This window comes from Bactrocera tryoni, chromosome 1 (assembly GCF_016617805.1).
Source record: "Bactrocera tryoni isolate S06 chromosome 1, CSIRO_BtryS06_freeze2, whole genome shotgun sequence".
In the NCBI taxonomy this organism is placed as follows: Eukaryota; Metazoa; Arthropoda; class Insecta; order Diptera; family Tephritidae; genus Bactrocera; species Bactrocera tryoni.
The window spans coordinates 15,371,031-15,515,209 of NC_052499.1; the positions used below are offsets into that span (position 1 = coordinate 15,371,031).

The 144,179-nt window shown below is 37.0% G+C and overlaps 6 protein-coding genes and 2 non-coding genes across 11 annotated transcripts; 5 read left to right on the forward strand and 3 right to left on the reverse strand.

The window, feature by feature from the left end:
- Positions 1-10,454: 10,454 nt before the first annotated feature.
- On the reverse strand, positions 10,455-40,268 carry LOC120782372 (glutamate [NMDA] receptor subunit 1). 3 transcript variants are annotated; one of them, XM_040114609.1, is made up of 14 exons: positions 40,235-40,268; positions 27,128-27,363; positions 26,895-27,017; positions 17,572-17,796; positions 17,288-17,490; positions 17,035-17,200; positions 14,350-14,455; positions 14,071-14,231; positions 13,743-13,959; positions 12,697-13,114; positions 11,937-12,365; positions 11,709-11,881; positions 11,388-11,641; positions 11,004-11,318 (listed from the first exon to the last, which is right to left on the reverse strand). In XM_040114609.1, the coding sequence occupies exons 2-14, from the start codon at positions 27,293-27,295 to the stop codon at positions 11,004-11,006; spliced, it is 2,958 nt and encodes a 985-aa protein (XP_039970543.1). In that variant the 5' UTR covers positions 27,296-27,363; positions 40,235-40,268. The 3 variants fall into 3 exon arrangements, with proteins under 3 accessions (XP_039970546.1, XP_039970543.1, XP_039970545.1); XM_040114611.1 differs by lacking the exon at positions 40,235-40,268 and adding an exon at positions 39,967-40,103; XM_040114612.1 differs by lacking the exon at positions 40,235-40,268 and having other exon boundaries at positions 10,455-11,318; positions 27,128-27,295.
- Positions 21,925-26,795, forward strand: LOC120782373 (mitochondrial sodium/calcium exchanger protein-like). Its single transcript, XM_040114613.1, has 8 exons — positions 21,925-22,253; positions 22,323-22,397; positions 22,463-22,507; positions 24,253-24,600; positions 24,659-24,777; positions 26,109-26,343; positions 26,412-26,479; positions 26,562-26,795. The coding sequence occupies exons 1-8, from the start codon at positions 21,956-21,958 to the stop codon at positions 26,793-26,795; spliced, it is 1,422 nt and encodes a 473-aa protein (XP_039970547.1). The 5' UTR covers positions 21,925-21,955.
- Positions 40,269-51,828: 11,560 nt separating the features above from the next.
- Positions 51,829-66,436, forward strand: LOC120782371 (inositol 1,4,5-trisphosphate receptor). The gene is made up of 24 exons (XM_040114608.1): positions 51,829-51,929; positions 53,831-53,901; positions 54,055-54,170; positions 55,868-56,621; positions 56,724-56,938; positions 57,068-57,541; positions 57,612-58,130; positions 58,217-58,392; positions 58,484-58,639; positions 58,718-58,871; positions 58,938-59,094; positions 59,307-59,327; positions 59,495-60,156; positions 60,472-60,607; positions 60,674-60,817; positions 61,057-61,280; positions 61,363-62,782; positions 62,851-64,262; positions 64,328-64,520; positions 64,621-64,743; positions 64,820-64,992; positions 65,052-65,216; positions 65,302-65,775; positions 65,843-66,436. Exons 1-24 carry the CDS (start codon positions 51,829-51,831, stop codon positions 66,434-66,436), a joined length of 8,634 nt encoding a protein of 2,877 aa, XP_039970542.1.
- A 5,616-nt stretch (positions 66,437-72,052) lies between these two features.
- Positions 72,053-73,035, forward strand: LOC120766349. Its single transcript, XM_040091779.1, has 3 exons — positions 72,053-72,070; positions 72,131-72,378; positions 72,450-73,035. Exons 1-3 carry the CDS (start codon positions 72,053-72,055, stop codon positions 73,033-73,035), a joined length of 852 nt encoding a protein of 283 aa, XP_039947713.1.
- A 199-nt stretch (positions 73,036-73,234) lies between these two features.
- On the reverse strand, positions 73,235-73,306 carry Trnag-ucc. Its single transcript has one exon. It is a non-coding gene; the product is annotated as a tRNA-Gly (tRNA).
- Positions 73,307-73,608: 302 nt separating this feature from the next.
- Positions 73,609-73,680, forward strand: Trnag-ucc. The gene has a single exon. It is a non-coding gene; the product is annotated as a tRNA-Gly (tRNA).
- Positions 73,681-75,350: 1,670 nt separating this feature from the next.
- On the reverse strand, positions 75,351-86,914 carry LOC120782309. Of its 2 annotated transcripts, XM_040114529.1 has the most exons (14): positions 86,502-86,914; positions 86,163-86,373; positions 85,304-85,375; positions 81,661-81,896; positions 81,513-81,598; positions 81,138-81,440; positions 80,171-81,077; positions 79,741-80,100; positions 79,206-79,663; positions 79,041-79,139; positions 78,658-78,968; positions 78,301-78,577; positions 78,066-78,221; positions 75,351-78,000 (listed from the first exon to the last, which is right to left on the reverse strand). In XM_040114529.1, the coding sequence occupies exons 1-14, from the start codon at positions 86,692-86,694 to the stop codon at positions 77,800-77,802; spliced, it is 3,870 nt and encodes a 1,289-aa protein (XP_039970463.1). In that variant the 5' UTR covers positions 86,695-86,914; the 3' UTR covers positions 75,351-77,799. The 2 variants fall into 2 exon arrangements, with proteins under 2 accessions (XP_039970463.1, XP_039970471.1); XM_040114537.1 differs by lacking the exon at positions 85,304-85,375.
- Positions 86,915-94,336: 7,422 nt separating this feature from the next.
- LOC120782324 (DNA cross-link repair protein PSO2/SNM1) lies at positions 94,337-97,412 on the forward strand. The gene is made up of 4 exons (XM_040114549.1): positions 94,337-95,950; positions 96,010-96,121; positions 96,180-96,630; positions 96,700-97,412. The coding sequence occupies exons 1-4, from the start codon at positions 94,450-94,452 to the stop codon at positions 97,255-97,257; spliced, it is 2,622 nt and encodes an 873-aa protein (XP_039970483.1). The 5' UTR covers positions 94,337-94,449; the 3' UTR covers positions 97,258-97,412.
- Positions 97,413-144,179: the final 46,767 nt, after the last annotated feature.

A 144,179-nucleotide genomic window follows, 5' to 3' on the forward strand; every position in this document is an offset into this window, starting at 1 on the left:
TATGACATCGCTTTGACTTTAGACACATATTCCTCACAATTGAAAACTCTACAAAAGTGCCCATTGCGACAAAGTTGAAACTCACATTGGCGAGGTAGTACGGGGCTCTAAAACTGAAATTTCACGAAATTCGCATTTTTTGTATGTATATATCTCGTAAATGACAAGAGCTATAGAAAAAATGTACATCACAAACTTGTATTAAATTTTATTTGCTACAAAAAAGGTCCAAAGTCAAAATCGCTATCATTAATACTTCTCGAGATATTCGGCTTTTTAAGTAAGGCTTTATAGAATTTTCATTGACGGTATGTAATAAAAAATCAATGAAAATTCCTTACGCTTCACGCTTCTTTACTACGACAAATAATATGCATGCGGTTTCTCTGCTTGCGGTGGCTCAACGGTGAACTAATCTGAGTTAGAAGGACTAAATGCAGTTGAGACCATTTCATTTGGCTTCACAATGCTAACGCCAAACTCTAAAGCATTGCCAGATTTATAAAACCAACTATCGAAGTGCAAATATATTAAAATAAAATTAATTATAATAATGAAAATAACCGGTGACACGGTTTCATAATTAATTCTTAAATTGCCAGTTTGTATTGCATGTATTTTGTAATTAAAATTTGTAAAGCAAAAACAAAATTTTAGAGAGCAAATGTGAAAAAATTGTATTTAATTACATGCACGAGTATATTTGTATTTAGGCTCATTTAATTATTGTTTTTTTTTTCGTTAGTTTTGCTGATCAGTCGAGATTTTTCAGTAAGTCATTACCGCATAAAAGCGGTTAATACCTGTTTAAGTGGTGCTAATAAAGGCGACAGCGCTGATGATTCTAATGACGCTAATGGGAACATGATGGGCAAAGTTGGGTATGGTTCGGAGAGCGTGTCAAGTAGAAGCGCTATTATTTCATGTTCCAACGGGATTCTCATTGTAATGCTCATATTGACGATAGTGTTAATAAAAATTACTAGTTTGGCTGCTTTTTGCCGCTTTTTGCTGCCGTTACAGCATACACATATGTACATATGTAAATTTACATACACATACATATGTATGTAACAGCGCTCAACCAAACTTCGCGCTTCAGATTTAAGGGCTTTGTAACCAACTCACTTGAATTTCGTGTAAGTGTGAATGGCTATTAGTTGAAGTACCTTGTGAAAATATACCACGTGGTGTTTTTGTTGTTTTTTCTTATCTGTTATTATTTAACTTGGCTGAAGTTTTGAAAAACAAACAAAATTGCTTTTATAATTATTGCAAATGTGTAAATTGCTTATATAGAATACAAACTGGAGAGGGTGCATGCAATTTTCAAAATTGTCAATAATGGTGTCAACCAAAAACTATAAAAGTGGTTACGGAGACACTCAATATATATATCTTAATAGGAGTAAGGTTCACCGTGTTTTGGTCAATGTTTTGGGTATTTTTGGTTTGGCGTCATTGTCGCCCAATTTTTTGCGAACACTATATTCAGTAGAGATCAGAAAGAAGGAATGAATGTCAACGACCCCTTAAGAAGTGGAATTAAGAAGTCTTACCAAGATTTGGTTTTCTATGGCTTTTCTTGTTCAAGAAACTACAATACCTGCTTCGAGAAAATGCTTTGGCTTCTTTAACTCACAAAGTTCTTTTTATTAAATAATACCACTAGTTTACAGTCGTTTTGTTACTGTCATGTTGCTGTTTCTTGATATATAATATGTGGGTTGCTAAACCAAACACGTAGAATTTTTTTTATTGTAAATAGTCAATAAGTGTAGTGGTGATACCACCACTATTTACTAAATAATCTGTACGTAATAGAAAATTTTGAACTAATATTTGCAAACCTGATAACAGACACGCAGAGTACACTCGAAATGTAGGGGGAACACTTCTCGAACCTGCTAAATGGCGGAAGCAGTGCTGAGACGGACGAAGAAGAACTCGCAACAACAATTTACCGCTACAAAAATGTCGTCTCGCCGCTCGACCAAGACGAGGTGAAAACGGCTCTAGAACAACAACCCCCAAGGGGACAAGAACGGAGATGCCGCAGTCTGCGATAACTATCACGGAATCAGTCTTCTTAATATCGCGTTTAAGGTTCTTTCGAAAGTATTGTGCGAACGACTTAAGCCCTTTTTAAATAAGCTGATGGGATCTTATCAGTGTGGCTTTAGACCTGCTAAATCCACCATATACCACACTCACGCATTCTATGGAAGGACCAAGTGCGTAGTCAGTCTGTATGCACTTAGCCTGTATAACTTTCCATTTCATCTAGAAAAAACAACGGTTTGGTGTGGTGGCGCCACTTCTCACACATCGCATCAATTAATGGATTTATTGAGAGAACTTTCGGTGAGCAGATAATTTCACATTTTGGGCCGGTTGATTGGCTACCAAGATCGTGTGCTATCATACCGTTAGACTTTTTTCTGTGTGGATATGTAAAGTCTAAAGTCTATGAGGACAATACTGGTTCGATTCAGACTATGGATTCGAAATGATCGAACGAGTCTTGGAAAATTGGTACAACGGATAGACCATCTGAGGCGTAGTCGCGGCCAACATTTGAAAGAGATTTAATTTGAAGTTTCTGTGTTTTTTATTTTTAAGTAGGGAGCTTCCAAATGGATTACCCTCTATTATTATCGTGTACATGTGTATGTACGTACATATGTGTATGTATAGATTTTTATACTCTCGCAACAAAGTTGCTAAGGAGAGTATTATAGTTTTGTTCACATAACGGTTGTTTGTAAGTCCTAAAACTAAAAGAGTCAGATATAGGGTTATATATACCAAAGTGATCAGGGTGATGAGTAGAGTTGAAATCCGGATGTCTGTCTGTCCGTCCGTCCGTGCAAGCTGTAACTTGAGTAAAATTGAGATATCATAATGAAACTTGGTACACGTATTTCTTGGCTCCATAAGAAGGTTAAGTTCGAAGAATGGCAAAATCGGCCCACTGCCACGCCCACAAAATGGCGAAAACCGAAAACTTATAAAGTGTCATAACTAAGCCATAAATAAAGATAATAAAGTGAAATTTGGCACAAAGGATCGCATTAAGGAGGGGCATAGTTGGACGTAATTTTTTCGGAAAAGTGGGCGTGGCCCCGCCCCCTGCTAAGTTTTTTGTACAAATCTCGGAAACTACTATAGCTATGTCAACCAAACTCTATAGAGTCGTTTCCTTCAGGCATTTCCATATACTGTTCAAAAATGGAAGAAATCGGGTAATAACCTCGCTCACCTCCCATACAAAGGTTATGTTGAAAATCACGAAAAGTGCGTTATCCGACTAACAAAAAACGTCAGAAACACTAAATTTTACGGCTTTTTTAAAAAATTGAAAATGGGCGTGGCGTCGTCCACTTATGGACCAAAAACCATATCTCAGGAACTCCTGGACCGATTTCAATGAAATTCGGTGCATAATATTTTCTTAACACCCTGATGACATGTACGAAATATGGGTGAAATCGGTTCACAACCACGCCTTCTTCCAATATAACGCTATTTTGAATTCCATCTGATGCCGTCTCTGTATAATATATACTCGTACATTAGGAACCAATGATGATAGCGGAATAAAACTTAACACAAATACGGTATTTGAAAAATATGTAAATGACGGATAATGAAATCTCGATTATCACTTTATCATGCGAGAGTATAAAATGTTCGGTGACACCCGAACTTAGCCCTTCCTTACTTGTTGTAAATTGATATACTAAAAATATAAATAAATTTTTATTAATTTGTAAAGAATGTTATGTTTAAGCCACTTTGCCAACACTCATCTTCCACGACTGTTTATACAAACTACACACACATTAACCGCAAGTGCCCCATGCACGAACTTTATCTCAATTCTATGTGCTGATTTGTAATTTATTTTACTATTTACACATTTTTGACGTTAGTAAATGTATACAAAATAAACCGCAGACGCTAGCGATTACACACACAAACAGATGCGTCTAATTAGATTTGATTTATTTTTTACTTAATGCGATATTTTATCCCGTATATATGTATATTTCCAATTAATCTTCATCAAATTGATGAATCCACGCACTTCGATCGCAAACGACACTTCGTGTACTCGTGACTCGCGCTTGACGTGTCCACCTTGTCCTATACGTAACACCGGCAGCAGATTGTGCGCGCGCTCGCCAGCAGACCTGTGGTAAGACTGAATTCGCAATAACAAAAGGGTTCAGCCAAACGCATACCCCTAAGTGTGTGTATGTGTATACATAAGTACTTATATATATAGATATATTCATAAATATGTAGTATATGCTCCCCGTGGACAATTGATAGCGCCGTTGTTAGCCAACAAACAACATGCCACCGCCCCGCGCACCTGCCCGCTGACTATATGTAGTTGCCCCGTAGATTCTTTCATGGACACCAATTGCTACCGCATACGCGTATTATTCACTAGACAAGTATCTGTGTGGCTTGTCGTGTGCACCACCAACTCAACTCATATTACAATAAATTCTTCATGCCACGCACTTATAGCGGCACAAATTTATATACATACATACATATTCACACAGTTCCTTTTGCGCGACATTTGCGATGTCCTTAGCTTTATACTTGTTGCTTGCATTCGCACATTTGCGTTGAATTGAATACATAAATTGTCTCGCGAATGAGTCCTGTGAGTATATATTCCACTGTTTTCTCCACCTTTTTCTTGTCATATGTCATGAATCGTTTGATTGTGTGTGTGCTGTGTATATGGCCGGCGCGTCCTGCTGTTTATTGTCGATTGAAAGCCAGTTCAGGAGTCCAGCATATCGGCTAATAAGAATTGCATGAACGCCATAATAGTAATTACTCATACAGTGAAGACTTGCTTGGTTGCGAAGTAGGGCTGGTGGTTTGTATGTATGGTATTTAATGACTGCTTTGCTGGTTGATTATGCTTTCGGTATATACCATATACAAGTATACTCGTATATATGAAAAGTGTGTGAGCTAAGTAAATGTGGAAAGCGATCGCACTCAGTGAAGTTTGTTGTAGCGTTCGGTATACTTTTGGGTACTCTAAGAAGTGGTATTTAAAAATACCCTCATCTAAAAGAAAAGTAAAATTTTTGAGCAGCCATGTATGGCTAATTAATTCATGGGAGTTACCGTTTGTATAAACCCTTTCTGCAGTCATTTAAATACTCGTAGTACCTTTAGAAAATCCTTTTCCATTCTGGAGAAAGCAGGTCTAACGGCGCGAATGTTGAGGTTAATGATATTAATATCATCGGCGAATCGAATTATTTTCTGCAAGAGTAGATTGAAGAAGTCACACGGTAGGGAGTCGCCTAGTCTGAAACCTTGTTTGGTATCTTCTCGGTTCTGACAGATCTTTTGGTATTTCTCAACTTCAGTTTACACAACCGTATTAATTTTGCGGGGATACCAAATTCAGACATCGTAGCATGAAGGCATCCTCTCTTCGTATTGTCAAAAGCAGCTTTAAAATCGAGGAAGAGGTGGTGTGTTTCGATCCTCTTCTCACAGGTATTTTCAAGATTTGGCGTATGGTGAATATCCGGTTAGTTGTTGATTTTCCGGACATTAAGCCACACTGATAAGTTCCAATCAGTTTGTTGACGGTCCATTGAAAAGGCATCACGAATTTAAAAATGTTAATATTAGAAAAAATGTGGTAAACGCCGATCCGTCCGGCTAGGCTGCAACATAATATGCGATTAAAGATTAAGAACCACAGGAGGGGAGCCAATGTCAACAAAAACAGTGTAAAGCGGCTCAGTCGTGCAGTTGGTTCCTTACGAAGTGGTCGCGTGCGTAATTGAATTTAAATAATACTATAAGTTCGGTGTTCACGTCTATATGAGGTCCTCTTACCCAAAGTGGAATGGAGTGATGTGCTAGTTTGACTATAAAATATTACATTTTTTTTTCGAACTTAGATATACGCCGTGAATTTTCGAGACAGAGCAAGAAAGAGTGACTAATCTGTTGGATGTTATTCAGCTTGAACCCGAAAAGCATCTGGTCTGGTATGACAGTAGAAGAATCGATAGAATGAAGATGCTTGACATGTCGCACTTATCACCCGAGTAAGGTAAGAGTACTTTAGGCATCTTGTCGTAAAACCACGTTAAAGTTGGCCAACTTGGAAACGCCCTCAAGAATGTTATGAATCGAAGACCTATCTCTTTTCTGTAGACTTTTTAGATGCTGACTATCTCTTTTTTAATAACAGTCCTTGGCTGGATAAAATCCGAGTCAATTCCGGTAACGTAGAGCGAGTTATTACCATATAAACACCAGTTTCGTAATATTTTAAAGCAGGGAAACAAGTTTAGTTCAAGTGTGGAGCAGTAATAGATAGTACTTGTGATCGAAAGCTTCAGAAACTGTGTTAAAGAGATCAATTTTCTTCATGAGTGTTGTGCTTAATTACTTTGCATAATTCCATACAAGTGAGAGTGAACTCTAAAGGATCGCTAAGATCGTCGAGAAAGTCTGGGGTATAATAAAAACGTGTGTCAGATATTTGAATAAATAGACTAGGTCGCGGTTCCCTCTGCGTGTCATGAAACAGAGACTTGATGGTGAAGTAAGAGAGTATTATGATTGAAACATATGAAATTTTACGATCTTCAAATTTTATATGTTTATGAGTATTGAAAATGTTTCCGTCGCAATTTGTGGCTGCTTGCTTCGAAACGGCCAAAACAAACACAAGAACCTTTCAAAAACCTGAATATAATACTTTTCTTGAAATGTTTTGTATTGTCCCTATGCACCCTAATCATTAACATCTTAACATAAAACATTAACATCTCTCTATTTGAAATTCCACAGCATATTTTTAACTTTTTATTTGGCCTCATATGCCCCTTATGCAAGTCAAGCACCGACTATTTCGATCAACAAGTAGGGCAGAGCGCTGGCGGGCGCGCGGTTGAATGTGATAAAAACGACTCGATTCGATTAATTGAAATTGAATTGAGTGTCAGTCAAGCGTAATTTGCGTTATGCGCAAGTGTTGCACATACTCCGCCATTCATTTTGGATGTAACCGGCATCCAGCGGCCGGCAGCGGTTATTCCTGCTGAGTGGCGCTTATTGCGGCGTACGGGTTACCCATCGCTCATTCTACTCCACTTCGAGGGAAATTGCTCGTCAATGACTGCTTTTCTGCAATACACTTATTCAGAGTACACACATGTGCACTGTGGGTTGTCAGACTTGTTAAGTGTGGAAAAAATAATAAAAATAAACTAAAAATAAAGTATATTGAATGTAAGGAAATATGCTTGTAGAGGATACTGTACATAATTAAAATGCGTATTATTAATTTTTCTTTGGTTCTTACACTCAGAGTCATACTCTTATACTTCGGTTGGACTCGTATGCTTGTGTGGGTGCATTAAATGGCTACGTTGAGCTAGCAAAATTTGCATTTTTGCAGTTGGAATTTATTTTCTCAACTTTGCTTCACTTCGTCTCAGCCGCTGCACGTTGTTTTCTTATTTTAACGAACATCTGTGCTTAATTTCTTAATTCCAACGCGTAAGTAAACATTTTGTAAACAAATAATTGAAAAACGAGCGAGCGTGGAAAGTGAAATTAATTTCAAATTATTAAACAATGGATGGAACATATATTTACTCATGTGATTGCAAAACCGCTTTAAACTAATTTTGATGAAAGGAAGTAATTAAAAACTTTTCGGATAATAATGATTACTAATTTATTTTTTAGGATTTTATTTTTGCATTCTTAATGTGTAGCCAGGTGCGGTTACCGACTTCAGATATTATAGTGTACATTATACAATTACTAACTCAATTGAAGAAAACAACTTTTAGACCTATTGTGACAACTATTCCTGTCAATCTTCTTCTCTGTAGCGTAGTCGATCACCACGAAGGAGACTTTAATGCTATATTAAGTTTGGGAAACATTCATTTAAATCTAATTCTGTCAAAATAATATCGGAAAGTACTTGAGGTTGGAATTTCCAATGTTTTTATACTCTAGCACCATGTTGCTATACATTATAATATTATAATAGTTTTGTGCAGCTAACGGTTGTTTGTATCATCTAATACTAATCGATATATGTAGATAAAGGGTTATGTATTCTATATATAAATGATAAGTAAGTGTGCGGAAATGAGTTGAAATCTGGGTGACTGTCTCTCCCTCAGTTGGTCTGTCCGTGCAAGCTGTACCTTGAGTGTCTTGATGAAATATTATTGTAACTGGGCCACTGCCACGCTCTCAATACACCAATAATCGGAAGCCATAAGTAAACCACAAATTAAGATATAAAACTGTTATATGGTGCAACGAGTGGCATTAATGAGAGGCATCTCTGAAGTACATAAAAAGTGGGCCTGGCCACGCTCTCTTATAAATTCAACGTATATATGTATGTATTTCCCGAAAAATTCAAGCTTTATCACTGATATTTAAATCCGCCCATAAATTAATAAAAAATTGTGTCAGAGATATGTATATAAATTTTTCTGATCGGTATACCGCGTCATATAGCTGCCAAACAGTTTAACTGATCAAAATCAACTTCGTACAAGGAGTATTTTGTATATGTGAAGGGTATTATAGCTTCCGTACAAATGTTAAACATTTTCATTGACCCCATTAAATGTAAACAAAAGGGTATTAGAAACCAAAAGTAAAGATGGGTGGTTGAATTGGCTATGTGTAAAGAAAGGTTGTGGACTTGGTTAAATATATGTAAACAAAGGGTTATTATTGATGTAAACAAAAAGGTCATTGATGTCATAAAATGACAGAAGGGTCATTGACCGCCAATGTAAATAAAGATTGTTGCTTTTTCTAAATGTAAACAAAAAGGTCATTGGCCTCATAAAATATAAAAAAAAGGTCATTGACCTCTTTATATATACGAAGGGATAATTTACCTCAAATATAAGTAAAAGGTTGTTGACTTGGCTAAATGTAAACAATTGGGTCGTTGAACGCATAAAATGTAAGGAAAGAGCTCACTCATCCCATAAACGGATGTACATTTTTGCTACGCCTGAAGGTATTTATCTTGACTTGATACTGGTGGAAAGAGTATTAAATATTCTGTTACACCCGTACTAAGTCCTTCCTTAATTGTTTTTGTTAATAATATGTAGTAATGTCGAAAATTGATAAAATCAGGTCAATACTACCACTTTCTCCCATATACCTAATATACGATTTTCAAACTTTCAATTGGCTTTATACCGTAAATACGTAAAATACGGTACATATACCATAAGTATGTGAGCAATATGTAAGACATCTTAGCAAAGTTAACTGAAGATATAATATTGAGTACGCTATAGTTTAATGCGAAAAATGTGTAAAATTCGTCCATAAATTATCCATTCACCATATATACCGGGTTTTCCAATAGGGATGAAATGAATTTAAGTGTCATTTCGGTAATTTTTAATAAGTCATGATCTTTAATTTTCTTTTCATTGTATTCAGTAATGTTTAATATTTCTTCTTAGAAAGATATATGCAAGAACAACGTTAAAAATTATTCAATTTTGTTTTCAAAATAATCGCTCTCCAATTGCAACTTTTTGTGCGCTTTTGCCATTTTATGGTCGTAATAACCGTACTCTTGTGCTCGCTATTCGTCGAATTGTTGGAAATTTCGAGGAGCCTTGTCTGTACATAATGTGTAAAGTGTCAATAAGACAAAAAACCGCTCGAAGTAATGAAAATATTGCTGCTGTTCAGGCAAGTGTTGCTGAAGACGCCAAATTGTCCATTTCAAGAGGTTCTCAAGAATTGGGACTATCTTAAACCACAACCTGGCAGATTTTGATAAAGGATTTGAGCTTGCCCAGTATAAAATTGTTCTCACTCAATAACTAACGCCATTGAACTACCATAAACTTCGTGAATTTGCTGATTTTACCTTGGAACAACTTGAAAACGATAACCATGTTTTTAAGCAAGTCATCTTCTCCGACAAGGCCCACTTTCAGCTGAGTGGTTTTTGATAAAAAAAAATCATATCACTCTTATTTGAAAACCCTGCAGTACTATATAATATATTAAATTTAGCATCTTTGATTAAGTTTATGTCAAATATGTGTTATTCGAGGATGAGATATAATTTTCGCTGAAGAGAAGTAAAAGATATGTAGTTATATCACCAATTAGGCTATGACCTTTAATACAAGTTAATGTTGAATTTTTCGCAACTTTTTGTGCCAACATCTGAAGGCATTTCCTTGCCTGCAAGTTGCAAGAGTATGTAATGTTCCGTTACTCCTGAACTTAGACCTCCCTACTGTTTTGACCTTGGCTTAAGATTAGAAAATTTACCAAAAGGGTTGTTACGCCTTGTTGGAATTACAGAGAGCTTTGACGGTTGCTATTCGTAAATTAATTTGACACTCGTAAGATAAATATTTGAACAAATGTTTAACACTCAAAGCATATTTATTCAATTTCAAAAGTTGCTTTTTTCGGCTCTTAAGCAAATATGTCTAATTATGTTTAATTATAATACATATTTGCTTTTATAATTTGAGCTTAAGTAAATTTTCACTTGGTTATGTTTGAAATTATTTATTCTAGTTGTTGGCAACTCTGCTCGCTTTCTAATTTGTGGAATGTGTTTTGATAAATGAGATCTAAGAGTTACCTTTGCTTCAAACATTAGTCCCAGTGGACCGCTAGGTATACAAAATCCAATTTAATCCTAATCATGTCTCTATTTTGAAAATCTGGGTTGCCAACAATATGCTCGACATCAATTCTTTCTTTCCCACAATACATTCATCGGATCTGGTTATATGTCTGAAGTTTATAATGATGATGAACTTTACTATTTGGCACATTTTGTTAACGTAAATTACAAAAGCTTTTCGACTTTTAATTTTAGCCGTACATAGTTCTTAAAACTAGCAAAACATATAGATTTTGAGCAGTTAGTTTTTGAATTGTTTTTATCTGTGTTTTCTTTAGACCACCAGATGTGAGACGTTACTGGTGTAGGCTGGTGAGTAACGGGGCGGTAACATATTGGTTGGTGGACGCATTTTGCCCAAAATCGGCATGTGCACGGCAGGTGAGTGGCCACCTTTGGTAGCATCATCCAGATAGCGACGATTTCGTAAAATGTCAGCATCGCTCTTCCAGGCCTGCTCGGGTGCGCGTGGACCCATGCGGGGATAACGACGTTTATCCACGGCGAAGCTAATGGTACCCGGAGTAGCGTTCAGACCCACATTGTATTGCCGCTGCATGGCGAGCGAAGCACGTAAGGTCTTACGTTTCTGAAAAGAGTTAATACAAGTTTGACATTAATTTCTTTCGTTTCACAAACATGCGTGCATCATAGGTACTTCTATAGTGCCACGCCACTTGTCTGCTGCATGCCGTGCTATGTCCAAGCGCTTTTGTTTTTTCACTTGATGTTTCTTATAGATCACTTCGACTATAATGAGGCCGACACCGCCGGCAACACCAGCTGCAACCAAAATGAAAACGCCAGCCATGTTTTGGAGTCCGAGCGTGTTGGGCGTTTTCTCGAAGAGCTCGCATTGTTGCGCGTTCCCATGAAAAATCCAGTGTTTATCGAGCGCTTCCATGAAACCACCTTAACACATAGAAATAGTATAAATAAATGTTTAGCTGTTCCACAGCTTTCTTTAGATCCAACTTACTCTCGTGAAACTCTAAAATAGCAAGCGTTACCGCATCCGTCCATGGCGAACCTTTCTGCAAACCGATGCCATAACCGCTACGTCCGAATAATTCACCAGCGGTAACTAGCTCACAATCTTTAGACGCCTCATATTCAAGCCGCGAGGAGTCCCAAATAAAGGCCATTAGTTTTCTGTTTGCAAAGAAACTTTTACAATGCGAATTGATTGTTAATGCTCACCGCTTACCCTTTCTTCACATCCTGTATTGCCTGCTCTGCCGTGTCATAGTTGTTTGCCTCCATTGTTCGGTACATATTAGACAACTCTACCTGGCGTCGAAAATACATATCTACCGACGAGCCCTTCACCGTCGCACAAGTCAAATTCTCCATTGTATTCCGTAGACGGGCATCGTTAATACCACTAAGTTTAGTTTTCGGTCGCTCCAACACGAGAAAAGCCGCCAGGTTGGCAGTGTACGAGGCGACAATGATCATCGCAAAACCCGCCCAGAACATGCCGAGCACACGTGCCGAAAAACTGCGTGGCGTTCCCTCACCGATGCCACTATTTAAGAGCACACCCCAGGCAAACCAAACGGCCGAGCTCAGGTTCAATGCCTTTTCCTCATTGCTATCCGTGTGTGAAAGTTTGAAACGTCCGAACGGTGAGAATCTGAGTGAAAAGAAGAAAACGAAAAATCGCCAAGAAAAGCGTGGTTGCAGTGCTGTTATTTACCTGTTTGTGGTAGGGGCACTAAAAGAAAACTACGATAGTGGGTATTGGAAAGATGAAATGCTTAAAGTGCTTCGGCATGCGATCGATGAGCGACGATCAATATTTGGTTTTTGTGTTACTGATAGCATTTTATGAGCTTGTCTTTTATTTAATTGAGTTTGTTGTTGTTGTTTGGGGAAAGGGTGCATGGTCGAGAGATCAGCTCTCAGTGGTTTTTATACAGATTACTGATCTCATGATAGGATCGGGGTTGTACAACCCTACTTACCTATCTAGTAGATATAGGACCAGCGCGACTACATGTACAGATACCATTACCAATATCCATAACGTGTTGCTAAATGGCTGCAGGAACGACACCAAAGTACTTGAACGTGATGGTTTCTTTTCGAGTATTGTGATGCCTTGATATTTGAACGGTTTCGAGAACTCAATAAATTCGGCACGCTCTGGATTAATGGTGAGTGGCATCGCCATGTCGGCACGTTCATTCACCAATTCCCCAATTAGACCGCTCCATTCTTTACGCGACGTTATCGCGCCCGAACTCGACGAACTCACATTCTTTAAAGTGAAATGACCGAATTGTCCGTCCGGTGAGAGTGCCAGAGCGAAGGTGAAATTAATGCGATGCGAAAGAGCGTTTAAAAGATCGACGCAATAGCCGCGACAGCAGTTCTCGTTCTCTGTAGAGAATTTCGAAATTATTAAATGAGGTTAGTAAAAATTGACAGAGAATAATATAATATGAAGGGTGAAACGAAAAGTTAAAACTTTTGAAAGACGCCGCTCAGTTTTGTTTAGTACAAACTGTGGGTTCTCTAGAGAACTAATGAGTTCAGAGATTTGTCAAAAACAAAGCAAAACCATAACATATCAAGATGGATAGCTCCACATAATTATTATGTCATTGAGGAATCCTCCACTGGATCATTCAGTAATATCAGAATATTTTTGACTTTCTTAATATATTGAATTTGATTCAAGCTTTGATGTGCAGGACACACTTTTCCGTTCTTGCTATGCGTCAGGCAGAAGTCGCCGAAGAGACGTGAATTATTCATTAGCTGAGATTTTCCTTTTTGGGTTTAGTTTAAAGAACTTCAAGTCAATAATGATGAGATGCCTAAAAATTTCAATTATTTCATTAAAGCTGAAGTAGTTTCACAAAACTGCAAATCATTCTATAACCAATTTCAAATGTGTCATGCCCACAGCGAAGAGTCGAAGTGGTTTCAGACACCAGATTGTACCGTAAAGGATTAGTGTGGAAAAGTGAGTGGAGGAAAGTTGTTGAGTAAAATTTCTACCAACCGCTGCCATCGGTGGCATTAAATAATGGACAGGGTATTTCGTCCTCATCACAATTGACTTCATCGTCTGTCAAACGACGCGTATAGACGAATGGTTTCTCTTCGATGGTTAAGATTTTCAGGTGTGTGGGTATCATGATGCCCTCCGGTTTCTTCTTTTGCTTGCCAGGCCATAGAATCTCGCTATCATTGATGCGTAACCGCATTTTCGCCTTTTCCTAAAAATATATAACATTGTATTTTTTATTTCAATTTGAAAGTTGTAGAATATCGGAATGTAAAGAATAAAATCTTTTTCTTAAATCCTTTCTCATATCATATTTACTCACAGGATCATAATAGAACTTGCCGACGACATGCTTCTTCTGCTTCTCATGTATGTTAATCACATCATAACCGGCGTAAATGCGATCGCCATTGTCATCAAACGCCACCTGGCCCGTTTTGCCCGTTATGTTGCGCGTCTTCAGGTACTGAAAAAGTCGCTTACCTACACAAGCGCATAGAAGACAGTACGCCACAGGATAAACACGAGTATAAGTGTGTGTGTGTGTATGAGCATTTAAGTGAGTTAATAATTCATTTTAAGCAAACATAGTCTGTCTCACCGGACTCCCAATTAACGCCCGAATCACCGCAATCCTTTGGCGCCTCTGTAATCGTTTCATTGGACATCATCTCCTTAATTGCCGACGCGAGCACGTAAACGCTATCCTAAACAGCCGCGAAGTGGCAAATGAGACATTAAAAGCATGAGAATATTATATGTAAGCATGTTTTATATACAGAGCATGTATCCTGCCGGATTATGGATAGTCTAGTGTAAACATAGCTTTACCTTTTTTGTGTGTATATGAGCATATGTTATTTTGCTGGCACTGCTTGCAGAAATCTATTTTGTGACAATGTTTTTAGATTAGTCTGTAAAAGACTAGTTGAGTAACTAACTTCTCTAGAAATGGTTGATCGCACATAGGATTGTAATGAGAATGTGCTTGTGCTTTATGTGAGAGGTTACAGCATCTAATCATTCCAAACAAGAACTTGATGTTGTTTATATTGATTATATGATTAGATTATATTGTTGTCTTGTAATTTATGTCAAATTTCGTGAAGATATTTTATAAAATAAAAAGGTTTTCTTGATCATTTAGTTTGTATGGCAGCTATATACTACAGTGGTTCGATGTCAGCGGTTCCGACAAATAAACTTAAGGAGAAACGAACGTGTACAAAATTTTGGATCGATATCTCAAAAACTGAGAGCCAAGTTCGCATATACATATATAGACGGACAGGCAAAGAAGGCTAAATCCACTCAGCTCGTCAGCTGAGCTGATGATTTATAACGGGCGATCCAAGTATAGAGACTTTTTTCTATAGCCTTTTTTGATGGATCACCTGTAAGTCGTGTCAAGCTGTCCTGTTATTTTTGGTCAGTATTGGTTGGCATTTCATCATGGAAAGACTTACTTCTGAAAAATTACAAATCGTTTTACGAAAATTCATGTACTGGAAAGATTGAGTTTCGCGTGCTTCTGAGCGTACTATTTGCAAGACCATCACACATCCTGAGACCCAGCACTCATTATTGGATAATATTCTACCGAATAGACCACGTGCAGCACGCAGTGAAGAAAATATAGCAGCCTTAGCTGAGATTGTAAACGAAGATCGTGGAGAGTCGACTCGGCGCCGTTCGCAGCAATTCGGACTGACATATGGAACGACTTGGCGCATTTTAGGACGAGATTTTAAATTGAAAGGGTACAAAATACAACTGAAGCCGCTCGACCTTCCCATGCGACATCGCTGCTCTTTATGGACTCTTGAAAAGTTCAGCGATGAAGCCCATTTCTGGCTCAATGGGTATGTATACAAGCAAAATTGCTGCTTTTGGGACGAAGAGCAACCTGAAGACATTTAAAAGCTGCCATTTTATCCAGAAAAAACAACAGTTTGGTGTGATTTGTGTCATCATCGGTCCATATTCTTTCAAAAATGATTCCGCCGAGGACGTAACTGTCAATAGCGACCGTTATGGCGCCATGAAAACCGAGTATTTGATGCCTGAAATTGAAGCTTGTAATCTTGACGACACTTGGTTTCAACAAGACGCCGCCACTTCGCACACATCGCATCAAGTAATGGATTTATTGAGAGAACACTTTGGTGAGCAGTTAATTTCACGTTTTGGGCCGGTCAATTGGCCACCAATATCGTGTGATAACACACCGTTAGACTTTTTTCTGTGGGGATATGCAAAGTCTAAAGTATATGCGGATAATCCTGCTTCGATTCAGGCCACAAAACTTCATGCGTATCATTCGTCGGTCACCAGTCGAAAGGCTCGAATGAGTCATTGAAAATTGGACGGATGGACCATCTGAGACGTAGCAGCGGTCAATGAATGTTCTTTCGAATAGTAATAAAAAAAATCCGCATTAAATTTGAAGTTTCTGCGTTTTTTCTTTAAAACAGTAGGAAATCTCGAAACGCATCACCCTTTATATATAGTAAACTGACATTTTTTCCCGGGTGTTACAAAATTCGTGGTGAACTTAGTATATCTTGTTCAGGTATAAATATATTGACTTTGTACACTTCGTATGTCATCTTCTCTATTTACTCAACACTGCTTTTTGCTGGTGAAAATGTAGACTTCTTCTATTTTTCTGCGCAAGGAAAGGACTGGGACATTTGGTGTTCGCAATTGGTCAAAACTACGACAGATTTGAGAATTCGGATAAAATCGCTTAAAAAGCATAACGCAATAAAAAGATAATCAGCAAGACTTGTATTTCGATTGTTTAAAGATAAATATTATTTATCTACTTTCTTAGTTAGAGACTGACAAAAACTTGTAAACTTTGGTGAGATGATTTTTTAGGATAGACCAGAACTTCGCCTATTCTTAAGAAACATTAACCTATATCAGTCACGCTGTCCGATATTCGCAGACCGGTATGTTGATCGATGCCTAAATCACTATGTATTTATGTAGATGTGGATGGTCCATTTTGTGTGCTGGGTCAAAATGTGAGTCATACAATTTTAATAATGTTAAGAAGCCACTTTGCGAGACACACTTAGTATGCACCTATGTGTACATATGTACACGTATGTAAACAGAGCTATGAGATTGCTGCTTTAATGCGCGTATCAACAAACTGAATGGCAGCTGCTGGATGGAAAAGTGTTCTATAAGAAGCACAGGCTTCGCGTGTCACGACACACATGTGTTTTTCAATTCGTAAATGCAGTTGCACTTAATTATGCCCTTTCATGCTTACCCTTATGTGTTCTTTGTCGCTGTTGGCGTGCTCCAACACCAAGCCCAGGACGCCAACCGGCGTGTTGTTGGCATGCAACGCCTGTTCGGTGACAATCCAAGCGTGTCCGGCTTCGGTCATGTTGTTGATTGCAGCGTCACGGAAAATAACCTGTGCATCCTCAGTGCTGGGTAGGGGCAGATGTGCATGTGTTGAATTATAAAATAAAGAAAATGTGGAGGTGCAGCCGCCAGTCAAGTCAACAATGTCTTACCTCGCATACAAGAGATATACTCGCGACTGTGCGGTTTTCATGTCAATCAAATGCTCCGTAAAGCTGTCCAATTTCGGCTCGAACTCCACAATCATTTCAACGGTGGCACGCACATCGATGTCATCGTAATTCGTCTGTGAGGTGGTCTGGAAGCGACCGAGTATCGCACGTCCATCCGTATCCGAACTGTGTATTATGATTACCTGGCAGGTCGAAAATAATTCATATTTTTTACTTTGTACTAGCATTTATGTGCAATGGCATTTTGTGTCGCGCACACTTACCTTGGTATAGCCGAAGTGGAACATGATTTCCAGCCAGACATCCGCTTGGTGATAATACGGTGGCACCGTGCGCAAAAAGGAAACGTGTATATTTTTATCGGAAAAAGCAGCATCACGGGAGGATATGCCAATAACGGGAATCTGGTAGAATCCACTCGTATAACTGACGGCTGCCGGTGATAAGTCACCGGAGGTTTGCTCGTGCGACACAACGACGGCGTAAACCTGTTAAGTAGAGATGACAGGGAAACAGTAGTGTAAAGTAGGTTTTTTTCGTTGAACTGGAAGATGCAAGAGTCGAATAGATAGAAATTTCCAAACTGTCTTTTGCAGTTGCAATTAAAGCGTAAGGCGCGAGTTGATTAAGCAACCGAAAAACACTTCGAGTCAGTTCTTCTTGAATAAGTAGAACGAATAAATGTAATGATATTTGATCGATGATTTAAGTTCAAGTTTAGTTTGCCTTTAAGAACTTAAAACACATTTAGTCTTCTTAAGCCTCCTTTACACTGATATGAGGTAACAAGAATGGCCAGATAGTTTCAGAAAACAATGCTGTGCTTTTCACATACAAGAAGATGGAAGTGAATCCTTTGCTATTTCAGCGTTTTCAAGACAATTATTGGCCGATTTGGCAAGAACGAAAAGAAGTGGAAATACCAAGTGGAGCATTTTGGCCATGTAGTATTCGCAGAACCTTTGGAGTCACTCAAGCAGCCATTTCAAGTTTAAAAGCAGCCAGAAATATTCCAAACCATAGAGGTAGGTTGCCAAATGAATCGAAGTCGAGATACGTTGAAAGACAATTTTGCCGGTCGGAAATGCTGCTGGAATGCTAAAACTGAAGACATTTTTCAACGTATTGTGACAGAGGTAGAAAAAAGGTTCCATTACGACAAGCCTAACCGCAAAAAATCATATTTGAAACCGGACCAACAGTCAAATTCGAATCGCCAAAGGAATGTATGTATTATGTGGCTGTTTATCGTGGAGTGCTGTATTATGAGTGCCCAAAATCGGGTGAAAATATTATTGTTGAACACTACCAACAACGACTCATCAAATTGAAGCGACCGTTTGCCAAAGGAAGCCGGGCAGTTACGACTAGACACGAGGCAATAATTTTTAGTTATGACAAGGCCTCATGTAGCAAAATCGGTTAAACATTATTTGGAAAACAGCGGCTGGGAAGTTTTGTATTATCGGCCTTACTACTCAGATCTTACCACTTCTGACCACCACTTGTTCAGGTCAATGCAGAATGCCATCACTGGAATATGGTTCATATAAGAACAAGCTATCAAAAATTGGCAAAACTCATTCTTGGTGCAGTTCTTTTGGAATTGAATCGAAAACTTGCAAGAAAGATGGGAAGGTTTAATAGCATCAAATGGCCAATACTTTAAATAGTATGTTTTTTATAAAAATACTTTCAAATTTTGAAAAAAAAACACAAGAATATGGTTATAAGCCAAATGCTTCACTATGTTTCAGGTAACAGAAATAGACAAAAAACTGTAAGTAGCTTTGCGTTCCAACATATAGAACTAAATGTAAGTGTATTCTTTGCTATTACAGGATAAGTGAAATACCTAGACGAGAATGGAGAAGAGGTTCAATAGGAGAGGAGGATACCATCTTAGTCTTTACCGACGGGTCCAAAATGGATTGCGGAGTAGGCATGGGGGTATTCTCAGCTGATCTAGGCATATCTCCCTCTATACGTCTACCGAACTCGGCCAGCATCTTCCAAGCAGAAGTACTGGGCATAGAAAAAGCCTGCGAAGTTCTATTAGAAAACAACGAGAATATACATAAAGCAACTACTTATATTTATGGACAGCCAGGCGGCGCTCCTGGCCTTGTCTTCACCCAAGACAAATTCAAGTACAGTTCACAACAGCAAGAAAGCACTAAACTTGATCTGGGTTCCCGGTCACAGGAACATTTTCGGTAACGAAAAAGCAGACGTGTTGGCAAAGGCAGGAGCTCTCCTCAACGAATCTGAGGTGGAGCTAATACCAAGCCCGCTAGGATCGATCAAAAGAAAGATCAATAGACAATTTTGACAAGTTGCAAGTGCATCATAACAAAACAATTATGGCCAACATATGACAGAAAAAGAACCAACGTCTTATTAAATAGGTCAAGAAAAAGTATCTACAGAGTAGCAGCTACCACAACCGGGTACTGGCCATTTGTGGAACATGCGTCCAAAATGGGTATGCCCTACAACGACATCTGCCGAGGCTGCGGAGTAGCAGGGAACAAGGAAACAATTTTCCACTTTCTCTGTGAATGCCCAGCTCTAGCACAGATCCGACACAAAACACTTGGAATCCATCAAGCTCCAAACCTTGAATGGATTTCTACTAAAAGCACATCAGACATAAGTAGTTTCATAGAAACCTCAAAATGGTTTGAGAGAGAAGGTGAAACGTAATCGCAGATACAGGAGGTTCTACGAATAGTGTATCAAAATGGCACATTAAGTGCTAATAGAGCTCGATAGACAACAGGGCTGCACTCCTACCTATCTACCATATAGACAATTGAGAAAGCAAAGTCTGAAATACGGGTGTCTGGCTCTAAGTAGTGAAAAATTGCTTTCAAAAATTTTGTTTTTGTTTAAGAAAAAATCACTGTTTTTTAGGGGTTACATAGGTTTACGGTTTTCTAAAAATCGAACTTTTTATTGCCTAAGTAAATTCTATAACATCTCTAGAATATTGTCCTAAATTTTTAAGTTGATCCGAGCAGTAATTTCGGAGGTACAGCCTTGAGAACTTGTGCGCTCGAGGCTAGCTAGGCTAAGTGCACGGTCTTTAAACGCGTTTTTCTCGAAACTGTGTTTTTGAAGTCGGTTGAGAAGATTTCTAGAGAACTACTCAACCAACACTCGTGAAATTTGACACAGGTCTTTGAGAAACTATTCTTAAAGGGACGAAATATTTTTTTCGATTACAACTATTTGAAAAAAAAAAATTCGCAAAATTTTCACTTTTTCGTAAAAATGTCTAGCAAAAATCCAATTTTCAGTTTTTTTCTTCGTTCAAATTCTAAGTTAAGATTTTAACTAAAATACGTATTTTTTCACTTTAGATGATCCTGTAAGAAGTTATCCTGCAAACGCGGGCGCATCTTTTTTCGGAGTGATCACCGGATATGGCGTCGCAAAGGCCGAATTTAAAATATTTTTTCCCAAAAATTTCAGAATTTCTTTATTAATTGTGTAGAAGTACATATATTTGTAACAATAAAAATTCTAATAAAACATTTAATAATTTTATATGAAAAAAATGTTGAAAAAGGTCTTTTTTTACCCGAGGAAACTTTTAAATGAAACGAACAAAACTACATTTCATCGATGTGCATCACTGAGTATTTTCGTTCATTTTTTGACATGCCAATTTCCGAAATGTTCATAAACTAATATCTTTTCTCAGTTTGAAATAATAATAATAATAAATAAAAAATAATAATAAAAATAATAATAAAAATAATAATAAAAATAATAATAAAAATAATAATAAAAATAATAAACAAATAATAATAAATAAAGCTATAAACAAAACATTTCTCACTTACAACAGCAGCATGATTTTATATGAGAACTTCAACACCAGCAATCAAACTTCGCCGCATTTTGAGCGACACGAGCACTTCGCGATGGAGACGCCTAATGTACACACAGGACTGCCTCTCAACTTTACACACGTTGCTAATTTGTCTACTTTTTCTCTCTTTTTCCGCCTTAGCAAAGTTGCAGCGCACTGCTTACATTGCCGCTGGAGGAGCGATGCGCCTACATTGACCATTCCACTGCCTGCAGCACTAATGTCTACTTGATCAACTACATACACATCATCTTTTGCAAATTGCGAATATCCACCACTTTGGGCGCTGCAGTTACATCGATCGTACTACTCATGATTATCTGCCTTTATTTCATCATTTTCGGCGTTGCTGCAGATGTTTTGTAAGTTTATGTGCAACAAAAAAGTATTTATATGCCATACAGGCTAGCATGAAATTGTTATAAAAGTTGCGTATACGCCACGGTGTGTCACAATTAAGCTTTTAGCTTTTGTATTAAGTTTTCATCGAGCAAAGCATGTTTTTGTGATTTGTCTGCATGGGTTTTTATACAAAATATTTTCAAGTTAGAAAAAAGACATGAAATATTGGCTCAATAGATACATATTCAAAAAAACTGCAGTAACAAATGTTGCATGTATTAATCGGCATTCCTTTTATTGCAATTGATGATAACATAAAAAAACGTTTTCGCATTTAAGTTTACGGAAAATATTTAAAATTCAATCACAATAAATCTTTTCGTTTTTCCAACAGCTTTTGTCCTGCTTTAGCGGTACTCGCGCGCATGTTAAGGATGAGTGAGAATGTCGCTGGCGTCACATTGGTCGCTTTTGGTAATGGCGCACCAGATATATTCAGCAGCCTAGCTTATCTCGAAAGCAATACGCATCGTTTGTACGCAGATATTTTCGCTTCCGCACTCTTTGTGGTCCTCATTGTGGCTGGCGTTATCTTTTATGGTTTTCCATTTGTGGCACAACCCTATTTACTGTTACGCGATGTGCTCTTCCTTCTACTCGATATTTGTGTTATCGATTTTATAATTAAGAAAGATAATGCTCTATCCTTGCTTGATAGTGTGAGTGAGTATCGCTATGTATTTATCTATATATGTTTATATATTTTATTTATGTATTGTTTTTGTATTTTAGTCACACTTTGTATTTACTTTTGCTACTTATTTGTGGTCATATTTGATCAGTATCTAGTGCGACGCGCCACAAAGAGTAAGTTTTTAAGAAGAAGTCAGCACCGTTTATATGTTATTGTATTTTACTATTTTTCTTTGTAGTATTGCAATACAGAAGGAATACCTTGAAGAGACTCTCCAATATGGGTAACTAATTCAAATAATACATTATCATATACATATATGGGGCTGATGAAGTAGATTACTATTAGTAGGCTATCGCTTACCAAGTAGAAACAAAAACTAGAAAAACCATTATTTCGAACTCCACCAAAGATCCAAAATCAAGTGTTCTAGAGTTTCCAGTTCCATGTCGCAGAACCGGTAGTTTGCGCAAGAGACTATGCCCATGTTTGACAAGTACTTCCTGAGCCCTGAGCAGTGCCGTTTATAGAGTTTTTGTCTCGGGGGGGGATTAATCATTTCATTAAATATTATAAGGTTGTATCCTCCCAGAAGCAGATTGGCATGACGCATTCCTGCTGTCCGCTGCCAATGCTGTTTTCTCCCCATTCTCTCCTCCATGTGGAGTAGCTCTTTAAAAGTGCGGGACCCTACTGCAATGCATGGTTGTGGCGCCATCATTCTGGACGCTGCCGCAAATCAGGCTAGTTCGTTGGCCAGCTCATTGCCGGCTACCCCTTAATTCCGCTGCTCAAATTGAAGGGTACGCGCTTGCACACTGATAGTCGGTTCAGCCTTCCGATCACCTCCAAAGTTGAGATCGCCTTTAGTGCCGCTTGACTATCGCTAAGTACGATACGCTGATTGCGATAGTTGCGGTGGAGATTGAGTTCTGCACACTGACTTGTAGCAAAGACTTCTGCTTGAAAGGTGCTCGGAAAATATCCCATTGGACATGCCTGCTCCAATGCTTTCCGGTGTTTTCGAGTCAGTGTATCACTGGATAGTGCTGCCCTGAGCAGTATGTCGAGCGTGGAGTCATGCCACTCCGCCTTACTGCCGAGAATAACTATACAATCCTTTGTAAAGTTAATCTTCTTCGTAACTACGTCCCTTGTAAGAAGGGTCTGTGGTGTGTCTTCCCCTAAAACCTTCATTTGTTGAGACGACATTATCTTCCCTTTGCCGAAACCTTCTGCTACCATTAGCATCTGTTTGATCACTAGAGGCAGCGGTGTGAGCTCTAACATGACTTGAAGCGCTGCGGTGAAACAAGTGGACACCGGCGAGTCTTTGCAGCTTCGATACTTGAAAGCCTACCGCACACTGCGTTGCCTCAGATACTCAAGCAATCGCTCCATAAGTGGCAATAGGCCTTACGATCATGGTATACAGCCATCTTATGATACCTGCATTGTAGCCCCTGGATCTGCCGACTAGGCATCTGCATATCATGAGTGTCTTGGAGGCTTTGGCAGTGTTAAATCCATATGCCTTCCGTAAGGTTGAGTCTAATGTGAGGCCGAATCGTATATATACACACTTAATATGCTCTACGACGTCTCCAAGATGTTAAAAACTTCGTGGCGCTTAATACACTCTGTTCAGGGAATAAAAAAGGTATGTAGGTACGTAGGTAGAGTGGTTGTCTGAGGACGCACATAGTCCTTCAGGAGGCTTATTGTGAAACCACCGGTGCTAAAATTCACTCACTTTGTTGTGTCCCATCACTATTTCCGTTGTTTAAGACTCTTATTATACTGTGTTAGAGCAGACTGACTTTCCACGTCGTAATGTTCAGTAAATATTTTCTTTAATCCGTAATAAAAATGACGCAGCTAATATAATCACCAACTCCGGTTGGACATTCATTTATTGATTGTCATCCATAATGGGATAGTTGTAGTCTCCACAAAACTCGGCACTTTAAAAGCATCTGCCACACTAAATACTATGAAAATTGAATAATTTATACGATTTTTGTACAGAACTTATTCGTCTCAATGACCTGCGTACACAGGGTGTGATTCGGCAGCAAAAGCGGTTGTCTTTTTTGGATCGTCGTGAACCAAGTGTCATATATGCAGATTCAATGCATTCGACCTTACCAACACTTTGGCAACAATTCTATTTAAGCCTCAAGCCATATGATGAAAGCGAATGGGAAGGCGCCAAAATGCCGACGAAAGGCTTCATTATATTGCGTTTGCCGATATTGGCTATACTCAAGATATTCATACCAATCACCGATCAAGGCGAAGAAGGACACGGCTGGTCCCGGCTCTTGAATTGCGCACAAATAGTCTTATTGCCATCGTTTATTTGCTATGCTACCCGTAAGCGATCTATTATTTTTCGACTTGCTTTGAAGTGAACATTTGACTTTCTTTTTAGTGAGCAAGTATTCTTTATTTGATTTACCCATTTTCGTATGGTCCATGTTGATAGCATTTCCAATAGCATGTATAGTGTTTGTTAAATCGACCACGAATCGTACACCACTTTATCATCAGGTAACTTATTGCATTATTAGAAAGATAAATACTTCTGTTAGACTTTATTGGTAACAAGATTTTCGAAATACACGTTATTGTGGCGGGATCGAGGTAACTCGCATACGATTGTAGCATCTGCAGGATTTCCTGTGTTATGAATGGTTAAGTGTAGATGCCAAGTGACATAGGGGTCAACATTACTAAGTTACTTTCTGCCTGAGAAGCCTTTTGAACTATCCCCCATCAATACCACTCCAAAGTAATGCCACTTGTGTCCGGGTTCCAAGACCTGAAGTGTTCCTCTATTATCCATTGCTTCAAACAAACCTCGAAAACGCTGAATGGTTTAGGATAGGTCAGCTCGTCTGCCTTTTCATTTCCTTCCACTCCTATATTATTGGCTAATCAGATGATATTAACCGAGTTACCTACTAAGACGCTAGTTATTGCCTTCTTGCATAACATAATGCAGTGAAGTTCGTATCGGTGCTACGAATAGCATTAATTATCGCTTGGCTATCCACTAGAAGTTTTATGGACTTCATGGTTAGAGCAGAACCCCACTTATGCTTCTTATGCTCAAAGATTTCGGCCTGAAATACTTAATTGTGGTAACTTAAGCAGGCCGCTTTGTTTAGTTTTCATCCTTTGATCCGTCGGTGAATATGCGGATTTCGCCGTTCGAGCTGTCGATCACAGTACCAGTAGTTCATCCTTCTCGATTGTGTTTAATACCTAAAGGGTTCCTTTTACTCGGTTGCTTTGCAAATTTAGCTGAAGTTCATTAACAAGCTCGTGTACGATACCATGTCTATAGTATAAGTATAGGATGGATGTTGAGAATAAACCTCAGATCCTTTGTTGACATCCGTAATCCCCAGCAAGCAAGTCCGATGCACTTTTTATAGAAATTGAATACGGCACTTTTTCGATAATGCCATCCACCATACCACCGCAACGTATGTTATTATGGAATGGATTACGCTTGTGTAGAGCCAATAGAGCATGTGGGCTCATTAACTCCACTGATTTTTCTGCAGGAGTTCAAGATGCAAGGGACTTTGAAAGCTCTGCCGTTAATGTGATTTCTTCAACTATGAACTCCGAGATATTTGATAAAGCTCAGAAGTATAGTAGTTCTATCCCATAAAGAGGAGAGATTATTATATTTTCCCCATGCATATTTATGGCTTGTTTATTGCTTAGCATATAACTTAATCAGACCAGGAAGTTCTGAGTAATATCAAATGAAGCGAGAGTTGATTGTATAACTATATAATTTAAAAGGTTATGAGCGTATTTATATATCCAATGCAACATATCCGTATGCTCTCAATTTCTTCTCGCAGTATTTCTCCATTCTCAGCGTGGCCGGTTCGCTATTCGTTGTGCGCATTTGCTGTGCAGAGATCGTCAATGTGCTCGCTGTTCTCAGCATCTTTACTGGTTTGAGTAGTTCCTTTTTTGGCGTCACGCTCTTATCTTGGGCAAATAGCATTGGTGACTTGATTGCTAATCAATATTTGGCTCGACAAGGCTATCAAAATATGGCACTCGCCGCTTGCTTCGGTGGACCTCTATTCAGTGAGTTCAATACATACATACATACATATATCTATTTAGAAATGTATTTGTTTGGTAACATTTTCAAGATTCTCTACTGGCGGTTGGCTCAACTTTGCTATATAAAACGCTAACATATGAGGACTTTATGATTAAGGTAATCTAAAAAATATTTATGTAATATTTACGCAAGAATATTTTTAATTTATAAATTGTGTAAATATTTTTGCTGTTTTTAGGAATTTGGTGAAGGTGTGATGGGCGAGAATTGCACTATATTCCTTATAATAGGCTTGTTTGCCATTTTACTGGGTGCTCTCACCACAGACTTTTATTTTCGCCCCAGTTTCGGTGTTTATGTTATAATTATGTATTGCTGTTTTTTCTTATATAATATTCTTGGTGAATTTGAAGTGATACATCCATATGGCACCGATCACAGAATGGATCAGGCCATCGAACCGGAACTTTAATTAATAAAGAATGTGATATATGCCACACTTACTACTTTTTATAATAAAAATATATAGCATTAAATTAAAATTCAAACTAAGCAAGACGATTCTACTTACACGCTTCTCGATTAGCTTATCGCAAACATTAAATACTGTTTTTATTGGATTCTTATCCATGCGTATTGTCTTGTCGTAGTAGGTGACCTTGCGTGGCACATATTGCTGGTCGAAATTCAGATTCTGTGAGAATTTATACAAAATATGTTGATTTTTTAGAAAATTTTTCGGCTTAATAACTTTGTTTATACAAGTGTCTTGCGACATTTGCGCGTCCACTTGGCTCCACTTACCGATATTATTGTGCGAAAGTGTGACTCGCTTTCTGGATCTGCCAACACTCCGCCAATGTTGTACGTTGAGGGATTATCCGCGTGTTGACTGTGCTTTTGCGCTATAACTCCTAAATGTATACCACAAAAAAGTAGATACACCACATTTATTCCGTTGAGTACAGGCATGTTTGATGAAAGTTGCTGCGCGTATGAGTATAGTCAAGTATTTTAATTTTTAATCATTTCTGGTAGTACTGTAAAAAAGAAAGCATTGTAAATAACTGTACTAGAAGTACTTTAAAAAAACAAAATATTTTTCAATAAATTCTTAGAATTTCTTTTATTAAACAATTAATCACATATGCACTTTTACAGCTTCGTATACATACATATGTATGTATTTGCAACTTTGCTTAATTACGATTACAATATTATTTATTAGTTTTTTCGTCACACTATTTTAATTTTTATTTTATGATCGCATTTTTTTTTTATAAATATACTTTTTTTTGTCATATATTTTTAATGTTTTTTTTTATAAATTTTAATACCATAATTTATGTATATAATTGCATTATACATACATATTTTTATCGTTATTTCCGTTCAAGTACATATGTACATATGTATACATATAAATAAATACATTAGGTTGCCCCTTTATACTACAATGTTTATCGTTCACAACAAACATTCATACACAACACAAGTGTCCCAATTTTATAAGCAATACTGTATTTCAACGGCGCCGCATTATAAAGAGAGCAGCGTTGCAATTAACTCATCTGATCCACTCACGTATGCGCTCTCAGTACACAAATAGAGCACTGTTGCGATCATATGTTTTTGACAATTCACCCATTCTGTGACATTCTGATTGGACAAATTGCTTTTCCGTCGTCATTAAACCACTTGTTGGATTTTGCTGTTCCGTCTCGGCACAATTTTCATTTCGATATTTTCCGGTAAAATTCCGCGTTTTTCGCGGTAAAAATATGCTTATTTGCTAGTTGATTACGGAAATTCATTGCGTGAATTGAAATTTGTGGTGAAAACGACAGTTAAACTATGAAATTCATAGTAGTTATATAGCAGTCGTGCGGGCGTGTATGTGTGATATAGTGAATACGTAAAAGCCAGCTCGCACGGTACTGGCACACATACATATATGTACATATATTATATGTACATACATGTGTATATAAATACAAATAAGTAAATAAGTAAAAGAAAATCTACAAGTGTTAAACAAGCCTCAAAGGGCGATTAGAGATACAAATATATAATATGCATATATATATAATATGTGTATGTATTTATATAGAAAATATTTTGTGAAATACCGCATAAAGCTATAAATGAACACTTCCATACGTACTTATGTATGGATATGTATGCTGTAAAGCGTAGTGAAAAACGTTTACTGAGTGCGCGGTGGGTGTGTTAGCGGCAAGTCAGCTGGAACGTAACCGGGCCACTTTTCGACATAGCCATAATGTGGCGACGACAACCACATATTCACGGAATTATTTTTCTCTAACTAGATTTGTTATTTTGTTTATATGCCACACGTTCGTCATTTGCCGCGTTGTTTTTTCGCCATTCGTTCGTTGAGCGTTTATTTTTAAAGTCAAAACAAATACAACATTGATCAATTGCATTGTTTGGTTTTGTTATCGTAGCTTCTATGCGTCAAATGCGAAAATGAAATAGCAAAAGTGGTTCGTGAGATCTGTCCGGTGAATAACATACGTTAAAGTTTTCAAGTTAAATAACTGTTATGTAAATGCATAATATTAAGTAAAAAGTATCTAAAGTGTGATAAGTGAAATACAAGCATTCCATAAACATTCCAAATCAAGCGCGAAAATTGCCAGAAGCCTTAAATAAAAGAAGTTGTAAGTGCAATTGTATGTGATCATAAATTTCTCAGATTGTAGATTCTCATATATGTAAATACCGGCTGTTTTTTTCATAACTTGTGTCTGTTTCAAAACACATTTTTCCTTATTTGTTAAACAAAGTTAGCCTTTATTATTGCCGTGGGTAAACGAAATAGCGCGAAACATTTTTCTTTTGAGTTCTTTGTTTGGTAGAGAGAATTTTCAAATTTCACCCGATCTTATTCAATTTACACAAAAACAAAGACAAACTGTTATTAGAAATAAATTGTTATTTTTTTATTAAAATATGTCACAATTTGACCGATCTATGAATTACTAGTATAAGATCAACTGGGTTTTTGAAAATCTGTGGCTAGGAGAAGTATAAATTCGATTGAACTTATTTTCAGGAGAAGAGAACCTTCTAATTTCAATACTATATTGACAGATTGGCCGCAATTTTCGGTAAAAAGTAAACATATTTTTTACCTGCGAGCTTGAAAGGTTACGATATCTTACTAAAAATTTATGTACGGTTTTAAAAAAAAATTTTAGGCTAGCGCTTTATTGTTTTTAACCTAATGACAATTTGTGGGCGTGGTATAGTACATACAAGTAGAATAGTACAAGTCATTGCTTGCATGTTCGTCATGTGACAGTCATTGGGAATTCAACTACTGTATGTATGTATGTATGTATGTATAGGTGAACAAAACTATTATTATATGTAAATTATTAGGCGGTAATAAAATCACATTATTTTTGGAATCTTTAATAATTACACTAGTTTACAGTTATTTTGTGACTTTGATGTTAGATACTGTTTCTTGGTTATCTTTGGTTGCTAAAACCGAAAATGATGGTAAAAGTTTCCTAACATGTAGGATTTTTGTGTTGTAGTCGAGGAGTATAGAGATCATATCACGAATCTTTACTATAATGACAAAAGGAGCTGTGAGTTATGAAAAATTTTGGAACTCAAATTCGTAATCAGGGCAAGATATCACAGATATCTCTTAGCACATCCTGGTTTTCGTTGCGTAAGTCATAGACCGATTTGGATTTAATATTGTACTATTTGGGATAATCCAAGGGATATTGGGTCTTAGCCGAAATGACCATTTAAAATTTGTGGTCTCAACCGACTCTTGGCTTCTCGGAGCGGTTGTTGCTGTTCCGAAAACAGGATGCATTTGGGGAATAACGTTATTTTTTCCACGGTCCAATTAGTCCTTTAATATATAAGGAGCACCCTAATAGACATGCATAGTACAGCCAATGCCAGTACTTCTAAGGAATAAATCATGCATATTATTATGGTAACTGCTTTCATTGTTCTAACTGATCTGCTGCTTGTATGTATTTAAATGCAAATGTGAAAAGTCTCAACTTTAACACTTTTTGATTTTTATTAAAATTAATCATTCAATTCAATCAGTTTGCTTTTTATTTATTTTTTTTGCCTGCGCCTACGCAAGCTTAGCGTGTAGTATTGCTTTAATTATACAACAAAAACTTTAACATTGTCTAATTTTCCCTGATTAAAAACTTGAGGAGTTACGAAATAAAAAATTGTCATAATCAATAGACCCCGAATAAAGGCATACATACATATATTACTTACATATGTGTGTACATTAGGCCGTGTTATTTTTAAGAAACTTTTACTTTTCAAGCAAAAACGGGTTAAAAACTTTCAAGTCAGTAAGAAAAGAAGGCTATTAAGATTTAGGGGTGCCCATTTTTAAATTCCTAATTCCATATTGTAAATGATTTTGCAAAATATATTTTTAACATTGTAAAAATGGCTTGAAACAGTATCCTCGCAGGAAATTTAAAGCTCTATAAAAAATCTTTGAACAATTTTTTCATACGATTAACCTTTCGGAAGATCTCTAAACTTAAAGCTCTAAAGGTATGAAATATTGGGCAAGCTCAAAACGTTCAAAAAAGTAAAAACAAAAATAAATATATAAATATAAATACGCCTCCCAAATAAAGTAGCTTCCATACCTAAACTTGCTCTTGATCGTTCAGTTTGTATGGCACCTCAATGCTATAGTAGTCCGATTTAGAAAATTTGTTCGGAAATTGTAGCGATGCTTTAGAATCTAAAGGATTGTAATTGGTTTTTTAATACCCTTCCCCTCCGAAAACTGACATTCCCCTCATCTAGCCTTCGTGCGCACTTTGCTAACTTTGCGGGCTAAAAATGTGCCCATCCCTGCTTTAGATGAAACTAAGTGATTTGAAGATGCCTTGTCAATTGTCCAGATAAGGATTTGAGTTTGATCGGTCAGTTTGTATGAAAGCTACTAGTGTGGGTAAAAATAGGAAGACTTTTAAATTTAAATTTCGCTTGTCTTCTGAAGTACATTCGGCGATTTTTACGATGAGTGAATTTATTCAATAAAGAAGTTCGAAGTTCGGCCAAACTGTCATTACTAACTATTACTTTAAGTGCTATGCGTCGTTTTTGCGCAGCTATTCGTAAAAAAAATCCCGGAATTGTAGGCCGACAACTCTTTGTTTTTGCACCACGATAATGCACCGTCGCATACTGCATTGATTCTTCGTGAGTTTTTCGCCAAAATTTCGACTTCTGGCCATTCAACAAGCTCCGACCGTTCCGACCGCTCCGGGGAAACCGTTTTAAGTCAATAATTAAACGTGAATCTCTGCGCGTATTGAAGCTTATTCCGGAAATTGACTTTAACAACTGTTTCGAGAATTGGAAGAAACGTTGTCAAAAGTGTATTGAAGCCAAGGGGGCAAAATAAATTTATTTTATTCAAAATAGTCTCCTTCTGCTTCAATACAGTCTTTTGCACCGTCCAAAAACATGTCGAACGAGTGTTAGGCCGGTATGGCCGCCAGCATGCCGGTGCAAGCTTTTTGAAAGGCCTCTACGTCTCCATAACGCTTTCCTTTCATGGGCAAATACATTTTTCCGAAAAGGAAGAAGTCGCACGGTGCCATATCAGGTGAAAACGGGGAGGGGTTAATGGTTAAAATGTGTTTTTTGGTCAAATAATCGGTCACAAGCGTCGAATCGAATGTGGGATTCTGAGCAATTTTTGGTCGTCAGTCAATTTGTGCGGAACAAACCGTGCACACACCTTTCGTAAAATAAAATGTTCGGTTAAGATACGATAAATCAATGTTTTGGAGATGTTCAATTCCATTTTCATGAATTTCAATGATGATTTCGGCTGATTTTATTTTTGATTAATTCTTCGCACAGTTTCGATGGAATTTCCGGTGATCACGGATTTTGATTGGCCCACATGTTGATCGTCATTTATGTTCTCACGTCCACTTTGAAAACGTTGAAACCACTCGTGCACTTTCGGTAAAAGTTTTGCCAATTTTAAAACAAAATTTAATGTTGGCACTTTATTCGAAGCTCATTTTCGCACGAATAACACTAACATACTGACACTTAAAACGCAATAACTTCACTTCCAATCAATGAAATGTCTGAATGTCTCACTGGACAATCGATAAAGATAGATAGATAAAGATAGCAGATTCTAACGCATCAGGCATAGATAGCGCCACCAGGGGGCGCTAGATTCAAAAAGTCCTGTTTACTTTGGAACGCTCCTTCTATATTGGTCCGGTATTGATTATTAAGGTAAAATGAGCTTCTTGGGGAGAAAAGAACGTGTGTAAAATTTCAATCGATATCTCAAAAACAGAAGATCTATTTCGCGTGTATGCAGGCGGACAAGACTAAATTGATTTATCTCGTCACGCTGATCATTTTTATACATACATATATGTATATACTTTATAGGAAAGTCAACTACAGTTATTTCAGTTTATCTTGGTGTCACCACACTGTTTGCCTATTCATATTATTTTCAGATGTAATACGTTAGATATTTTCAATTATTTCCATTTGTCTATAAAAAATGTCAGTAGTCAGCAAGTTATTCAAAATATACATACATATACATCAGTATGAATGTTAGCTTTAACATTACTCCTTAGCTTGCTGAGATTTGTTCGAATTTCGAGAATTGAAAATATTGTAGGCGCATGGCGTGAAACATGCGAAGATTATTGGGCATTTCCTAGCATTATCATATCTTAGTCTCTCCCATAAGGGGACAATTTGAAGTGCGCCACCCGCTTTCAACAGCACATACAAAGCTTACTTATGTACATATGTATGGTATATTCGTTCGCGTTCGTGTGTAATGTTAATTTCAGTGTTGATGCACAGCTTGCGTGCTCGTAAGTGCATCAGATAGCGGACTAACACACACACAGCTACTCCTTTTTAGCATTGAAATGCAGCAAATGATAATCTATACAGCCGTAGATTTTTTTTTTTTTTATTGTACGTATGTATGTGCATTAATATCAATTTGCACATGATCACATAAAGCAATATACTTGTATATGTATATACAAATGCCGGTACGGTATCTCACAGCTCACAGCACAGCTCAGCTCGGTTTGTTAATGGGCAATAAATTGAAATATCGGCAAACGCAGCTGGTGTAGTAGCACGGCTTTATTTATCGGCTTTGGCGCTCCAATTAAGGGACATATTTAGTATGAAATTTTTATAAAATAAAAAAACGAGTTTTTCATATTTCAATAAATTATGCTTATGTACTATGCTCAACAAGGTGCCAGAGGAACTAAAATGAAGACGATGCCTTTATACCAGATAATACACCATAGACTTTAAACTTGACACACAAGATGGACAAGGGGGGGCTTTAAAGCAACCGTTGTCAAATTTGGATGACGGGCGTAGCACCGCCCACATTCCGAAGAAAATCCCGATCTCGGGACCTACTTAAACGTTTTCAACCAATTCAATCTGTGATATACGTATTATCCTGACATTCTTATGTTACAGTGTGAAAACTTGCGAAACTAGGCCTACTTTCCTTATAACACAATTTAAAATTCCATCTTCAAGTATACATATAAAACAAGAACCAATCAATGTATTCGGAAAAAAACTTTGCAAAAATAAAGCCCTCAAAGCAGTATGGCTTCCAAAATTTGTCGAAATCGGACTATAAGATACACATATAACTTTTTAGAACCCAGATGGCAAATACATTGACCCCATTTACACGCCGAAAATATCGGTCAATTTGCGTGGTATATAGTATTATTGAAATTCTGGGAAAATAACAAATCCTTGTTGAGTTGGCTCAATACCTTCCTTGGGCTTCCTATACCCAATATAAAGATTTTCGAACATCCAGTTGAATTTATATCGTGTATATCGGTATTTCGGCTTAGATCCTTGCAAGTTGCAAGAGTATAAAATGCTCGGTTATACTCGAACTTAGCGCTTCTTTACATGTTGAAATTTGCTTGAGTGATTACTGGAAATATGTATGTGATCCGATTTGCAATTTTTCCTCTCTTCGGGTTTTCTGCATGTTCTGTATATAATTCTTCAGACATCACCAGTTTTTCTACCAGTTTTTCTATCCAATTCTGAAATCAATTTTTGGCAGTCAAAAAACGACCAAAATATTAGTTAAAATTCAAATTTTTTTCAACGACGTGATTTCAACAAATTTTGAAAGAACTTGTAGTAAAGCTTATGTATGTTTTTAAGTTTCATTTATGGAGAGGGCCGGAAACAGTGCAGCAGTCCTGGATAATTTTAAGCGCCGTCTTGAAAAATAAGTAATTTTTGCTTTTCAAAGAATTTGGTGTGTTTTTTTTTTTAAATGTGCACAAATATTATTAACATTTTGACACAATTGATGATTTGGCTCTTTTTTTATTCCCAAAAATCGCCTTTTTTATGCAGTCACACAAGATATATCCTTGAAGGGGGATTATGTAGATTTTGTTTTTTAATTAAGAATTTAAAAGTAAATATACATTAACAATAGTCAAAAGCATTTTTTTATTTCTAATAAAATTTTATTACCATTTTCACCTATCTCCCCACAGGGTGTACCACGGGGCTTTAATTAAAGCATGCATATTCATATTGTTAAATTAGTGTGGGGAGGAGCATTATTATTATTTATTATTTTTTTTTTGTTTTTTATTTTTTGTTGTTACTGCCATTGTGTTTGTTGCATTAGAATTTCAGTTTTGTTGTTGTTGTGCTGGCGCATAGCTTTGTTTAATTTCTAGACACGAGTATCAATTAGTATTGTTAATGATCGTACAGATTTTGTGACTATATTTAGCTCAATTAAGTTTACACTGTGTGCGAGCAACTGTGCATGTGTGTCGGTATATGGAGATTTATTACAATTTTTTATATACATACGTACAGATGTATGTACATATGTAAATCCCAATTCAGAGAAGGCAACTTAATGATTATTTTGAGGTTAATTGACTTATGCTCCTATTTTGAAAGAAAAACATTCAATAAAAGAGAAACGAATTTATGCTTCAGTTGAATTGAAGGTTTGAATGGCAACATATAACATATAGTGGTCCGATCTGAACAATTTGCTTGGAGATTACATTGTTGTCTGGGACAATAATATATGCCAAATTTCGTGAAGATATCTTGCCAAATAAAAATATTTTCCATACAAAGACTTAATTTTGATCGCATACCTGTTATATCCTATGGTGTCTTTAATTTTGGGACACCCTTTATAAAAGGTCGATGTTAAAATGAAATAAAACTCTTAAATTTGGTCAAAATGGGTTTCGTTTTCTTTTGTTATGAGGATAATTTTATGTCATTTAAACAAAATGTTGGCCAAATAGCCACCACGGTCGCACTCCGTTTTGCGTATCTCCACCCGTTTACGCCAGTTTTCGATGACCCGGTGCAGGATTTCGGCTGGAATTTTTGCTTTGGAGCGCTGAATGTTGCCTTTGTGCTCTTAAAACCTTTGAGTTAACATACCCCAAGAGAAAATAATCTTCTTATGCTTCTTCTGCGGTTATAGCCGAGTTAACAACAGCGCACCAATCGTTTCTTCTTTTAGCAATTTGGCACCAATTCGAGATACCAAGTGCAGCCAGGTCCTTTTCCACCTGATCTCCAACAGAGTGGGGCCCTTTCTCTGCCTCTGCTTTCTCAGGCGGGTATTGCGTCGAATACTTTCAGAGCTGGAGTGTTCTCATCCATACGGACGACATGACCTAGATAGCGCAGCCGCTGAACTATGAACTATGAATGAATGTCTATGTCGTCGTATAACTCGTACAGCTCATCGTTCAATCGAATGCGATATTCGCCGTTGCGACCATAAAGTTCTAAAGGTAGATTGAAGAATTCGAACGATAGGGAGGCCCTGTCTGAAACCTCGTTTGGTATCGAACGGCTCGAAGATGTCCTTACCGATCCTGACGGAGCTTTTGGTATTGCTCAGCATCAGTTACACAACCGTCACTTATTCCAGGCTGTTATTTCCTTTTTGTTGAAAATAGAAATCCTTCGATTCGATTTCATCGAGTTACGGGAAAAAAAAGTCGGTCAATATCTTATTATAACGCTCGCTATTGATAGTAACGGTATTTCCTGCCTTATTTCGAATGAAATAAGGCGCCATGATGCTGCCATACCGAAATCCGCACCAAACGGTAAATTTTTGGGGATTCTTTTCTGAACCACACGAAGATTTGACTCACCCCAATGGCGATAATTTTGTTTGTTGACGAAACCATTGAGCCAGAAATGGGTCTCACCAGGGAAATCATTTTTCGACTAATTTCCAAGCGTTATATCAAAGTAAAACTTGACATAATGAAATGGCAAACTTCACTGAATACATTGACAAAATTTGTCACAAATCCGTAACCAACCGCCTTGAGCTGTCAATATCACGTCACTCCTATTGGTAGACGCTGTGTGCATGCACATATATGTATAGTACATACTTTGTACGGTCTCTGACGTTTCCTTCAAGGTTTAATAAACTTTGTGGAAATCAAGAAAACGTAACTAGAATTTTTAATCACAATTTGTAGAGACTCCTCCATGATTTTATTATTAATCATTTTCCATAAATATTGCACAAATTAACTGACGCGTTCATGTTAACTATCTAAAATAACCATATTTATCTTCTTCAATTTTTTTTTTATATTTTTTTTAGTAAGCATAAATAAAATAAATTATTATTTGTCATTACTTTATTTCTAAATAAAAAATTTCTATACCGCAAAAAGTACCGCCATAAAGTGTAGTCAAATATGCACAATACTTGAAAATTTTAAGTGGTAAGGTATGCGTGGCCACGAGTGTACAACCAAACTTATTTCTTCTAGACTCAATTATGCAAACAAAAATTCCTTTCATTCACTACTTCTCCTGTCCCCCTAATGGCTGTGCGCTCCAGATCTTCAACGCTTCCACTAAAACCGCATAGACCAAAACAGGCCCCTACTGACACTGTTTCTAACAAATTCCTTTCTCACATTCCATCTCCCCGGTAATTCTATTCTTACAGCCAAACTCTTTGTCTGCTCCTGTCTGTAGTTATTTTAAGGACTCTGTCATCGCCGGTTGTGCCTGGATTGAGCACAATTCAACTATACTATAATTTGCGCAGATTGTTAGTAGATATTGACATAGCTATAGTATGAACGTATGTATGTATGTGTTGCGCTGGGTGTGGGCTGTGTCCTTTGTCACACAATTTGCTGTGGGCGGTTCTCAGGAATGCTGACGTTTAATTATAGGCTGTTGGCAAGCAAGAGTTGCTGGAACAGCAGACACACACAAACACATGCACACATATTTTGAATTATTTTCGCACGTACTTATTGAAAGCGTTGAATAAACAATGAACTTTTAAGAAACTGTCGCTTCTATAAGCACATTGAAATATTATATGCTGAATGTCGTTTCTTCATCTACAAAGAATTCCTAGGCTATGTTTGAAGAAAGGATGTATTCGGCGATTAAAGTGGGTGCAGAAGCGGCGCATTATGCTTCGTTATATATTGTGGCAAAAAAGTAGCCGGAAATTGTAAATAAAACGCAAAATATTTAATTATTCATCAATATTTATTTTGTTGCCTTCAAAGTAATCTTCATTACAGTTAATAAACTTATGCCAACGATTTTTCCAGTCGCCGAAACACTTTTCATAAGCACTTTTTGGGCTGTCCTTTTTAGTTCCCTTAGCGAATTTTGTTTTGTCTCTTCGATTGACTGAAAACGGGTTCCACGGAGCGGCAATTTTAGCTTGAGGAACAAGCAAAAATCACGTAGAGTCAAATCTGATGAATACGGTGGCTGATCAATGGTATTCATTACATTTTTGGCTTTAAATTCGGACACAATCGTACTTCAGCTTTATCGGAACGAGTCGAGCAAGAACCCGTTCCATACCCAAAACATCTACCAAAATCATTTGAACGGACTCGCGGGAGATATCGAACTCTCTTGCCATCTCTCTAACACTAGCTTGATAACTTTCCAGCACCATATCCTTCACTTTTTGAATATATTTTCATCACTTGAAAAGCTCGAAGGTCGTCCAGAACGCGGCATGTTTTCAACGAACTCTCGGCCGTCTTTGAAGGCTTTCTTTAAAGATTCCGAAGCCTCTCGTAGGCTTGTATTTTTGATAAAACTGAATCACCGTATGCTTGTTCATTCGTAACGATTCCGCACACGAAATTTGGTTAGAAATACCATTTTAATTCTTTCAATTACATGGGGTTACGGATTTCAAAATATTAAAATTTTTCATGGTCTTATTAAATTTTACAGCACCTCTAGAATATTGCCCTAAATTTTCAAGTTGATCCGAGTAATAGTTTCGGAGGTACAGCCTTAAAAACTTGTGCGCTCGAGGCTAGCTAGGCAAAGTGCTCCGGCTTTAAACGCGTTTTTCTCGAAATTGTGTTCTTGAAGTCGGTTGGCAACATTTTTTTTGAACAATTTGAAAAAACAATCGCGAAATTTTCACTGAAATTTAAATTTTTTTGAAAAAAATCACTTTAGATGATCCTGTAAGGAGTTATCCTACCAAGCAAATATTTTTTTCAAAACTTTCAGAATTTTTTTTTTAATAGTGTATGCTTTTAACAATAAAAAATTATCTTAAAATATTTCTTTTTTTGTATAAGAAAAAAATGATTGAAAAAATGCTGTTTTTACTCGAGGAAATCCATGTAACTCCTTAAAAAGCTGCTGTAAACAAGTCCTATTAACTTAGCAAGATATATTGTTTTGAAATATCATTTAACCGTGGAATTTAATGACAATTTCTGGGTGTTTCTTTGCCACAACGTATTTTCATTAAATATTTGACTTACCGTTTAACAAAAGTTACAGTGGAAAAGTTTTTTTTTCCAATTTCGGTGATAAAATCTCTTAAATTTTAAAATTTGTTAGAATAGCAAACCTGTAACTTATGTATATCCATACATTTTCTGCAAAAACTGGCATTAACAGGCGCCCGATTGTAATTTACCGACAGTGTTCCATTCGGGTCACACGCTATTATCACAAATAGATTTTAGATTTATGAACACTTTGTTTTTGGTTCACACCCCCATGCAGTAAGGTATATGTATGTAGGTTATATATGTATGTATGTATGTACGTACGTACATATGGGTTTGTCTGTGCATGTGTGGGCATTAAGAGCATCGTACTCCAGCATCCCAATAAGTAATAGTTAAATACACACATACATACATACATATGTATCAGCATGCTTGGAGGCAGTGCCAGTTGTAAGTCGCTGTCGCTTGGTATAGAAAATATTTTTGGGTGTGTTACTCTGTGCTAGATAAAACTTTCACTTTATTTGAAATCAATTGCTCTTTTAGCTTTTTCAAACTTGCGTTATCACTTATTTTTCGCAGTCATATATACTAACCCACAAATATAAATAGATTTAAGTGGTGTGTTTAATTTTTGTTATTTTATCAAGAAAAATGGGATTTTTCAATTGATCGCCCTTTCACTTGCTGCAACAATATTTTTTCTATTTGAGATTAGTAGCACTTGTGTAGACATGAAGCTTGGTAGCTACACCAAATACTTACATACTTATTTATTGAAAAAGATTTGCTTTCATAGCCATTTCGCTGCACTTCACTTCACTTTCGTTTGTTAAATGTATTACAATTATTACATATTCTTAATGCAAATTATTCCAAATTTGCTCTACACCTGATTTTCACAACTTTTTCGAATATGTATCATTATATATACATACATACATGCATTCACACACCAACCACCATCATGAGTAGATAATATTTGCAAAACGATGGAATTTTCAAAGCACTTTTTCAACCATATAACACTTACGCATCCGCTCACGTTTACGCCAACAACTTTGCTATGCCACTGAAGTGAATTCCTTACATGCCATCAATGTGCGCCTAAAAATCCTTAACATCCTGCAAGAGCTTGTGCTTTATGTGCTTGTTAGCTTTTGTTAACTGAAAAGCTCTCAGAATTTGAGCAGTTTTTCGTGCTTTCTGCTAAATTTAATGCTTTTTTCTCCAAACTTGACAGCTCTCTACATTTTTGTTTCTTCAATTACTTTCGCTTTTATCAGAAATTGTGTTTTGTGGCAACAGCTGTTCAACGCCTTCGTATCACTTATCACTCGACCGTCTATCAGCTGTTTAGTCAGTCCCATGTGGTTATTTCTCGCACACGTGCTTCTCTTTCTGCTGATAAGCGTGCTGTGCCTAAGTATCTACAAGTGTGATGGATAAAGACAACGTTGTGTTACGTTTCCGTTGTTTATTGTTTACATTGTGCCGGCAACATTTGAGCTTTTTAATGAATTCATATACTTACATATGTATATGTATGTGAAAGAGTTTGTTCATGAAAGCACGTATACATAAATATGGCTATTTACATGACGTGACTCGTTGTGGCATGAGCTTCACATTATATTTTCAAAGTACTAGGGTTATAATGAGAAATAAATTTATTGAGTTACCTACTTTTTTAAAGAAACAAATTTTGAATGTTTATTATCATTCAAAAGAACATTCTTTTGCCTTTATTTTTTTAGGATTAGCTCTTTCAAATGTTGGCCGCGCCTACGTCATAAATCCAATTTTCTATGAGTCGTTCGAGCATTTCGACTGGTAACTGACGTATGACAGGGGTGCTGTTTTGCTCCAAGGCCTGAATCGAACCGGTTTTGTCCTCATAGACTTTAGACTTTATCTAAAAACGTCTAACGGTGTGATATCACACGATCTTGGTGGCCAATCGACTGGCCCAAAACGTGCAATTATCTGCCACCAAAGTGGCAATAAATCCATTGATTGATGCGATGTGTGAGAAGTGATGTCGCCTTGTTGAAACCAAATGTCGTCAAGATCACGAGCTCTAATTTCAAGCATTAAATCGGTTATCATGGCGCCATAACGGTCGCCATTGACGGTTACGTCCTCGCCGGCATCATTTTTGAAGAAAAATGTAGCGATGATTCTACGGCCCCAAACCACACCAAACCGTTTTTTTTTAATTGGCAGCTCGTTAATGTCTTGGGGTTGCTTTTCGTCCCAAATGCGGCAATTTTGCTTGCTTGCATACCCATTGAACTAGACACGGGCCTCATTGCTGAACAAAATTTGGGTCGAAAACGTCGGATATTCTTGGAACTTTTCAAGAGCCCATAGAGCGAAGCGATGTCGTTTGGGAAGGTCGAGCGGCTTCAGTTCTTGCAAAGGCTTTATTCTGTACGCTTTCAATCTCGAAAATCTCGACGTAAAATGCGCCAAGTCGTTCCATACGTCAGTCCGAGTTGCTGCGAAGGGCGCCGAATCGACTTTCTACGATCTTCGTGTACACTCTCAGTTACTGCTGCAATATTTCTTCACGGCTTGCTGGACGTGATCTATTCGGTCGGATATTATTCAATAACGAATGCTGGGTATCAAGATGGGTGATGGTGTTGCGATTATGTTGACCATAAGTTGAGCGAAACGCGCGAAACACATTCTTCTTCTTCATACCGAGCGTGAATTTTCGTAATAAAGTTGAACAATTTGTAAATGTTGTTCAGGCACAAGTCTTTCCATGATGATATGCCAAAAAATACTGTACAAAAATAACATGACAAGTTGACACGACTCACACGGGATCGTTCAAAAAAAGGCAATTGAAAAAAGTACCTCTACTTGGATCAGCGAAGAACTTGAGCAACTTTTAGTCAAGGCGTTTAAAAAAAATTTTTGGACAATGCGAAACCTTTGGAGAAGAGATAAATTGAGATTCTTTGCAGATGCATCGAAGTTAAGAAGGAGAGTAGGAGGTAAAGGCTTCTGTCGGTAGCTCCCCATCAACTCTAGTTTCAACTTCCGTCTTTCACGCGGAGGTGGTTGCCATCAAAGCAGTGGTAGATATACTACTTCCAAGTACAGTCTCCTTCAAAAAGGTCTGTACACTGACAACCGAGCGGCTATACTGGTTTTAAACTGCTTAAAGCTATTTTGAACTTAGCAGAGTCAATCCCGCAGCTATTCTAGCGGTTCTGACTGAACACTGTCCAATAGGTACTCATGCGGTACGACTAAATATTTTGACTGACGCTATTTACCAAACTGTATGTAGGAAAGCGAGGTGGAATCATCTAGTCCGTTTCTCCTTTATTGCCTGGCTTTTGCCAGACTGATACTAAAATATCTCAGTAGACACAACTTTGGAGAACCTAGCGAAGAGGCTGGGATTGATATTAAAAGATGATTTTGGATATGCACCCTAACCTAACTTAATCAATTAGAAACTAGAGTTTTTGAGATATCGATTTGAAATTTTGCAAGCTCAACATTTGTCGCAACTGCCGGTATCGGCCCATGAAAGCAAAAAGCTGCCATATAAATTGAACGATAGAAATAAAGTTCTTGTTCTTATAACTTTTACTAAGAACTTTTTGACATATTAGCGCTATTTATGTTATTTACAGTTAAAATATTAATTTTGCCCAAAAGTTAGAAGTATATAGCGAACATTTTCCCGCGATTATTCTTTACAACTTTAGATGTGGATTATCTCAGAAAAAGTGCATCGATGAACTTATTTAAATTTTTAGTGATGAAACACCGTCAAGGACCACATCGATGGTATGATGAATTCAATCGAGTTCATAGAAAATTCCAAGAGGAATTTCGTGTACATCCATCGAAGGTCGTTCAAAATCAGCTGTTGTACCGGAAACTGATATTGTAAGTTCGACATGTTAGGTATCGTGAGATTGAGACAACTATAGGCCTTAGTCAATATTGCATAAACATTTGACTGTAAAAAAATGGTTCGCTTTCCATTCCACACAATTTTTCAATCAAAAATTCAAACAAAAGTGTACATTGGGACAAAAAGGCACCCGGAAATTATAATTAAATTCTGGAAAACTTATGGTGATCAAGCCTACGAGTGGTACAAAGTCTTCGATGACGGTCGAGAAGTCGTTGAAGACATGCCTTGTTCGACCTCTTCAACTGATGATATTTTCTTGTTCTCCAAAGTCCGTGGAACTCGTTTTCAGTCGATCGCTGAAGAAGCTGACCGCCATCACAAAGAGTGCTTATGAAAAGTGTTTCGAGCACTGGGAAAATCGTTAACATAAGTTTATTACATCTGGTGGGGATTACTTTGAAGGCGACAAAATAAGCATTGATGAATAATTAAATATTTTGCGTTTTGTTTACAATTTCCAGGTACTTTTTTGTCGCAATTTATAGAATTTAATGAAGAATATTTTAAAAAACGTTCAAGCGATTTAAAATAGTTATTATTTATCTTTCTTCTGTAATGCCGAAATATAAAAGGCAACCCTTGTAGTTGCTAGAAGAAATTCACCTGTAAAGAGTATTATAGATACTGTGTAGTCTATATAGTTTTTTTCTTTGTTTTTTCAACTAATAAGTCCGGCTATACAAGTATGTATGTATGCATGTATATATGTAAGTGATTAAATTTATTATTTTTATTATTCTTTAAAGATGCTAATTGCTATATATGTAAAACTTCTATAAAAAATTCTGTGACGCCGAAATTCAAATGAAAATCGTAATTTGTTAAAATATTTATATTATCAAATTGTTTGTGTTTGCATGGTAAACCACAAGTACGTGTGAAACCGCAATAAATTAGCTCACTTTATGCTCTGCCACATAGGCCACAACAAAAACAAGCAACAACTACACTTTAGGTCATTTTCGTAAATAAATAGAAGTCATTAAAATTCCTCGAGAGCAACAAAAAAACCCAAAATAAAAAAGGAAAGAAGGAAGGAAAAAGAATACAGAACAAACACAATAGGAAATCACAACAGTATTGACCGCTATTTATTAGCTAAATGTATGTTTGTATCGAAAACGTTGCTACATAGATGTATGTGTGTATGAACGCAATTTCTGGACTTCCAAAAAGCAGCCGAAAGCAGTGCCAAATTCAAACAGATACGCATACATACAGAGATATGCGCATACTTATGAAAATGAGAGTGAGAGTGTTTACTTAGATTAAGTGGAGTGGCCCGAAGAGCTTTCACTCTTGCGCGCAAATGCGCCCGCCGGCGACTGAGTGCACACTAAACTCCCTACAAGCCAACATAAGCCAACAATTCCCTAAGCTACGAGGCTTTTACTGCATTAAAGGTAAATACAGCCAGGAAGTCAGTGTGGCAAAAGCGCATAGTGCTCCTGCGCCTTTGCGAACTTTTGAGTGAAATTCTAAACGAGTTGCGCTCAATAAGTGCACGCGTAACGCTTTTTCATAGCTTTTCCTGTGGCTTTAGTTGGCTGGTTTTCAAACGAATTGTGTTGCTCGGTTGTGGGCTCTCATTTTCATTTCAGTTCGAGTCGGAAGCGGACGCGCGTCACCTATCGCACTCGCCGAGACAAATACACACACACACACACACGCATTCACAGGCAAGCACACACACTGCAACACCTTAAGAGGGTGCTCGCGCGCCAGTGAGTGGGTCAGTTCAATGTTCGGCGTATAGACGTAGCGTAACGATGATTTTTTTCTTTTAAACAACACAATTAAACAATTTTTTCGCGCATCGTTTGCTTGCTTACTTTTGATGAGTGCGTCAGATTTTTCGGCCGCTGCCACTGTGATTCTGCGGTCGAAGATTTGTTTATTTCAACGCAACGCTCCACAAACCGAAACGAACGTCGTGTCGGGCCAAACGTGTGGAGCAGCAACGCAGCAGCATCATTTAATATACCTGGTAAATTTTTCACAATCCAATTTGAGTGATGATATAAAAATTCGAGTGTAAATATGGATTTTAAAATTTCCACAAAAAGCAATGTAATTACAATAATTAAATTTTGAAAAATTACAACAAAAAATCATAAAAGATGTGAAATGTGTTAACAAGAAGCATGATGAGACAGTTAAGGCTCTGCAGGAAGTCAGCTAGTGTTACATATACTCATACATACATACAAATATGTATGCCCTTGAGTACATGATAGGATAATAAATACGTATAACTCGAATTTATGAGGCTGTGCTCCAAATATATTATTTTATAAGTGTATATGTGTATGTGTGGAGCAATCCCAAATCGAATTCCGTCCTAAATGGCATCTCCGAGCGTGTTAAGTGCTATAAATCAATCAGTAGCAATTAATTTCCAATAAAAAAATTATACCCATGAAATTCACGTTCATGATCAAAGGTGAAATCGGTTTGCATATGTGAGGGTGTGAGCGTATATACAAATGTATGTATGTGTGAAAAATGTTCGTGGCTCACTAAAATCGTATGCAGCTCGTCAAATTTTGATGTTGTACAATGTTTAAAACGCATCTGTGTAAATATGAGTGTATGTATATTTGCATAATTGAGCAAGAAATATGTGTTGAAACTATAAGCCAATTTATGGTTAATCAAATTTAATTGAATTGGAAATAAATTTATTTTATGACTTTTTAATGCAAATATTTGATTTCCCTGGCATATGTTTGTTTTAGAATTAGCCACACTTACTACATAAATGCATACTCAGTAACAAATGAGAATATACATTTTATTGCGAATCTTCGAAGTAATAAGTAAAGGAACATCACGATGGAACCAAACCGAACAACGCACAAATAACAAAAAAAAACGTTAACTTCAGTTGAACTAAAGCTATAATATTCTTCATAAATAAAAAAAAAGTTTCAAGAACTTAATTTTAAACGGCCAGTTTGTATCGCAGCTATATGCTATAGTCATCCGATCTGAACAATTTCTTCGGAAATTGCATCATTGGCTTTCAGAAAAGTTGTTGCCAAATTTCTTGGAGATATCTTCTCAAATGAAAAAGTTTTCCATACAAGAACGTGATTTTGATAGGTCAGCTTCTATGGCAGCTATATGCTGTAGTGATCCGATCTGAATAATTTCTCCGAAAATTGAACCATTGCCTTAAACAAGAATTCCTACCGAATTTCTTAGAAATATCTCGTCCAATGAATATGCTTTTCATACAAGAACTTAATTTTAAACGGCCAGTTTGTATCGCAGCTATATGCTATAGTCATCCGATCTGAACAATTTCATTGGAGATTGCACCATTGCCTTTCACAATAATTTTTGCCAAATTTCTTGGAGATATCTCGTCAAATCAAAAAGTTTTTCCTACAAGAACTTGAGTTTGATAGGTCAGTTTGTATGGCAGCTACATTTTACAGTAATACGATGTGAACAATTTTTTCGAAAATTGTAACGCTGTCTTGAACAATGATCTGTATGAAATTTCGTAAAGATAATTAAAAAAAATAAGCTTTTCATACAAAGATCGTGATCGGTGGTTCCGACAAATGAGCAGCTTCTTGGAGCGAAAAGGACGAATGCTAAATTCGATATCTCAAAAACTGATAGTCTGAGTTCGTGTATATGCAAACGGACAGACCACGTTAAAAACAAATACCTTAGTGATAATGAAACAAAACAAATTTTGATACCTTAAAAATATTGACAGTCGAAAAAGTCTTTTCGTATTTCTAATAAAACTGCAACTTAGTTTTTTTTTTTTATTTATAATGAATTGTAATGAACCAAATATGTACCATTTTGGTCGACTACTTTTTGCCATTTTTCCGCTAGAAAGATTATTCCATCAGTGTAAAACTTTTCTGGTTTCTCGGCGCAAAACTGTGACAAGTAATTTTCAATGGGTTTCTCTTGAAGCCAACTTTACTCCATTAAGAGAGTTTTGTACTGACCGAAACAAATGGTAATCCGATGGTGTAAGGTCGGTGCTATGGTGGATGCATCAAAACTTTCCAACCAAGTTCTCGCAGTTTTTGCCGAGTCATCAAAGTTGTGTGTGGTCCAGCGTTGTCCTGATGGAAGACGAGGGCCTTTCTGTTGATCAGGTTCTGGCCGTTTTTTTCGATTTCTTACCTCAATCTCATCAATTGTTGACTGTAAAATGTAGAATCAATCGTTCGACCAGGCTGGAGCAGCTCATATTGGATGATTCCTTTCCAATCCCACCAAACACTCAGCATAACATATCGAGGCGTCAATCCATTTGGCTTTGCGACCATTTGTTGAGCTTCACCACGCTTGTATCATGATCTTTTTCGCACATTATTGTCATATTTGATCCACTATTCGTCTTCTCTTACCATTTGCTTCAGAAATGGTTCGATTTCATTTCAGCAGAGAATCGCAGATGTTAATTTGGTCCAATTAATTTTTCACAGACAATTCATGTAGTACCCAAACATCGAGCTTCTTTTTGTAGCCAGCCTCTTTTAAATAATTCAAACCCATTTGGTGATTAATGTTAAGTTCCTTAGCGATGTCATGGCTGCTTATGTGACGGTCCTGGTCAATCTTTTCCATAATTTCATGGACTTTTCTAACGATTTGTCGACCAGAGCGAGGTGCATCTTTCACATCGAAATTTCCATGAAGGAAGCGAGCGAACCATTGTTGTGCTACACCAATTGATACAACATCGTCCCCGTAAACGTCACAAATTTCATTGGTGGCTTGCGTGGCATTCCTCTTCACTTTTTTATACAAAAATTTCAAAATAGAGCGAATTTCTTCATTATTTTCACTCATTTTTGAACAGCGGTAACTTTTTTTCAAATTCCCCGAATTTAATATTTTTTAGGTCAAACGAAGCTTAAAATTTCACATTTTCAACACTATATGGTATGACACAATGTGATTAATAGCACTGGAGATATACGACTGCAACAAAATCTATTGACTAAATACGAAAATACTTTCGACTACCCAATATGTATATGTTTAAATGTTCCATAAAATAGCAATATTTTTTTTCTTCGGTTGTTACATATTTTCATGTTGCCTGTCACTTATTCAGATGCTGCATGGAATTTGGTTACTCGGCGCCACTCCGTTTACTCATCGTTGTTGTCGTTAATGTTGTTTTTATTTTTTTAACAATGACATTACAATTTAATATTGTATTTTTTGTATATATGGGGTGGTAACCGACAGCAGCAGTTGTTAGTGTATCTACGCCTGCTTGATATGCTGCCCAGACTGTATGTCTCCTTTGCTCACATCGCCGACCAGCCCCTAAAATTATCCAGTTTGGCGTGTGGCAGCGTTCTTTTAGCCGCTCATCATTCTCCCTAAATATTTATATGTATAGTCGAGCTCGAGCACCGCCGCACATGCCCCCTTTTTATGTTTGCTTCCTGCAAGTCTGCCAGGCATCCTTCAGCAGTCTGCTTTCGCCGCTCTTTCGTTACTTTCATTTAAAATTCCAACATACATACTTACACTTTGACCTAAAAACAATCCTACACTCATGTGTCTTTGTGAGTTTTAATATTTTACAAATATTTTATGTTTATGCTAGCGAGGCTGAGGTTTGTGGCAAGTGGAAAAAATGGTAAAAACGTGATAGTTTTATTTTTTAATTTTTTTTATAATAAAACTATTTCGCTTTGTGGCGAATGAGGTCATATAAATGTGTATTCTATTTACCCTCTTGACCGACTTTATTAAAATAATATAATTAAGTGCATACTTAATATACTTTAATGCATTACTAATGGTAGTTAATTATGTTTGTTAGCCCATCTATGGCATAAGTGTGTATTCAGAAGGTATATCCTACATACAGCCCGTCATCGTAGTTCTCCTCATAATGGTAATGTGCTTGCTACAAATGACCTTGCTGACTTCTGCCTTTCTCAACACCAATTTGATTGACATACGCAAAATTAAATTTTCCCACCTCATACTTTTAGTTGCAAGAACTTTGCCGCATCTGTGTGAAAAATCCTACATAAATACATCTTATGCATGTGTGAAGGTGTGTATATCCATTAAGAAAAGAGCACGTGTCATTTGCTTGACAGACAAGTGAAAGTTTCAAAAATAATTTCATTTGTAAATACATATATACATACTTATCCCTCATTCTCTCGATGTTAGGAACTGAGCTGAGGTCAACTCATGATATGCTGATACAAAAATTGATAGAAGTAATACCGGCTTGTTGACTTGACCTTGTCAACCCACCGCTCGTTCTTCCTTTTCATTGTTTTCCGCCAATTGCAGATTCCAAGTATAGCTAGATCCTTTTCCATATGGTCTTTCGAACGGAGTGGAGGTCTTCCTTTGCCTTCCCCGATGGATACTGCGTTGAATACTGTCAGAGCTGGAGTGTTTTCATGCATTCGGACAACATGACCTATTCAGCGTAGCTGCTCTCTCTTAAATCGCTGAACTATGTCAATTATGTCGAATATCTCGTACAGCTCATCGTTCCATCGTCTGTGGTATTCACCGTTGCCAAAGGACCCGAAATCTTCCTAGGACCTTTCCCTCGAAAACTCGCAACGTCGACTCATGTTGTCATCTGCGGTATTCACCGCTGCCAAAGGACCAGAAATCTTCCTATGACCTTTTCCTCGAAAACTCGCAACGTCGACTCATGTTGTCATCGTCATGTTGCTATGCCTCTGCACCACATAGCAGGTCGGGAATAATAAGTGACTTATAGAGTTTGGTCTTTGTTCGTTGAGAGAGGACTTTACTTCACAATTATTTACTCTGTCCGAAGGAGCACCTGTTGGCAAGTGTTATTTTGAATTGAATTTCGAGGCTGGTATTGTTGTTGCTGTTAATACTGGTTCCAAGATAGACGACATTATCTACGACTTCGAAGTTGGGTTGTCAACAGTGACGTGTGAGCCAAGTCACGTGTGCGATGACTGTTTGTTTGATGACGGTAGATATTCTCTCTTGCCCTCGTTCACTACCAGACCCATTTAATACAAACAAATATATCATGAAATTTGAAAATATGAAAACTCTTTGAGGAAAAGTATTGAAGAATAAAAATAAAGAAAACAAGTAAGGAAGGGCTAATTTCGGGTGTCACCGAACATTTTATACTCTCGCATGATAAAGTGATAATCGAGATTTCATTATCCGTCATTTACATATTTTTCAAATACCGTATTTGTGTAAAGTTTTATTCCGCTATCATCATTGGTTCCAAATGTACGAGTATATATTATACAGAGAAGACATCAGGTGGAATTCAAAATAGCGTTATATTGGAAGAAGGCGTTGTTGTGAACCGATTTCACCCATATTTCGTACATGTCATCACGGTGTTAAGAAAATATTATGTACCGAATTTCATTGAAATCGGTCCAGGAGTTCCTGAGATATGGTTTTTGGTCCATAAGTGGACGACGCCACGCCCATTTTCAATTTTTTAAAAAAGCCGTAAAATTTAGTGTTTCTGACGTTTTTTGTTAGTCGGTTAACGCACTTTTAGTGATTTTCAACATAACCTTTGTATGGGAGGTCAGCGAGGTTATTACCCGATTTCTTCCATTTTTGAACAGTATATGGAAATACCTGAAGAAAACGGCTTTGTAGAGTTTGGTTGACATAGCTATAGTAGTTTCCGAGATATGTACAAAAAACTTAGTAGGGGGCGGGACCACGCCCATTTTTCCAAAAAAATTACGTCCAAATATGCCCCTCCCTAATGTGATCCTTTGTGCCAAATTTCACTTTATTATCTTTATTTATGGCTTAGTTGTGACACTTTATTACAGCTTGCACGGACGACGGACAGACAGACATCCGGATTTCAACTCTACTCGTCACCCTGATCACTTTGGTATATATAACCCTATATCTGACTCTTTTAGTTTTAGGACTTACAAACAACCGTAATGTGAACAAAACTATTATACTCTCCTTAGCAACTTTGTTGCGAGAGTATAAAAATGTTTAATATTTTTAATGAAACCTACTTTGCCTTTTCCAAGTTTCCATCTCTTTTAAAAATTACGTTTTTTTCTTGTAATATGCAGCTTTCTAGTATAATTCCCTTACGTTTCACAGACCTTAATTGCACTTTCATACACATATACATTTTCTACTATCACAAACACCAATTTAAGATACCTTTGGTATTTATCTCTCTTTACAGTTGAATTTTCAAAGTAAAGTTTACATATTTAGTACGCTGAACCGACTGCAGCAACAGTTATTGCCATAACTCGAGGAATTCTGCTGCTTGTAAGCAATATTGCTACTGTGAAAGACACACAAGCTCAAAACATACACATATTCATAAGCAAATAATAGTAGACAACTCTTCAACTACAATCAAAACTCAGCTACAGCATCAACTATATCTTCCACTACAACTATCGTCTAATTACTTGCTTCTCCGCCTATCATTGTTTCTGTCACACTTTCTGTGCCTTCGTTGGGCCCACATACCCATACACAGACACACCAACAAGCTAGCGAACTCATATGTGATATTTTACGAGAAGAAGAATAAGAAGAAGCGACAGGATATTCGAGCATAGTAATTTACATTTGCTTGCGAGGCATAGTGAGCTCCAAGCACTGTCATTAGCAGCTACCCCACCGGCACGCCCACTTTCAACACAATGGGTGACAATATAATTGGCTCGGCGAGCTTCCTGCATTTGGGCGATATCGTGTCGCTGTATGCGGAGGGCAGTGTTTGTGGCTTTCTCAGCACACTCGGGTAAGTTAATGAATAATTAATTTTTATATCCTCCACTTTTATTAAACTAACATATTTATGTACATGCTATTCGCTAATACATTACCAACAGGGCAATTGAAAAGTCTCCGGTCTGCCATAGAAAAACACATTTGTTTTGGCAAAACTCATTTTTTGTTTATTTAATATAGTTCTCATCGAGAGTGGCTCTCCAACTTTTCGATATCATTTTTGTAGTAGCTTGCATTCTTTTGAGATCTGAGAACAGGAAATAGTCGCTGGGGAATACGGTGGATACGGAAGCAATTCGAAGCCGCATTCATGGATTCTTGACACAGGGTTTGTCTGGAAAGTAATAGGACTGACTTTCTTTCGCCGCGACTATACTTAGGAGCTCGCGCGCACCGACTGGATTTGGTACATAGAGGGCGTTCCTAACTAACAAACGAGCCGCTGGTTAGTTGTCTCCGAGCACCTGGAGAGTCAGGACAAACATTTTCATGCGACGTTTTTCTGTGAGTTGCAAGCCGAAAATGCAGTGTTCGTTAGAGTGGGGGTACGGGATTAAATTCTGTATAACTCGGTAAATCTACGACGGAGACGTTTGATATGATCACGTAGACTTACCCAGATGTTGCTTTAGCAATAAGTGGTGTGTTTCGGTAGTACCAGGCCTTTTTGGAGGCCCGGGAAAAGGTTGGATGAAGACCGTGCTGGGAGACCTCTTTTTGGCCTCAAAGTCATCGCCCACCATAAATTTGTTCCTCCTGGACAAACCGTCAACGCCAAGTTTTACGTGAAAATCCTCAAGAGACTCAAACGAAGGGTCAATTGGCTCCGACAAGACATCGCAGCCGATTGGAAGTTGCACCACGACAACGCCCCGGCTCACATCGCCTTTCTTCTGAACAGCTACCTAACCAATGCCGGTATTCCAACGCTTTCGGAGCCGCCCTACAGTCCAGATGTGGCCCTTGTACTTTTTTTGCTTCCTTTCTTGAAAAGGCCGATGAAAGGCAAGCATTTTGAGGCGACAGAGGGAATCCAAGCAGCATGCACCTCGGTTTTGAAGACTATTTCAGGGAATGCCTTCCGTGACGCCTTCAATGCTTGGAAATCGCGCTAGCAGCGCTGCATCGACGCAGTTGGAGGCTATTTTGAAAGTTTTTAAAGAATTGTAAAGATAAGTTCAATATTTTTTTTTTTTTAATCGATTCAGTCCTATTACTTTCTGAACAAACCCTGTATGATGTACACGTTCCGTTGATATTTTTAGAGTGCCTGCTATCTGGAAAAGACTCACCTTACGGTCATTCAAAATTATTTTGTGGAGTTTTTTGATGTTATAGATCATATTGATTTAATTCTAGTAGCGCCATCTATGTGCCAGGCCGGGAACTTTTCAAATAACCTGTTATATATATATTTACTGATTAATATTCATATTATAAGTCAGTTTATGCCTACTGGTTTTTGTTGTGATTGTTAGCAAAACAAAGAAAGCCCAGTACACAGCTAATGGTTCGCGTGTTGGCCCGAAAGGAATTTTTCTTTCTGCTTAGGCTCATGCGACCATTAAAGTGGCTTTTGTATTTGTACGATTTTACCTCCCACCGCAGCTAATGTGCTTATGAATTTGTATTACCTTCTCTAATTCACTAATTATGATTGTTGTACGCCCGTCGTGTTATGTGATAAAGCGCTGCAAACACTTTGTATTTGGCTATTAACTAATTTCATATTTACTTTACCATACCATGCCACCGCTACATTCCCCGAACCAACCAACCGACCATCAAATGAAACCGCCTGTTTTGTGTCCCTGTGTGTGCGCTCCGCCTGCCCGTGATATTGTCTTCAACGCCCGTTCTCACAACAAACCCAATGACCTACACTGCATTACTGCTAATTGCCCGCGTCAGCCTGGTCGATGATCGCACGGTGGTTTGCCCGGAGGCGGGCGATTTGAATTATCCGCCTAAGAAGTTCAGAGGTGAGTGGTAATTTTAAGTTTTTGTTTTAGATTTACGCTTATATCGCTCATCTGATGGGAGGTGGGCGGTATGCCCCTCTCTCACTTTGGCACTTTTTCAATTTGTCCGCGTCGTTGTATGCTTTCACTCATTGTTTTATGGCATCTTTGCAGATTGTCTCATAAAGGTTTGTCCTATGAACCGTTACTCTGCACAAAAGCAGTTCTGGAAAGCCGCCAAGCAGTCAGCCAGCTCCAACACAGATACGAATCTCTTGAAGCGTTTACATGTGAGTAGCTATTTTTGCAATATTTTGGTTTTATTAATTTTTATACCTACCTAAGTTTGTAACAGTGTTGGAGTGTAAGTAAAAAAATTATCATCGAACATTGACTCAAAGTCCAGCCATGCTTCGGGTCCATTATAAATTAAAAGAAGATCCGTTTGAAGGTTCCCTAATTTCTTTTTTAGGAAAAAACATAAAAACTTCAAATTTAATGGGAAATGTTTATTGTCATTCGAAAGAAGATTTTTTTAAATTTATTTTGTAAAGATTATTTCTTTCAAATGTTGGCCGCGGCCACGCCTCAGAAGGTCCATCCGTTGAGTCCAATTTTTGATAACTTGTTCGAGCATTTCGATTGGTAACTAACTAACTAACAATTGACCGTCCCCAAATGGGAACTTATCTGCTCACCGAAGTGTTCTCTTAATAAACCCATTGATTGATACGATCTTGTTGAAACAAATGTCGCCGAGATCATTGGCTTCAATTTCAGGACATCAAATAGTCGGTTATCATGGGGCGCTAACGGTCACCACTGACGGTTACGTACTCATCGGCATCATTTTTGAAGAAATATGGACCGATGTGTTCCACCGGCCCACAAACCACACTAAACCGTTGTGTTTTCTAAATGCTGCAGGTTGTTCTTCGTCCCAAATGTGGAAATTTTGCTTTTTTTATGCTCATTGAGCTAGAAATGAATGTCATCGCTGAACAAAGTTTGGTTCGAAAACGTCGGATCTTCTTGGAACTTTTCAAGAACGAAGCGATGTTGTTTGGGAGGTTCCATCAGCTTCAGTTTTTGTGTAAGCCGTATTTTGTACGATTTAAATTTAAGATCTCGACGTAAAATGCGCCAAGTCGTTCCATTCGTCAGTCCGAGTTGCAGCCACCGGCGCGCCGAATCGACTTTTCACAGTCTTCGTGTACACTCTTAGCTACGGCTGCTATATTTTCTTCAATGCGTGCTGGACGTGGTCTATTCGGTCGAATATTATGCAATAACGAATGCTGGGTCTCCATATGGGTGATGGTGTTGCGAATGGTACGTTCAGTAAGCCGATTACAACAATTAACAATACTGAGCAAAAATAATATGACAGCTTGACACGACTCACTCGTGATCTGTCAAAAAAAGACTATTGAAAAAAGTACCTCTACTCGGGTGATCCATTGTTTATTAAGTGATTTATTTGTATTAAATTGGGGTTCTAAGGAAGTGAGTATTCAATATTCTGTTTATACTCGTATAAAGGGGCGAATTTGTGCTAGTCTATTGATTTGACTGAAACTGTTTTTGGGATTATATCGATGACCGAATTCCTTCTTAAGGTTAGAGCGGGTCGGTCGTACTGTTGGCCACCTTGTGGACTCCAGTCGATAGCGTTCCGGGTGATTGTGTCTGTATCTTGTCTTCAAACAGAAACTACAATAAAGAAGCGTCGGCTTATGTTTGGTACATTTTATTCGGAAAATCTAAAACTTTCACAAACACATATCTATTTCTAGCAATAAAAGCCTATGGGTTTCTCTAGTTCTTGGCATTATCAATGCTTCTCCATGCTGTAAACTACTTGTATGTTAGTTTATGTTTTATTAAAATTTCCAGGGCCCGTGGTACTAGGTAGTCCGAACGGAACTAGATTTACAACTCCTTTAGTATCTTCATTCATATTTAACCACTTTCTATATTCTCATAGCATGCTGCGGAGATTGAAAAGAAGCAAAATGATACCGAAAACAAAAAACTGCTGGGTACCGCAGTGCAATACGGCAGCGTCGTGCAGCTACTCCATCTCAAATCAAACAAATACCTAACTATGAACAAGCGATTGCCTTCATTGTTGGAGAAGAATGCAATGCGTGTCTATCTGGACGCCAATGGCAATGAGGGTTCTTGGTTCTACATAATGCCTTTCTATAAGCTACGTTCCGCGGGCGATAATGTTGTGGTTGGTGACAAAGTCATACTGAATCCCGTAAATGCTGAGCAACAAAATCTACATGTGGCTTCCAATTATGAATTACCGGACAATCCTGGCTGTAAGGAGGTAAACGTACTCAACTCCTCCACCTCATGGAAGATCACGCTATTCATGGAGCACAAAGAGAATCAAGAACACATATTGAAAGGCGGTGATGTGGTACGTCTGTTTCATGCAGAACAAGAGAAATTCCTCACCATGGACGAGTATAAAAAGCAGCAGCACGTTTTTTTGCGCACGACGGGACGTACAAGCGCTACGGCGGCCACAAGCAGCAAGGCTCTTTGGGAGGTCGAGGTTGTGCAGCATGATTCATGTCGCGGCGGTGCTGGACACTGGAACTCCTTGTACCGTTTCAAGCATCTAGCCACTGGCTATTACCTCGCTGCCGAGCTGGAATCGGTGGGCAGCACGACGTTGATTCATTCCTTGGATGGAAACGGACTAGATACGTCATTAAAAGAGTCAGGTATGTGCGAGTAGCAGTGATAAAAGCAAAGTTTTTACTTTTCAATATTTATTTCCATTATCGTAATTTATTTCCACCTCCACCTTCCACAAAATTACATAGAGAAAAGCAAATGTGAACGTTACCGCCTAGTGCCAGTCCCATACTCCACTGAAATCGCATCGGTATTCGAACTAGATCCAACAACGATGGCGCGCGCTGACAGTCTTGTGCCGCAATCGAGTTATGTGCGTTTGCGGCATTTGTGCTCGAACACTTGGGTGCATGCCACCTCCATACCCATCGACATTGACGATGACAAGCCGGTGATGTCAAAGGTACGTAGGTATATGTAACCACACACACGCACACACAAACATAGCACTAGACAATTCAATTACAATTACAAAACCAAAGCACTTTGACGCAGACCTTGAAAACTCAATTAATTATGAAAACATTCGCAGGTTTGCTGTTCGCCCATCAAAGAGGATAAGGAAGCTTTCGCGCTCATACCAGTCTCACCCGTGGAGGTGCGCGATTTGGATTTTGCAAATGATGCGTGCAAGGTGTTGGATACCGTTACCAGCAAGTTGGTTAACGGCAGCATTTCCATAAATGAGCGTCGCTCGTTGATAGCATTGCTGCAGGATATTGTCTTCTTCATTGCTGGCATGGAGAATGAACAGAACAAAGCAAAGGCATTAGAATTAACAATTAAGAATCCAATACGCGATCGTCAAAAACTGTTGCGCGAACAATATATCCTTAAGCAGTTGTTTAAAATTCTGCAAGGTCCCTTCCAGGAGCATCCGAGCGGAGAGGCGCCCTTTCTACGTCTAGATGAGCTGAGCGATCCGAAAAATAGTCCTTATAAGAATATATTTCGCTTGTGCTACCGCATACTGCGTCTGTCGCAACAGGACTATCGTAAGAATCAGGTGAGTTTCAAGGAGTTTGATGGCAATTCTATGAAAAATCCGTTTTGTAATATTTACAAATCTTTCGCAGGAGTATATAGCCAAGCACTTTGGTCTTATGCAAAAGCAAATCGGCTATGACATCCTAGCGGAGGACACGATCACCGCACTGTTGCACAACAATCGCAAATTGTTAGAGAAGCACATAACCGCGGCAGAGATTGAGACCTTTGTAGGTCTTGTGCGCAAGAATATGCTTAACTGGGACTCACGCTTTCTCGACTATCTCTCCGATTTGTGTGTTTCGAATCGCAAAGCGATTGCTGTGACGCAAGAGCTCATTTGCAAGAGTGTGCTTAGCTCAAAGAATTCGGATATACTAATCGAGACACAGATCAAGCATTTCAAAGCGCCTATGGGCGATGTGTATCGCAGCGCTGCCGAGGATTCTTATTCGCTGAGCACACTAACGGAGGTATTGGATGACGAGGAGAAGTCTGATTTGATCTCGAATTCAACCACAACGACCAGTTGGGATACGACAAGTTTAAATGATGCGCCCGAGATTGAGGAGAAGTATGAGATACACTTGAAGTGGCGTGGCCAACCGGTAAGTGCAGCCAAAAAATAAAAACCACTCATATTCAGGCGAAGTAAAAGTAATTGTAATTTAAATGAATTGCTTATGTTTTGCAGAATTCACGTTCCATGGGCGATCTGGCCGATTGTGCTGCTCAAGGCAAAGAGGAGGAAGCTGCCATACTGAATTACTATCGCCATCAATTGAATCTCTTTTCGAACATGTGTTTGAATCGCCAATACTTGGCGTTGAACATTTTATCGCCACATCTGGATATCGATTTGATACTCAAGTAAATTTACACACACACACACACAAATATACGAGCGCTAGATTTATAGCACGCTTATTATTGTTATTATTCTGGTTTTTGCATATTCCAGATGCATGTCCGATGAGACAATGCCGTATGAGCTGCGCGCCTCATTCTGTCGCCTAATGCTGCATTTGCATGTCGACCGTGATCCACAAGAGCCTGTGACGCCGGTTAAATATGCGCGCCTCTGGAGCGAAATACCATCAAAAATGTCGATACTCGAGTAAGCGGCAATAATTATGTATAAATCTTTTATGTGTGCATTCCTTTTGTAATTGTGTTTTTTTTTTGTTTTTTGTAGCTATGATGGCAAAAACCAGCAACCCGATCAAAACAAAGAAGCTGTGCGCGCCAAATTCAACACGACAATCGCCTTCGTAGAGAATTATCTCTGTAACGTGGCCACCAAGGTGTGGCTATTCACCGACCAGGAGCAAAATAAACTAACTTTTGAGGTTAAGTTTTGCATTTTTAAATTCACGCTTTTCTCATTAATGCCGGTCATATTTGTGGTATTTCAGGTGGTAAAATTGGCACGTGATCTAATCTACTTCGGCTTCTACAGTTTCAGCGATTTGCTGCGCCTGACCAAAACTCTGCTCTGCATTTTGGATTGTGTGTCGGAGACTGGCATGGACGGCGCAACACCCGGGCGCTTTGTAAATACGGATATTGATTGTAAGTCGTTTAAATAATGTCAGGGAGAGAATATTTTAGGCATAAGTTTAATTAGTAACTGAATTTCTGCTTGAGTTATGTTATCGAAAGTGCGTTTTACACCAATTACTGGCTTGTTATTATCACCCGCTTAATATGTTTGCATTATATTTTCCCTTTTCTTGCCACAAAATGTAATTGATGCATAAAAATATTAAAAATTAAAATATTAGCGCCAACAGAAGAGGAAACGGGTGAGTTTGCCTCAAGTAGCGCCTATTACTATAAGTAGTTTTGTTCCTCCGTTACTTTCAAAACATTTTTCTTTAATTTTTTATTCCTCTGTTACTTTCAAACAATTTTTCTAAACTAAATTTGCCTGCACTAACGAAATACTACTAACCACTGCCTTCCCTCGCAGCGGAAGGTGGCGTACTACGTTCCATCGGTGACATGAACACAGTTATGACTTCGCTGGCGCTCGGTTCTGTCGGTCAAGCGATTGCCTCACCCGCCTCGCTGGCGCTGCAACATCGCAAATCGGTTTCGCAGATGCTGAAGGAGTATCCACTGGTCATGGATACCAAGTTGAAGATAATTGAGATTCTACAATTCATACTGGACGTACGTTTGGATTATAGAATCAGTTGCCTCCTATCGATATTCAAGCGCGAATTTGATGAGACCGAAATTAGTGCAGCCGCGGCGGCAGCAGCAGCAGCTGCGGCAGCCCAGAATGCTGGCACAGCGGAGGGTACGCCAAGCGATGGCAACGTTAGTAGTGGTGAGACAAGTAGCAAGAATGCGGCGCTGATGGAGGCTGCGGCTGCGGCTGCTGCTGCGCTAAGTACACGTCAGAAGAATATCGATTTGGAGTCAATTGGTGTGCAGGCGGAGGACATTTTCGACTGTGATAGCGGCGATGCGTCGAATTTAGACTTGGATGGTCAAGGTGGGCGCACTTTTCTGCGCGTGCTGCTTCATCTCATCATGCACGACTATCCGCCGCTGGTGTCAGGCGCGCTGCATCTGCTCTTTAGACACTTCAGTCAGCGGCAGGAGGTATTGCAGGCTTTCAGACAGGTAAGTAGCAAAAAATAACTGTTGTTTTATAATTTTTGTTTAGTTATTTGAAAATTAATTGTATCAACACTTTTCGCTAATATTGACTAACCAAAATTTTTCTTTTGAATCTATACCACGATTTATAATTTTTAACCCGTTTTATAACCACCCGTAACCCCATCCACAATCCGCTCTAACCGTGCTCTAGCCAAAATGGGATCATATCGTTAGTACTAACCATTTTTTGTTTAAATTTATTATACATACATATTTATTAAAATCGTTTACAAACACAGACCTGAAACAAATTGCTAAATTATACACTGTCCACAGGTGCAATTGCTTGTGTCCGATAGTGACGTAGAGTCTTATAAGCGCATCAAATTGGACTTGGATATTCTGCGGCAGAGCGTTGAAAAGTCCGAGCTGTGGGTCTATAAGCCGAAGACCACGGATGAGTACAATACCAGTAAGTATCAACACCACAAAGCTGTTAATAGACAGTATTAATTTCTTTTCCTAACACCACTTGCAGCTGCAGAGCGCTCATCTGACCCGGCCATTGATGTCTCCAACTTGAGCAATGAATATCGTGCATCTTTGTCGAATGAGCAGTTAAATGAGTATAAAAAGGTTAAAGAGATACTCATACGCATGAATAAGTTTTGCGTTACATCGGGTATGTATTACAGTCTAAAACCCTCGAACAAGCTTTCTCTTTAATGCCAAATTTTGCTGCACAAATTTGTTATAATAATACTTTTGTCGACTTGTTTTCGCCCACCCTTTGCACAATCTGGATCAATTGAGTTGTGATGCTGTTATTTGCCACTATTCTTCTTTTTATAACCCTAATTAACGCCTTTTTATAATACATTTTTTATAATATTACTTATACTATTCTTTACCCCACCTAAGGCCCCAACGTCAAGCCGCGCAAACACGAACAACGTCTGCTCCGCAACGTTGGTGTGCACACAGTTATTCTCGATCTGCTGCAGAATCCATATGATGAAAAGGATGATGTGCTAATGAAGGAGCTGATGTGTTTGGCGCACGAGTTCCTGCAGAATTTCTGTTTGGGCAACCAACAAAATCAAGTTTTGTTGCATAATCAGTTGGATTTATTCCTCAATCCAGGCGTGAGTAGCATGCAACCGACGCTTAAGCATAAACTTTGTTGTAATATAAATTGTAATAACTGTTTCGTACTTCCGATTCCAGATCTTAGAGGCCAAGACTGTCTGCGCCATCTTTAAGGACAACCTCGCACTTTGCAACGAGGTCACCGACAAGGTCGTACAACATTTCGTGCATTGCATTGAGATCCATGGCCGCCATGTTGTATACTTGCAATTCCTTCAAACGATCGTCAAAGCTGAGAACCAATTCATACGTAAATGTCAAGATATGGTCATGCAAGAGCTGATAAATGCCGGCGAAGATGTGCTCGTGTTCTACAACGACAAAAGCTCCTTTAATCAGTTCGTCGCAATGATGCAGAGTGAAAAGTCGCCACTGAGCGACTCTAGTCCACTGCGCTATCATGTGGAACTTGTTAAGCTGCTTGCCTGTTGTACCATGGGCAAGAATGTCTACACGGAAATTAAATGCAACAATTTGCTCTCACTGGACGATATAGTAACGATTATTTGCAATCCTGCTTGCATACCGGAGGTGAAGGAAGCCTATGTTGATTTCCTCAATCATTGTTACATTGATACCGAGGTGGAGGTTAAAGAGATTTATTCCTCGAGTCACATGTGGAATTTGTTCGAGAAATCTTTTCTGGTCGATATTAATCAATTGATTGCCATCGGCGCCAATGCCGATAAGACGCTGCTCAATTATGTATTGAGCGGTGTGACGAATGTGTTGAATACCTTCTTCTCCAGTCCCTTCTCCGATCAGAGCACCATCGTGCAAACGCGTCAGATGATTTTCGTTCAGATACTGCAAGCCACCTATCGCTTAACACAGTGCAAGTGGCTGTCACTGGCCGATCGCTTTAATGTCGAGAACTGCGTTCGTACGTTGGCTGAGTCGGCGAAGACGCGTAATATTGCGATTCCGCTCGACTTGGAGCAACAGGTGGTGTCGATGTCTAGCAAAACAGCCTTGCTAACGCGTCAGACCACCAAATGGCTATTGGCCTCGAAGCAGCCAAAATATGAGACACAGCTCTCGGCAAATTTAATGCGTTTGGACCGTTCTATCATAGAGGGCTTGCAAGATATTGTGTCGCTGTTGGAAGATCAACTGAAGCCGGTGGTGGAGGCGGAGTTGTCGTTGTTAGTCGACATTCTGTACAGATCGGAGTTACTCTTTCCGCCCGGCACCGAGGCGCGCAAAAGTTGCGAAAGCGGCGGTTTTATTAGAAAGCTTATCAAGCACACAGAGAAGTTGCTGGAGGAGAAGGAAGAAAAGCTATGTGTAAAGGTGTTGCGTACGCTGCGCGAAATGATGGCAATCGACGTGAATTACGGTGACAAAGGAGATGCGCTGCGCAACACACTGCTAATGAGGTACTTTGATCGGAAGGGGGGCGGCGGAAGTGGTGGAATTATAAGCGGTGTTGGCGGAGGTGGCGCTAGTGGTATAATCACTGGAACTGGCATTGGGGTAGGACCGAAGGCAATCGAAGGTTTGTTGCAGCAATTTATTTCTCAGTCAAAATTTTTCTGAATACTTATTGAATTTCAACTATTCCAGCCAAGCCAGATGGCACTGACGCTATCTTAATTGAGCAACAGAAGCGTATTCATCTCGTAACTCACGGTCCGGGTGCCAAGTATCTTCAGCGCGCAGGTAAAACACTACATGAAGTTCAAAATCATTTGGATCGTGAGGGCGCCTCTGATTTGGTCATTGAACTCGTGATAAAGTCCGTACACTCGCCCTCAATTTTCGTGGAGGCTGTTGAACTGGGCATTGCGTTACTCGAGGGTGGCAATCCCATCATACAGAAGGGCATGTATCAAAAATTTCTCAGTGGCGACTTCAATCAAGCTTTCTATAAAGTTTTCTTCGAGAAAATGAAGGACGCCCAACAAGAAATAAAGTCAACGGTGACGGTTAATACCTCAGATATTGCGGCGAAGGCGCATGAAAACAAGCAAGATGTCAATCTGGAACTGGACAAAATTGCACGTAAACATGGCGTGAAAAGTAATGGTGTTGTCATCACCGATGAGCTAAAGAAGGAATTGCACAATGCGGGCCTTGCAACAGCGCGCGCCTACGGCAACGCACGTAGTATTCATCCGGGTGATGAAAACTCTGCCATTAGCATTAATAGCCCATTGGAAGACATACTTGCCGAGAAGTTGGAAAAGCACAAAGACAGCAAGGACGATCGCAATAAGATTTCGAATAAAGTGTTGGTGATGCAACCGATTCTACGCTTTCTGCAGTTACTCTGCGAGAACCATAATCCTGATCTGCAAAATTTATTGCGCAATCAAAACAACAAAACCAACTATAACCTCGTCTCCGAAACCCTAATGTTCCTGGATTGCATTTGCGGCTCAACGACCGGTGGATTGGGTTTACTGGGACTATATATCAACGAAAACAATGTCGCACTGATCAATCAAACTTTGGAAACACTTACCGAATATTGTCAGGGACCCTGTCACGAAAATCAAAATTGCATAGCCACGCACGAGTCCAATGGTCTCGACATTATAACAGCACTCATACTTAACAATATCAATCCGCTCGGCGAAAACCGTATGGATCTCGTCTTGGAGCTGAAGAATAATGCCTCCAAACTGTTGTTGGCTATTATGGAAAGTCGCGGTGACAGTGAAAATGCCGAACGTATTTTGTATAATATGAATCCCAAGCAACTAGTAGAGGTAGCCTGTAAGGCATACCATCAGGAAGAGATGATCGACGAGAGTGATGAACATGATGGCGGCGATGGTGAAGCGGATGATGAGGTTTCGGTGAGTCCACGTGAAGTGGGTCATAACATTTACATTCTGTGCCACCAGCTGGCGCAGCACAACAAGGAGCTGGCGGCGCTACTAAAGGCATGTGAAGATCCACAAGCAACCAGCTTTGATGCGAAAATGAGTCAGGCCTTAATGTATTATGCAACGCATACAGCACAAATTGAGGTGAGTGCTAAAAGGGAAAATGCTTTTCCTTTGCTTTTTATTAAATTTCTGTTCTTGCTTTGAAGATCGTACGGAACGACCGCACTTTGGAGCAAATCGTTTTTCCGATACCCGAAATATGCGAATATTTGACGACAGACACGAAAATCAAAATTTTGAACACAGCTGAACGCGATGATCAGGGCTCAAAAGTGGCGGATTTCTTTGACAAGGCCGAGGAGATGTTCAATGAAATGAAGTGGCAAAAGAAGTTGAGAGGTGAATTCACGCTACGTTTGTCTAGCAGTGCACAAGCGAATACTTACTGAATATTTCAAATAAGTGTAATTTATTAATAATACAATTTATTTCTCAAAAGGACAACCCTTCCTGTTCTGGGTCAGCAGCTATATGTCATTATGGAGCAATATACTTTTCAATTGTGTTGTTGTTATCAATCTGATTGTAGCATTTTTCTATCCATTCGACAACACTGTACCGGGTAGGTATATAATATATTATTTCTAAACCTCCAATGCCGTTTATTTTCTAAATTTACCACTTTCTCTCCATCACAGAGCTCAGCTCACATATTTCTTTACTTTTCTGGGCCATACTGTTGTTCTCATTGGCTATTGTGGTGACGTTACCGCGTGAATCAGGCATTCGCACGTTAATTGGCTCCGTGATATTACGTTCCATCTTTCTTATTGGTCCAGAATCGACGCTCTGCCTGTTGGGAGTTGTGACGGTAAGCTCAAGTTTGCCGGAAATTCAATTTCAAAATACATTTGCTGCTTTTCCTTACAGGTGACGTTGAAGAGTGTGCATATCGTGAGCATTATGGGCAACAATGGCACGCTGGAGAAGAATTTCTTCAAGATAATCACCGATATGCAACTACTATATCACTGCATATACATAATGTTCTGTTTTTGTGGACTGATCTTTCATCCCTTCTTCTACTCGCTGCTGGTGTGTATAAGCACAAAAAAAAAATAAAATCAAAATTAATAAAATATTTGTTTAATATATTTAATACACAACATTTCTTTTCTAGCTATTCGATGTTGTATATCGTGAAGAAACTCTGGTGAATGTCATACGCTCCGTCACGCGCAACGGACGCTCAATCGTTTTAACAGCAGTCTTAGCGCTGATTTTGGTTTATCTATTTTCCATCATTGGTTATATGTTCTTTAAGGACGACTTTCTGGTCGAGGTGGATGCTGATGACGGTCAGACGAGTGCAACGACACCAGCGGTGCCAGATATTACCGTATCGATGGCGTCGAATAGCGCTGACAACACTTGTGGCGCGCCAGATGCTTTTAATAAAGGCGTATTTTGCGCCGGAGCCGGCAATAGTGCCGCTGAAGCTAGCGCTACTGCCACTGCTGCCAATGGCGGCTGTGGTGGCGATGCAAAGGAACGTTCTTGTGACTCTTTGGTTATGTGTATTGTTACCACACTGAATCAGGGTTTGCGAAATGGTGGCGGTATTGGCGATATACTACGCGCACCGTCCAGCAAGGTGAGTGGCTCCTAAAAAAAATACATAAAGCAGAGCTAATATTCATTTGCATTTTTTTAACATGCAGGAAAGTCTATTCGCTGCACGTGTCATTTACGACTTGCTCTTCTTCTTCATCGTCATTATTATTGTTTTGAATTTAATTTTTGGCGTCATCATCGACACTTTTGCCGATCTGAGAAGTGAGAAGCAGCAAAAGGAACTCATCCTTAAGAACACCTGCTTTGTGTGCGGCCTTAATCGCTCGGCATTCGACAACAAAACCGTCAGTTTTGAGGAGCACATCAAGAGCGAACACAATATGTGGCATTATTTGTACTTCATAGTGTTGGTGAAGGTGAAGGATCCCACAGAGTTTACCGGACCCGAGAGTTACGTATACGCCATGGTGAAAGCAGGCATTTTGGATTGGTTCCCACGTTTGCGTGCCATGTCACTGGCTGCCGTCGATGCGGACAGTGAGCAAATCGAATTGCGCAGCTTGCAGGCTCAGCTGCCGGAGATGCAATTGCTCATAACAAGCTTGTCGCAGCAGTTGCATGAACTGAAGGACCACATGACGGAGCAGCGTAAACAAAAGCAGCGCTTAGGATTGCTCAATACAGCGCCGAGCAATCTATTGGCGTGTTATCAGTTGCGCGACGCGAATAGTTTGTCTTGATCTGTGTCAGCAACAATTAGCGGTGTATGAGTTGTGTAACGGCTTAGGCAATAACAAACAAAGTGGAAATGTTAATGTATGCATTTGTTAAGGTTTCGCTTTTCGCTTTTTGATTTCAATTTTTTATTTTTGGTATTTCACAAAATCTCTCGAGGGACGGCTCTAGTGGTAGTCATTAAGTGTAAGCGCAGCAATCAGCGTAGCTGTTTAGAAAGCGTAAGACATGAAAAACAAGTTTCGAAAATAATATTAACTCGAAAGCAAACAAATGTTTGTAAAATACATACATAATTTTATGTATTATTCATAGTTGTGTGTATGTGTGTGTAATAGTAGTGTAAAATGTTTGGCTTCCTTAGGCATTTTCTCCAAAAATCCAAAATGTGCATACATTACCTCCTCGAATCACATGCATGTATGTATGTATGTATGTATATATACATGCAAACGAATACGAATCTTAGATCTGCACTACATTTAAGCATAATGTTTACAAATTTCTTTTATTTATTATCGTCAATTGCCCACTTATTCTCCTTGGTCTCGATCGTTTTTCGAATTATTTATACTTTTACTGACACTTTTTTGATTTTATACCTAAACACTTGTAATATACATATGTACATACATATATTTTATGGGCGCACGCTGACTTGTTGCACACCTACATACACATTTTCTTGTTCAATAATCAAAACACTACATACAGACATATAAAACATACATACATACATTAAACTTGAACTGTTATAAACTATCGTCAAAACACAAAAAAAAAACAACAAAAATATTACTAGGGATACCATCGTATCTCATCTCTGCAATAACCAACTATATATAGATGTATATATTTTAAGGTAAAATCTCTCTACTAAAATGTGATCTTTTCGACTTTTTACTTAAATTCATAAACTATTACACAACGTGTCCTTCCCAACCTCTACTGAAGTGTATTCAAACTAACTGCTGTGGTCTCTATTGTACTTTTTTTATTTACATACAATACATTTCTATTTACAAACAATATGATACATACATATACATACCGGTATATTAGTAGTTTTGACAAATTTTCGAAGTACTTTAATTAAAATTAATTATAAACTAAAATTGTAGTTTAGTGTAAACTTATAGAGACTAATTTTTAGCTCAATTATTATTAATAGTATTCATTATTATACTTAAATATATTGAAAATGTAATAAACACACTTACATACATATATATATATGTATACTATATATATATAAATTGAATTATAATGAATATGCAGTTACGGAATTCTATTGAAAACTTGAATAAAATTGTAGTCCATCACATGAAAATCAAAGCGGCCTTTTACTAAAATAGCATAAATTGTGACAAAAAAGTACCCGGAAATTGTAAAAAAAACGTAAAATATTTAATTATTCATCAACAGTTATTTTGTCACCTTCAAAGTAATCTCCAACAGATATAATACATTTCTGCCAACAATTTTTTCAGACCTCGAAACACTTTTCATAAGCATAAGCGAATTTAGTTTCATCTCTTCGATCGACTGAAAACGGGCGCCACTTAGCGGCAATTTCAGTTTGGGGAACAAGAAACAAACACAGGGAGTGAAATCTGGTGAATACACTGGTTGATCGATGGTAGTCATTGCGTTTTTGGCTTTAAATTTGGTCACAATCGTGGCTCAATGCGATAGTGCATTATCATCGTGTAAAATCCATAAATGGTTCTTCCATAATTCCGGCCGTTCTCGGAGATGGTCTTACGCAAACACCTCAATACGGCCAATAGAACTCTTAATTGACCGTCTGTTGCTCCAGAACAAATTCATGATGCACCAAGCCACAAATATCGAAAAAAGAATGACAATCACCTTGATTTTTGAGCGGCTTTGGCGTTTTTTTTTTTGTTTCGGCGCATTTTTTCCGTCCTTTCCGTTGATTGTTGACTTTTTTGCATGTCAAATTCATAAACACATGTCTCATCGGCAGTTATAATGCTCATCATGCATACGCGATCGGAATTTGCACGATCAAGCATGTGCAAAGAGACCTGTTTACAGCAATCGTTTTGAAAAAAAAATCACATTTATTGGAACGAGTCGACCAAGAATGCGTTTCATACACAAAAGATCAACCAAAATCATTCGAACGGACTCGGGAGAGATGTTTGTCATCTCTCTAACATGACGATTTTGTCTTTTGAATCTCGCGGCTATGTATAAAGCGCTACAGAGCTCGTATCTGGCAATACTATACACCTTTGAAAGGTCTTGACATAACCTACAAAACGACGCTATGCATGATTAGTTTGGATATTGCGCTCAACAGTTATAGACGTGTAAACATGGAGTTCACTAACGCCGAAGTTCACGCTATTTGAAAGTTTTCCTTCGTTAAAAGCAAATCCGCTAGAGAAACGTTTCATGAGATTAATGGTGTTTTGTCGGATGGTACTCTATCACTTCGAACTGCGGAGGAATGGTTTCGACGATTCAGAGCGGTTGAAAATGACATCATGGATAAGCCAGCCGGCGGAAGCCCTGTGACGACGAAAAACCGGCGTGTGGCATCTCGTGATAACGCCCTGAAGATGGGAGTTAGTCACCAAATCCTTTTTAACTATCTGTAGAATGCTGGATATATAAAAAAGCTTGCTGTTTGGGTGCCACATAATTTGACCGAAAAGAACCTTCTGGACCGAATCAACGCCTGTGATATGCTGCTGAAACGGAACGAACTTGACCCATTTTTGAAGCGGATGGTAATTGACGACACAATATGGATCACATACGAAAACGGTCGTGGTCGAAGGCCGGTGAATTGTCCCAAACAGTGGCCAAGCCGGAATTGACGGCCAGGAAGGTTTTGGTGTGTGTTTGGTGGGATTGGAAGGGTATCATCCACCATGAGCTGCTCCCATATGGCCAGATGCTTAATTCTACCATCTACTGCGAACAACCGAACCGCTTGAAGCAGGCGATCGACCAGAAGCGTCCAGAATTGGCCAACATTGGTTTAGTGTTCCGACAGGACAACGCCACACCACACACTTCGTTGATGACTCGTCAGAAGCTACGGGGGCTCGGATGGGAGGTTTTATTGCATCCGCCATATAGCCGGGACATAGCGCCAAGTGATTACCATCTGTTCATGTCCATGGCGAACGCCCTTGTTGGTGTAAAGTTGAACTCAAAAGAGACTTGTGAAAAGTGGCTGTCCGAGTTCTTCGCAAATAAGGAGGGGAGCATCTAGGGGGGTATTATGAAGTTGCCGTCTAGATGGAAACAGATTATCGAACGAAACGGCGCATATTTGAACTGAATCCAATCACTTTAACACATATAAAGCATTGAATAAAGAGCAACAAAGTGCAAGGGAGATATTTTACAACTTAATATTTTCCTTGTTCGATATTTTTATTCATTATAAAAATCCCAACGCACTACTGAGGTGTACCGACTTAAGCAGCTGCTGGAAACAAATTTGTTGACAAATTGCACTGATATTTGGCATTGTAATTAAAGGCCAAATATAATATCTGGGAATTTTTTATATTAAATTACAATTTCCGGGTACTTTTTTATCACAATTTATAAAATATAGATTTTTCGGACAGTTGTATACAAAGCTTCAATGGGGTATACCTCCAATGAACTTTGACCAACTCTTTGTATATTGTTTTACCCTTCAATCCCTTCTGGTTGGTTTTTGCCGCTGTGAACTGTCCCATTCATAGCAGAGGTATTGTACCGTTAGGTTCTTCATTGGCAGAGGTAGTTATACATCCCTTTGCCCAGTGTCGTATGTCAAAGCAAAACTAAATGGAAGATAATAAGGGACTCGCGTGTTGGATGTAGCTAAGAGGATTTCTGCCTATCATATAGCTGCCATTCAAATTGACGGTTCAAAATCAAGATACAAATCTTCTTCTTCTTCGTCTTAAGTAACATTTTTCCGATTTAAAGGTTATTTATATCGAACATTTCCTTTCCTTTTCGAAAAAAGGTCCATCTCACGTAACCCACAAGAGAAATTAGCTATGACGAACGTTGGGCAACACTTTCAATGCTCACACGAGTATTGTCTGCTTCGCTGAATTGTTAATTACTTTAACCATACTTCTTAATTTACTACACTTAATGACTGCAGGCAACTACACTGGTACTTATATGACCAACAAATCATTTTCTTCCAAACTATCGACTAATGTATATTGCTCCTACGGTAAGTCGATAAGATTTAAGAATAACTTATCCGCGTTGATCATTATTTTGGCACTTTCCAGCATTGTAGAAACCTGTTTCCAGTGCCGCAGAGGGAATGGCCTCTCTGATCTATCTATGATGGGCAATTGGGCAATTGAGAAAAAAAAGTCTGGAAAAATCGTTGCAGAGCACCGGGGCGTCCGGACTATGTAGGAATTGTTCGCCATCTTCACACCTCTCTCGGTCAGTGCCTATTTCTAAAGCATGTCTGCTGTCTTATCTTAATTTTTCAGGTTGAGGCTTTAGGCACCTTAGCGATACTGGGCGAGTCCAATTATTTATCAATTTCTTACTGGATGCAAATGTAAATGCGACATTTCAAGGAATGATCCACTTGTAATATCCCATTTAAATAATTTACGTTGTACGGGTTTAAATGATTCAACTTCATGGTCCTAACCCTCTTTTTCTGATAGACGTAACCAAAGAGATTCGTCTAGAGATCTACCAACTAAATTCGGCTCCCATCTTTGTACCGCGTGATGGCAATGTTCAATTGAACATTTCCCCAATTCTCAGTTTATGAGTTCAGCAAATAGATCCCAATTGGCTCGGCCTAAGCAATAAACATTTGAAGGGCTTCAAATAATATATCACAATTTAGTTTTAATTCTTTATAATTTTTATAATGCCTATAATATTATATAAGGTAATCAGTTTGCATTAAAATTTTCATTATGCAATGCGGAAGATGATTATTCAATAGAGAGTGGGCCAAGTATGATACCACCTTATAATTATATATATGCATGTAATTCTGTTATTGGGTTAAACCGCTCAATAAGTATGCTAACATCACTTAACACTCATTGAAATTCCGGCAAAGTGGGCTGCCACTGGCGCCTGCACCGCTCTTTGTATTGAACCGGTTAAGTTTGTATAGTTAATCAAAATATTTCGTTTCCTGTCAATTCGGCGATTTAATTTAATCTACTTTGTAGTAATTCGAAAGCTTAACTCAAATATTAAAGCAACGCTGAAGACCACGGCGAAGAGAGCGGCTGATTGGCGTTAGCAGGAAAGCGAAAGGTGCAGAAAATAAACTGTTCTACGTGACCGTTTGCAGCAGTCCCTTTGACGCACACATCTTTATTACAGCAGCTCGTCCATACGCAGTTATCCAGGGGTGCAGAGATATTGGAAGATTTGCTATTATTGTTGTGCTAGTTTTGCAAGCGGCTGATATGGGCATAGCCAAGCAAAATCTGTATAAAAAGGCTTCGCATTTCCAGAGATTATTCAGTTTGTTTCTTCGACTTGTTTCAGCAGTTAAGCTTGAATATAACTAAAATTTGAGATCTCCATACCACTTTCAGCCAGCAGCTAACTAACGGATTAAGAATTCAAATACGAAAATGTCCACTAAAAATATGGTCAGTAAAAGTTGGTAAGCTCGTAGCAAACGAGGCATTAAAAAAAATTATCTTCCACAGTTTACACATGTCTTCTTGTTATACGCCATCGGCTGCATTGCCACAAGTGCAGGTGAGGGAAATGTGGAGGTAAAGCCGTTAACACCGGAGAAGTCCTTGAATCGCCGCAGTCTGTCTGGATTTGGCAGCGAGTCAGGGCATACAGTAGCTATCAGCGCCAGTCCTTGGTTGGGCGGCGGCAATGATGCACATTTCGGTGGCGGTTTTGGGGCCCTAGCAGTCAGTGGCTGGAATCCTTGGAAGAGCTTGTAAAACAATAACAATATTAAATAAAAATTGCTCATAAATATTTTGAATTCTCAATCTGCTTATATTGCAGTGCTGCCAGTCACAGTTCGGCGCCGTCACCCAGCGAGGTGGCTAATGCCATTGCTTCGGCAAAGCAAGCTTCAGCCAATGTACTAATTGCGCAACAACAAATGCAGGCCGCTAAAGAGAATGTGCTCAATCAGCAACGCATGGCTATGGAGAAGGAAACAGCTGCCGCCATACTTACACAGAAGTCCGAGGCCGCAGCCGCTATTCAACGCTCCGAAGCAGCGGCTGCCGCACAAGCTGTAGTGTTGGCGCAGCAACGTTTGGCCGCCTCGAAGGCCGCTGTAGCGCATCAACAACGTATTGCTGCGGCGCGTGAAGCTGAAGCAGCATCGGCATTGCAACGATCGGCACATGCCGCAGCGGCTGAGATACAGAAAACCGAATATGAAGCCTCCAAACTGGGACAATACACACGTAACGGTAATGCTGGCGCGGCACATCATCTTACCTTGACCAAGGATGTGGCATTCAGTCCCATAACGGCAGGCACCAATCACGTACCCAATGTGCAGTCGTTAGGTCCATGGGCGAGCAGTGGTGGCAAGGGATCGGCTGGTGGTGGTGCTGGCTCCGGCGGTTGGCTGTAAAGCGCTCAATTTGAAGTTCAATATATATACGCACATGTTTATTAGACTCCATTCAATAATTTTTTATTTGTTTTATTATAACTAATTTATATATTAATTATTGCAATAAAAAAGCAATTTGCTGCATGAAATCGTAAAGTTTTTTTTTTAATTTTAATTTTTTTAATTAAAATGAAGAGTTACAGCAAAAACCTTGTTGTGCGTCGGCCGGGAATCGAACCCGGATCAACTGCTTGGAAGGCAACTATGCTAACCATTACACCACCGACGCACCTATCTACCTTCTCTCCCATTACATATTTGAACACTGTGAACGTTCTGCAAATTTTGTTTGCACTAATTATCAATTTCGGTATACAAATAAAAAATGTTCAAAAAAAATTCTGTAATACTTGCGTAAAATAGCGCCGTTATTTATTTTCTAATTGTCATACAAATAAATAAAAATAATTATTCTTGCTTCTGAATTTCTCTGTAAACCTTAATATTTTTAGAAGTATTCCTTTGACTCACGCTGTGTTGCAAACATTTGCCTAAATATCAAAAAGCTCCTTTGGCAAAATATAATTTGTTGCGTCGGTGGTGTAATGGTTAGCATAGTTGCCTTCCAAGCAGTTGATCCGGGTTCGATTCCCGGCCGACGCACATAATTTTTTTCTTGTAAATTGTAAAGTAGCCATTTAGTTAGTTAATGGTAATATGATAAATTTTTTACTTAGATTAATATAGATCATTTCAACTGTAAAATTTAATTAAGCGGCAGCGTAAGACAGCAGTGTACCGATATATATATATACCATAAACATACCAAGTTGTATTTATATTCTAAGCGGAAACTCTCTTTTCGGTTGATTCGTACAATATTTAAAAATCGATGTCACCCTGTGTATCAGCTGCTCAAAATGGCGCGTTTTAATTTTTAAGTGCTAGAGGAAATTTGCAAGTCTTCGATATCCGCTTTTATTTACAAATAAAATTTGTATTCAAGATATCTATTTATATATTGTGTTTCTGTGTAATAATAAGTGTCAATTATGTGTTGATTAAATGCAACGTGAAGAATCCCCCGATTTTTAACAGATTAACAGATTCAATTTGGGATTCGGTGAAGTGGCATGCGCTCAGCGAAAGCAAGTTTAAATTAAAACTAATAATTGTAGTGCTTTTTAATAAGAATGTGTACGTTAATAAGGATGTAAATGATAAAAACAAATTTTTACATGATCGTTTTAAAGAGCAAGTAAATTATCGCGAAATGAAGAACTCCGATTATCAGGTGGAAGGCGTGATGCAATATTGGCTAAAAGCATTTATTAAATAGAAGAAAAAGTAGTGTTCATAAAATAATATAAATATAATGCAACGCCAAAATGGTCTTCAAGACAAATTTTTTAATACATCAAATCAAACAAATTCGGTTAGTCAGTTGGAGACATGGAATATTCCGTAGCATTTCCGTTAAGAAGGTAAGTCGCGTTCTCATCAATCTCAAATCCCGATTTAAATTCTAACTGATAAGTTTATTAGTATACAAGGAGTGTTATCAAAATAATCGAACTTTTTGAATATTGGATAGAATGCACTTTATATTACCTTTGAAAGTTATTATTTAGTAAAAATACGCTCAACCAGCACTTGCATAGATCTTTTTGCTGCTTAAGTGGCTGGAATAAAAACACAGAATTCTCCTTTTATATTGGTTTCCAGTTGTGGAAATAGAAAGAAGACACATGGTGTTAGATTAGGCGAATATGACAGGTGTTTGATGTGAGCAATGCGTATTTTCAACCAAACTCCGTTCAATTTTTCGGTGTTCCTTTAATTCAGGTAAAACATACGCACACAGACATTTATTTTAATCAAAAACGTGTTAATGTTTTTACACGCATTTAATCCTTTAGCAAACATTGGCGTTGTAAAATTTGCATTGATAACAATACTCTTTTATTCGTACACTACTTACTATCTCTTCTCCAAAGTGTTTCTACAGCTTTTTCCTTTAAACAGTTAAATAAACATATGTTTTTTATTATTGTTTGCAACATTATATTCATAACACTACAATTTATTAGAAATCGTGTTCATATTTCACATTTAAATCAGCCGCATTTACATTAATGCAAATCGCTATCAGAATTAAATTTGTATCAACTTTTTGTTCATTTTGCAGTAATAATATTTATTCTTCGTCATTATGCACTTAAATGTAAATTTATGTTTAATTTAATATGTTTAGTATGTATGTAAATATTTTATATGATGTACATGTGTAAATAAAAACAAATATATTTTATAGTGGTGGCCGTATTTCGAGGTTTGTAAAATATTAAATTATTTACAAAAACAAAATATTTTATAATATATAAATACGTATAAAAGTATAATAGAAGATAACACTGGGCAAACTTGTGTGAAAATATTTGTTGTTTAATTTTACGCTTATGTGTGTGTGTGTTGTCTGCATTGTACTCAGGTAATACTAGCGAATGTGAAATATTATAAAAAAACATAAATATACATACAACTATGGCAAATTTAGTTGTCTGTATAAATAAAATACTTGTACACAGGTTTATGTTTTAATAGAAGTACGTGGAATTGTTTGTGGGAATTAGCGCATGTGTTGCAAATGACTGATTGACAGGTGGTTTATATGGTAATTAAGTTGTTTTTTCCTTTGTTCGTGTTAATATGTGTTGTGCCTTTCCGCGCCAATAAATATATATAATTTATTCATAATTTTTATCCAACGTTTAAACATGTATGCGCCCATATTAACTGTTCTCTGCATACATTTTTGTATTGCTGCTAACAACATACTTACATATATATAAATATAATTAGCATATTTTTCGTTAAATATAAATATCATTTGCAAAAATGTTCACTTAAACTTCATACTTCACATCTGCTGTTAATTAAAAGTTCGTAATTATAATTTAATGTTTGACATAGGCTTGTTTGTATTCGGTTTTTTGTGAAGCTAAGTTGTTCGCTTTTTATTACCACAGCGCGTGGTTCAGGTGCCGGGGAGACCGCTGAAAGGAGAGCAAAGCTAGCTGATAAGCGCAGACGGGGGAAGGACTAGGGTTAAGGTTAATAGTTTTATGTAAATATCTATTAATATTTTTATGTATAATATTTGTATAACTATTCATCGCTTGTATATAAATTGTAAATGTCGTATTACTTATATTTGCTATTGATCAACATCTTTTGACTTTCATAATAATTATTATTTTCTGTATTGTTTTGTTTTTCATTTGTTACCAAATTGCATTTATGTATATAATATATTCGTACATAGAATTCGTATTGATAATTTAATAATATAGAATTAACATTAATTTGTTAGTTTTGTTGCTACTTAAAATGTAAATCTCATTCAAATTTTTGGTTGCGTTCTTATAAGGGCGTTTTGACTACGGCTAGATAATAGATTTTTGCTGTACCATCCACTTTCCGTCAGACGTAACTAGTTTGCAGCGAATGATTTAGGAAATGCAGTATCTATGATTGCTTGAAATGACATTATAATGGCAATATGCGGAATATATAAATAAAACCGTAAAAAATTCTTGCGAAATTGTTAATGAATGTGCGCTCGAAAGAAGCTGCTAAGATTTAAATGAGAACTTTATTAAAAAGCCATACGCGCTTTATTTAAAAGTGGATAATTCATAAACCGAGACCATTTATTTGCAAAAAATTCTTTTGTGGTGCACTAAAGTGAAACCAAAATAAATAAAAGGTAATAAAACAAATAAAAATAATAAAAAAAATAATAAAACAATAAAAATATAAAAAATGAAAAAAAAAAAATAAAACTAATAAAAAAATAGTACTTCGTGTTAACACTTGTAAAAAAGTAGAGTTCTAACGGCATTGCCATAAACAAAATGGCTTTAAAGGATACTCTTATAATAAATAGACTTAGAGCTATAGAAGAGAGCTGCAAGTAAAATTATAAAAAAAAATATTACGTAATATACATAAGTGCGATATTCGAGTTCAATTTGAGTAAATATGTATGTTATATAGTAACTATATAAAGTAGAAAATGAGTTTTCATTGCCAGCATGGCATATTAAAGCAAGCACTTATTTATATGAAATCGTTTCATGGACTACGCTACCGAACTTGATTATTTCTCTAACGAATTTGTAAAAAATGTACGCAGAAAGAAAAAAAAAAGAAAAAAAGTTTTCTAAAAAAGTAAAGCAAAAAACTGTTGCAACAACTGACCAATGCAAGAATTGCAACTACAATGTCAATATGGAAATATTGAAATGGCTCACTTAATATTTACTTTTTGTTCGCACGACTAGATGCCTTATATGGATGTACAATAAAATAGTCATACAGCAGTTAGCTGTATGTATGCGCGTTGCACATTGTAAATTTATAATGTATGTGTATATGCTATGTTATACAAATATATATGTATATGCCTGTTGATTAATATGTATGTATGTATATAACTACTATGAATGCTCCATCAATACATATGTGTGTATATATACTATATATGAACGAATGCATATGGAAATGTATGCGCATGAACATATGACACTCGTTGTATGAACGTCTGCTGTCAGTGCTGCAACTACTTCACATACAAAACCACGCGCATTGACGCGCATTCATATGCTGCATATAAAATACTTGCCAATTTATATGTAAATTAAAAACCATTCTTATAATTTATTAGCTAACTTTAGCTGCTTTACGCAGACGTACCGCCCTATACACTAGACGGCCGTCTTAAACCGTTGTGCCATATGCGTTGAAGACGGCGCGCGAACTGTCTGTGTCCAGTGATATATCTTCAGGGCTCGCTAAGTCAACGCGCACATTCGAGTTGGTGCGTCGTCGCGCCGTTTGCGCGGCACCCCAATTGCTGAGCGTCCAATGGAAGCCGGACGTTTGTACCGGCTCCTCGGACACTTTCACCTGCGTGCAAACCTATTGAAAGACAAATAATTCGCTGTTATTTAGGGTGCATTTGAAGGCACGTGCGTTCGGCTCACCTCACGGTTAACGCAGGGCAATGTTTCGGTGCCGTTGCCAACAATGCCTGAGCCGGAACCGGAATCACGTGTGCTGCCAATGCTGCTACTAGTGGCTAACGAGTCGTTACTAGATTCTGTTACAACACCGCGATAGCGGGCAACTGATTGTACAGCCTGCAATAAGCGAAACATTAGATAAATCAGTGTAATTGATATAAAGAGAAGTTGAAGAAGTTGTTGCTGGTGTGCTTACCATCACATCACCGCCTTGACAATCCTCGATTGACTTGAGTATTTCCCACACAAGTTCCGAGTCGAGCGGTATAGGATTTTCGGAGTCACGATTGTGTATAGCGATGGCAATGTGCACAGGATGCGGCACAGGTAACGGTATAAGCAGCTTCTCCGTGACGCTCTTCTCGTCCGTTTTCTTTTTCCACGGACGCCAAGGTTTCAGCGGCTCTGGCGCTTTCGCGTTTTGCGAACGGTGTGCGCGCACACGTGGCGTCGTCAAGCCGACGGACATGTCTCTGTTACCATGTAATGTAAGTGATAAGTTACAGTAATCTTAATTAGCATTACTTATGTATTAAAATTGAACTACACTCACCGCTTTTCTGGCTTCCTGAAGTTGAGCGTGATTCTGGAGCGCGGATTGAAGGCCGTCACTTCGAGGAATGGCAAATGCACTTGCACATTACCACGCGGCGCGTACACGTTACCCAGCAAATCCAAACCTTTGGAACCTATCACATCGGTAGCGTTTTGTACCATTTCTGTGTAACGTGTTAAGTCGAGCGAGGGATGCGGTTCTAGTTTAAAATGTGTATCGTTCTCAGTCAATGGCGTTAGAAAATCTAAGCTAAATATTTCGGTATACATGAGACCGGCCAGACCGGGCCAATCGTTTACGCTAAGGCCCTGCGAATGGGAATGAAAGCAAGATCATCGTGAGTTTGCGTTTAACTAGCAGTAAAGTTGCTTGCGATTTACCTTATTATCCCAAAAGTCATCTTCACTAATGGACAGCCTGGCAATAACATGTGACGGATAACATTTCTCTAATATATGGGCGGCCAGTTGTATGGCAATCTGGAAAAGCAGCAAGTGCTTTCTTTGAAAGCCCTGGATTTCGTTTTTTTTTTAATTCACACTAACCTTTAACTCCTTGGTATTTAATTTTATGCGCGTTTTCACCTGTGTTGTCAGCGAGGTTTGCAGTTCTCGTCTCCGCTTTTCCAACTTTTCGTGTAGGGTGCTCATTAGATCGTGTGCCTCGCGATCCAGTGTCATATACGGCCCTGTCTTCGCCAGCTGTGCCGAGAATGGACCAAAGCAGGCTTCTACGAATTGACTGAAATCCTTTTGCGGCTGCAGTATGATGCGCTCCATGGCGTGTTGATATGCCTGAAGTTCGTCCAACTCCATTTTCGCCTCAAACGCTGCCAAAGCTTGTTCGGGTTTGATGATAAAATAGTAGTCGAGCGCTAGGCCCGGTCCAGCTATACGCTTGACAGCAATGCTATCGGAAGCCGGTACACGGCCACATTTTTTTATGAACAAGTGAAACGTCAAAGAATCCCATAGCAGTCGGAGCGAGAAGCGGGCCACACCAACTAAACAAAAAATGTAGAGAGTTTGAGATTGAAAAAGGGAAATCATTTAATTTACAAGCGCTCTTATCGACGCTTACCAACTAAAATTATGCTTGATGCCAGCGGACAGCAGAACGTAGCGACCAAAACGGCTGCAACCGGTTGTAAAAGCCCCTGTATCATAACGTTCCAAATAACAGCCTCCAGAAGTATACAGTAACGATTGCGCGAGTTATCCGGACAGTCCAAATCGTAAATGAGTATCATATAGAGATGCAAAAGCATTGTAAATATAGGAATCCAAAGCGGCGCGGTTAGCGCTAATGCAATACTGAGAAAACTGGTGGCTAAGCAAATCAACGGAAATGCGAATAGTATGATAAGAGTGCCGAGAAAGCCCTTAAAAAAATAATTCCACACTCGATTTAAGTTGCGCGTCAGTCCTTTGCCAATGAAGCCTACGCATCGATAGGAACAGGGACGGTAATTTCATGTAAACTAAAGCAATGTAGAACTGTGTAAACTCACCAGTGTCCGGTTCCGTTTCGAAGTGTGTACGTGATTTTGATATGTGTCGCCAGAGTTCGATCAAGCGTGAGGCCATCGTCTGCGTAATGCTGGTCTTGCGCGGAAACAGAGTGCCATTGATCTGCGACAGCTCCAAGTCCGGCATGAACGGCTTCACACAGAAGAGCGCACGCAACCCTAATGGACTGCACCAGGGCACCAATATGCCGAGCAGAAACATCATGTTCCATGTCCAACACCAGGTGCGCTGCAGTAAATTTAGTAGACGCCAAAGTGGCCAGCGCGTGCTGGTTGTACGTATGATTTCCTTCTCCACCAAGAATACCGGCTGACTGGGATCAGAGCGTGGCGTTACGATCGAGGTAGCCTGCTGACTAATTACTGTAGGTATCACATCCGATTGACCTTGAAAGTTGCGTCGTATTATCCAAGCACTCGGCGACCATATACGGCAAGCCCATTGGAAGCTGCGCGTCGGCGTTTTCGCATTCTTAAGCTCCTTGAGTAAAACTGGTTCGCGCTCTTTCATGAACGCCAAGTCGCGACTAAGAAAATAGGCAGTTTGGTGCAAATTATGTTTGGTGCACATTTTTAGCGCCTCCTCATGTGCCGACCAGGCGGATTTGCTGAGTTTGCTTTCCTCGGCTTTGCGCAATTTCGAGCGTAGCCAAGGCGCGACACGCGACAAAACCGAATGATCGTTGGCAAGACATTTCTGATGATCTTCGCGAGTGCGCTTAATATCCTTCTGCACTTTATCCATCGCCTTGTACATGAACACAACAGATTGTGCCTGTTGAACTAGAAGTTCGGGAATGCCATCACCCAGCTCCGCCAATTTGGGATTCGATAGTATGGAAGAGTAGACGCGTTGCAGGTATTCCTTCATAACCGCCTCATTTACTTCCTATCAACAAATTTTTTAGCATTAATATTAGCATTAAAATAAAATTTATTAATTGCTTACCTCCTCGATTTCCTTGTCGCTGAGCTTTTTGGCGCGCAGCTCTGCAATGAGGCGCTCGCGAAAGTGCAGAAACCAGCCGCGTGTCTCGCGCTCCAATATGCCGATAAGCACCGGCAATGCTTTGCGCATGACATCACGACAGAACAGGCGCAAATCAATCTCCTGACCCTTGGGCGTGAGAAAGAGATATGGAACCGGTTGCGTTACCTCACAGCTATTGAAATCGAATTTTTCCATTGTGGCGCGACGCAGCATTTTGCGCACGTACGAACACAGCCCATCCAGACAGTCCTCGAATTCGGGCTAAAATTTCAAAAGAAAGTTATTTAACGTACAAAGTAACAAGAGTATTTCAGCAATTATTGCTACACTTACGCGGCACACAAGCTCCGCGATTAGAAAGCGGCAGCGCTCCTCCTTGATTTTATAATCCAAGTTATGCGCGAGCAATGCCGGCACGCCTACAAAATAACACAACAGCAATATATATTTTAATTTTTTTTTTTTTAAATATTTTACATACCGATAAACATATCGACCAGCTTGATAATACCATCTAGCAGCGCTTGCGCGGCGTGCACTACCGAAAAGAAATGTCCAAAAATGCGCGCACGCGCCGTCACAACAATGAAACGCGCGGCCAGCGCCAAGTCGCTGAGGAAGGAATCATGGGCGCGCAATGTGCCCTTCTGCAGCAGCTGCGACAGTCGCCACTTGTGCACCTGGCCGGGAAAGTGCAAGCTGGGTACATCGAATTCACTGTGTCAAAAAGTCAAGAGAAGAGAAATTTGAAAAAGGAAAAATGCAAAGCAGAAGGAAGGTGGGCAACTGCAGTATGCGGAAATCAATAAAAACAAATCAGTTCCGGCGAAGTGCGCTACTAAAGTGTGGTGTTTATGGGCGTACTATTGCGTTAGCGGCGCTTCAATGTGAAATGTGCCTTGACATGCTGACAAACTACTAAGCAAATGCATATGCGAGCTATGTACATGTTAAGTAATTGCTTTGTGGCTGCGCAGCTCCTGGTAAAAAGGAAATTGCGCTTTTATTTTTGTTGTGTTTGCTTTTGTTTTCTTATATCGTTCGGTGGTTTGTATGCGTATTAATTAAAGAGGAATGCGTGCCGCGAATGCGTAAAATGTCAGCGAAGAAATGTCAAACGCCTAGCGAGCAGACAGCTCAGCAAATGGGTGAGGATGAGGAGCAGAGGAGCCGATTGCTTTGTTGTAAGAGCGTTTTTATTTCGTTTTTGTGCTTTTTGAATTTGGTGAGTAACTAATATTTTGCTTATTGGTAGATAAATAGAAGTAGACAATGCTATGGTATGAAGTGATCTTGGCAAAATTATAGCGGGGACTTTCGAAAAGCTTTCGAAACAATCGTCAAGATTTTGGTTTAAATTTCAACAAGTTTAAATATTTTGTACAAAGGAGGAGCAACGAGTTTGGAACGAATTAAGCAGCAAATTTTTTGAGGCATCGCAATGTATTCCAGTGAAGGTAGCGATTTTTAAATTTCCACATTTTAGATTAAAAATTAGACCTTCTATTTTAAATTTCAATTTTGAGACACAGGTCTTTCTGATACATTTCTTAAGGACTTAGACGAAGAATTTTTTTCGATTACACTTTTATTTTGAAAAAAAAAAAAAAAAAAAAATGTTGCGAAATTTTCATTTTTTTGTAAAAATGTCTGCAAAAAAAACGAGTAATATTTTCAAATAAAGAGCTTTTCAATAAGGGAGCTAAAAAAACAGTTTGGGATATCGATGAAATTTTTTATTCCTGTGAAAGTACATTCGAAGCCATTATATATGGAACTCGATTTCTTTAGCAAGGCTGCCCCGGGCCCGAAATTCAGACGCTGTACCCAATTTCCGACGGTTTTCAAGCATAAATCGGCCTATACTGCTGCAATTTCACGTTCGATATTCGTACGAAGTTCATCAATCATCGCTAGGCATAGACTGTAGACTTGGCACAGGAAATAGTCTAATGGCATCAAATCCACGGCTGGGCCGAGGGATTGGATCATTTTGTGATATAACACGTCCACCAAACTTGGTTTTCAGTAAATCGATTGGGACAATCGCTGTGAGGCTTGTGGCGCCATCCTGTTGGAACCACATATTGTCCAAGTCCATATCATCCAATTCGGGTCAAAAATATTCGGTTATCATTGAGTGGTAGCGATTCCCAGCACAGCAACTTCCCAGTCTAGATCATCACGGAAGAAGTACGGCCCAGTGACGTTGCCCATAAACAGCACCAAACCGTAATTTATTCGGCATGCAATAGTGACTCATGGAGTATGTGTGGATTACTGCCTGACCAATAACGCAGATTTTTCTTATTGACGAAGCCATTCAGCCAGAAATGACCGTCATCGCTGAAGATGATTTTTCAAAGGAAATCCGGCTCATTTTCTAGTTGTTGCTCAGCCCAATTCACGAGCATTCTTATGTCAATTTGATCTTGTAAGGATTTAGGCCAAGATTTTTCGCAAAATTCGCCACAACAACATCACAGAGATGCCCAACGCATGAGAACAATGAGAGAGACTAATTTGGGTCTTTCTCAATTGATGCGCTAGCGGCAGCAATATTCTCGACACTACGGGCTCTTCTTCGTCTCACTGGCACGAGAACATTTTGTATTGTGCCTGTGGATTACAATTTTTCCACTAGACGCTCAATTGTTGATCTGACAGGACGATTATGGCGACCATAAATTGAACGTAGGGCTCTCACAGTTAAGACCACTGTCTCCGACTTTCGTTAGTAAATTTAAATAATTTCGAATCATTGTTGGATCGAATATCTTTCCATGATGAAATGCCTTACTGAAGAGAAATATCTAAAGAGCGGGAAAAAATATGTTTGCTGTCTCTATCGGTCTGCTTTTGGAGCGTCCCTATTAAAAACACTTTTATCTGCCGAATGAACTTCAAATCTGCGGAGATTATTATCAAATATTGGGTAGTCGAAAAAGTCTTTTCGTATTGTGACAGCAATGGTAACAGGAGACGAAAAGTGAATCAAATACTAAAATAATGTGCGAAAAAGATCATGGTCCTAGCGTGGTGAAGCTCAACAAATGGTCGTAAAGTGAGGATTGACGCCTCGAAACTTATGCTGAGTGTTTGGTGGGATTGGAAAGGTATCATCCACTATGAGCTGCTCCAGCCTGGTCGAACGATTGATTCTGCATTTTACTGTCAACAATTGATGAGATTGAGGTAAGAAATCGAAAAAAACGACCAGAACTGATCAACAGAAAGGCCCTCGTCTTCCATCAGGACAACGCTAGACCACACACATTTATTATGACTCGGCAAAAACTGGGTGAGCGTGGCTGGGAAGTTTCGATGCATTCACCATATAGCCCGGATCTTGCACCATTGGACTACCATTTGTTTCGGACAATGCAGAACTCCGTTAATGGAATAAAGTTGGCTTCAAAAGAAGCCTGTGAAAATTACTTGTCGATGGAATAATGTCTTTAGCGGAAAAATGGCAAAGAGTGGTCAAGCAAAATGGTACATATTTGGTTCATTAAAGTTCATTATAAATATAAAAGAAAATAAGTTGAAGTTCGATTAGAAATACGAAAAGACATTTTAGACTAAAGACTAGACTAAACTATATATGGCATATGTAGAGTACATGAACCAATTTGATATATAAAATAAAAAAAAAATTGATTTTTTGAAATTCACAAGTGGATATAATATATTGCGTTAACAACTCGTTTGCAATTACGGCATATATAGCCATTTAATACAATAATATAAGCTTTTAGGAGAAGTGCACATCATTCTGAAACAACTCGATTTTTGAAGATGCCCATAAATGTCAGTGTTTGAAACATGGAATTAATTTAAATTCATTTTAACATAAACACATACAAAAAAGCAAATATGGAATTGTATGAATATATGTATGATAGTATTTATGTATATCTTGGCAATACATACAACTGGCCTCTACATATGTACATATGTATGTAACGCAGGTATTTCGTACGCAGCTCAATAAACAAAACATTGAAATCGAAATTAATTATTTTGTAAACAAAAAAAATTATTGAAAATGTACACAAAAAGGCAAATATATGCATGTATGTGTGTATGAATATTTTGAATTTGTTTATTTGAACGGTATTTACCCATTTTTACGTATTGTTTCCAATTGTGCCAAAGTTAATTTCTTTGGCTTGCCGTATTTATCCTTTTGCAAGCTTTACGCGTATATTTTACAACAATTGCAAATATTTTGGATTTTTTATTTTCGATTTTAGGAAATACAGAAAAGAGATTAACATGATGTGATATTGAATACAGAATTGTAAAACAATTAGAAAATAGCAAAGTGATATTATTACTAAGGAAAAAATCAAGCGCCATACAATTAGATTAATAAATTAAGGAAGAAAAGCAAAAATACGAAAATCAACTGTTTATTAAAACCAAATTTCGATTTCGAAAAAATGTTTGTAATTTGCAGCAACGCTGAACGGTGTGTAATGCAAAGAGTGTAAAATAAAAAGAAATATGCAAATTGATAGCGAAAGATCTAATTATGAGTTTATTTGAGAAAATCTCTGCCAAGCCAAGCCTGAGCGGTGAGCTGACTTTGATGACTGTATGCTAAGCCGTGATTTTATTGATAAAATAAATACAAATTAATTATTAATTTAATGCGAGTAATAGAAAATTATTAAATATTCTTAAATAAAATTACATAATTGTTTTTGGCTCAACTTTAGTACCCAAGCGCTAGCAGATGAGCACATAAACAAATAAATTGACCCGCATTGTTAGCAATAATAACCGAGAGAATGCAAACAAAAAAGGAAACAAATATTTTTCACAACAACAAACAAAAATCACAATTGAAAATAACAAAAACAAAAATAAAAAAAAAACAAAAACAAAAAACCAGACATAAGAAAAAACATAACAAAAGAAAGAAAGAGAAAAAAACACAAACTTATAGGCGATTATAAAATCGATAAAGTGGCTCACCCAGACTCGCGCAATGACTTCAGCTGCGAATTGGTGAGGCGTCGCGGTTCACCGCTGCCATCCGATGCAACGGCATCCAACTCATCAAAGGGCGGCGCTATAAATAGGTCGCGCAAATTAATCGGTCGCGTTTTGTTGCGGTTACTGACGCTGTTCGTTGCATTGTTGACGGTCAGTACTAGTGTTGTTGCGGATAGCGGTTGCGGGAGTACTGCGAAACCGATGACATCGTCGCAACAGCAACAGCAACAGCAAAAGAAAAACAAAACAAAGTAACTTAGCGTAAATAAGTGTGAGTGTGTGTATGTGTGTATGTATGTATTTTGTGTCAAAACTCACCGATTGGGAAGGTTTTCCAATGATACAGAAACTGTTCGGCTACGTGTTTGATTTGTTCGACCAGCTGCTCGACTTCGGGCGGTGCGCCAACCAAATTAACCGTAAATTGTACAGGTTCACGCTCTGGGCCGGTCAATGATAGTGGACGTAGATGTGTACCGGAGGCACTGCCCGCTAGTGGCAGCATTGACATTTTTTTTATCCACTAATCTTTACGAGTTTATTCGCCTCTACTTTTTGGCGTTTGTATGTGTTGATGTAAAAGTTTTTCTGCTATCAGCGGGTCGTCGACTTTGTTGATTTCGGTTAAATTATGCTCTATTACAGCATTTCGCTACATCATCGATAGTTATTGAATGATTAATTTTGGCTTTGGGGCGTAGATTTCATGGATTTAGAATTGTAAATTTCGTTGATTCAATGGCCGAGATTAAAATTTGTCTTTCTAAAAATTTCAGAATTTCTTTGTTAATACGAGTTGTCTAATAAAATATTTCATTTTTTGTATGAGAAAAAATTTGTTGAAAAAATCTGTTTTTTATCCGAGGAAATCCATGTAACCCCTTAAACTACATTAACCAAATTCACCCAGAACAAGTCTCTTAAGCACCCCTACCGACATTGTAAAAATTAATGGAATTGAAAGATAGCCCCGTCCTCTAACCATATAACGGTACCGTTAAAAACTACTAAAACTGTGATAAATCAAGAAGAGAAAATTACGTTTGCAAAATTTCAAAACGATATCTTAAAAACTGAGGGACTAGTTCTTATATGTATATACAGACAGACAGACAGACGGACGGACAGACAGACGGACCATTTTGATCATTTATATATATACTTTATAGGGTCTCCGACGATTCCTTCTGGGTGTTACAAACTTCGTGACAAACTTTATATACCCTGTTCAGGGTATAAAAAATTATCGCTATTGGGGTGAGTCCAATCCTCGTGTGATTCAGGAAACGCAATTGCATCCTCAAAAATACCGCTTGTTGCGGATTGTGGTATGGCAAATCGGGTCTTATTTCTTTTCAAAACGATGCTGACCGACTTTTTTCACAATTTGATGAAATCGACGCGGACGATCTCTATTCCATGAGGACGGTGCGCCGCTGTATATGGACACATTGCGTGCAAAGTTTGGCGACTCGTTAATTTCATTAACTTGGCTCATTGACCGCCAAGATCACCGGTCGCTTTAACGTCTTCAGATTCAGATTCAGAAATTAAAGGTTTACGCCATAGAACAACGACGCTCGAGGAGCTTTAAGACAACATTCAGCGATATATAGCCGAAACTCCAGCCGAAATACTGCAGAGTGGTCATAAAAAATTTGCGCAAAGGGGTGTATATATGCAAACGGCCGCCATTTTGTTCAAATCATAAATGGCATAAAATTATCCTCATTAAACAAAAAAAAAATAACATATTTTGACCATATTTAAAGGTTTTATTTCACTTCATGTCGTTTTAAGATCACTTTGTTGTTGTTGCGACGGTTATCCAGTCTCCGTTAGGATGGTAAGGTTCAGATAAGTTGTCACCGAGGTCATCCAATGGTAGACCCAGGAAACGTGCTGTTTCGACGGGGTCTGACCATAGGGAGAGAAGTGTCAAATGTGACCAGCGTTAGCTGAGCATGCAAAGCGGTGGTTAGAGTCATGCATTTTACAGCTTTTGCAAAAACTGACGCCGGGCGACCTTCCCAAGAGACCGCAGGCAGTTTCGAAGTTTTCGAGCCAGATTTTGTTCACCGGTCCCATTTCTGGATCAATGATGCCCCTGAGAACGTAATCATCAATGGCAACCGTTACGCGACAATTTTTTTTCAATAAGACGGCGCCACTTCCACACAACACATCAATCAATGAATTTATTGAGAGAACACTTCGGTGAGCAGATACTTTCACGTTTTGAGCCGGTCATTTGGCCACCAAGATCGTGAAGTATCATACTGTTAGACTTTTTCCAGTGGGTATATTAAAGTCTAAAGTCTATGCGGACAATATCGTTTCCAAGTCCTAGAGAAAAACATGACTGGAGTCATTCACTAGTTACTAGTCGAAATACTCGAACGAATTAGCGAAAATTGGACTCAACGGATGGACCATCTGAGACGTAACCACGGCCAACATTTTATTTTTTAAGTAGGGAACCTTGAAATGGATCACCCTATGAATGAGGGCCGTCCATTGGGTACTTAGCCAACAAAAAATGGGAAAATATTAAAAAAATGGATTATATTACATTTAAGCCCTTCACTTATCAGCGCGTTCTCACTGCCGTTGAACAGATGATAAAACAGCTGTTTTTGCCATTCAAGAATTCACATCGCTTAACATTTATTAAAAGAAAACATTTTCATATAGTATTTTGTAATAAAAGCCGTCTTCTTTTAAATATTTAGAGTGGATCAGTTTCAAATCACATCGATGGAGCGGTTTTGAACTGTCATTTTTGTATGGCGAAAACTTGATAAATTTATAGGATATCTTACTAATCCTATAAAATTACCACCCAACAGCCGAAATCGGTCTGAACATAGGGTAAGTCGGCTAAATTGACAGCAGCTGCATGCGGGAATGCACTCCGTTCCAATGAAAGTCGGATCTACGAAACCACAGCTGGGCTTAGATAATAGGACCATGTGCTGTCAACTCAACAGTATCCTTTAAAATTGTTGGAAAAAACTTCCTGCCGCTGCAATATCAATATGAACAACAACAACTATAATATACTAATCTATGGTAAATTTATTATGCCAAAGTAGCGCCAACGGGCGTTAGGTCTAGATATCTATCGGGTGATTTTTTAAGAGCTTGATAACTTTTTTTAAAAAAAAAACGCATAAAATTTACAAAATCTCATCGGTTCTTTATTTGAAACGTTAGATTGGTTCATGACATTTAATTTTTGAAGATAATTTCATTTAAATGTTGACTCATGTGGTTTCAACAAGATGGCGCTACATGCCACACAGCTCGCGATTCTATGGCCATTTTGAGGGAAAACTTCGGAGAACAATTCATCTCAAGAAATGGACCCGTAAGTTGGCCACCAAGATCATGCGATTTAACGCCTTTAGACTATTTTTTGTGGGGCTACGTCAAGTCTAAAGTTTACAGAAATAAGCCAGCAACTATTCCAGCTTTGGAAGACAACATTTCCGAAGAAATTCGGGCTATTCCGGCCGAAATGCTCGAAAAAGTTGCCCAAAATTGGACTTTCCGAATGGACCACCTAAGACGCAGCCGCGGTCAACATTTAAATGAAATTATCTTCAAAAAGTAAATGTCATGAACCAATCTAACGTTTCAAATAAAGAACCGATGAGATTTTGCAAATTTTATGCGTTTTTTTTTTTTAAAAAGTTATCAAGCTCTTAAAAAATCACCCGATATTAGGTCGCCCTAGTATTACATATGTATTTTCATACTATGTTTGTTTTTACAGTGATACTTTCTGATTTTAACCGTTGGATTTCTTATGCTTGAAAATACTAATAAAGTAAACAATAAAAACAAACAGCTGTGGTGGTCAAGTGTATGTACAAGCGCTGGAATTGCGGCATTTGGAATAAATCCAAATTAAAGACATCAAAAGCTATTAAAGCGGAATTCTTGATGGAATAATAAAAGCAACAACAACACTATTAAGACCGACAGCAAATTGAAAGTGAAATACAAAGCAGACAAATACACACATGCACGAAATCGCCGCAAGATCTCTATTACTTAAAAAGTGTACAAGAAAGTTAAGTACAGTGCGGTTTTTAGACGTGACTATTGGAACTGTGGTGCCCAGAAAGACCAAAAACGTGATAATCACCCATCCCGATTTTCACGAGAAATTTTTTTTAGCGCTAGAAAGTTCACTTTTGTTTCACATGGTAGGAGTGATGATTATCCCCAAGCTATTGGTGTGGCGTAAAGTCACTGTCGCGATGGAGTCATGATTTGATGAATGCCTGAATGCCTGGATCGGAAGATGTTGATTTTGACGAGCTTCGGTTCCAATAAGACGGTGCTATATGCCATAAAGCCAACGAAACAATCAATTTATTGAAGACAACTTTTGGTGAGCGCATTACGTCTCGTCGAGCGCCTTTGGCTTGGCCTATTTTTTATTGGATTAAGATGAGGCGCTTGTCTACACTGATAAGCTCGAGAGGATTGACCTCGGCCCCAATGCTGCGAAAATTGAGTTCCTCGGCAAAACAGTAAAGTAACTTTTTAGAAAGGCCATGCCGTTATTTCTGTATATACTGGAAGTATACGTTCAGTATTTAAGATATTGATCTGAAATTTTGCACCGAATTTTTTTTTCTGAATTTTTGAAACCGATTTCGGTCAAACCGAAGTCCTTATATGGAAAACTTTTTTTATTTGACCAGATATTACAACAACAACAGTGGTTGTGAATTATCTACAATTCAAAAACGACAGTTTTGCTCAGTAGTATGTATGTATGTATGTATGTACATATATGTATATATGTACGTACATGTCAAACCAGCAAATTCTGTATATTTTAAAAAAATCTGTCCTATATAACTTACATATTTGTCTATAATATATCAAGCGGCGTTGTTGTAAAATTACAAATACAACAAGTGAGGGATAGTTGCTCGAGTAACAGCAATGACAATAAAAAATTACATAAATAACAAGTGTTTGAATATTGAGAAATGCGATGCGCGCAATATGGGTGGGGTCAAGAAGCCAAATATTGCAGCACGTTTTTCCACACTCGCGTAAAAAAAATAATATTAAGCATTCATATGTATAAAGTATTCGAGTAGATTCGAACAATTACAGTACACATATACATACATACATACATATATGTATATATACATACATTACAAAATCGTAAATATGTACTAAAAACTATTTTTAAAGCAACTAGGCTTATGCTACATACATACATACATAGAAGTTAATGTATGTAAACACATATGTATGTAGTACATACAACTTCTGGAGAATATAAAATCAAAATTCCGAAATACTTATTGTTTACACATTTTATTTTGGAGGCTAAAAACAAGTTTTATTAACAGCGGCACCAACTTTTGGGGTATAAGCAAATGTGCGAAACATATTTTAAATTTGTATACACGCATACTTTTATATTTCATATACATATGTACGTATGTGACTTTTGATAGTAGAGAGAAAAAATTAAAATTCAGACATTTTCACTCTACAAATTTTCTTCTAATAATTTAGTTTAACTTGTGTACATATTTGCTTTTAAAACATTTACATACATAGATTTCGAAGCAAGTAATTGAAATGTTTAAATTAAATGATAATTAAAAATTTGTTCTAAAATATTTGATTTTTAAAAGAATAGTGGTATGATAAATCATACTATTTGGTAATAATGTTCAAGTTTTAGAACGCTCAGTTTAATCGACACTCATATAACCCAATCGGCATAACGTAGAAGAGTATTAAGTTGAAATTTCAGCGGACGCATAGGTCAGCTTTTATTCAGAACAATATTTAGAATTTCTATACTCAAATATCACTTGAATGACCCCTCATATTATAAATATTTTCGTAAATAGTATGCATTCACGCTTACAAATATAATTTCTAATTTTTTTCCTCAGAAACTACAATAAAATTACCTCACCTAAGCGTAGTTATCGTGCACACAACACTTTAACTACACAAGTTTTAATATTTGTGCTGAACTTAGTATAGCATGGCGTCACCAGCACTGATGTTAAGTCCTCGTCGCACCAATAGGCATGTATGTATGTATGTACGCAAATTATTGTACGTATTTACATATGTATATACAAACATAACTAAATGCTCCCGCTTTCAGATCAAAACAATTCGTAAGAAAGTTAACTTTTTGTTATAATAATGCTGACAGCATCAAGTGTTACGACTGGTATAAAGTTAGGTACAAAATCATAACACAAGAACAAATCAAAATTTATTATTAAATTTTATTGTTCGTGTGAGCATTAATAGAGTTGTTGCAGACGTACTGTATACTGAAGCTTTCGTTGTAGCTATTGCTACTAATAATGTGATGTTAAATCAACGAGTTAAATTTCGGCACATAGTATATGGTAAATAATTTATGTGCGCATGGATGTATGAATAGCGATTTAAATTAAACTTGTTGTGAGAACTAATACACAGACACATACATATGTACATACATATGTATATGCAAGCAACATATAATTAAAGTTTTGTAAATGAGATTTAACTAAGTACTGTGCAAAAATATGTTTCAATCTCTATCGTCTTGACTAAAAATTTAATTTGTAACGCACTTTACTATAGTGAAATATTAATATTTATTATATACATATATAAAATGGAACACAAAAATCTTTGTAACTCAGTACGCCAATTCCATATTATGACAGACAAGAATGTGCTGCAGCGTAGTCAATTAATTTATTTATACACGGAATGTGTCTGCGTACGTAGGAACGACTATACATGTTATGTTTTTTGCGTGCTTTTCTACTTGAACTCACCGGTTTTACGTGTGCGCTGCTCTACTCCCAATTACAAGCTCAAGTCTTTACAGCCGCCATCACCAACTATGCGGTACTCAATGCTTTCGCAGACTTGTAATCTAGCAGCCTCTTCCCTGCATATACTCGCTATTATATTGACAAGGTATGTCTTCGGTTATTTGCTGGCACGGTCAGCCGGTCAATCTGCACAATACTCACTCGGAAGATTTCGCTTTGAGCGTCTTTGTAATATACCACCACACACGTTGACCCTTCTTTTCTTGAAAGTTTTATTGCTCTCACACCTATTTTTACGTAGTGGCTCTGCTTTGTAAACTTTTTTTATTGGTGTAACTGCAGCCGCTATGCTCCTCACTTCCACACAATACAAACGTTTTACAGCATCTTACATTACTACTCCATTGTTTGTTGCATTTTATTTATATACATATCTATTTTTTCAGCCACTCTTATTATAGAAGGTACTTCCTCAAGTGACAAAAGGGATTCAAATCAACGAAGCAGAACCTAAAGAATCAGATTTCTTCACATTTTTCAAATCTAAATTTTGTTTATATTAACATGCGCCCTATATTTTAATGGTCTACATATCTATATATCCTATTTTTAAATTAAAATTATCTTTTACAAGGCAGTATCACTTCACGGTTCTTTCGGTTTCACTCCACGCACCGCTTATTTCCTTTTTCAGTTCTACTCCGCTCCACCACGCTCGACACTCCACTTTGCAGCACAATTTTCATTCACACTTCATCTTTATTTCCACTTCGTGTTATAGATTTTTCCATTTTCATTTATTCTTTTCATGTTTCATTTATAACTTTGAATACCAGTTTTTTCATTTTCTCATTTTTAATCAAATTACATACATATATGCACATTGATTATGGATATATTTTAGATACGTTTTATTCTAATAAGCAAATTTTCACTTTCTGTTTAGGAAATATTGGAAAATGCGATTCCAGTCAGAATATATGAGGAAATCGAACTTACAAAACGAATGCACCTTTTAATGCTTTGAAAATCTCGGAAAAACTGAAATGCAACTTTGCTCTTTCTTTTCTTTCGGTCGATTGTTTACTACCACTAACAGGTCAGAGGCAGGGTTGCTACTTTTTGAGATATGTTTAATTGATGTGTAATGTTTTTCTACACCATTGTATTTCAATGAAACAAGAAAAATTTACATAAGTATATAAAAAGTAACTAATCTGTACGTAAATAAGCTAATTTGGTGCAGTAACATACCCAAGTACGAAACCTTTTGATATTTTCTCTTTTTATAAACATTTTATTGTGAATGGCTTTATAATATTGAAGTAAGAACAAGAGGTGAAATTAGGCGGGCTCCAAAACTAAATTTTATCACTCCGTGAAATACATAAATGATAAAAATATAATTCACATTGAAACACATTAATATGACGCATAACGCGGTTGTAGACTTAATAGATGGCAGTTCCCAAAGTTCTGTTGACGATGAAAGAAAAGTTGAGTGCAAGGTTGAAAGCACGATAATTACACCACAAAATCGTCCCCAACGAAAAGTAACTAAGAAGGCTGCAACAACAATTGGTAAAAGAGCATTGCAGCCCATAGAAGAAACAAAAGTGGACATCACTCAAGTAACAGTTATTCCCGATAATATAAAAACTACAACGAAGAAAAGGACTACAAAATTCAAAGACCCACCTGCAAGTCAATTGCGTATTGATAGTTATTTCAAGAGTTGCTCTAAATCATACAAAATTGAAACTCCTTCAGTAAAGGAGGAGAAGTTGTTTTTAACGGCGCCTGGAATCAAAATAACTAAAACTTCCCAAAAAGTTCGTACAGTCAGAAATAAGAAAATTAAAGGTCGAAAACGTTTATTCATAGAGGAAGACGATAGCAGCTCAACAACGGTTTCAACACCCAGTGGCTTCTCAGGTATGATGTCAACTTCAGAAACAACCGATCCCAAACGCTCTACCACTGCGATTAGTACTTCCAAGAAAATCGATGCTTCAAAAACAGCCGATACTTCAAAAAGAACTGCTATCAAACGCTCTTCTTCTACGAATGCCAGTCGTAGCTCTACCAAACCGACCAAAAGAAAAACAAAGCCTTATTCATATGAGGAATTAATAGATTTATGTTCTGATGACGACTTAGCTGCTTGCTCAGTTACTAAGAAAGCATTTGTGGCATCCGGTGAACGAAATAAGTCTGCTGATAAGGAAATGTTTGCCGATACATGTGAGATTCCTCGTTTAGTTGGTGATTGTATTAAAAACGACATGCCCTTTGCAGCAATGGTGTCTATACCAATACAGGAAATATGCGATAAAAACACCACAACGAATTTGAAAGAGGATGTAGTTTACCACAGAGATTCGCATTCGTCAACTTGTTCGACTAGTAAGACATTGTTGCAAACAAAAGTAAATACACCACATCAAAAGTGTACTGACTGCAATTTGGATATAAAAACAGAAGAAAATGGGAGACTCATTAACACAGACCAGACGTCTTCAAAGTCGTTAGTAGAAATTAGTATAGTTGCATCTGAACAAATAGAAGTTAAGCAAGAACCAGAAGAACTTGTTGCTTCGACATCCTTATCAAACCAAACTAAAGAAATAAATAATTTAAAGTTAACTAATAAGAAAGCTTGTTCAAACACTATTATAATTGACGAAAAAAATGATTTACAAATATCGCATACTGAGACACCTTCCACTAGTAAAAGCAAACGAGTTCGGAAATTCCGCGTTTGTCCGCCCTATAAAAAAGTAGCTGGTACTACTTTTGCGGTTGATGCTTTCCAGTATGGACAGATTAGTGGCATTACACACTATTTCCTTACACATTTTCATGCGGACCACTATCAAGGTTTGACGCGCAAATTCGAAATGCCATTGTATGTGAGCCCAATAACTGGTGAGATTGTTATTTGATATCTTTACTTCAAATGTATTATAACATTTATGTATGTTTAGCGAATTTGGTGCGCGCGTTGATATCAGTGGAAAATAAGTATATAAACGAAATAGAACTGAACAAACCTGTGATGATAAATGATGTTGAAGTCACTGCAATCGATGCAAATCAGTGCGTAAAATCTACATTCATTATGAAATATGAATAATTTTGACATTTTTTAATTTAGCTGTCCAGGTGCTGTTATGTTTATATTTAAATTGTCCACCGGCCGATGTATTTTACATACTGGCGACTTTCGTGCCTCGCCTGACATGGAGTCCGAGCCGACGTTCTGGAATAATGACATTGATACAATATATCTGGACACCACATATATAGCGCATAAACACAATTTTGCTTCACAGTATGAAAGTATCGATCGCGCTAAGAGAATAATAAGAGAATTCCACGAAAAGCGTCCAACAACACGTGTTTTGTATGTTTGCGGCTCATATGTGATTGGAAAAGAGCGTTTTTGGACTAATATAGCGCAAGAGTTTAATTTGAAAGTATGGACAGAGAAGAATCGTTTGAAAGCTTTGCAATCAATGGATTTAGATGAAGTGCGTGATTTGCTGTCTGATGATCCAAATAAAGCAGAAATGCATGTGATATCGATTGCCAAAGTCAGCTATCAGGTAAATAAGCAATGTTTCTAACATTATGAATATAAGATTTTAATGCAACTTTTGTACTTTTTTCAATAGTCGCTGGTCGATTACTTTCGACCATTTAAACAGCAATACGATGCTATGCTGGCATTTCGACCATCCGGCTGGGAGAAGAATAGCAAACCACAACTGCGTGGTGAAATAAATATCGTAGGCATTGAGTACTCTGAACACTCGAGTCATGCGGAGTTGGAACGATTTGTAACATATCTAAAGCCCCGTGAGGTGATCAGTACTGTGCCCGTGCGACAGGGTAATCCATGCATTACACCGAAGATACCAGAGAAGTGGTACAAATATGATAACCTTAAAAAGAGGCAACGCAATTTCCAGCCCTCGATCACCAGTTTTTTGAAAATGCGTCCACGTCAGCTAGTACAAAACGCCGCTACCAAACGCACCACGAACTGTCTAACACCTACGAAATCGCCAGATTATTATATGCCCAATGAAATATCGCAACTGAGTGTACGTGCCATGGCCACATGCATAGAGGTGCAACGAGATAACAAGTACCAGGCGACTTCTCAGAAAGTACCGGCGGTAGTAACTCTATTTCCTGAGTCAGAAGCTTTAGAAGATTGGATGTTCTAGTTAAACGTGAGATTTATCTCATTCCTGTGCTGTGGTACTGCTTTAAAAGAAAAAAGAAACTTTGTCAATAGGTTAAGGTAATTTTAGCTTAAAGTTCAATTTTTATATGAAGATTTCTTTATGAAATTAAAAAATTAAAATCTACATGGTTGATAGATTAGCATTTTTATTATTAATTACTGCTTAACAGGGATTACTTTATTTTGTTTTTTTTTTTATAAAATGGTATCTCAGTTCTAAATTTCACTTTTAACTTAGCTTATACATACATTTGGTTACTCAGAACAAAAAAATCACAAAATACAAAATATTCGTTACAAGAACTTGATTCCAAACGTTCTGCTTATATGACAGCTGTGTGGTAAAAATGAGCAGCTTCTTGAGGGGAGAAGAATGTCTGCAAAATTTCGGTTCGAAACTAGATTACTAGTTCGCGTATATACAGGCTGATCATTTATATGTATGTATGTATATCTTATAGGGTCTCCGACGTTTTCTTCTGAGTTTTACAAACACGGTGGTAACCTTAATGTACCCTTTTAGGGTAAAAAAAGAAATTACCGAAAGTGGATTTAAAAGTTAATTAGGAACTGGATAACTTCATTCTCGATTTTTTTGAGTAATCCTTCGGCTGGTGATCTATTCCAGAACAGCTGGACCCAATGTGAACTCAGCATCCAGCCCCTTTAGCAATGTGACACCTTTGGCTACTGGACGAAATAATATACATACATATACATATCTGATTTGAGGATTAAGTTCATGATTCAGTTTAATCACAACCACAAACATACGAGTGGTGGAAAGCCTTCAAAGACGGTCGATAGATCGTTGAAGACATGCCTTATTCTGAACGACCTCCGACCTCTTCAACTGATGAAAATATTAAATAAATGAAGTATATGTTGCTTGAAAGTCGTCAGGCAAGTGTTAGAGAGATGATAAGAGAGCTCGACATCTCTCGCGAGTCCTTTTGAATGACTTTGGTGGATATTTTGGGTATGAAATGCGTTCTTGCTCGACTTGTTTGTCACGATATAAACATATTTACGACCGTATGTATTTGTGTATTCACGCGATTAAATTAAATACTTATATTGTCAATAATAAAATATTTTTGCCACATTTTTGATGGAAAGAGATGTGCGTTGCTTTTGGCAATAAATTCAGCACAGAAGAGAGTAATTAGGGTCAATGTTTCGAAATTCGGCCACGAAAAATGTTTTTTGTTCTTGACCAATGTTATGAAATATTGTCATATACACTAACTGCACATATATATGTATGTATGTATGTATGTATATATAACTTTTCTCTTTGACCCGCGTTTTTTTCTACCTAGCGTGCGGTTAGTTACATAATTAGGGTCATCGCTTACAATTTTTATTTGTCATGCAAGTTTATAACCATCACAATAATGGTCATGAGGTTAAGTAACAGTGCGAAAATAGGTCAAACATAAATTTTTATACTGAAAATGGTACAAGAGGGCTTAATAGAAGCTGGAATCACAATTGGAAGAGAGACGTGGAACCGCTCACCTTTAAGTGAAAAGACATATTTTCGGACCTACTCAAACAATTTCATCCAAATTCATTGGTGACATTACCCTGACATTCCCATGTATATATGTAATGTGTGATATTTTCTTGAAATTAAATCGATAGTTTTCTTCAAAATTACATTATAGGGAGTCAACGATCCGTTTGTTTCCAATTTGAGGTCAAGCACTCTTTTGTTTATATCTTGCCATGGTCAATGACGTCTTTGTTTCCTTTAGGCTTGCCCAGAACTTTTGTCTACACTTAGCTAAGTCAAGAAGCTTTGTTTACATTTGGCCAAATACAGAATCCTTGTTTGTATTTAGGGTCATTGACCCCTTTGTTTACAATTTATGTTGTCAATGACCCTTTTGCTTGTTTAAATTTTTTTAGGTTAATGATCCTTTTGTTCACATTTAGCCAAGTCTAGCACCTTTGTTTATATTTGGGGTCAATGACCTCTTTGCTTACATTATCAGGTCAATGGCCCTTTTGTTTACATTTACCCAAGTGCACAACGTTTGTTTACATTTAGCCAAGTCCAGAACCTTTGTTTCCATTAATGGTCATTGACCCTTTTGTTTACTTTTTAAGAGATCAATGACCCTTTTGTTTACATTTTGTCGAGGTCAATGACCCCTTTGTCTCCATTAAGCCAAGTCAACAACCTTTGTTATCATTTTATGGGCCAATGACCCATAAGCATATTATTTAGATCAGACTACTATACAGACTGATAATGAAACTCTTAGAAGCTCTCTTTCTTTTCACTAATCATAAGCTTCGTCCTGTAGTACTTTATTCACCTCACATGCGAATTTAATATTGTTTATTTCATATTTAAATTTCAACCTGATTTATAGTTATAGTGAAGAGAAATTTGCCAAACTCAAAATTTCTTAGCAACAATAAAGCCAAACGGCTATCACACGGTCTTTTAAAGAGAGATATCCAAATTAGTCATTGGGTATTTGTTAAAGCAGCTCATGCTGTGGCGTGCTCTGTTCAAACCAACAGCAATTTGGTTATACATACATATGTATGTAGGTAATTCGAACAAGCCTAATGGTCAACTAAAGAGCTTTCGTTGAAAGCGGCTTATTGGCTATAAGTACCTTTAAGAGATGACCGGAAAGCAGAGAAATGATCAGCATAGAGATTTCATTTTTCGTAAACTCGCATTGTTAACAATCAATTTACGTGGATGTGCACAGCATACAGCTGATAGTAGATACATATATGTATGTGTGTATCTGCGTATAACGATAAGGACATTTACTCGCTGTACTTTTCTGAATTGAATGACCTTTAACTGAACGCTACAAATCAGTATTTTGACTACTGATATGTATATGATTAAGTACATTTGTAAACATATACATATGTATGTAAGTGTACATATGTATTCCTTTATTATGCTAAGTTGCATTCAATTGAATCTTATTTGGATCAGCGAGCAGTGATTAAGTAAATATATGTTTGAATATACATACATACATATATAGAGTTATCCAACACATGCGTATTTTGATAGCCGAACAGAACCTGTTGCTAATTCTATAGCAATAATAGAATAAAGGAATCTGTATATATTTGGTATAATGTAAGTGAATATAACCAGCATGAAGTGGAGAATTGTCTCATACCCCTATTGCGTATATATACAATCACGATTATAGTTGCGGTTCAGTAACCTTGTACTAAAAAATACCTTACGAGTTGGAGAATAGGTGCGCTGAGATATTTTACGAAGGGATCACAGTTCAGAGCGAAAATTCCGGGTTTGTTGCTGGTGCGTAGACCTGATTGCAGTGAGAACCGTAGCCACACATCTTTTTTAATTATCTATATCCATTCTATCGGATCATTCCAGCAATTGAAAAGTATATTCTTGATTAATTTTTGTGTATTTTTTTTTTTGGCTTTTGATTTTTCTTTTTTGGGTTTTTCCGTATTTTTTTATTTAAAACCAAACTGCATCATGGTACGGCTCGTACAGTAGATTGTCGAAGAAGCTCAACGTAAGCCGGCGAGACTAACACCACATATGTATGAAACTTGCTCACACATCAACTCCTACACGTTAATCGATTTTTATGCAAAGCAACTTGCCAACGGTACACACTTTCACAAACAATTTAATCTAATTTATTATGCAATCAAAAGGTGTGCGATATTTTTGCACAATACAAGCTTATGCCGGTAAGAAAACAGGAACTGCAAAAATTAAAGGACCAGCTGGTCCGGAAGCAGACCTGGTTACAAACCTAATCTCACTTAAGCACTAGCTATGCATGATGCCTGCTTTATTTATATAGAGTTAGCCGGCAGGCAGCTTCCCGTGAGCTCAGCTCATGACTTTAAAGCACATCACATCGCGGCGCGATATTCACTTAAGCACTAGCTATGCATGATGCCTGCTTTATTTATATAGAGTTAGCCGGCAGACAGCTTCCCGTGAGCTCAGCTCATGACTTTAAAGCACATCACATCGCGGCGCGATATTCACTTAATCACTAGCCAGGCACGATTCCTGTTTTATTAATATAGAGTTAGCCGGCAGACAGCTTTCCGTGAGCTCAGCTCATGACTTTAAAATACATCACATCGAAGCGCGATATTCACTTAATCACTAGCCAGGCACTATGCCTGCTTTATTTATATAGAGTTAGCTGGCAGACAGCTTTCCGTGAGCTCAGCTCATGACTTTAAAGCACATCACATCGCGGCGCGATATTCACTTAATGACTAGCCAGGCACGATGACTGCTTTATTTATATAGAGTTAGCCGGCAGACAGCTTTCCGTGAGCTCAGCTCATGACTTTAAAGCACGGATATTCACTTAAGCACTAGCCAGGCACGATGCTTGCTTTATTTATATAGAGTTTGCCGGCAGACAGCTTCCCGTGAGCTCAGGTCATGATATTATAGCACATCACATCGCGGCGCGATTTCTTAATCACTAGCCACATAGGTCAGCTGCCATTTATATAGAGTTAGCTATGTTATTTCCGTGAGCTCAGCTCATGACCACTATCACATCGCGGCGCGATATTCACTTAATCACTAGCCAGGCACGATGCAAATTTATATAGAGTTAGCGGCAGACAGCTTTCCGTGATCTCATGACTTTAAAGCACATCACATCGGCGCGATCATACCCCGGCAATGCTGGATCGGTAAGTGTTAATTTGTGTTACGAAATTTGTTACGGAATATTGTCAGCAGCAAAGCTAAAATCTCCGAACATATTGTTTAGTTCGAATCACTGTAGAATATATGTGCAATACAAACTGACCGTTTGAAATCAAGATAGAGATAATTTTATATTCTCCAGTGCGTTCAGAAAAAAGACTGTGAAGGTTATTTCAGCTTCGATAAAGACAATAATAAATAAGTTGAGTATATGTTGGACTAAGCGAAGTACTGTGGTAGGAGTACCCACATTTTGCAGGGTTAGACTAAAGGTATCCTATGACATTTTTAGACCACTTTGGTTTCTAGTGTTGCTGAGGTTGCTAGGTAGCGTGGTCCTGTGCTAGTACACGATGTGGTTCTCATGTTTGCAGGATGCATCACCAACACACAGGCAGACATATATAGTATATGTTTAACATAAATATATTTTCATCTAGTTTCTCGTGAAGAAAGTCAGCGTCTCAACTCCTCAATGCATCACAGCCTAATGAAAATTAATGTGACTGCATTTTATCTACAAATTGAATTACAAATAGACACACTATACGTACGCACAATTATTTACGGTAAACGGAGAAGTTGTATGAAAGAGAGACGACAATAAGCGACTAGAACCACAGTGGCAATAGTTGACAGTTGGCGGGGAGTGACAAGTGCTAACAATGCAAATCACTGGCATTACTAGAATACTAACGTTGTGTTGTTGCTTAGCAAGGAAAGAAGGAAAAAATAAGAAAGGGCTATGTTTGTGTGTAACCGACAATTTTTGACTCTCGCAATTTTCAAGAGTTAAGCTTTAATATACATATAGTACATATTTATATTAGAAAATGTTGCGCAAGAACTTAAAATTTTTTGTTCGCCGAATATTGTATCTTATTTGTATAAGTTTATAATATATTATGGGCCAAAGAAACACTTAGTTTCATTAGTATTTAATGATAATATTCATCAGGACGTCACTACAACTCGGTGTTGGTCTTTGCCGCGTCGATAAGCCTTCGCCAATCGTCTCTTCACGACTGCGCCAGTCGGAAATTTCAAGTTTCGCCAGGTTTGCATCCACTTCATCCTTAGATGTGATTTGGAGTCCTCTTCCATTCCAACGAATCCGGTACTTCCATTCATCAACGCGGCCATCACTAATCCGACGGAGATAATGCTAGTGCTTAATGCCGTTTTATAATAATATAATACATAGGGTATGTTGGGACTAGCGGAAGGTCAGGACTGATTGTAATTATTGTTGACATTACTAAAGTATACTTGAGACCATGTATCCACATAAAGTCTGCTAGAGTAATGAAACTCATTACATGTAGTATGTGGGGGCTGGGGTAAGCTATAATGTATACTATAGGTTTAGTTAATTTTGTAAGGAATTGATAGGTATATACGGTATAAAGCTAACCGAATGTTTGAAAATCATTATACATAAGAGATCAATTGAAAAGTCCCCGGCTTACCAGAGTAAAATAGATTTTTTTGGCAAAAATCGTTTTTTCATTCAAAATAGTTCTCTTAAAGGGTGATACACTGATTATTGCTACCCTTGCTACCCTCCAGCATTTCGATACTAATTTTGCTTCAAAATAGACCTCAGTTTCGGTGAGTAGTCTTTTGAGCTCTGAGAACAGGAAATAGTTGCTGGTGAATACGGTGGATACGGAAGCAATTCGAAGACCAATTCATGGATCTTTGCCATCGTTCGGTCAAATAACACTATGTAATAGTCGTTGTTGACGGTATCTCTTTTTTCAAAGTAGCGAATAAAAATTATTCCAGGCGCATCCCTAAACACGCCATAAACTTGACAGCTGACAGTTGCGTTTTTACAAGCTTTGGAGCGGACTTATCGTATGTAGTCCACTCGGATGACTGTCAATTGGACATCGGAGTGAAATGATGGAGACATATTTCATCAAATCGACGCAAGAACTCCGGTTTCTTGCGCTTGAACTGCTCCAAACATTGCTCTGTATTATCAACTCGTCGTTGATTTTTAATCAAAAGTGAGCTCACGTGGCAGCCACTTTGCACAGAGCTTTCTTATACCCCAATATTCGTGAATGATATGATGTACACATTAAGTTGATATCTTTAGAGTACCTGCTATCTCGCATAACTTGACTTTACGGTTATTCAAAATTATTTGCTGGACTTTGTTGATGTTTTCGTCCGTAACAATATGCTGTCGGCGTCCACTGGGTGCAACGTTTTCGGTGCTCATTTCACTACGTCTAAACTTAACATACCAATCCTTTATGGTTGATTTTCTTGGGACAGAGTGCGAAAACTCGTTATCAAGCCAAGTTTTTGCTTCAACTGAATTTTCTCCTTTCAAAAATCAATATTGCATTTATATCTTTCCTTTTTATCCTTTTTTTCACAATAACAAAAAGTTGCTTCACTAAAAATGGTATGGATTTAATTCTAGAGCGTCATCTATGTGCTAGGTACTTTTCAGTTGACCTGTCATATGGTGTATGGGGGGGTACAGACAATAGACGGACAGTCATTTATGGCACTCAGAACTAAACTCAACAATTTTATGGTATATAAGTATATATACAAGTAACTCTATATCTCTCTCATTTAAATTTAGGTCTTTCAAATAACCATTAGTTGAACAAAACTTTTATACTCAGTCTCAGCATGTTGCGAGAGTATGAAAATAAGAAGTAGTGGCATGAGAAATATGTACATATTTTGACGATCCACATAAACTTAATGCTGCCACAGCTTTTGTTTTTGTTGTTGCCGCACTCTCGGATTTAGCTGGATAGCGTGGTGTTTATTTTTACATCTCCTAAGTTTGTCGCACCGTCAGTGAAAGCATATCAAGTGGAGTTTTACGCCATTTTCATATATACATGTGTGTGTGTGTGCCTGTTTGTATGTGTGCGCATATTTGTTGCGCCTCAAGTAACTCGCAATAAAAGCAATAGACATTAAGAGTAACAAATATGCCTAACATTTTGCTGTTATCAGCGAGATTTTCAGTAGCAGTCTGCTCTTGCGCCAGCGAGCTTTGGCAATAAAAACCACTAAAGCAACATCAGCAAAGACGCTGTTGCTGTCTGACGCGCATATGGCGGCGAAATGTTTCTGTGGCGTGCTTATGTAATAACATACATAAGTATAATCCTTGATGTGCGCTTTTAGGCCGAGATTTTCTAAGGATGTTTTGTTGGAAAGCTTACATGATCTGATCTTTTGGGCCTCAAGATGGATAATTTGAAAATTTTCGAGATTTGGCGACAGATTTGTCCTATTTGGGTGAACAATTTTGCTGTAAAAATTAGTCAAGTGTTGATTTTTTTTTTGGTAAGGTCCATTATATGTTTTAACATGTATATTTTACCCGTAAGATCGATAATGACACCTTTTCTGTAAAGTTTTCGATATATTGGAGGTAAAAAATTGGTTTTCCAGCTCTCAATCTTTCAGATGATAAGTCATAGTATAACATAGAATTTCGGGTGTTGATAAAATATTATTTTTGGAAGACAAAAGGTTCGATTGAAGCAAAACCTTGACTTGATGACGAGTTTCCAGACACTGCCACAGGAAAATCACCCATCAAGGATTGGTATGCTATTTGTAGAAATGGTGAAATGAGCACCGAAGACGGCGAACGCAGAGGACGCCGAAGAGAGGTTGTTATCGACAAAAATATCAAAAAAAGTCCACAAAACAATTTTGGATGACCGTGAGTGAAGTTTTCAAGATAGCTAGCACTCTATTGATATCAACTGAACATGTACATATGTCATTCACGAATATTTGGGTATGTGAGAGCTCTGTGGAAAGTGAGTGCTGCGCGAACTCACTGTTGACCAAAACCAACGACGAGTTGATGATTCGGAGCAGTATTTGGAGATGTTCAAGTTTAAGAAACCGGAGTTGCATCGATATGTGACAATGGATTAAACATGGCTTCATAATTTCACTCCGAAGTCCAATCGACTGTCATCCGAGTGGACTGCGCACGATGAACCTGCTCCAAAGCCAATGCATCGCATCACAATTAGTGAAAACGATTGGAAAAATCCATGAATGGGGTTTCGAATTGCTTCGGAATCTCTCGTATTCTCCGGATATGGCGCCCAGCGACTATATTCCGTTCCCAGATCTCAGAAGAATGCTTTCTGCGAAGACATTTTCGTCGAATGAAGAGGTAATCGCCAAAACTGAGGCCTATTGTGAAGGACAAGACAAAGGGTAACTTTCGAAATGTAAACAAAAATTATTTAGACTGTATTTAGCATGTTTTAACACTGTGAATATGCCAAAAGCTGTAGCTACTCTCTAATGAATGCAACAACATGCCAATATTCCCATTACACATTGGCTTTCTTACCTATCTACGTTTTATTGCATATTTTGTTGTGATAAAATATTTCGCGTCAACACTTTGCCTCAAACAAAGCCGTGTGGACTTACCTCCTACTCTAACGGCAACGAAAATGCTTACACTCATACACACATGCATATACATATATTTATTTGGGGGTGGCATATACACTTTTATCGCCATCAATACAGTTACATCACATTACATACAGTTGGCTGCTGCTCTTGCTTTTACTGCCGTTTATGCCAGCCACGAAGTGTGGCAGTGTGCGTGCGCGCATAGCAGATGATTTCGAAAATTATTTTTCGAAAATCCTTATTCGAAAAACGTTATCAGCAAGCAGTGGCAGCAGTGTCGGCTGATGCCACGGCAAAAACTGAAGACCACTTGCAGTGTACTTCTGTTGATGCTCATGTGCGGTTCACCAAAGCTCCGTCTGCAGCTTCTAAGCTATGTAGTGCATGTGCATCAGTAGAGACAATTCGATTTTGTGCTGACAACTGTGCGCTGGTGTGTTTTTGTTAGTAGCTAACTGCGGTTGATGCGCACAGAAAGTAATGCAACTTGCCTCAAAGGGTCGGCAGCTCGCTAAGCATCGCTTTGGTGTTTAATTGAACGCGCGATTCCGCCGTGAGTGGTAGTGCCAAAGTCGTGGCGCAATCGAAGAAAAGTTAACCTTACTTAAGTGCTTCACTCGTATCCGCTTCCACAATATGTCTGTCAAACAAATTTAAAAGTATTTTAAATAAATACCCTCGCTTTAATTTGTTGCTGAAGTGTGAAAGAAAATAATCGACGGTTAATTGAGCTTAGTAAAAATGAAAGTGGAAGCATACTTTAAGGCGCTGTGGTGTGGAATTTTAAGCATATTTTAAGGCGTTATATTTTAATGTTTGCAATGCGGTTAAAATTTTTGATAAAAATGAAAAAGAAATGAATTCTAGTAAAATAGAAATAAAGTATCTTGAAAGGAATTAATTAGTGATTGAAAACGTTAAATTCATATACAAATATAACGAATTAAAATAAAATAAAATAGAATAAAATAAAATAAAATAAAATAAAATAAAATAAAATAAAATAAAATAAAATAAAATAAAATAAAATAAAATAAAATAAAATAAAATAAAATAAAATAAAATAAAATAAAAATAAAAATAAAATAAAAATAAAATAAAATAAAATAAAAAAAATAAAATAAAATAAAATAAAATAAAATAAAAAATAAAATAAAATAAAATAAAATAAAATAAAAAATAAAATAAAATAAAATAAAATAAAATAAAATAAAATAAAAAAATAAAATAAAATAAAATAAAATAAAATAAAATAAAACAAAATAAAATAAAATAAAAAAAATTATATTTAGTAAAAACAATTTTAAGAATAGAGTAATTAAAAAAAATGTGTTAAGAATTAATATTCTATAAAACAACAGGTATAAGATAAAATTTTATAAATTGACAGAAATAAAATAGATCACTATGGAATAAAGAAAGTAAAACATACATAATTGCTTAGATAAAGAGAATATACGACAAAACTAAAAAACATAATAAATTAAATAGATTATTACCACAAAATATAAAAAAAAAATAAAATAACTAAAAATAAAAAAAACCATAAAAAGTAAAAAATAATAATAAAATTAAATTAAATTAATTTAAATATAAGAAAATTAAATAAAATGTAATCAATTAATATGAAATAATGTTAAATAAAATTATCTGAAGTAAAATAAAAAAAATTAAATCGAATAAAGAAAATTTAAATAAAATTAAACCAATAAGAAAGAATTTAATAAATAATTTTTAATGAAAATGCAGTAATTTAAAGTAAATTATGTTAAGATCAAATGACTTATAAAGCATTAAGATTAAGATAAAACTGATAAAGTGACAGCTATAAAATAGACCACTAGGGAATGAAGTAAGGAAATATATGTAATTGTTTAATTAAAAAAAAAAAACAAGAAAAAAATAATAAGAAAGAAGCGAAGAATTCAAAATCTGTAGTTAATTTCCATTAAAAGATTAAAAAGAAAAAGAAAAATATTTTACAATATAAATAAATTAAATTCAACTCTTCTTTAATAATTGTTCAATTAAAACAAACAACAAAAACAATAATAAAAAACAAGCGAAAATTTCAAAATCTGTAGTTAATTTCCATTAAAAGATTAAAAAGAAAAAGAAAAATATTTTACAATATAAATAAATTAAATTCAACTGACTTAAAAATTGAAGAAATAAATATAAAACAATTAACAATATGAAATAAATATTAAGAAGTCGAATTAATAATTAAAAAATTAAAAACACATAATTTAAAATTTAGAAAAAATAAAATACATAATTTCAAATTTACTTAATTTTCAGATCTTCTTACGAAAAAAGTCTCAATTACTAGATTTCATACGTTGCTGTTACAAAATTTCTTATTTTTCATTTAATTAAATTCTTGTCACGTGCATAAAGCCAGCACGAACAACAATTACTGTAGTCTAATTGTCCGCATCTAAAAGCATACGCACACATACACACTCGAAAAGAAGTCAAATGTGTTGAATGCCACTTTTTCTTCGCATCATTCAAAACAAAAACAAATAACCGGCTCTGTTTTTTTCTCTAAGTTGGGTACAACAAAAAACCACAGCATAAACAAAAATGAAAATAAAGTAAAACAGAATATAATAAAATAAATAGCCAAGACAAGGCAAAAAATTAAAGTGCGAACAAAATAAATGAGCGTCATAAGAAACACATTGTAATACATAAAACATAGCTAGACATTGCAAAAGAAAGAAAGGCATAAACAAAAAGAACTGAAAACAACAATCAGTTACACATATAATCTAATATAGCTGGCGGCTGCATACTACCCAAAGGACTTTCACTACTCACAGTTTACATGTGCTCCACTACACCCAGCGTAGCAGATCCAGATCTTTAAATATTAAAGTGCTTGTGTCCAATAAGCAACACTACCGGAGCGGAGTGTAGTGATACAGCGGCTGAGAAGAGTTCCGCGCCTGCATTAAGGATGAAAATGTGACCTATGGCAATTGCGTTTTGTGTATGTGAGTAAATGAACGTAATGATAATATTTTTCGCACGCCAAGCAAATGAAGATAAATAATACACGAATATGTGAAAGTTATTGTTAGCTTAAATATTTTTACACAACGTCTAACGCCTAGCGTTGTGAAGATATGCGCGCACATGTTAAGTGAAATATTGCGTATACGCCATGTTGAGCACTGAACTGCATGCGTAAGATAAGATATTTCATGTGCAACATTTGATTTTTGTTCGTTTAATTGTTATGTTTTGTAGTAATAAAAAAACTATCCAAATATGAGTTGCAGCTAGTATACATATATATGTATGTTGTAGTATTTGTTGTAAGGAAAAGTCATGAACCGAGTTGGAACACACTTTTTTGTAGCAATTGTGGATTTTTACGCAAACTTTAATTGATTTATGAGGTCTGAAAGTTTTTCTTAGTAATGGTTAGAAGTAAGAATTATTAATGGTTTTTGTAGGATTTAAATATGAAGTAGAATGTTTGAAATTACTGGGTGGTGGAATCTAATTAGTCTAATGGCATAATGAGTTCAACTTAAACTATATCAAAAGTAGGCATATCTCTGTGCTTTGTGCTTTCAATTCATGGAAATATTGATAATTTGGAGCTTTAAAAACGTTTTATTATTCAAAAAAATTTATTTTGAAGCCGACTTCGGAAGTCTGAGCGTCTTTCTGGTAAGCTTTCTCATATCAGGTAATCAAGATAATTTTTTAAAAAATATAATATCTCCTAGATAATATAAATTTATCACAATAATTTCAATTTTACATCGATCGGGATTTAAATCAGTGACACTTAGTTGTTGTTATAGATTTCCACATAAATTTTTTAAACTTGAGTACCTCTCCTATACGTCCATAGCATCAGATCAGGCTTCAAAGAAGTCCAATTCCACTGATGCAGTGATTTCAGCCTTCTTTACCAAAAATGTTGAATGGTTTTTGATTAGATCAGAAAACTGGTATGGAGAACTGTATTCGGAACATGCAGAAAAGTTGATAGTGATCGGCTAATTTGTCTCCGAGTAGTCACTCAAGCCATTTGTAAAATGTAGCTTTTAGAAAAACGCGTTTAATAGCAAGCTGATAGAGCTGATTGAACTGAACGTCTATATTCTTGAAGGTTACTGTTACTCAAAACCAATTCGAAATATCGATTTAAAATGCTGGCTTGTTATTTTTAAAGACATAACCTATTGAAATATAAAAATATCTACTTTTTGTTTTTTAATTTCATACAAGATGTGTTGCACAAGCCAGCTTTTTTCGTGTTTTTTATCAGAATATGCATATTTTTATACTTCAAATATTAAGAGAGTACCTTGAAGTTTTTGGGTAGTTTACTGAGTTAACGAGCACTGACGGTTACTCTCAATGTGAACACAAAAGGGGTCTACCACCAAAAACAACGTGAAGCTAAAATGAAAAAATTAAAAAAAAATCACTCAAATTTAGTTAATATGGGTTCTGTTGGTTTTTTTGTTATGTAGATAATTTTACACCATTTACGATTTGAACAAAATGTTGGCCCAATAGTTACCACGGCGCCGTTTGTATTTATTCACCTGTTCACGCCAGTTTTTGGTGATCCGAGGCAGCATTTCGGCAGGAATTTTGGCTTTAGAGCGCTGAATGTTGTCTTTTAGCTCTTCAAGCGTGGCTGGTCAATTGGTGTCAGCCTTTAATTACATACGCGCAGAGAAAATAATCTAAAGGCGTTAAATCGCATGATCTTGGCGACCAATTGACTGGGCCATTTCTCGAAATTAACGAGCTGCCAAACTTTCCACGGAATGTGCCCTTGCTTAGACGCAAACATGGGGCGGCAGACCATTTTTTGGAAATTTAATTCATCAGCATCCTTTTCATGAAATTCCGTAAAAGATTCACTCAAAAACAAGTTTTAATTCTCGATTTTCTCGACATTTCCTGCTTCATTTCGAAAAAAATAAGGCATTATAAGATAAGCTTGATGCCGCCATATCACAATCCGCACCAAACGTTAAATTTTTGGCGATGAAAGTGCGTTTTCTGAACCATACGAGGATTGAACCCACCCTAATAACGACCATATTGTTGGTTTATGAAGCCATTAAGCCAGAAATGGCTGTTAGCAGAGTTAATGATTTTTCTATTAAAATATCAAAGAGAGTAGCCACCGGACAAGTGAATTTGCGTAATAATCTTAGATATTATCCAAGTGAAACGTGACATGATAAAATGTCAAAACTTAATGTTTAAAATGACAAAATTTGACACAAATCCGCAAACAAATATGACCACCATGAGCTGTCAAAATCATATGTTCCCTATTAGTAGACGCTGTATTTCCACTATGAACAAAAACCAAAACAAACAAGTAAAGAAGGGCTATGCTCGGGTAGAAAGGAACATTTTAAACTCTTGCAACTTGCGCAGATCAGAGCCAGAGTCTAGGACAGGTTTTCACCCGATTTTATCCATTACAGGCACAAAGAAAAACCGTTATTAGAAAAACACGCATTCTCATTTTTATTAAGATAATTCATATATAACTGGAGTTCGAAAATCTATTAATAGAATTATTGATTTGATTCAACGCATTTTTGTCATAGAAGCATACATATTATTATTAGAAAAGAATTCTCTTCGAATTTATAAAATTACTTGTATATCTCACACATTAGGCTGGGGCTTGAATAGTTATAGTTCGATTTGGGCAATTTTATGTTATAAGATTTCTTAGCTCAAAAGCAATATTTGTACAAAATTACAAAAAGTACAAAAAAAAATTATTCTTGATTTGTATATTTTTCCACTAATCACTCCCCGTATTTACCTGACATGGCACCTTGCGACTTCTTCCTCTTCGGAAAAATGCATTTGCCCATGAAAGGAAAGCGCTATGCAGACGTAGCACCGGCAAACTGGCGGCCATACCGGCCAACGAGCCAAAACACTCGTTCGTCATGCTTTTGGACCGTGCAAAAAGCTGTATTGAAGTAGAAGGAGACTATTTTGAATAAAAAAAATTGATTTTGCTGAAAAAACAATTTGTTCTGTTTTTTTTTTTAAGTCTTGTTTACTTTGGAAAGCACCTTGTATAACCCTATATCTCACTCGATTATTTTTAGGTGACTCAGACAACCGTTAAATGAGCAAAACTATTATACTCTGTAGCAACAAGAGAAAAAAAAATTATGATTAGTCCATTAATTAATCGCTAGTTTACCATAATGTTGACATATTTCAAATTATTAACTGCATTTACGCTTATATTAGATTTGCAATTCTAATAACTGTGGCGTGTGGCATATTTATCATTTTATTATGCTTGAAATTGTATGGCTCGCAAGAGTAAATAAACCGACTGTTGGTGTTGAACTACTTATCTGGTAAACAAATAAAATTATAATAATAAATAAAATACATATCAAATCGGAAACAAATGTGCTCCTGCATATTCAACCATTCAATATGCAGCCCAACCCAAGCAATTGAGGCGAATGCTGCTCTTATCACAAACCATTTATTATCTAATGAAATTATCATAAGTAAATAATACGCATGCACGCGTGCAAGCCATATAAAAATATGTACATATACATATATATAATACATACATATATGATAAATTAAAATCAAATCAAAGAAAGTAGGGAAATCACACTTCCATAGAGCCAACAACAAATCTCGTTCTAATTGCTCAGCCGAATGGTGCAAAAAGCGCATATTGTCTCCGGCTATGTTAACAAATACTGATAGACACTCACACATACTTACTTTAGCAGAAATATTTTGTTTACTGCACTAAAAGCCTTCCCGCTATTTACAGTTGCGCCAATGCATACATACACATACATATGTACATGTGAGCGATTCCAATTATAAAGGCTTTGTACATATAGCAACGAAAAGTAGTCGGCATGATCGTGAATAACGCTTTCGCCGGTGTTTGTGCGTGAGTAGCAATAACAACAAGTGTACGCAAATTGATACATTCTATAGATTGCGTATTAGCAGGCCATTTTGCCGTATCACGTTTCGGTAATATGCGAATGTAAACACAAAACCGCTGCTACACCATAAATTGAGGAGTAGGCATGCAGAGAATTGTTGTGATAGGAGTAAAGCATTATTTCGGCGATTTATATGAACACGTGTATTTGTATATTGGAATATTTTGCAATACAATTTCAAGTTAGTACATCATATTTACTTATTATTTAATATACTTCTATAATAATGTATTCAAAACCAATAGAAAGAGTTAGGTTAGAATGATATACATAAGTATGTATGAACTAGAGAAAATGAAATTAAAGCAGATGAAGTATGGATGACGAAATTTTTTGCTTAAAGGGTTACATGGGTTTACAGGTTTCATAAATTGTTTTTTTTGTCTTTTTAAAGTCAATTTCCAATTTTCAGTTTTTTTTTCTTTTGTTTTAACTAAAACTCGTATTTTTTCACTTTATATGATCCTGTAAAGAGTTATCCTGCCAACGCGAGCGCATATTATTTCCGAGGGATCACCGGAAATAGCGTTGCAATGGCCGAGTTGAACATATTTTTTTCAAAAAATTTCAGAATTTTTTTGTTAATAGTGTATATTTGTAACATTAAAAAATTCTGTTAAAATATTTAATTTTTTACATGAGAAAAAAATTGTTAAAAAAGGCTATTTTTTACCCGAGAAAACACTTGTAACCGCTTAAAATAAAGGAATTCCGATTCCTTAAGGGATCCAGCCTCCAAGTTTGTCTGTAGAATTTGAGATCAACTCAGTATAAAACTCTTTATTTTGTGAAAATCGTCAAAATGAGGGAAAGGAATTCGTGCAGTTCACAGTTTTTACAGTAAGGACAAGAATTACTACATTCTTTATTGAATTTCCCACTCTTTCCTTATTGACTATGTGTACTGCAAACTATTCATGCTAATGATTACTGTAAACTTTGAATTGTATTAATTACTGCGATTGCATTATAAGAATTCTAATTTTCAATTTTATTACAATTATAGTTGTGGTAATCAGGTAATCAAATTGTAATCGTAATCTGAAGTAAACAAAATGTAATTAATACAATTATTCTGATTGGAAGTATAGTAATTGTAATCCAAGTAATCTAATTTTATTCCTAAACTAAACTAATTTATTTGAAACTGTTTTGATTAGAAATATAGTAATAGTAATGCAAGTAATTAACTTATCATCGTAAAATCAAGTAATCAAAATGTAATTGATGCAATTGTTCTGATTAGAAATGTGGTAATGGTAATGAAAGTAATCAAATTGTAATCGTAAACTGAAGTAATAAAAATGTAGTTAATGCAATTATTTTGATTAAAAGTACAGTAATTGTAATGGAAGTAATACAATTATAATCGCAATCTGAAGTAATTGAAATGTAATTTGCGTAATTGCAAATCAAGTAATAAAATTGTATTCCTATTTTGAAGTAGTCAAAAGACAGTTTATGTAATTTATTTTGATTAGAAATATAGTAATTGTAATCCAAGTAATTAACTTATAATCGTAATCTCAAGTAATCAGAATGTAATTTATATAATTGTTTTGATTAGAAATATAGTAATGGAAATGCAAATAATCAACTTGTACTCCTAATCTGAAGTAATCAAAATGTAATTGATGTAATTGTTTTTATTAGAAATATATTAATTTGTACTCGTAATCTCAAGTAATCAGAATGTAAATTATATAAGTAATTGTTTTGATTATAAGTATATCCCTACGTCGTAGTATTGTTGATAGATTGCTTTGGGAAAATAAATTTAATTTTCCAACAACGTATTTCATTCCTGCGATTTTAGCAAAAGTGATGCTTAACTTTTTTTAATTAAAATAACAATAATCGTATTTTTATTAAATTCCTGTGAAGCTATCGGCTTCAACAACTTTGCTCACTGGTCGCTTTGATTGTGTCACACATATTTTCTACAAACCTTTAATCGAAAATCATTGCATTTATGGCAATGAAGAATGTTTCTGGCTATGCATCCGTGGACGCATGTTCATCCATCATTAAATTTGGCAGAATAAATAACAGCTGGGGGACCTCTCAATTAGAAAAAGTTCTTGGAGTAATCTCTAGTCCAATGCTTGATAAGCGTCCCTACTCATTGATGTTTTTCTGCTTTGATAATCCACTACTGGAGGCTAGCTTGTGAAAAACATAGTCGCTCTTTCTCCGGCTTAAGACAGTAAGAATTAATTGGTTTTGAAAACTATGAGACCTTAATTATTCTTAAAATAAGCTATCAAATGTGTATGTTCACTTAACACTGATTTAAAATGACTGCAATCAAAAGAGATAAATATAGAGTTGTGTTTATTAAAAAACATTTAAATAAACGGACGATTTGATTTTGGAAAACCTATCTATCCAAGTCAACAAAATTTAGACAAAGTTTTAAAAAAGAAGAAAAAAAATATATTATACCATAAAAATAGCATAAAAAAAGAAACTAAAAGAAGTTGTGGATAATTTCTACCGTCATACTTGTAGGTTTTTTAAATAAGGCACAATTTTTTCATACAAATAACATGTGAACATTACCCTCGTATGGACTCGTATATACTTAAGTATCTTACTATTGCGATTTTCATATGAACAGGCAAAAACACAGAGTACATTAATATATTCAAAAAAAAAGGTCAGCTTGTCAGCAAAAACTCAATTTTACCTGGTGGAGCGATAAAGATCCGACGCATCATCGAGGCATGGCGTACATCTACTTATGAATGTAAATACATACATACATATATATGTATATTTGAGTATGCGGATATTACGTTAACTATGAATTTCACAGACACTTTGGCAATATGCACAGAAGGCGGTTGGCGGTTGGCGGTTTGCTTATTGCCTTCATAGAAAGGCTTTGTGCGCACATTTGTTGAGCTGAACAAATTTGCAACTCCTCACTCGAAATACATACATATGTATAGTATATACATATCCATATATACCAGTACATAGTAGGTACTATATATATGTTTATACATACAGCTGCACTTCGTTTATCGGCATTCAGTTACAGCAAAGTAACTGCGTATGTGTAGGTGTAACAAAATAGCTACAGGTGATTGGTTGGCGGCGACTACGCTTTCTGTCACAGCTGATTGAGTCAAAATTACACTCAGTTTGTTTACTTTATTTATGCCCGAAAGTAAACATTTCTGTTGATAGCTATTCTGTTTTATATGCTCGCAACGTGGTGCTACAGAGTACAAGTTTTGTACACTTAGCGGTTGTAACACCTAGAAATAACCGGCATAAATATAGTGTTATGTACATAAATATATATGTATAAACTTTATTTAAGTTCCTATATCTTAGAATATCATAATTCAAAATTCCCTAACGTTATCGAAACTAGACATTGCACAAACTACATCCAAAAATTAACCATAAATTTTCAAGCTCCCACAATGTGCATCACATTTATAACGAAAATATCGGCGAATCGATGAGCTATATTGTTGAACTCAAAAGAGAATATTTTTCTAATAATAGTTTACATTAGCGTAAAAATCGGGTTATACTGCTAGCTCCAAAGCACCCAACAAAACGAAATTCGCACTTTTGATTGACTTTATAACGCATATGACTTCATGAACCTCGGAGGGCATATTTTACTGATAAATGTACATACATTGTGGTGCCGAAAGTGGTTATAATGCCTATGTGCCTTGAATTTCAAACTTCTTTTTGGATTTATACCATTTATATTTAATTATATAAGACATCTTAAGAAAATTAAGTAATGTTATAACGCTAGACTAGTTTAAGCCCGATAATGTGTGAAATCGGTCTACGAGTTATCTCAACTTCCATATATAAGTACTATACCATATATAATGATTTACGTTCTTCTAGCAGACTTTATTTCGAATATGTCGGTCAGTGTGAGTTATCCTCACAACATTGCTTGGAAATATGTTCTCGCGTATGCTTGAGTCAAATGTTAATGCAAGCAGTGCCTACCTTTCCCTAGCCCCATTGTAAATTATATGTGACCTGGTCTACGTAAAGGGAGCTAACGTGCGAAAACTAGTTTTCTGGGAAACAGCTGTTAAAAATTAACAACTCGTTTCGTCAGTTTCTCGTTATCTCATTAATTGTTCTCCTTTCCAGAGCCTTATTATAGTTCATCGTGTAAGTTGCTAGTGTGGAACATTTAAAAAAGTGACGTTTACTGTAATACAGCACAGCTGCTGTTGTCTTGTTTTCATTCGTCTCTCTTCCCGGATGTTCTGTTATCACATTTGTGTAAGTGTTTCTGTTGATTATCGTCTTCGCATTCGCATGAAATGAAACAAACATGAGTGTTGATGAGGAGTTCAGTGCCGTATACGGACAATATTTCCATGAAAAGGATGATGAAAACAATGAAGAGAGCGATTATGATGAAGACGAAGTATGTGTATCTCAGGCAGAAGATGATACCGAACAAACTTTTGTTAAGATTGACCTGTCTGTTGTTGAAGTAAAGGAGGAGGAGCTGGTAACAAAATTTCTGTCAAAAGATTGTTGTAATAATAAATGTCATACACTGATACCACGGGAAATGATCGAGAGTACGCGGAACAATTGTTTAGAGATGTCGAAAAATGAACTTGATTTAGTGATACTAAGTCACATCGAAGCTGGAATTATGAGTAACGAAAAGCTAGAAAGTGTATACGCAAAGCTTGCTGGGCGGAAGAAATATGGACAGAGACAGGATACAGAAGTTATGAGGCATAAAATTACATTTACCTTCTACAGAGTACCTGTTTGTCGTTCGTTTTTCCTTTTTGTACATGCGTGTGGGAAGAAGCGTTGCGAACATTTGGTACGTCGTTTTGCCGCACAGGGTGTAACAGTGCGCCAACACGGACTGGCAAATAAACCGAGTACACATCCAAAGTCATTTAAACCGGCTGACATCGAAAAAGCTGTTAAATTCATCGAGTCTATAGCCGATTGAATGGCTCTTCCACTGCCCGGACGACTCCCAAAATTTAAGGACTTTCGGATAATGAAACTGCCATCCAGCGAGACGAAGTCTTCAATTTAACGAAAATACATTTCTTCACTCAGTGATGACGAATTGAAGATGAGTAACTAATGAATATGTTCTCAAACCAGACGAGGAACCAGGTCCATCTTCCTCAGGATCAACACGTAAAAAGATCTCAAGGAAAACGACAAAAAAGAAAAATACATAAACTACTCAGCATTATTATTTTTGGCTCATAATACGTTTTTCTAGTGTATAATCTTGTCTTTATAGCTTATAATTCAATGTATTTTGTTCATTACAAAAAAAATTATATTTTTTCGTATTTTTACTTTTCTTTCTCTACATTTTTAGGGAACTTTCAAACAAGTTATGACTTTTTGGATTCTATCACGAGCAAAAGCATCTCATCTTCCATCCGAATCAACTAAAAAGTGAAAATTGATTTTTTGACACCTAAGCCCCCTTTCCGTAGAGCAGGTCACATATTATATATAATTTTATAGCCAAAAATCGGACACTAAATATCTGAACCCCAGTGTATTTGGTTGATTTTTAATGTTCAGTTAATCTGTGAGTTCTAGAGTTGAAATTCGTGGTGTCCATTTTTGTGATGACGGCATGCAATTGTGCCTTTCTTTGCGCCCATATACCTAATATACATACATTGAGACAAAAAAGTACCCGGAAATTGTAAATAAAACGCTAAATATTTAATTATGTAATACACTTATGCCAACAGTTTTTCCAATCGTTGAAATACTTTTCTGCTTCTTCTGCTCCTTCAGCGAATTTTGTTTTATCTCTTCGATCAACTGAAACGGCTCCGTGGAAGCGCCGATTTCAGTTTGCGGAATAAGAAGAAATATGGTGGTTGATCGCAATCGTGCCTCGATGCAATGGTGCATTATTATCGTGCAAAATCTATGAATTATTTTTCCACATCTTGAGCCGTTTCCGACAGATGTTCTTACGTGGGTTTTCGGTTTTGTCTCTTTTTTCTCTTCATTCCGATGTTTGTTTACTTTTTTACACGTCGAACTAAAAAACTCACGTCTCTTCGGTAGTTATAATACTACCCATGAATGTGAAATCAACAATGTGAAATCAACGTACGACCAACCATGTCTAAAAAGTCCAGTTTACAGTACTCTTTTTGAAAAAAAAAATCGCATTTATTGGAACGAGTCGACCAAGAATGCGTTTCATACTCAAAATATCCACCAAAATTATTCGAAAGGACTCGTGAGAGATGTCGAATTCTATTGCCATTTCTCTAACACTTGCCTGACCATTTTCAAGCATCATATCCTTCACTTTTTGTAAATTTTCATCAGTTGAAGAGGTCGAAGGTCGTCCAGAACGAGGCATGTCTTCAACGATCTCTCGACCGTTTATGAAGACTTTCTACCACTCGTAGGCTTGTGTTTGACAACATTCGATAACCGTAAGTTCTTTTCAATAATCGCAATCATTCCGCACACGAAATTTAGTTTTAAATAAGTAAAAATAGCAACGCACTACTGAGGTGTACCGACTTAAGCAACTGCTGTAAACAAACTGGTTAGCAGATCCCGCTCATATTTGGCAAAGTATTGAACGTCAGTCTTAACAAGTTATCAAAATACATTTTTTGAAATATCATTTACCCGGGGAATGGAAAAACAGTTTTCAATTGCTTTTTTGTCTTAATGAAAATATTTTTGAAGTTCCGGTTGACTTTTCTCGGCAGTGTGTAAGAAATATTAATGAAATTGAGGTAATACTTTTTAATAACAGTGCATTTGGGTGCCTGTCGTTGTCAACAATTACTTTTACTTTTAGTTAAAATATATGCGAAAATCTCAAATATCACTTTACCTTGCGAGAGTATAAAACGTTTGGTTGCACCTAAATTTAACCCTCCTTACTTGTTTTTTTTTTATTAAAAAGTTGTAATTAGTGTAGACTTTTTTGTTATTTTGTACGTAGAATTCGTAGAATATAATTTAATTATACATTAGTTATGTTATGGTTATTAGTTTCTATTCACAGAATTTCCTCGAAACATTTACTAACCACGTTGCAGAACTATGAAACCATTGCCACTAATTTCATATAAACTTGATTAATTTACTTTTATTAAATGGCTTTTCAAATATATATACCTACATGCATATATTTATTGACGTGATTTTCTACAATTGTGACCTTGAATAAACGAGCCATGAAATTCAGCAACGCAATCAGTGTGAGTGTTACAACATGTGTGCCATATAATAATGTCGCTCATACGCCATGTGGTGCTAACTGCCATAAGTGGATCATCAAATGCTAATTGTTACCAAAAATTGCATATTTATTATGCTATTAAGTGGAAACAAATAAAATAATTTTCTATGTTCACATACAAATATGTACAAGTAAACAGGGTGGTACGATAGGTATTGGTCGTTATTGGTAGTGCATTGTGGTAATTTCTTGTGTAGGTTACCAAGTAATGGCATAGTTTTATACATGAAAATTCACACATACATATGTGTATGTACAATTACCTAGTATGATTAGTAATTAACAAGTATTCAAGAGGTAGTAAGAAGTATTTAACCATATCAATAAGTCCCAATCGACAAATAAATCAATGGAAATTTGTGCTTATGATATTGTCTTATTAGAGTGGAATGTGTTTGAACAATTTGAAATATGAAAGAATTAAACTGAAGACTATTATTAAGTTTAAACTTCGGAAAACTTTCAATAGTATTTTTCCTTGAATTACCGTAATACAAACTTAGCTTAGCACACATACACCTCTGACTTCAGAAGCAATAGCAGTGCCACAAATTCTCCGAATCGCAGAATTATTGTGAACCCATCTGTTACACTACCCATGCTCTTCACACTTTTCCACTTCAATCACTTCCGGGAACGAACTGAAAATGCTGGTTTCGCACGGATTATACACACATACATATGGGCCATTCCATCAATTGGCGACATGGTTTTGAAATCAGTGTCTTCATTCATAAAAATATGCGCCGTATAGCGACAACTTTGCATTTTTTTGCTGTTCATGGGATCAGAGTCCCATATTTTTGAACACTGATTCTTACGTAAAATTGAACGAGGAATCGAATGAAAAAGTCAATTTTGAAAAAAAAATTGGGGGAAATGCACAAAAAACGGGATTTTTGAAAAAAAAAATGGATTTTGAAAATTTGAAATTTTTTTTGGATTTTGAAAATATTTTTATCAGAAAGCTGAGATTTTTTTACATAAAATTGGATAACTGCAAAATTTTTTTCACTCAGTTTTGAGGTCGTTAAAAAATAAAAGAAATTGTAATTTTTTTGTTTGATCTCAATTTGAATTGCGCGCCAAAAAACAATGGAGCAACTTTGACCACTAAAAAGTCTACAGATATTCTTATTTTGGTCTATATTATGATATTCTAAAGTTTCGTCAAAATCGGAAAACCACGGGTACAAAACCATGTCGCCAATTGATGGAATGGCCCATATACATATACATATATGTATCCACTAAATCATTTACTAAATTCATAATTCAAAAACTTTCCAAGTAATCTCCTTAAAACCAACGCTCCAGCATTTGTTGTTGTTGCTGTTTTTTCAATAAATATAATTTCCGTCGTCGAACGTACTTGTTAGCATTTATTTAGCCACCGGATGATGGAAAATCTGTGAGAACAAAACGGTTGAGTACGAAGGAATTTGGGTAAATTGAGTGGCGCGTAAAAAAGGTAAACTTCCTCATTAAATTTAATGAGAGAGATAATATAAGACACTCACACAATTGCTTATACTACCAAACTTGCACAAAACAAAGGTGAACTTGGTGGCAGCGTGTAAAATATCTGTGCTCAAAACTATGTATGTATGTAAACATATGTATTATGGAGGAAAGAAAATTATGGCAAAAGCTTGGAAGCGAAGCAACAAATTGGAGACAAGCATATAATTTGTGCAGCTATCGGCAAGTCTACACATGTTTTTGTCAATATGTGTGGCGATCTCTATGTTTCTTCACTCATTTGAACAGAACAACATCTATTCTGTGCAATAATTTTTATGTAAATTTTTATACAACTCTGTTGTTAATGTTAGGGTGTAGTGGTAATCAAACTTTTCTGCATAGAAGAGTTTGCCGTTGGCCAAACGAGTTTTATCAATGATTTGTCAAAATGTAATTCAAGTAATATACTTTATATCTCAAAGTATCATAAATTAATTCTAAGGCGGTTGTTGATTTTATAGCATTCTTCTTCTTTATTGGCGTAGACTCCGCTGACGCGGTTATAGCCGCGCTTACAATGACTGACTTATGTGTCATAGCATGTTCTCCTCTCAAAATGAGAAACAAAATGTGAAATAAGCTATAAGGTAACTCTTTGGAATGGTTAAAATTACATTTACGTTACTGCGATCTGGGGCATCACTAAGCAATTTTTGCCAGCTATCAACATAATTTTACATAAGCTACAACAAAATTTTATCATAATTTCTTCGGAAGGTAAAGTATGATTTAAAAACACATACGCACATACTTTTGTACATACATATACTATATGCACATGCAGGTATGTGAATTTTCTGCTTATCTAAATAAACCGCTACGTTTATGGGATATGATGACGGCGCACACTTTGAGCCGCTGGCTGGCAAGCTGGCAGATGAGTGACCGCATATCCTACGCTGGATTTGCAAGTGCCACTGACAGCTTTTCACATTAAATTTTCTATGAAAGCTTTCACTTGCTGCTTTTAAATTTTCCCAGCTATGCGATAGCTTATAACAGTCATGGCTACGTGCGCGTGTAGGTTTCACACAAATACTTGCCTACTGTATAATAATAGATTCAGTTCAATTGAAAAGTCCCCGGTCTATCATAGTAAAACACATTTTTTTTTTAAATTTCGGGTTTTAGTGATTGTAGCGACCATCCAACTTTTCAATGCCGTGTTTTTAGTATGATTTGTTGTTTACTTCAAAATAAGCCTCACTTTCGGCGATCTCCTCTTCATTCGACCAAAATTTCTTCCCAGCGCGCATTTTTTTTGCCATCTGAGAAGAGTAAAGAGTCACTGATGCCAGATCTGGAGAATACAGTGGATGCGGGAGCAATTCGAAGCCCAATTCGTGAGTTTTTGCCATAATTTTCGCTGACTTGTAACGTGACACGGTTCATTGTCGTAGTGAGACAGCAATTTCTTTTTCTTCGAATGAGTTCGCTTTTCGGCCATTTCGACCTTTAATAACGCTATGGAATAGTCACTGTGGAAGGTCCTTTCTGTTTCAAGGTTGTCGATAAAAATAAATCCATGCGCATCCCAAAATACAGACGCCATAACCTTTCCAGCCGATTGTTAGGGTTTTCCACGCCTCGGAGCTGATTCATTGTGTGCAGTCCACTCGAATGACTGTTCATTGGACTTCGTTTAGAAATAATGAAGCCAGGTTTCAACCATTTTAAAATATCGAGGCAAAAACTCGGATTTATTATGCTTTAATTTCTCCAAACAATGCTCTGAATCAACAATTCGTCGTGTTTTTTGGTCAAAAGTGAGCTCGCGCGGCATACACATTGCACAGTGCTTTCTCATTCCCAATTATTCGCGAGTGATATGATGTACACGTTCAGTTAATATCTTTAGAGCGCCTCATATCTCGAAAAACTTCACTTTACGATCATCCAAAATTATTTTCTGGACTTTTTTGATGTTTCCTTGGGTAACAACCTTTTTTGGACGTCCACTGCGTTCACCGTCTTCGGTGCTCATTTTACCACATCTAAACTTAGATTAACAATCCTTGATGGTTGATTGTCCTGAGGCAGTGTTCGGAAACTCGTCGTTAAACCAAGTTTTTGCTTCAACTGTATCTTTTCAATTCAAAAAGCAATATATATAAACACACGAAATTCCTTTTTATCCATTTTTTTCTTCAAAATAACAAAAGTTGCTTCACTTAAAATATTATAATTCACAAACTAATGATCCGACAGCTGTTAAATTTAAATAAGCGTTGGTTGAAGGATAGGGCTAACTAAAAATCAAATGGATTTCATTCTATGTGTCAAGCCGGGCACTTTTCAACTGACCTGTAAAGAGTATGGAGATAAATAATATTATTCTACAGCAGGTGCTCGGATTAATCGCAGAATATTAACAAATCCAAAACAGTTTTGCGTAAACTAAATAACGTTTAAATACCTTTTTACTTACTTCAAATTGAAATACAGGTTTACTTTGAGGTTATGTTACTGAAAAATTTTTGTTTATTTATGCAATAATATCTTAAAAGTTCATAATAAATATTTACGCCCATATAGACATATAAAAATACTCATAAGATTGAGTAACATACTTCATAAAAAAGAAATTTACATATTTCACTTTCATTAATAAAAATTCATTCCAAAAATACCGTTTGCTTTCGCCTGAAATGCCATTCAAAACTGCGGCCTAAAGTCAAAAGTCAAATTTATGGAAATAAATAAGCGCCTAACGCAAGGCTGTAAGTGAAAACGTGATTTATCAGTCCAGCATGTTTGCGGTTCACGGCATTTTTTACTTTTTCGTACAAAAAAATCTCCATCTCCTTTTGCCAAGAAAATTAAAAAACCAAAATTACGCGACTGAGTGGGCAATGTACGCCCTCTTAAGTATAGATGTCGGTACAGACACATCACACGCGGCAATTTCGCGTACAAACAAACAACAATTTATGGCATTACAAATGTAAATTTTGCACAAATTGAGAAGACCCAGTGAGAATTGGCGAAAACAAGAGACTTAGGTTGCGAGAGAGAGTAACCGGAAAGAAAAAAATGTTGTTGAGTATTTCTCAAAGTTTTTGATTTTTTAAATAATTGGAATTGAACAAAATAATTCCGCGTTTAAAATCTTGTAAATTGTATTAAGAACAGTAGTTCGGGAGAAATTTTGATATTTTTTGGTTTGGTTATACATTGTAATCTTTCCTACAAGCCCTTTTCTTACATAAAGCTGCATATTTTAAATAAAACATATAAGGGCGCAATAAAAAAGATATATTTTCTTTATATACACGAAAGTGAAGAGAAAAAGGCAAATATTTTGTACTCATGTTGCTTGGGATTAGAACGTAGCTAAACCATAAGCAGAGTAGCGCAAAAATATTGATTCATATATACAAATCTACACATTCAATGGAAGCTCAAAGCGCTTTTATTACGCATTTTTCCTGAGTTTGCTCTTTTACTTGTTGCGGCATTATGTCAATAGCCTTATTCGTGCTTAAAGCGCTCGGCCAGAATTGTTGCAATATTTTTTACTGATTGTGTCTTTAATGGTTTTTCTCCATCAACAGGCTGCTGTTATGATTTTTTACATCTTCACTTGATTGACTTATTATATTTGTTAAGTGAAATTCTTTAAGTTTAAGGTGGGGGGGAAAGGTTTGACAACTTTTTTTCACATTTTTTTAAATTTTTTTTTTCTGAACCATCAACATCTCAAGAATATTGTGTTAAAGTTTTAGGTCATTCGGAGAAAAACTAACGAAGTTACAGCAGGTTGAATAACGGTACCTCCAGCTACCTGCGCTGAGTGTACAAAACTTTGAATCGATTTTCCCAAACATGCCATTTTTAAAGTCGGTGACCAGCCTACAGAAAAAACTACTGCATCGAGCGTTTTGAAATTTTGTACAAATATGCTACATATATATAGCTCTCGAATGACGTCGAGTTTTTTTTTCAAAAATTTTAATTTCTAAGAATTTTACAATAACACATAAGTCGATAAGTAAATGGTACCAAAAATTGAAAAATTGAAAAATTAAAAAAAAACTCGACTTCAGTTGAAAGATAAACTATTAAACTAAAGAAAGCATTTTGATTTTTTTGGTTTCGGATGATCCAGTGATGCTGTAGGCTGGTCACCGCACAAAAACTTTTTTTCGAGGTGCCTGCAGAGGTCGACTATAAATCCGTTATTCCTCACTATTTTTCGATAAAACTTTTATTAAGTATCCTTCAAATGTTGTACTTTCATATAATAATAAGTAAAATAATTCTACAGCAATAATTTTTTCTAAAAAAAATTCACGAAAAAAGGTCTTTTTTCGACGAAACAAACCTTACCGCCCCTTAAGGCGTTTATCAATTGAGCAATCGGGTTAGGAAAAGTTAGGTTGGTTGGAATAGTTTTTTTAACACATCATGCTCAATAGTATGTTTTAAAATAGAAGAAACGGTATATTTATAAAGACATGTTTCCTCTAATGCCCATAATTAAGTGCAGTTTAATGAACAGCTAGCAACTTATAGTTAAGGTGGAACTTTATGTCATATTTTTAAGCTTTTAGCACTTGTTCAGCTTAAAAGAAAGATAAGTGAATAAAGCGCTGAATTTCAATGCGCCTGAAATGACGTTGTAGCCATACATAAGGATGGTTGGAAAGCGGCTTAATATTTTTTCGCTTTACTAATATTTACCGTAGAATATAATCAGACAATAGCACATAATTATAACAACAAATGAATATAGTTAGTCTTGTAAATGATTATCAAATCACTGATGCAGAAAATTATAAAAAATAACTGAAATCGTTTACAACAGAAACAGAGACCGATCAGAAACAGAATATATGCTTCCATAGCAACACTCACATCACTGAAAAACCACACAAAGCATGCGTCCTAACAACAGCACCCACCATCCCTCAAGCTGACAGTTATTGGGAGCTGGGCTTTGCTTGTATTCACATTTGTGCATATTTATCTAACTAAAAAAGCCCTGGCTATTGAGTGTAAGCCAAACCTTCTTTTATCACTCTCGCTTATTTTTTTCTTCGCGTCAGTCTAAATCAGACAACAGGGATTATTCGTTGTGTCACTCAAACTGTCACGCGCTCGCGCACAATGAAATTGTTTTCTGAACTGTTGACCCACAAAAATTGGCCACAAGCATTAACGGCTAATGATTTGTCGTACGAAACTGTGCGGCACGAGTGGCTGAATGAAGGGATCAATACTACTTCACAATAGCTTGCTTCTATTTTGATTTATGTATATTTGTATTTTTTTAGGTTACGAATGCTGCCAGCAACATCAGCGTTAAATTATCCATCTCGGACACTTTGATTTTATGAAGCCTAACAAGCACGTGGCGCTTGCTAAAGTGCTATTTGCTGTGAAAGTGTATCACATAATATATGTATGTACATATATGGATGTGTATTCATTCTGTCTTAACACGGAATACATAATTTCGATAGACTTCTCTTTCATACTTTTTATTTATACTTCTGGATTGCTGTCACATCAACACACAGATATGGGATAATTATGTACTTATATTATATACAACTTGTTGCTTTTACGGGGCACACATAGCATGACAGTAAAAACCGTCAATTTTTGGGAATTAAAAAAATGCTGTATCGATTGTTTTAAATTTTTTAATGTATGTATACATACTATTTACTCATATTTTAGGAAATCATAATGAAAAAAAAAAAATATTTCTGAGTTATGCGAAATTTTCGACGCGGTGAAAAACAGGTTCTCCAACGCTGCGGCGACGCCGGCCTTTTTCATGGATGAGGCCTAAAAATAAAAAAAAAACAAGGAAAATCGTTAACTTCGGATACACCGAAGCTAATATAACCCTCACAGAAACATTTCATTTAGTAACTACATGTGTATTCAGTTTGTATGGAAGCTATATGCTATAGTAATCCGATCTGAACAATTTTTTCAGAGATTATATTATTACCTTAAGCAGTAATCCATGTAAAATTTCGTGAAGTTACCACGTCAAATGTGAAAGTTTTCCATACAAGAACTTGATTCCGATCGTTCAGTTTATATGGCAGCTATATGTTATAGTGGTCCGATATCGGCAGTTCTGACAAATGAGCAGCTTCTTGAAAAGAAAATGATGTTCGCAAAACTTCAAAACGATATCTTAAAAACTGAGGGACTAATTCGTATATATACAGACAGACGGACACACAGATAGACGGACATGGTTAAATCGTCTCAGCTCAATATACTGATCATTTGGATATATATTTTATACGGTCTCCGACGCTTCCTTCTGGGTGTTACAAACAACGTGGCAAACTTAATATGCCCTGTTCAGGGTATAAAAACCGTTAAACTAGAAGATATTCTCGCTACAATGACCTACGATCAAAATGATAAAACATTGACAAAAAAGTTGAATTTTACCCCAAAATTTTGGTAGTTTTCGGCTTGGCAAAATACGATTTTCGATCAGATCCAAAGACCGATTCAGTATGTTGCATAATATACAGAACAGGCAGAAAATTTCGATCGTGATGATTGGATCATTTGTCCTCGAGTTATCCCTGCGAATTTGAAAAATGTAAAAATAAACTGGTGGACCGGATTGAACTGAGTCGCTACCCATTAAATGGCAGTAACTTAAAAAAGACTGAGTTATGGATTTGAAATTTTAATATGTTATTTTCAAAGGTATAAGTAATAAAATGGAAAAAAATAATAATTTCATACTAGATACATCTTTTAAAACTCTGCAACAAATATGGAGTGAAATGTGTTTTCAATAGAAAAACGAAAAAACCCAGTTCATATTCGAGCGTTGTTTTAAAGTTCCTTGAGAAAAACACAGCATTTCGTACTTTTGGAAATTCGGAAAATAGTCTTAACAATAAGCTTTGACACAAAAAATTCATGCTAGGATGAAAACCATTGGTAAAGGATTAGAAACGAAAAATACAGTCTTTGTCCGGAAAATAATTCATATTAAAGATTTATTGAACTAATCGTTACAATTCTTTAAAAACTTAAAAAATAGGCACTTTCTGCGTCGATGTAGCGCTGTCAGTGCGATTTCCAACCATTGAAGGCGTCACGGAAGGCATTCTTTGGAATAGCCTTGAGAGCTGAGGTGCATGCTGCTTGGTTCCCCTTTGTCGTCTCAAAATGCCTCTTTCTCTTGGGATCTCAAAGATCCATGACTCGTCACCTGTGATAACTCCACTCGCCGCGTTTTCTGGTCGTCAGTGAGCACTTTTGGGACCATCTTCGCGCACACCTTGCGCATGTTCAAGTACTCCGTCACTTTGTTATGAACCACAGATTTTGATAAATTTAAAATCTGGGCAATTAAAGGAATACTTAGTCGACGTTCTGAGTTCATAACTTTGCGCACACAACTCACATTGTCGGTGCTTGTCGAAATCGCAGGTCTCCTAGCACGGTCATCATCAGCGACTTCTTCCCAACCCCCCAAAAAGCCTGGTGCCACTGAAACCGTCACATCTTGCTAAAGCAATCATGTCAAATGTCTCTATCGCAGAGTTACTGCGCAGAGTTACTGTACCGAGTTTCATACAGAATTTAATCGTGTACCTCCGCTTTAACGAACGCTGCATTTTCGGCTTGCACCACTCACAGAAACACGTCGCGCGAAAATGTTTGTCCTGACTCTTCAGGTGCTCGGAAATAACTGACCAGCCGCTCGTTCATTAGCTAGGAACGCCCTCTACCGAAGTACAGACGCAGCGGAAGAAAATCAGTTCTATTACATTCAGGGCAAAACCTGTAAACTGTCAAAAATGAAAGCAAAAATAGTTTATGGAAGATCTGTGGTCGGTCAGGTGTAGGAGAGGGTGTGTATGATTATTTAAAAGTAAAAATCGGTTTATATCGATACTATGGAAAAAAATAAATGACAAAGTTGTCGGTATAAAAAAAACCTACAAATTTTGGATATATGAATTTTTGACATACCCTCAAAATGTATCTGAAAAATTAAAATAACATTTTTCTATTTTTATCGTTTATAAAATGTTTATTTAAAAAATATAATAGTGTAAACATAATATTTTATGTTCCAAAAACACTGAGTTTTTTATTTCAAAATTTTTTTTTTACCTTACTTTGATTTAATATCGAAAAAGTACGCTAATTTTATGAGAAACTTTTTCATAATAGCATTGCCCCGATATTTTTATATTTTTTATTTTTTATTCGCTTGCTGCTTTTCCAGATGTTAAATCCATTAACTCCACATTCTCAATTCCAAAACTCACAATATACCATAATGTGTCGTTATCTATGAACTTTACTTCATATTTATGTTTTGTTAATTTCTGTAATGTCAAAAGAAGAATAAAGCGAAACTCCCACAATTTCATAAGTGTGAGAATGCAGCATAAAAACTAACTTTCCGAAAGATATAAATGAACAGCTTAACCAACCACTCACTTCCTTATGGATGTATGTACATAAGCACAGTTTTGTATTCAACTTTATGAGCAAAATATTGGGCGTGTATTATGAACTTTAACTAGTTTGAACGCCTGTTTATTCGGTTCTAGTAAAAGTGTATTAGTTGCCTGTAATAGATAAGAGATCACTTTCGATTACGCAACGATTAAATATCGCTTGAAACGCTTAACTTTCGTCTAATTTTGGCCAATACTTGCTGCGTTAACGCTTTTCATTTCTGATGTAAGCAGTAAGTTTTGTGACTGTTGCATGCCACATATGCGAAATGAAATGCTTGTTGCTGGCTTTTATATTTACGATTTGTGGTTATGTGCAAGTATACATACATATGTGCGGCGTGTAACGGCCTGCGTCACATACGCCAAAGTTTAGAAAGTTGTGCCGAAATTAATTTAACTTGTTCTAAGGTGATGTGCTGATAATATTGTGATGCGTGACTAAACAACGCTGCGGTTTCGATATGGACTTCGCAGAATGCGCCATGAAGTCTGTTAACGCGTAAAAATGAAAATTTATTGTTATTGGTGAATAGGCATAAAACAAAATTGTATTACTTTAAGTAAAAAGCAACAAGCTGAGAACGCAATTTATTTAGCTGAAGTTTCATTTCCCTTTTGACGATGAAAGCATATGCGTTGCTCTTATAAAAGTTTGTGTGTGCATTTGGTATATATGAATGTATTTTATGCCAATTTTTATATGCCTCCTAAAATGTGGAGACTACCGTGTATCTACATAAATGTATGCTTATATTGTTAAATATGGTCTTAAATTTTTTATATTAAAATGTTATTTTATTTTTGTTTGCTTTATTAATTCGATGTTCTGTAGAGAGGGGATTTTTTCAGTGTAGAAAATGTTTCAGTATCTTAATAATAAACAGCCAGCCAAAATAAATCTCGTTTTGTAACGGGATTTTCAATAAGAGCACTACAAAAGTTTTTAAATAAAACAAAAACGGTTTGGGATAACAATGAAATTATTTATTCTTTATTCCTGTGAAAGTATATTTAATGCCAATATGTATGGAACGACGGCACGCTTGGAGAGTTCCATGCGCTGAACCCAATTTTCGACGGTTTTCAAGCATAAATTGTCCAATACTGCTGCAATTTCACGTTCTTTATTCGTACGAAGTTCATCAATCGTCGCTAGCTTTTTGGTTTAGACCAAAGACTTGACGTAGCCCCACGGGAAATAGGCTAACGGCGGCAATTGACTAGATCATTTGATGAGATAACACGTTCACCAAACTTGGTTTTCATTAAATCGATTGGGACATTCACTGCGTGGTTTGTGCCGCTGACCTATTGGATCCACATATTGTCCTAGTCCATATCATCCAATTCGGGCCAAAAATATTCGGTTATCATTGAGTGGTAGCGATACACAGCACAGTCTAGATCATCACGGAAGAAGTACGACCCAGTGACGCTGTCGGACTAATGAATTGCGTGTGAATTCCTGAATGAACAATAACGCATATTTTTTTTATTGACGGAGCTATTCAGCCAGAAATGAGCCTCATCGCTGAAGATGATTTTTCGATGAAAATCCGGATAATTTTCTAGTTGTTGCTGAGCCCAATTCACGAACATACAACGATTCTGGTCAAGCGGATTTAGTTAATGCGTCAGTTTGATCTTGTAAGGATGTAAGCCAAGATCTTTTCGCAAAATTCACCACCATGATGTCACAAAGATGCCCAACGCTTGAGAACGATGTGTTAGAGACTGATTTAGGTCTTCCTCACTTGATGCGCCAGCGGCAGCAATATTCTCGACACTGTGGGCACTTCTTTGTCTCACTGGTACGGGAACATTTTGTACTGTGCCTGTGGATTCAAATTTGCCCACTAGACGTTCAATTGTTGAACTGATAGGACGCTATTTGACGACCATAAATTGGACGTAGCGCTCTTAAAGTTGAGGTCTCTGACTCCGAATTTCGGTGGTAAATTTTAATGATTTCGACTCATTGTTGGATCGTATATCTTTCTATTATGAAATGACGAACCTTACTGAAAATAAATGTCAAAAGAACGGGGAAAATTATGGCGTCGTTTGCAGTCCCTATTGATCTACTTTTGTAGCATCTCTATTAAAAAATGAATCTAGCGATCAGTTATAGAATTTATTGCGATTTTCTACAACGTTAACTTAAGAGGATTAACAGACCTTCACTCCCCTAAAAAAAATTTCGTTTCTGGCGACACTTTTCTTCCTGGGTAACTGGTATTCAATATATTGTTTCACATTTGAAATATTCATTAATTTTCGAATAATAAATTGGTGATGGTTAAAACAATAGTTTAGCGAAAATATTGATATATTAGCAACAGCAATCTTTTATCAGCGTACCACATTGTCGGCAATTTGTGTAGCTGTGAATATTTTCCACAATACCTAATGGAAAGATTAGGTTAGTGTAAAAATCGTTAACTTTGGATGGAGCGAAGCCTTGTCATCTTAAACCATAATCTATGCCAAATCTCGGAAATAAATCTTGTCATTTAAAAAAGTTTTCTATACAAGGATTTGATTCTGATTTGTCAGTTTGTACAGAGGCTATATCCCATAGTGATCCAATATCAACGATATCGATGAATGAGTAGCTTCTTGTGGAGGTAAAAACTTGTGAACTGGGGGACTAGTTTGCATATAGTACGTAGGTTTCTATTTATAACTGGGGATGGATCCACTTGGGAGTGGCCAGAAACGATTCTTTTACATACTTGTATGACTCAAGCAGCTAACAACTTCCGGTCTTAGACCAAGTATCCTCTGTATTTGGGACCCGCTGGTTTTGGGACCCGCCAAGTAAAGAACACCCCCAATGAAAGGAACGGCCTCGGATTTCGGGATTCGGTAATCTTATTTTGCAATATTTATCGTAAAGTTTAACACTTTTAAAATTATACTTCTGTGTCTGTATAATCTTAAAAGTGTTGTTGTGACACACGAGTGATATTTGTGTTGTTTACAGTGACTTAGAATATTCAACTCGGCCGAAAATGCAATGAAATCGCGAACATTTTGGCTGGATTATATTTTTCAACATTCGAAATGGATTAACTCGGTGAAAGTGCTTCGGTGAACTTACTTAAATTTTTGGCGATGAAGATCCATCAAGGACCAGTGTTCATCGATGGCATGATGAATTCAGTCGAGGTCGTAGTTCTCTACAAAATGAATTTTTCGAATGTTGTCCAGTTTTTGCTTCAGAAACTATTGGTGCTGTGCGCAAACTGATATTGCTAGATCTTCATGTGACCTATCGTAAGATTGGCACAACTGTGGGCCTTAGTGCATACATTCGTGATTGCTTAAACATTTGTCTTTAACGAAATGTGTTCAAGTTGGATCCCACTCAATTTGTCAATTGCAAAAAAAAAAAAAGGTTCGTATCGATTGGTCGAGCGAAATGTTACCAAAATGCGATAGCGCTGCTTCAAAACACGTCTATGGCAACGTGACAGGTAATGAATTGTAGATTTAGGCGTACGAGTTCGAAAGTAAACTATATGAGTGTTTCAAGATGAGCCGAATCCAACATAAGTTTTTAGCGCACAAAGCCCTTTCAAATAAATTAATGCCTTTTTTTTTGAAAAACCTGGACATGTGGCAATCATGCCGCTGAAACTATGCAGAATAGTAAATTCACTCTTACATGGCTGGTTTATTCTGTCGAATATTATCCAATAATGAATGCTGGGTCTCAAGATGGCTGATTGTGTTACGAATAGTACGTTCAGTAGACCGAGTATGTTGACCATAAGTTGAGCAAAGCGCGCAAAACACATTCTTTACAGAACGTGAATTTTCGTAATAAAGTTGAACGATTTGTAAAGGTTGTTCAGGCGCAAGTGTTTCCATGATAAAATGCCGAATTATACTGAATAAAAATAGCGTGACAGCTTGACACGACTCACCCGTGATCTGTCAAAAGGCTATTGAAAAAGTACCTCTACTTGGACCATCTGTTATTTATATATTCTTTATAAGTTCTCCTGTGTTTCATTCTGGGTGTTACAAATTTCGTGACGGGTATATAAGTATATACATATATATGTTCATGGCATAGTAATATTATCCATATAAACTCTCTGTGCTCATATATACTTGTATATTACATCGCATAATACGAAAAATATTTATCTCCTAAATACTGTTCTTATAAAAAATGTAGGCTTTTAAGACCGTTTATAATAAATAACGGACTATGTCAAGCAATCTGTGGCAATAACCAAAATGTCAAACCAAAATGCAATAAATGTCTGAATTTCCGTTTTTTTTTGTGTGAGGCTACAATTTCTAAAGTACATTATGCAGTGGAAAAATCAAATAAAAGCGAAACTAACAGACTCAGCATTGCGAAACTTTTGCAATAAATGAAAATTGCAAAGAGGAATGACGATGAAGATTATGTGCAAAAAGCAATAAAGGTTCAAAAAGCAAACGTTTAAACCACAGTTGTGATTGTAGCACTTGTGTGCGATCAGACCTGACCTGAAAATTCACTGCACCATCACTTATTTGTATATAAAAAGGGGCAAACCGTGCACAACTAACAGCCAAAATGTATAAATAGGAGACAAAGTGAGAAGCGGAAAGCACAAAAGTCGCAAAATGCTCAAAATGCGAAAAACGCTTTTCCTTTTTAATGCTTAATTTAACCGTTTTGGTGCGAACGCAGACACAACAACGCATAAATATTTAAATACAAGCAGGCCAATTGTTTGTACAACCAGTACGGCATGCATATGTATGCGTGTTAACTGTCATGTGAATTCATGCATATGCTTATAACGGTTTATGCGAAACAGTAGGTGGTACTTGGTATGTGTATGCCTTTGCCTTCAACAAGTTTGCTGAAACTACTACACTTTAGCGGATTATGCTAAATCACAACCACAACACACACACACACAAACATGCAAATGCGCGCAGACAGAGAACGTTTTAACGCATGAAATACCAAATACAAAGGGAAACGGCTTTCTTGTGTTTTTATTTGTGTGCGTGCAAACGTGTCAAATTTGGATACAATCGCTTGATCCTTTTTCACGCAGCTTGCTCAACCGGCAAATGCATTCACGTACAGGCCGCTCTCGCGTGTCTACCATTGCTCAACATGCTCGGGAAAGATATGCGAATCTGAATTTTTTTCAAAAGTCACTGTGTAAAATGAAAAGTAAACAAGAAAAAAGTTGTCCTTTGGTTGCATCGAAGCTATAATACCCTTCACAAATAAAAATATTTCCATACAGGAACTTTATTTTGATCACGTCAGTTTATTTGACAATAACATGTGGCAACGCAAAGGAAGGAAAACAACTCTGGATATGGAGGGAAGACGGACATACACATATCTACAAGTCAATAGGTCAGGAAGCAGACACTTGAACTCCGGCCGGATCAGTGGATAAGGGAGAGCAAAGATGAATCGTCAAACTTATCAAAGATATAGAGATGTGTTACAATGGGAAGCATAGAACTACTGAGACAGTTCTGCATGTAATTACGGAGACGGACCACCAGATGACGCAAGCAGTGCCTATTTTAAATGCCATCGATAAAAAAATACACGGAGATCATTACAAAAAAAAAACTTGGACAACTAAATATGGAAAATCTAAGAGAAAAATGAGGATGGAGCCATGTGTAGAAGTTCACGAAAATGAGGAAGTTTCTCTGAGTACCATTTACTTGGGAGTGGCCAGAAAGCAGTTCACACTTCCGATCTTAGACCAAGAATCCTCTGGGTAGCCAAAAAACATCAGTTTCAAGGCGAACTATAATGAGAAGGCGAATGATCCCTCTCCAGGGTTCTGTGTTGGGTTTCGGACCTGCCACGTAAAAAAGCACATCCAATGAAAAGGACAAAACAGCTTCGGATGGGAGATGTGAGAAGTAAAATGCTCTCTCGACGAACAAAGACCAAACTCTACAATTCACTCATCATCCCCGTCATGCTATTTGGTGCGGGGGCATGGACGATGACAACATCTGATGAGTCGGCGTTACGAGTTTCCGAGAGGAGGGTTCCGTGGAAGATTTATGATCCTTTGCGCGTTATCTATGAAGCGATGAGTTGTGTGATATTTACGACAACATTGATATAGCTCAGCGAATCAAGAGACAGTGGCTACGTTGGCTAGGTCATGTCGTCCGAGTGGATGAAAACACTTCAGCTCTTTGACGCAGTACCCGCCGGTGGAAGCAGAGAAGGGGGAACCCCTTTACACCGTTTTAAATAGCAGGTGGAGAAGAACCTGGCTATACTTGGAATCTCCAACTGGCGCCAATAGCGAAAAGGAAGAATGACTAGCGCGCTGTTGTAAGCTCGGCTATAAATGCGAAAGCGATGTCTACGCCAAAAAAGAAGAAAAATAATAGAAAACATGAATCCCGTACGTAAATTATGTGCTACGCACTAAAAAAAGATGGAGATTGGAGGATTCGAATCTATAGAAGGTGTACCAAATAGCTTCATACTGGCTACAAAATGGACGCAATGGGTGCATCTTGAAAACCTTGCCCTTAAGTAATACGAATGCGGTCGTGGGGAGATGGAAAATTCATTATAAGCCCCTCACGTAGAATAGTGAACCCCATATGGTCTTAAAAACATAAAAAAACAATTTTTTCAGAGTTTACGCCGCTGCCTTGGACAATAAGCCTTGTCAAATTTCATGAGGATAATTTGTTCAATAAAAACGTGTCCATACAAAGGCTTGCTTTTAATTGAACAGTATGGCAACAATACGCAATCATTGTCCGATAACAGTGAATGCGACAAAGGAGTGACTTCTTCAGAAGAACAGACTTCTGTCCATGTTTTTGGATAGGTATGTCAACAACAATTCAGTTCGTTATGTTGATCATTACTGCATATACGATCCCCTCCGTTTCCTTTTTGGTGCTTACAACTTGGTGCCACACTTACTTAAAATCTGTTTAGGGTATAAAAAGGAGCTTTTTGGTGTGTCTGCTTTAGCAAGTTTTGCTCTTGTCATGTCAAGGCAAAGTGTGCTAAGAAAAGGGTTAAGTTTTTAAGCTCCGCATTGAAACACTTTTTATTTATTCTATATTTATTCTTATACAATATCTACTGAGCACAGTCAAAAAGTGTCAGCGAAAGCTATTTAGCATAAAATTAAGTTTGGGATAACACATGCTCATTAGGGTGGGTAAAAAAAAATAAACGATTGATGTTTTTTTTCGATTGGAACTCTGAAAAATTGGTTGGTAGATACTTCGAAGAAAGCCTCTCCTGGTAGGAGCTCTTAATTGTAAAAGGAAGATCCTTCTACTACACACAACTACTGAAGCCTGCAGATACCGAAAATGTGGGTCCCAGTTCCTATAGCGAACTTTTTACCAAAAATACCGGTATATCTGTGAGATTTTCCAATAACAGTATATCTTTGAGACAAACATGGAATAAAGTGGGTGCATACTTCCAATGACTCTCTATATAGCTATGTTAATTAAAATTTTTTAACTTTCGTTCGGTTTTTTCCTGTATAAATCCTTTAATACGTAAATAATCTTAGGTTAGGTTAATCTGGTAGGTCATTAAGGCACGGCATTGACTAGTTTGGTTCTTTGCGATACCAGATGGAGTTCACTTGTTAAGTCCTAGAGGAGTAGTCATTATTTAGAATGCCTGCGCTTGATACGAATTTTAACAGACTCTGCTGTCTCACTGTCGATACCTCCTCCAGTGTATCATACCGTGGGGAAGCTAGATGCTTACAGCGTAGTCTTGCCAATGCGGGACAAGTACATAAGAGACGCTCCATTGTTTCTTTGTTGCCCTGCTCAAGACATTTCCTGCAGTCTTCTCGATCTGTCAGCCCCATTTTGCGGGCGTGTGTCGCCACCCGACAGTGACCAGTTCATATTCCTGCCATGCTCCTACAGTTTCTTTTATCGAGTGCCAATAAGAATGCTTCTTCCGATCTACCGTTTGACACATGACTTTTGTAGTTTTGCACCCTGGTAGCTGGTTCCATCGGGTTTTGAATTTCCAGGCCATGCTCTTGTCGAGGTCGTCGCATAGACTATGCAAGGGTTTACCAATGTTGATAACGTTTTCGGATGTTAGCCTTAGATCTACGTTGGCAATCTCGTCCACTATTTTTTTGCCCTCCATGCCATTGTGGCCTGGCACCCAGTGGAAGTTAAGTTGCTTACTTCTGGTAACACTTTCCACTGCTGCTCTGCTTCCCAAGGCAATTCTGGCCGATATGCAATACGAGGTTACTGCCTTTATTGCCGCTTGGCTGTCTACGTAGATGTTGACTCTGGAATTGTCAGCAGGCGCATTAGAGAGAGATTTCGCAATAGCAAAGGCCTCAGCCTGAAATATACTGTAGCGGTTCGGCAAGTTAAAAGCAACTTAATAGTAGGTTGTTTTATGCCTAACTCTGTACAGTATATTCCCACACCAACTCCATCATCCATTTTCGAGCCATCCGTATAGATGTTTAGAGTGTTGTGCGTAGCTAGCATACCTTTACAGCCATCTTTTTCTATGTTTACTTTGAACCATCTTTCAAAGTTGAAAAGTTCGCTGCGCAGCCAAAGAGGTCTATAGGTGGCAGGTTTAGTACCAGTTCAAGTGCCGCCGTTGGAGTTGTTCTTAAAGCCCCCGTTATGCATAGCGCAGGCTCACTGCGGGTTCAAATTAACTAAATACAAAATAAAACAATTAAAAATGTCAATGTTTACGTTGAAAAATTTCTTCTAAAACAATTAAGGCTTGCTTATAATTAATTTAATAGTTAATAAAATTCATTTAATAAAATTTGGAATTCCATATATGTTATATACATATTTTGGAAATCTACTAACCTAAACTCTAATAATCTGAAATAATACCATATAATTTTTTTATCTTCCTAGCTAATTCTATAATCACAATTGTATTAGTATGTAATTATGCGAACAGGCAACAGTTTATGCTTGTACAACCCACATTAAAATTAAATTAAATTAATCTGATGTTTGGATATGAAATAGCTTGTTTATGCATTAAATAATTCATAGTTAAATGAAAATGTGTGCTCTGTGAAAAATTATCATAATAAAACCCAGCGGCAGTTTAAAATGCACGAGTCACAAATTTCAAACTCGCGCCTGAACATATTACTGTGCTTAAATACCATAAGTCACTGCTTATGTAAGTATGTATATCTACGTGTGTAGATATTTGATGTAGCATAAAGAGATTAATAAGTGGAGCTGAATAAAATATGAATTTTTTAAGGCCGAAAGTATGTACGCCCGCGTCTACATATAATATAATTTCAGAAGCATTTTAAGGCCACAAATAATATTAAAATTAAAAAGAAAATTCTAACACATTTTTAATACAAATTGTATTGAAAACGGCTGTATACTCACTCCCTTCAACACTCAAGTGCGAAATTTTAATAAAGATTTTCCATTTCCGCGCATTATGTCGATTTCTCTTTCTTCTTTCCGCGTGTTGGCTAATAATGCAAATAATATGGTTCCAACCACAACAACAACTCAACCGATTTTTTCATCCATATTGTTTGTGAAACTTTAAATGACAACAATATTTCAAAAGGACACTGCCACTTGGGCATTTACCAAACAGTAAATAACGGTGCTTTAAAAAAGGATGGAATGAAAAAGTTTGCATGCCCTTTCTGCGAATTTACTCTGAAAGTTAATCGACTTAGTAACGCATATGAAGCAGAAAACGGGAAATGCAGAAAAAAGAAGCCGACAAGTAATGATGCAGCGTAAAAAAAGGAAGCAAGCATTTTAATTAACATATTAAGGATGGTTTGGGCAAGTAATGGCAGCGATGTTCATTTTTCCATATAAGAGTATTCAATTCTGTTAAGTAATGTGATTTTTCATGGCTTTAATTTCTTAATGGCAAAGTATTGTTTACTACATTGCCCTTAAGAAACCTGGCAATGCTAGGCTCGTGCCAAACAACTGAATCTTTTACAAAAACGAGTTCGCAAAAGAGAGTAGCTGAGTATGCTCTGATGAGATGTGAGCTTATAAATATCACGTTGAAACGATCCAGCAATCTAGCGACTGGCACGATTGGCCCAAAAGAGAGACGAAATCTAAAAAATACCAAGTCAAAAACTATCAAAACTACAGGTGTTACCGACCCAAGACAATTTTCCGCGCTCGATATATTCAAAATGCTCGGCCCATTCTATGCCAATTTTGCTTTAACAATATGTTCAGGGTATAAATATGTACAAAAAATAAGCCACAAAACCGCCTTAAAGTTCTTGTGTTCTAGGAAATTGCCTAACTTGACGGCCCTGGGTGTTACTTATCGTTTCTTTGATTACCCTGGTGTGGTTCACCATGAGTTTGTTCCACGCGAAGCAATTCGCAATGAACAAATGAAGTTGTGGCCAAAAACTTCTGGGATTGCTCATTACCTTCACTGTAGCTTATTTGTGATTGACTTGCACAAGCACTTAACTGTTGTTATCGCTCAGCCAACGAAACTTCGAAACTGAAATATTTGCTTTCGGTGAACACGCTATGAGTCCAATTGGATTAAGTTTTTTTATCTGTAGATATAGTACGATACGGCTTATATCGGCCCGAAAGATGCCTATTTGAAGGTTATAATAAATATTTGTATTAGTATATGTGAAAATGTTCGTCCGGGTCTAATTTTATCACACGGAATATACATACATATATATGTAAAGTATATGTACTTGTCGAACGTACGAAAAGTTGCCCCAGTAGCTTTCAACTGTCCATATAGTCTCATAGTCGAGCCTAAATATTGGTGGTCGAAAAAGTCTTATCGTGTTTTGTCAAAAGATGTCGTTGCAGTGAAAATAATGAAGGAATTCACTATATTTTGAATTTTTTGTATAAAAAAGGGAAGAATGCCACGCAAGAAACCAATGAAATTTGTGAAATTTACGGAGACGATGCTGTATCAGTTCGTGTAGCACAACAATTGTTCGCTCGACTCTGTTTTCGAAATTTCGGTGTGAAGATGTACCTCGCCCTGGTTGAAAAAGTCGATGAAATTATAGAAAAGATTGATTAGGCCCGTCACATAAGCAGCCATGACATCGCTAAGGAACTTAACATTAATTATCAAATGGTTTTGAACCATTTAAAATAGGCTGGCTATAACTTAATGGACTGAATCAACATCTGCGATTCTATGCTGAAACGAAAGGATATCGGATCGTTTCTGAAGCGAATGGTAACAGGAGACGAAAAGTGGATTAAATACGACAATAATGTGCGAAAAAGATCATGGTTAAAACATGGTGAAGTTCAACAAATGGTTGCAAAGGCAGTATTGACACCTCAAAAGGTTAAAGTGAGTATTTGGTGGGATTGGAAAGGAATCATCCACTATGAGCTGCTCTAACCTGGTCGAACAAATGATTCTACATTTTACTGTCAACAACTGATTAGATTGAACCATGGAGTTGAAAAAATGCCATCTACCAAATAGCCCTGACCTTGCACCATCGGACTTCCATTTATTGCGGTGAAATTACTTGTCTCAGTTTTTCGTCGAGAAATCAGAAAAGTTTTATACTGATGGAATAATGTCTCTAGCGGGAAAATGGCAAAAAATGGTCGACCAAAGTGGTACGTATGTATTTGGTTTATTAAAGTTCATTAAAAATATAAAAAAAGTTTAAGTTTGATTAGACATACGAAAAGACTTTTTCGACTACCCAGTATTCACCGGAACGATATGAAATTTTCTGTGCAAATACTTAAATGTATGTACATTAAGAAAATAAAATAAAAAAATTGATTTTTTGAAAACTCTAATTCGGACAGCTAATTATTAGTTAGGTTCTCTCTTAAATTTAGAATTTATTAGCTCCTCACGAGAATCCCTTTTCCAAGCCAAAAAAACGAACTTTAATTTCTAAACTTGCTCAAAATCAAGCAAAAGCTAAAAAAGCTACATTCAAAATTTAACATAACGGTAAAAGACGCCTCCGGCAATGCAGCTAACAAATAAAAAAGAGCAACAAACCAAATCGTATACAAATAACGAAAATTAAACTTGAAAAATATTTATCACCAAGTTAAGTGGATGCTAAAAGTAAGCGTCTAAAGGTGAACTAGGTCAAATGCCTGCAAAGCTTTGTGTGAAAACGGAAGCCGCAAAAGCGCTATGCAACAGGCGGTGAAATTTGAGGTAACAACGGAAGCGCACAAGAAATTCCAACACACACAAATTTCGACTTTAAGTTCGAGGATTTAATTCACGTAGTAGATGGAAGTAGAGGCAAACATGGTTTCGCGCAGACAAAAGTGAAATATTTGCGAGTACATACATACATACGTGCTGTTATAATGAAAGCAATGTGTAGTAGTGGGAATCTATTATACGTTGTAAATATATAATATATAGCTCAGGTGTGATTTGTGCAAACTAATCATGCGGTTGATTTTATAGCTTTAGCTATTTGAACTAAGCAGAATGGCTTACAGGTAGTTAGACATATGCTATTATATGTATAAATATATAAGTATATATAAATATTACATATATATATAATAAATGTTATGATTTATCTTTATGCAGAAAATATTTTTTCAAACAAATTTTTAGTCTTGCTACCTGAATAATACCCAAAAAGACCGTCAACATAAGTCTCCCTTTCATTGCTAACCTGCTAAAAATGTGTCAACTTCCTCACAGACTTCCTTCTCTCAACCATGAAAATGCAGAAAGAGAACGGGCTGAAAAAGACAAAGTGTGCTATTTATTCTTATGCTTAGTTGGTCGCATACTTCTTATTATATTTGCTTTGCTTTGTTTCCTCTTCGACTGCGCACGTTGTACACTCCACATTCGCATCATTGTGTTCTACTGACCGTGTCATTTACTTCGCTTAAATTTTGGTGGTACTCAACTTTATGTTGACGGCAGGGCGGACAAGTGAAAGCACTTTCGTTTTATTTTATTCTTTAACATTTTTTTCTCGTTACGCTACTGCTTAAATGGCGTTGGTATTCCGCATAGAATGTTCATAAAATAATTTGTACGCGACATCGGCATCTGCTGTGCGTTGAGCGATAATTTTTTTAATACTTGTACTCAGTGATTTCTTTTCGCTGCTGTTTTAGACACGCTTGCTTCTGGGTTTTAAATATCAATTACAAAAGAAAGTTAGACAGCTTTTTTTTTAAGCTCAGTAATTTATGCCCAACTTTCGATAGTATTGCTGGCCCCTCAAACGTATTGAATTACTGGGTTTGTCCGGCAAGTAATTGGACTGAATCGATTTAAAAAAATTTATTGAACCAATCGTTACAGTTCTTTAAAAACTTTTAAAACAGGCTCCTTCTCCATCGATGCAACGCTGCCAGCGCGATTTTCAAGCATTGAAGACGTCACGGAAGGCATTCTCCGGTGCTCTCAAAGATCCATGATTCGTCACTTTT

What these genes read in the sequence shown, in the direction of transcription:
- LOC120782373 (XM_040114613.1), top strand. Translation starts at nt 21,956, where the DNA reads ATGTTAAGGATGAGTGAGAATGTCGCTGGCGTCACATTGGTCGCTTTT. An exon ending in ATCCTTGCTTGATAGTGTGA is followed by an intron (nt 22,254 to 22,322) that starts GTGAGTATCGCT and finishes TTTGTATTTTAG; the next exon opens with TCACACTTTGTATTTACTTT. An exon ending in AGTGCGACGCGCCACAAAGA is followed by an intron (nt 22,398 to 22,462) that starts GTAAGTTTTTAA and finishes TTTTCTTTGTAG; the next exon opens with TATTGCAATACAGAAGGAAT.
- LOC120766349 (XM_040091779.1), top strand. An exon ending in TGGAATCCTTGGAAGAGCTT is followed by an intron (nt 72,379 to 72,449) that starts GTAAAACAATAA and finishes CTTATATTGCAG; the next exon opens with TGCTGCCAGTCACAGTTCGG.
- LOC120782324 (XM_040114549.1), top strand. Translation starts at nt 94,450, where the DNA reads ATGACGCATAACGCGGTTGTAGACTTAATAGATGGCAGTTCCCAAAGT. An exon ending in GTATGTGAGCCCAATAACTG is followed by an intron (nt 95,951 to 96,009) that starts GTGAGATTGTTA and finishes ATGTATGTTTAG; the next exon opens with CGAATTTGGTGCGCGCGTTG. An exon ending in TTGCCAAAGTCAGCTATCAG is followed by an intron (nt 96,631 to 96,699) that starts GTAAATAAGCAA and finishes TTTTTTCAATAG; the next exon opens with TCGCTGGTCGATTACTTTCG.
- LOC120782309 (XM_040114529.1), bottom strand. Translation starts at nt 86,694, where the DNA reads ATGTCAATGCTGCCACTAGCGGGCAGTGCCTCCGGTACACATCTACGT. An exon ending in TCGCGGAGCTTGTGTGCCGC is followed by an intron (nt 81,441 to 81,512) that starts GTAAGTGTAGCA and finishes TTGAAATTTTAG; the next exon opens with CCCGAATTCGAGGACTGTCT. An exon ending in CGAAACGGAACCGGACACTG is followed by an intron (nt 80,101 to 80,170) that starts GTGAGTTTACAC and finishes ATCGATGCGTAG; the next exon opens with GCTTCATTGGCAAAGGACTG.
- LOC120782372 (XM_040114612.1), bottom strand. Translation starts at nt 27,295, where the DNA reads ATGCCTGTACTCAACGGAATAAATGTGGTGTATCTACTTTTTTGTGGT. An exon ending in ATAAGCTAATCGAGAAGCGT is followed by an intron (nt 17,797 to 26,894) that starts GTAAGTAGAATC and finishes TCTACTTAACAG; the next exon opens with GTTTACGCCGTCGTTGTGTC. An exon ending in AGTGGCGTGGCACTATAGAA is followed by an intron (nt 11,319 to 11,387) that starts GTACCTATGATG and finishes AACTCTTTTCAG; the next exon opens with AAACGTAAGACCTTACGTGC.
- LOC120782371 (XM_040114608.1), top strand. Translation starts at nt 51,829, where the DNA reads ATGGGTGACAATATAATTGGCTCGGCGAGCTTCCTGCATTTGGGCGAT. An exon ending in GGCTTTCTCAGCACACTCGG is followed by an intron (nt 51,930 to 53,830) that starts GTAAGTTAATGA and finishes TGCCCGCGTCAG; the next exon opens with CCTGGTCGATGATCGCACGG. An exon ending in ATCTCTTGAAGCGTTTACAT is followed by an intron (nt 54,171 to 55,867) that starts GTGAGTAGCTAT and finishes ATATTCTCATAG; the next exon opens with CATGCTGCGGAGATTGAAAA.